Below are 118,461 nucleotides of genomic sequence, written 5' to 3' on the forward strand. Positions count from 1 at the left end.
TTATTTGTGTCACAGGGTCTGCCCAGGTTTTCTCCCTCTCCTCCCTGCGCCCTGTGTTTGGGCTGGTGCAATAAAGAGGCCCAACACCTTCTTTTGCTCTTTCACCCGAGTGTCTTTATTTACAGTGCTTGTGCGGCTCCCCTTTCCCCCAACCGCTAGTCCCCCCCCCGCCAGGGTCTCCTAGCCCTTGAGGCTCCCTCCTGTTGGCGAGGAGACAGAGAGGTAGCCCGCCTGTCTCCTCCCAGGCTGGCACCCTGGGGGGCGGGGTTCTTGCGCTTTTGGGGGTTTGACCCTCTCCTCGCCCCCTTCTGCTCCCTCCATTGGGTACCCCCTGACCCCTTCCTCAGGCTCCATGTCCCGACTCCGGGCTTTGCCCACCGGGGGTCCCCAGTCAGCTCCCAGTAGGACCGGGTAGGGCAAGTCCTTTACTGATCCTACCCGCTGCCCCCGGCAGCGCCCCTGGACCTCCAGAGGCCCCAGGTCTGACCCCCTCTTGGGTGCAGCGTCTGGCAGGCCTTTCCCCGGTCCTGCTCTCTTACTTCACTACCTGCCTGGGCCCCTCTGCCTCGACATCTTCTTCTGTTAGCCCCACCGTCTCCGCTCCTTGGGTCTTTGGACCCAAACACGCAGCGGGTCCGGGAGCCCCAGGAGGAATTGTTCTGCTAGGACCTGGTCCATGACCTCCTCCATGGTCTGGGCTGGAGGCCTCAGCCACCGGGTGGTCCAGGCGGTCAGCCTCTGGGCGAATGCCCTGGGCCTCAGACCTGCTGTCCAGCGGGCCGCCCGGAACCACTGACGGTATCTCTCCGTTGAGAGTCCCACTCGGTCTAGTGTAGCGGCCTTTACCGCCTCGTAGTCCCTGGCCTGGGTCTCGCCCCAAGCCATAAGCGCGGCTTGGGCTTCCCCTCCCAGGTACGGGGCTAGCCGCAGGGGCCCACGTCGAACGCTCCCAGCCTGCCATCGTCGCCACCCACTCAAATGACCCCAGAAATGCATCTGGGTCATCTGTGGGGCCCATCTGGCAGAGCCCCCACCCTGGTGTCCTGGTTCTATCCCTGGATGCCGGACTCACCACCCTTTGGAGGTTCTGTTGTTGGGCCGCTGACTGCTCCCGGATAAACTCCTGGAGGGCCCGCTGTTGGTCCGCCCGCCACGTCATCAGGGCCTGCCTTTCCATCTGCTGGGTCCGTTGCATCTCCTGCACCATGTTCACCAGCCACTTCAGGGTCTCCTCCATGCTGGCAGCCACAAATAACAATGGCTAACATCACATCATCCACTGCCTATTGACAGAGATTTGCTTTCCTCGCACACAGCAGCAGGGACAGTGACACTAGGGGCTGAAAGTGGTGACTCAGATGTAACCACTTGTTGTCCACTTAGAATGTAAACACCTTGGGGCAGGAACTGTCTTTTTGTACAGCACCTAGCGCAATGGGGGCCTGATCATAGGGCTTGCAGGCCACTTGCCATCAGAGTAAGTGTGTGGCTGACATGTCGTGTCTAACAAGTGGCAGCCATACACTGTGAGTTTGAGCCCTCTCCCTGGCAGCTTTCCGAGAATGTGTGTTGTGCACATGAGCTACATTCAGAAAGGTTTGCCCTGAGAGCGAAGTGTCTGGTTTCGTGCCAATGTTTCAGAGTCCGACCAGGAGTGTGGGATTTTTTTTTTTCAATGAAAAGTTTAAAATGTGATAGAAAATAGCACTTTCTCTCCCTTCGGTCTTTTCCGTCTGAAAAAAAGTTTCACCTCTTGTTTGGATCTCGCAATCAAATGGGAGTTCAGTATTTAAATATATTTGAGTCTCTTAACAGAGAAGAAGTTGGAAGTTGAAATAAAAATGAAAGTCTCCACTTTTTTACCCTGTTCAAAAAATTTCAACTCGCTGAAAAGCGAGTTTTCTCCATTTTCTGTCATAAAAAAGCAGGGGACCCCAAAATACGCACCTTGGAAATAATAAATAACAAGACAACCAAAATGGAAACGTTCACTTTAAATTTTCCCATGGAAAAATTGATAAAAAAAATAAAAATCAACATTGTACCATGAAAAATCTCAATTTTGATGAAACCCGATTTTTTGAGAGTGAAGAAAAATTTTCAGTTGACACACTTTGATCAACTCCAGGGAATACCCCCCTCATGGTATTTCAATTGTCAGCTGTTTGGGGTAGGGACTGTCTGTGAACTATGTGTATGTACAGCTCCAAGCACAATGGGGCCAAGATCCTGACTGGGGCTCCAATAGAGATAAGACCACAGGAACTGCCAGAGTGGCTGAGCCCTGGGGCCCATCTACCCCCGTATCCCATCTCCAGCAATGGCTGGCACCAGCCCCTCCAAAGCAAGGCGTCGTTAACACTGCATGAGGCCACTGGAGAACAATCTGCCCCCTGGGGACAAGTCTCCCCGCCCCCCAGGAATCAGAGGTCGGGGCTCATGCCCTGAAGCAGGAGGGACCGACCCCCGTCCTAACTCCTGGTGGGTTTTGATGTGTACTGTGAGAACTCTGCGCACCCTTTGTGGCTTCCCCAGGCCTTTGAACACGTGTGGTTTCGCTTTCTGAGCTGTCTGTTCCTACGATGCTGAATGGCTCCATCCCACTGTGTTGAGAAGCCTGAGTCGAGGTGCTGTTCGCTGGCTGTAACGTCCCCGCGCTGGAGCGTAGCCACGGGGGCCGGTAGCAATCTGTCCTGGCAGGAACAGGGGCTGCGAATCTCCAGAGTGATGGGGGATTTGGGGAGCCCAGGTTGCGCTGTCTTAAAGGGGCCAGATCGTCAGAAAGCGTCGAGCACCCGCCCTACGCAAACCAGCCCCGTCAAAGCTACTTCAGCTGGGCCCCAAAAACCATAGGGGCCAAAATCACCAGTAGCTCCAAAAACCCTGGGCCGTAACTATTGTGCGGTGGCAGCCAGGAGGAGCTGGGCTGGAATGAGGCAGGGAAGGAACTACGGTAAATATTAGTGGGGAAAAACCTTCCTGCCCATGATATGGAGCCAGCCAAGGAGCGCCCAGGGCAAGGCTGGAGAAACCCGGCACCCGGGATGTCGAAAACCATGGCCCCAAACCAGGGCAGAGCCGCCCGTGTGTGTCTGTATGCACACGATTCATCCCATTGCAATCACGGGGTCTGCTTGCACGTGTGCACACGTAGGCCACTGCTTAAGTGTTTGCTGGCTCATGGCTAGATCCACTCAGAATGAGATCCAGGAGGGCGAACCCTGCCCGGGTCCCTCAGGGGAATGGCTGCATCAGGGACGTGTAGGATTTTTTCCCTCTTCTGTAATTTCTCTGTAGGAGTTCTTGTGGCACCTTAGAGACTAAAGTCTCTAAGGTGCCACAAGTACTCCTTTTCTTTTTGCGAATACAGACTAACACGGCTGTTACTCTGAAATCTGTAGGAGTTTGCATCTGGTCACATACGTGCAATGAACAGATTCACCATCAGGAGGAACCCTCTCTGTTCATATCCAGGGATAGGATGTGGACACTTTAAACCTTTGTGCAAGCGGGTAAACACACTTAGAGTTGGAGAGATGAGATACCTATTGGTAACTGGTGATTTCACCAGAAATACACAAAGTGATGAAACGCCATTTGCCTCCTTGATGACAGACATGTATAGCTAGGCAAAGTCAGACAAATGGTGCTTGCCAACTGCATTAGAATTTGCTTTAAGGATAAAATTTTGACATTATAGGGTGACCAGATGTCCTGATTTTATGGGGACAGTCCCGATATTTGGGGCTTTGTCTTATATAAGGGTCTATTGCCACCACCCCCCAACAACCCATCCCCCCTTTTCACACTTGCTGTCGGGTCACCCTATCTTATGATGTTGACCGTTTGTGTTTTAACGGTTATAAACCGTGAACTTTTTTTCAATGTCAGCATCTACTGTCATTAAATAGCTATTGTCTGACCGGCCCCCCACCCCATTGTTTGACCACACCTCCCCCCATAATTTCCCACACCGGTGAAATTTTAAATCGATATCAGTCATTTTTTTTAAAGTTTAAAACCCCTCGTTTTGTGCAACTATGAAAATGTAAATGGATGAAAATAGAAAAAAATCATCATTGCCATATGATCCCTCAAAATTATAAACAAATAACAATCAAATGCCGTCAAGGCTCAATATACTTCAGTAATTTACAGGGAAAGGACTTGGAAGTGTAAAGAACAGACCATGCTGTGCGTCCACGGCATTGCTTGGTTTTGAAAGTGGATTTAAACTCGAACATCTCTACTAATATTCCAGCAATGCTAAAAATTCTACAGCATAAATAGCTATCTCAAACATTTGTACAAGCAAATTCCAATCAGACAGTACATTGGAGTATTCTGTATTTGTACTCCTGGTTTGTTACACAGGTCAGTCGACAGCACTTAGAGGAGAGGAGAGTGATCAGGAACAGTCAGCATGGATTCACCAAGGGCAAGTCCTGCCTGACTAATCTAATTGCCTTCTATGATGAGACAACTGGTTCTGTGGATGAGGGGAAAGCAGTGGACGTGTTATTCCTTGACTTTAGCAAAGCTTTTGACACAGTCTCCCACCATATTCTTGCCAGCAAATTAAAGAAGTATGGGCTGGATGAATGGACTATAAGGTGGATAGAAAGCTGGCTAGATCATCTGGCTCAACGGGTAGTGATCAATGGCTCCATGTCTAGTTGGCAGCCGGTATCAAGTGGAGTGCCCCAAGGGTCGGTCCTGGGGCTGGTTTTGTTCAATATTTTCATTAATATTCTGGAGGATGGCGTGGATTGCATCCTCAGCAAGTCTGCAGATGACACTAAACTGGGAGGAGAGGTAGATACGCTGGAGGGTAGGGATAGGATACAGAGGGCCCTAGACAAATTAGAGGATTGGGCCAAAAGAAATCTGATGAGGTTCAACAAGGACAAGTGCAGAGTCCTGCACTTAGGACGGAAGAATCCCATGCACCGCTACAGACTAGGGACCGACTGGCTCGGCAGCAGTTCTGCAGAAAAGGACCTAGGGGTTACAGTGGACGAGAAGCTGGATATGAGTCAACAGTGTGCCCTTGTCGCCAAGAAGGCTAACGGTATTTTGGGCTGTATAAGTAGGGGCATTGCCAGCAGATCGAGGGATGTGATCGTTCCCCTCTATTCAGCATTGGTGAGGCCTCATCTGGAGTACTGTGTCCAGTTTTGGGCCCCACACTACAAGAATAATTTGGAAAAATTGGAGGGAGTCCAGCGGAGGGCAACAAAAATGATTAGGGGGCTGGAGCACATGACTAACGAGGAGAGGCTGAGGGAACTGGGATCATTTAGTCTGCAAAGAGAAGAATGAGGGGGGATTTGATAGCTGCTTTCAACTACCTGAAAGAGGGTTCCAAAGGGGAGGGATCTAGACTGTTCTCAGTGGTAGCAGATGACAGAACGAGGAGTAATGGTCTCAAGTTGCAGTGAGGGAGGTTTAGGTTGGATATTAGGAAACACTATTTCACTAGGAAGGTGGTGAAGCACTGGAATGGGTTATCTAGGGAGGTGGTGGAATCTCCTTCCTTAGAGGTTTTCAAGGGTCAGGCTTGACAAAGCCCTGGCTGGGATGATTTAATTGGGGATTAGTCCTGCTTTGAACAGGGGGTTGGACTAGATGACCTCCTGAGGTCCCTTCCAACCCTGATAATCTATGATTCTATTCGAAGTATTCTTCCATTAGGCTATCTGTGTCTGTGCTATGGGTGAGGTTGGCATAGTTATGTCGCTCAGGGATGGGGACTTTTCACAGCCCTGAGTTCCGTAGCTATGTCAACCTAACTTTTAAGTGTAGACCAGGCCTGAGGCTAAAGTTTGTTTGTTTTTTAAATAACATGTCATTTTGGAAATCTCCGCATTAGGGTATTTAGCTTCAGGTCTTGTCTGTATTTAAAGCTGCCGTGGTTGAACTCAAAGTGTGATTTTACAATCATCTAGATCAAGTGATGTAAATCAATCACAGTGTGGACAATTTTCATCCAATTGAAAACAATTTTATGTCCATTTAACTGTCGTCTGCAAGGTATCAACCTAAACTAAAGCAATATAAGCTCGGTTTAAATCGAACGAAGAGTCTCCAGACCATAGGCTGTTGGGAATATATTTTTTTCTGCTATAAAAAACTGACGACCAAGATTGGTTTCCCACTTTTCTTGAACATTTGCATTGACATTTCTCTGGGTACAGCATGCTTTAGATGAAAATGGGAATTTTCCTTCAGTCAAAAAGCCATCTTCCATTGGGGGGGAAAAAAAGTTCCAACAGACCATTTCTGATCAGCTGCGGTCCACACTGCGGTCCAGAGGCACTTTCGAGCCTGAATTTCCCATGTTATAGGCATCCATAAATCCAGCTGAAGTCACTGGGAAATACCGGTGCTCAAAATCTCTGAGAACCAGCCCCAAAGGAAGGATTTTCTAAAGTGACCAGTGACCGCAGCCCAATGTGAGACACATTATATAAGAGTGAAAATAATTACAAGTTATTTATTTATTTACTTATAGTCACACCGAGACAACCAACTAAAATCATGGTCCTTTTGTGCGAGACAAAGCACATACAGGATACGTCTACACAGCCCATGGCTAAATTTAGTTATTTGATCTCTGGAAAGAACCATGAGTGTAGTCAAACAAATGGCTACCTCTTTTAGTCAATAATAGGCTTGATTCATCACCCGCTAAAGTCTCCATGAGTCTCTCCATTGGATAAGGTTCTAAACCAACAGAACTGATCCTTTCAATAACCACTCTTACAGGGCTTAAGTATGACTTAAGTGTGGCATAAGGCTTTGTTCTGTCCCACTGCGTGGGGTGAATTTCACCCATGTGCATATTTCTGTAGCTGTTATCTAAGTGGGTGCTTTATTATTAAGATGCCACCGTAACTGGGTTTCCAATACGTGTTTCTTTCTTTTAATTTTAACGTCCCTGCAAGGTAAAATGTCTTGAAATAATGGATATACGATGGCAACTTTAGGCAAACACTTACTTATGTGAGTAACTTTAGACATAAATTTGTCCCGCTGAATTTATACACAAGCTCAGAAGTGTTCGGCTCATTGGGGCCATAACTTTATCTTGATACTTCTTTGGTATTTGGGTTGCGATATGATGGGGGCTCCAGCAGATGCTGTGTGTTTCCCTCACTCAGCTCATCCAAGATGAAGCGGTGGCCGGGCTCAAGCAAACCCCCATTTTTCAATGGAAAAAAAAGGTGGGTTGACAAACTCTCGTTATAATACGATGCCCCGACTTTGCTTGATGCAAGGTGTCAAGGAAAAGCTCCGTTGGAGTTCCAAGTTAATACTTCGGGCCATGCTGCCGCCTCTTTTCGGCAGTCCGGCTGTACAAAATGGCTACAAACTCCGTGGATCTGGCCACAGGATTGTCCCCTGCATAGGAAACCCCCTCATAGTTCTGAGACCCTCTAGCACAATCTTCAGCACCTTCCCCCCTCCACTGGCATGGGCAGCATGGCTGGGCAAAAAGGGGATGATCTCTACCCCGCAGAGGTCTTTGAATACCCCTCTGTGTCACTGCCAGCTGGGATAAGGCATAGCAGCTGTGATCCTCCTCTAGTTTACTCCATAACTGGCCTGGCAGAGAGAGGTCCCCCAGATCAGGGAGACAAAAAGCTACTCGTCCCACCTCCCTTCCAAGCTAAACTCAGGGCTTGTCTACCCCGCTGCAGCTGCCTTGCTGCAGAGCATCAGTGAAGATGCTCCCTCCTGAATGGGATTCTCCCATCGGAGTAGGTAATCCACCTCCAGGTCGACGGGAGAATTCTTCCACTGACTTAGAGGTGTCTACACTAGGGGTTAGGTTGGTTTAACTGCATCATTCAGGGATGCGGATTTTTCACACCCTTGAGCGAAGTAGTTACACTGACCCAATTTCCTAGTGCAGACCAGGCCTCAGACTCAGCCCAAGGGAGAGGTCACGGGGGCACCCAGATAGCTGGTCATGCATTTCAGCTGGCTTAATTAGTTCACGTGTACTCCAGTTCTTTAATGTCATGAATGGGGTCCAATAAGTGTCATGCAAGCTGTCAGTTGAATGTTAGACCTCAGTATGCGGGGAAAAGGGGAGAACATCTTCAGAAGGACAATAGGCTTTACCTATTTCAGAGGTGAGTCAGAAACAGTAGCATAGAAAGCAAGGAGTACAGGACTCAGAGAATGGAGAGCAGGACTTTTGAAAGAAGGTTAAATGAAATTATTTGGTAAGTAGAGAGAGAAAGGAAGAAAGTTCAGTAAGATGTAAATATTTGCACTGAAGCCGAATGGCCAGACATCAGGACTCATAAGAGGTAGATTCTATTCCCGGCTCTCTGGCGTCAAATCCCAGTAACTCAGTGTCCCCATCTGTAACGTATGGTTAATAATACTTACCGACTTTGAGATATATGTATGAAAACCACTTCATTAGAGCTAGGTATGAATATTTCTTAATGAATGTAATTAGATTTATAAAATGTGGCTGTCCCACATTCTTTGAGCATATCTGTATTGAACTTTCTTGATTTTTCTCTATACTTACAATATATAGAGAGAACCTGGACTGATATTAAATGCCCTAAAACTTTATTAATGCAAAGTAAAGGTTGCTCAGTGATACCTAGTAGCCTTGCAGAATGTGTTAAAACAAAAGCAGATTAAGCTACAGTGAATTAAGGCTACTTTACTTCTGAATGAGAGTGTCCACACAGCTGGTTAATGCATATTAATGGGCTTTGACATCATACCTGCAGTAACTTGGTTTTAACTTCCCTGAGTGTCCTGGTGTGGATAGGCCGGAGATAATGCTAATAGACTGGGGAAGCAGCCAAAAGAGTCTAAGGTCACCGCGCGACGGAGCATAGCAGTCTGCTACTGGTTTAGGCAGTTTCCGCACCGCCCCATCTGGGCTTCACCTAAAGAGTCGGATTGTTTCATTCTCTCATTGTACTCCCCCCCCCCCAGCCCCCTTCTGTCTGTATCAAGCTTGTCTTATAATTAGATTGTAAGCTCTGGGGGTTGTGTAATGAATGGTCCTTGCTTAGAGTCTGGTTGGGGAGCGTGGCCTACTGGTCATAGTTGCAACCCCTGACTGCCAAGGGGGTTGTTGGGAGGGGAGCCTGGGCCAGTCAGCTCTGACCTAGGGCCATTTAGGATACCAGTAGCCTGGCAACCAAGGCTGCTTAAGGCTGTCCTCTTCCTCTCATTCCCCCTCCCCCGGGTTCAGCTTAGTTCAACGGCTTCCCCGGGTGGGGAAACCCAAACCACAATAAGTAAAGGGGGTTACCAAGGTGCAAGGTCCACAGGATACTTCCCTCTCTGGTTGTCTCTGGGGCGGGTCCTCCCTACCCTGGGGGGGGCGGGCGATGGGGGCGTGCTTTGGGCTGCTGGGTCAGAGCCTTAGGCTTCCCTCTGCTCTGCGCTGCTGGATCTGTGGGCTGCGGGTCCGCTCACCTCCAGCTCTGCCCCCCAAACCAGCTAATTCCCGGCCTTTTAATGCCTCCGGCAGAGGGAGCATTTGCTGCAGGCGTGGCAGGGCCGGGCTGGCTGAGCCCAGAGTAATCCCTTAGCTCCTTGTTGCCCAGGGTGGGGTTTGTACGCCCCATCACGAGCAGGCCCTCTCTCGCTTTCCTTCCGCGTTTTTGGAGTGACTCACACAGCGGGACACTTCGGCGCTACCCCAACCACAACCATAAGGACGCTCGATGATTAGCCGGGCAATTTTTAATTCCCCATCAGAATCCCCGTGGGTTTGCACCTTCACCACACGCCCATCCGTCCATTACACTTCATTTTCCTTCCGCTTTTTCTCTTGCCGCCGAGACGATGCAGGGATAGCGCCATGGATGTGCGTGGCTGCTCTCACAGCAGCTTTCATAGCCGTTTCGATCCAGGCGTGAGGGTGAGCGGCGTACTCTCCTGCAAAATAGACCCGCCCTTCATTCTGAAACAAAGCTTTGGAGTAGTCGACTAACTGGTACGGGGTTAAGGAAACATATGCTCCCATTGCAAATTTGTCCAGGCCCCATTTCTTGACCACATGTTCATCACAGACGTTCTGGATATAAGTCTTGGGCAGTTGGTGGACTTCTGCCAGGTCGTCCAATACCACATCAACGCACTTTTCATCACTGAGGGGAACGAAGAATTCAGCTTCATAGTCCCAAGTGTAGGAAGCCAGGATCACCCCCACCCCACTGGAGAAATTGTGGCCGGGGTAATAGATGAATCTGGAGGGGCGATCAGTGATTGACCTCCCTCTATAGATTCCATCCTTCTCCCAAAACTTTTCCCTGCAGGCCAAAAAAATCTTCACGTCCTTTGAGTAGTGGAGGGAGCGCAGGGCATGGGTCTTGTTGGAGGAAAGAGGGGGAGAAAATTTAATGAGCCGTGCGGCTTTTGCTGTGGTTGTGACAAGGACATAGTCGGCCGTCACTGAGAAGGAGAGCGACGAGTCTGGCCTGCGATAAAACACTCTCACTTTTTCATTGTCTTGTAGTATCTTCACCGCTGTGGAGTGAAATAGAATATCCTCGTGCATAGCCTTGTAGAAAGCCTCTGGGAGCTGATCGAATCCCCCCGTGATCTCATCAAAACTGAAAGAAAGGCAGCGGGGGGCAGGGGGGATGGAGGGGGAGATGATGGTAGAAGAATTACAGCTTCCATCAATAGTTCTCTGAGTGAATATCACAAAAATAATGAGCGGATCTGTAAGGAGCTGCTTAGCTGAAGATATAATTTACCCCTTCCATCCCCTCCTCCCCCAGTGACTACTTCAGTTCCGGCTTCTTTTATTACAGGCAAGTGCCAGGTCTGCGGTAGTTAAGGTTCAGACCAGCTTTCCGTTTAGAGCTTCACTTTTCGACATGATCTAAATTCTGCATGATTACTAAGATTGCCTTAGAATTAGGTGTGCCTCCTGGGGATGGCGTAGGGTTAGTAATCCCAATTTGGGGTCATTTGGCCAAAGGGTTCCCTTGGTACAACAGAGTGATGGTCACTATACTCTCGTCAGAAGTTAATTGCTGAATTGCATGGGAATTAGAAGCCATAGATAGACACTTTCAGCAATGTTCGTCTCCTCCCTTGTGAAAGTGGCCCCTGCCTTGTATGGCTAGAGAAATATAGTAACGAAACCTGCCCTCTATGACAGTTCAGACCATTGGTGCCTTCTCGAAAGAAGGCAACTGGCCGCACTGATAGATGGATGAGATACATCTATCTGATCCTCATCCTCATTGTATCAGAAGATGGATGGATAGATAGAGAGATCCTATCATAGATACATGTTCTTCTCCATATAAAGCAAGTCATTAAAGATACTCTTCTTCTTACCCGTCTTTGAATGCAATATCGTCCATGACAGAGTACAGAAAAGACAGGTGGAAACTACCATCTAAATTCAGCACGTCACCAATCATGTCAATGGCTCCTCTACTTAATTTTCCTTCTTTAATCAAATATTCCTGGTTGGGGAAGAGAGGAAGGGCAGAAAGTGCATGCATATCATATCCACATTGAAACTTGACAGCTGAAGAGATGAACATAGGAATTATTCAGTACCCATGAGGGTTAGCCAAAGGTCACACCCATAGAGACACAGAGACCCCTTGGCAAACAGTCCCCTGTTCTTTGCAAACATCTCTCAGCTCAGCCCTGACAAACTGACTACACCAAACACATCTTACAAGCTATTTATCTATGAAGAGTAACATGTAAGGTATCTACAGAAAGCTCCCAACTTGTCAAGATTCATAACCGTGGCGAGATGTATGTATGGGTAGTATTTAAGGAATAAAGTATTTATACTGAAAGTATGCTTGATGGACTTGGGGTAAAAATTAGTCACCAGGGCTACTGTGTCTAGGTGACAACTCTTTCAAACCAGAGGGACTTGTTCCCCTCGCTCGGTCAGCCAGGAGGTAATGCAAGGTTCTGTTCCTACCCTGGCCACATCCCAGAACAAATTATCAAAAAAGACCATTATAACAGGCAAGAGATCGCCCTGGCTATGAATCAAGGCAAAAGACTGTTTCTGTATAAATAGAGTGTCAGGGAAGGCGTTCTGGATTCATTCACTGAGAAAACCCCTTAAGGCAGTGGTCCCCAAACTGTGGAGGAACATTTGGGGGGCTTGATGGGGCCCAGGCCAGCCCCCATTGGGGGCAGGGAAGGAGCACCACCCAGCCCCACTCTGCCCCCATTTCTGCTCCAACCCCAGCTGAGGCCCTGGCTTCGGCTTCCGGCCCCCAACCATGGCCCGGCCCTGGCCTTAGCCACTGACCACAGCCCGGTTCCCGGCTGCAGCTCATCTCCCAGCCACGGTCCCAGGTCTGGCGGTGGCTCTGCTCCTGGCCCTGGCCCCAGTCACAGCTCTGGCCCCGATCCCCAGCTCCCAGCCCCTGGCCCCACTCCCGGCCCTGGCTCCCGGGGGTGGGGTTGGGGGGTGCAGACAGATTACATTATGGGTAAGGGGGAGCATGACAGAAAAAGTTTGGGGACCACTGCCTTAAGGAGCAGGGGCCTTTCATGAACATTTTGATGCTGGCTCTGGTGAACCCAGCCAACTTTGCAACAGACTGAGCTTTGCAAGGGAAGCCCACTTTAGTCTATTGGCAAGGTGACTATTGAGAAGGGTACGCCCAGCTTTGTGGTTTATGCTTTTACGTTCTAGCCATTTGCTTCTGTCACTTTCACCTCAATTCTTGTTAAATACTTATTCTTTCTCAAACAAACCTTCTTTCGGTCTGTTATAAGTGCTCACCAGGGCTATGTGGTTTACAGGAGTGGTGGTTTAAAGTAAAACTGGTAAACTGAGGTACACTGCGGAGGAGCTGGGATTTCTGAGTAACCCGCGGCAGGTACTGGATATCACAGGGGAATGAGTCTCAGGGATTGGGGTTCACGTACTGTTAACCACCCGCAAGGCAAAGCTATGACCTGCACGGCCCAGAGGAGAGAGCTTGAGTGACCGAAAGGCTGGTGGCATCAGGGAGCTGCCATCCAGCTACCCCAGCAAAGACTTCCTCGAGCTGGAGGCAGGGAGAAACAAAGCGACTTAGGCCTTGTCTTCACTACCACGCTACATCAGTGCTGCAAGATTTAGTGGGCCTGCTGAAGACGCAATAAGTCGATGGGAGATCGCTCTCCTGTCGACTTCAGTACTCCACCTCAATGAGAGGGGGAAGCTACGTGGATGGGAAAGTGTCTCCCGTCAACCTAGTGCGGCATAGACCCGATAGAAATCAATGTCATTTATAAAAAGAATCCAGGTTTTCTCATCCTCCGCGTGCCCCCCCCCCCCCCCCAACTCACTCTCCTGCTGGTAATAGCCCATCCAAAGTGACCACTCTCTTCACAATGTGTATGATAATCAAGGTGGGTCATTTCCAGCACAAATCCAGGTTCTCTCACCCCCTCACCCCCCTCCAAAAACCACACACACAAAACCTGGATTTGTGCTGGAAATGGCCCAACTTGATGATCACTTTAGATAAGCTATTACCAGCAGGACAGTGGGGTGGGAGGGGGTATTGTTTCATGGTCTCTGTGTGTATATAATGTCTACTGCAGTTTCCACGGTATGCATCCGATGAAGTGAGCTGTAGCTCCCGAAAGCTCATGCTCAAATAAATTGGTTAGTCTCTAAGGTGCCACAAGTCCTCCTTTTCTTTTTGCGAATACAGACTAACACGGCTGCTACTCTGAAAAATGTCATTTACGTCGACTTAAGTTACGGAACTTGACTAGCGTAACTTAGATCAACTTCCAGTGTTAGTGTAGACAAGGCCTTATTGTCCCAGGTGACTGGAACATCAACTACCCTCCTGTGTGATTTGTCAGCTTCCTCATAACCAATCACTGGAGTCGGGCGGATGATCCCCTTCAGGACGCCATCCCTCATCCCTTTTGATTCACCGGGTGAAATCCTGACCCCAGTGAAATCAACGGGAGCTTTGTCATTGATTTCAGTGCGGGCAGGATTTCATTCCGAGTGTCCATAGCAAGATTTTATTGCCTTTGATTAAACAGCCAGGGTCCAGGTCAGACCTCCTACAGCAGTGGTTCTCAACCAGGGGTACACGTATCCCTAGGGGAACGCAGAGGTCTCCAAGGGGCTACATCCACTCATGTAGATCTTTGCCCAGTTTTACAACAGGCTACATAAAAAGCACCAGGGAAGTCAGTGCAAACTAAAATTTCACACAGACCATGACTTGTTTATACCGCTCTATAGACTACACACTGCCATGTACGTACAATATTTATATTCCAACTGATTCGTTTTATAATCATATGGTAAAAATGAGAAAGTCAGCAATTTTCCAGTAATAATGTGCTATGACACTCTTGTATTTTTAGGTCTGATTTTCTAAGCAAGTGGTTTTTAAGTGAGGTGAAACTTGGGGTACGCAGGTACACAGAGGAAGCGTATCTCATTGAAATAACCGTGGATGAGGGCACATAGCTGGATGCCGCTCAGAGACCCAGGGTGAGAAGGAGAGATGCCACGTCGGTTACGTAGGAATGGAGGAGGGTCCTGTCTTCACTGCACAAACACAGGGCAGATGGGAGCACAGAGACCGTTTGCTTTCTACAGACCGATGTCTTGGGTAGGGAGAGGCAAAGAAGATGTGGATCCGTGGCCCTGCCCTCCCCCTTCCACAAAGCAGAGCCCGGAGGACCACAGGGGAAAGTATGCAAGGCCCCATGAGGCAAGCGGGTTTGCTCCACATAGCCAGGAGGGGTAGGAGGATTCAGACGTCCTACCTCCGACCATGGACTGTGTGAACATGGCACAAGAGACTGGAATGCCATATTCAATTACCTTGACGGAAAAGGAGTCATATTTCTCTCTCAAAACTCTGCAGTCTGTTGTCACCTGGGGAGCAACGAAGAAAACAGTGGCTAGTTTCACAGTCACAGCTCTACCTTTGCAGATTGGTTATTTTCCCTGTTTGCCCTGATGTACTTACAGGTGGTATCCTAGTGACTATGCCCACAGAGGCAGGACATGAAATGACGTGCTCAGGTGAAAAAGCTGTTAACAAGATCTTTTTAATGGGGACATAGGCATGGACTTCTCCTCTAGCTGGGGCGTGCTTGCCCCCCCCCAGGCCTCACCCCCGCTCCACCCCTTCCACCAAGCCCCTGCCGCTGCCCCGCCTCTTCCCACCTCTTTCCGCCCCCTCCCCTGAGTGTGCCCCATCGCCACTCCTCCCGCTCCCTCCAGGAGCCTCCTGCATGCCGCAGAACAGCTGTTCAAGGCAGGTGGGAGGCACTGGGAGGGAGGGGGAGGAGTTGATCAGCGGGGCCGCCGGTGGGCAGGAGGCACGGAGGGGAGCGGGGAGCTGGCTGCTGGTGCAGTGCTAAGCACCTGCGAACTTTTCTACTTGGGTGCTCCAGCCCTGGAGCACCCACTGAGTCGGTGCCTAGGAATGGGGACAAGGAGGGGTCATTTTTGTTTTCCCTTCCTGCAGTTCTCCAGCTGACTCAGCTGCTTTCGCTCAGACTTTTTGAACAATAAAAGAAATAGTTTAAGGCAATGTCTGCGGTCGCACTTTTGTTGGCCAAACTTTTGTCCGTCAGTGGTGTGAAAAAACACCCCTCCTGATGGATAAAAGTTTCACCAACAACAACGCTGGCCAACAGCTAAACTGGCCAACAGGAGATGCCAAAGAGAGGGGTGTGTCCTCATCCCTACCCCTCCCAGGGCGTTCGACGCCGATCTCTGCTTGGGGAGCGCAGCTATGAAGCCTCTCCTGCAGTCAGGAGCCTGAGGCGGGTCTTGAAATCAACAGCACCAGCCTCGTCGCGTTTCCCAGGAGTTTGGGTACTCACCGAGCTTCTGGGAAACCTCTGGTGCAAGTCTTCCCTCTATCTGATCAGCAGTGGGGATTTGAACAGGGGTCTGTTCCTCTCAGGGCGCCCTCTCTGGTGACACATTCACCCATGTGTACATTGCTAGGACTTCGGGGGCCGTTTCCCATGGTTCTCTGAGCCGCTCTACGATTCTGTCCCAGAACTTGTTTGTATTTCCGGGCCCCCGGGGGTGGGGATTGTGGGAAGGCATTGGAGGACTATCAGGACTCCAGGGTTTTAGCTTGCACCTTCACTGCACACGCTGAGTTGCCTACTAGCTCAAGTGAACACAGACCCTTAGCTGGAGCACCCACGGGAAAAAATTAGCGGGTGCTTAGCACCCACCAGCAGTCAGCTGCCACCCCCTACAGCCCAGCACCTCCGGCCCGCTGGCAGGTCCAGCTGATCAACTCTTCCCCCTCTCTCCCAGTGCCTCCGGCCTGCTGTGGTCAGCTGTTCCATAGCATGCAGAAGGGGCTGCGGGAGAGGGGGAGGAGTGGGGACAGGGCGCGCTTGGGAGAGGGGCCAGACCTGGGTGGGAAGAGGTGCAGAAGAGGTGGGGCGGGGCCTATGGTGGAGCAGGGGTGGGACCTTGGGGGAAGGGGTTGAGCTGGGTTTGAGCACGCCCAGGGAAAGGAGGAAGCCGGCGCCCATGCCCTCAAGCCATGCCAGCTAGCCTGGGTTGAAAGGACCACTTCAGCAGAGCGAGATGGTTTTGTGTGTGGATGAAACAGGGTTTAGGACCAAAATCTAACTTTGAAGTGAAGACCTACCTACAGTACAGGAGTCCATTCCACAACACACATACCGTATCCAGTGTCTGGTCATAAAGTTCACTGGCAGATTTCCCCTTCTCTGTGGGAAGCAGAGGGTATTGCAAGATATCAGGGTTCTGGTCAACATCTTCAGATCTTGCCCTGATGTTGTTCACCAAATACCAGGCATTGTCGTTAGTGTTATAGAATGGGTTCAGTTTAAGTTTGAATTTGGTAATATATTCACGCACAATCCTAAAGAAAAGAGGAGTAAAAAGAGAAAAATTCCAGAATGAGAGAGAATGTTATGTGCTCATATATAGTCCCGAGCGTGAATGGTTCCATCCTACCTAGGTAAATTACATTATTTTTGTGTCATATGGCTCCAAATCCATATTTTACCAAATCCACATTCAACCCTGTTTTGCAGTAGATGAAAAATGTGGATAACTATTTCAATAACGATTATAAACATGTTCAGAATAAAACTTTTAGTTAAATGTGTCATGAAACATTTTGCCCAAACTGAAACAAGAAAATGCACTAAAGAATTTACTTTTGAAAAAATGACATTGGGCATTTGGGCTGGTGGAGTAGATCGCCATAACTCAACCCACCCTGCACTTCTGCCCACCCAGTCCCATCCCAGCTTTGCAGGAAGAGTTACAGCTCCACGGAGATTTCAGTTCATGCACACAGACTGACTATTTCATGCAATGCAATTAGTCCACATAAGGAAGCAAGGGGAGATTTTAACCTACTCAAATTTAAGGCTTCAAAGATTTTTTTTTCTTGGAATTATCATAAAAGTCTTTAAAACGGGGCTTTCACTGTTCTGAACAAGGTTGGCGGGTGAGGAGGGCGAACTGTGTCTTACCGGTGGTCTCTTGGCAAACGCATGGCTCCCAGCTCCGCATACCAATCGTTTCTTCGATAGGTCAAGATACGTCCTCCCACACGGTTGCTGGCTTCCAGAATCAGGACCTAGGGGCAAAACGCAGATCATGATTTTCAATCCCTTGCTGGTACCTAGTAGCTGTAGGTAGGGCTTGATTTATCCCACATCCCTTCTTTTGTAAATGGGCATCAAAGAAAGAACATTAATGTTTTATCGAAGTAATTTCAGATGATATGTAAGCATACAGGCCTTGATTCAGGAAAGCAGGTACACATATGCTCAACTTGAATTTCAACTTCGTAAGACTTAAGCATCGGCTTAAAGTTAAGCATGTTCTCAAGCATGCTTCCAGAATCGGGCTGTATTCCTGCATTGGGTACTCAAGGAACACATTCCAGTATGGAAGTTTTCATAACAACAGCGATTTTTGCATTAATTATTAATGCCAGATTTTCAGGGAGGGAGGTTTTAAACCAACAACATCAACTAAGCACTTCAAATATAGAATCATAGAATATCAGGGTTGGAAGGGACCTCAGGAGGTCATCTAGTCCAACCCCCTGCTCAATCCCCAATTAAATCATCCCAGCCAGGGCTTCGTCAAGCCTGACCTTAAAAACCTCTAAGGAAGGAGATTCCACCACCTCCCTAGGTAACGCATTCCAGTGTTTCACCACCCTCCTAGTGAAAAAGTTTTTCCGAATATCCAATCTAAAACTCCCCCACTGCAACTTGAGACCATTACTCCTTGTTCTGTCACCTGCCACCATGGAGAACAGCCGAGCTCCATCCTCTTTGGAACCCCCTTTCAGGTAGTTGAAAGCAGCTATCAAATCCCCCCTCATTCTTCTCTTCTGCAGACTAAACAATCCCAGTTCCCTCAGCCTCTCCTCATAAGTCATGTGTTCCAGTCCCCTAATCATTTTTGTTGCCCTCCGCTGGACTCTCTCCAACTGTGTATATAAATACACAAGCTCTCTCCGTTGTCTTTTCCAGACTCGGGGGCTGTAGTTCTTGGGTGGTTTTGAGAAGGGGCTGTAGAGGATGCTTAGGCAACCTATAGGGATAATGGAGTTTGGTCTTTCCCATGGCCCAAGACAGTAGCTCTTTCTACGGAAAAACAAAACAAAACGCGAACAAACAAGCAAACGAGTAAGAGTGAAAGTTAAAGGTGTTATGGGTTAGTTAATATCAGTTTTCACAGGTAGAGAATTTTGTCAGAAATATGGGAACTGTTCTTGGAACATTTACTTGACGACTCACCATTTCCATAAAAGCCAGTGATTCGAATTTTTTTAGCTGCATCATTATGTTTCATACAGCTATGCTATTATCACACTAATAACCTCAACCTCAAGGCAATGACCATGTTGTCTGGAAATCAAAATAATAGATTTCTTTCTTTCTTTCTTTCTTTCTTTCTTTCTTTCTTTCTTTCTTTCTTTCTTTCTTTCTTTCTTTCTTTCTTTCTTTTGCAATTCACTCAGTTTACTTAAGTTCACATCGTTTTGTTCTTCAGCATTGCTCAGCTCTGTGATAGAGTAAACAAACTACGGCCCGCATGCCGGATCTGGCCCCTCGGGGCTTTGGATCCGGCCCGAGGGATTGCCCCCCGTGGCGCCGCGGGCCCCACGCTGCTCTCAGAAGCGGCCAGCACCATGTCCCTGTGGCCCCCGGGCCGGGGGGCAGAGGGCTCCGTGCATTGCCCTCGCCTCCGGGCACCGCCCCCCCCCCCCGCAGCTCCCATTGGCCGGGAATGGGGAACAGCGGCCAATGGGAGCTTCGGAGGAGGCACCTGGAGGCGTGGCAAGGGCAGCGTATGCAGAGCCCTCCCCTCCTTCTCCCCCAGGGGCCGCAGCGCTTCCCGGAGTGGCACGGTGTGGGGCCAGGGCAGGCTTCCTGCCAGCCTGCCCTGGCCACCCCGGAGCTGCTTTAGGTAAGCGGCGCCGGGCCGGAGCCCGAACCCCTCCTCCACCCCAACCCCCTACCCTGAACCCCCTGCTGCACCCCGCACCCCTCCTGCACCCCACACCTGCCCTGAGCCCCCTCCTGCACTCCGCACCCCTCCTCTGCTCCAATCCCTTGCCCTGAGCCCCTTCCTGCACACCGCACCCCTTCCCCCACCCCGCACTCCCTCCCGCACCCCAACCCCCTGCCCCGGCCCTGCATACAATTTCCCCACCCAGATGTGGCCCTCGGCCCAAAAAGTTCCTATCCGAAAGGAATGATAAGACTATTTCAGAGGAAAACTGCCTCCCTGGCCTGTCTCTGGCTCCTCTTGGTCATTATAATTACCTCGCAACCAGCATCCTTCAGCAGTTGGGCAGCAGTGAGTCCGCTGATTCCTGCCCCGACAATCACCACCTTCTTTGAACAATACGCTTTTTCCAACCCATTTTTGGCAATAGCCACCAGTTCTTCGTAGTCAGAGTCCATAAAGCATTTTTCCCACGCCTTCAGTTTGCGAGCGAGACCCTCCGAGCTCAGGACTACTACAAGGAGGAAGAGCTGAAGAAATACTAGAACAGAGATGCAAAGAAAACACCCATGTTGAAGCAAACTCACTCTCTGAGACCATGCAGCTCAGTAACATCATTGACATGCTACTCCTCATCTCTAGGAAGAGGCTACCAACCTCAAATGCAGAGCACTGTTATATTAACAAACCAGGAATGTTATTACAATCCAATACAATCAGCATATAAACCCAGAGAAGGGAAGTCAGTTCTCAAATCCTCTCACAGTTCATGCATTCTTATAAACTGTAAAATATAAGAACGGCCGTACTGGGTCAGACCAATAGTCCCTCTAGCCCAGTGTCCTGTCTACCGACAGTGGCTGGTACCACACGTGGCCCACCACCCAGTCTACCATTGAGGGTCCTGGGCCCCACAGATTCACTTAGATCTGTGCATACCACAAGGATGTGATGATTTTGGGGGCCAGCCATCAGCTGAGGGAATGGTGCAGGAGAAATTCATCTACTGTGGACAATGTGACTGAACAAGGTCTTCAAGATTTAACTTCATGAGGTGAATTGAGGAACCTAACCAGAGTCTCTGCTTGATGCCATTAAAAAAACCTCAGTTCTGCTTTTGCTTTCCACAATTCAAGATAAGGTTTTTGTTTTTCAAAATGGAAAGCTGTGATTCCCCCTCTCGATAACCACGAAGCAGCTCTGTGTCCTGTGGAGCGTAGTTACGGAAGGATCACACAAAGAAATACGTGGTGCATGAGGTCACCAGTCCCCTAACCCCTTACAGCTTTAAAATGCAAATCCACACTCGAAACTCTGTCTGGAAGTTCACGGGCAGCCAGTGCAGCTTTCAAAGCAAGATTATTATGGTGTTCTCAATGGAAAACTCCTTCCAAGTGAGAACCCACATTTTCCACTAGTATCAGTTTCTGACTGGTCTAAACTGAAGGTGACGAAGGCATGGAAGTCCCACATTTCACAGCAATGGTGACTCTGCTCAGCAAAAGCAGATGAAAAAATATATTAATCTGGGCTATAACTCCATCCTGAGCATCCACCAGCACTCTTGGACCTAACCAAACCCCTATTTTGAGTTTCTAATGGTGTCCAGCCCCACCAGGAGACGAAAGGGCTACATGGAAGGATGTTCCCTGCTGCTTTTGTCTCACCCTTTTGAGCTTCCTTTATCTCCCTTTCCTGCTTGATGACTCTGTTGACTGCTTCAATGCAAATTAAGCAGCGCACACAATCGTCTGTTTGAGACAGAGCTGTTCGCCAACCTCAGTTTGGGACATGAGTTAATAACACCATACAGTGGACTCTTATAACTACATGACAATGTTGCCACACATATGTTATCAGGACAATATTAATCATCAGATTATGAGTTTTCAATTGATACCTTACAAAACATACTTGGTACAAAAATGATTACCATAGTGTGGAGGGTGTGGACACAGGGCTACATCCTGTCACAAATCCTGTTACTCTTTTTAATAACACAAGAACTAGGGGTCACCAAATGAAATGAATAGGCAGCAGGTTTAAAACAAATAGAAGGAAGTATTTCTTCACACAATGCACAGTCAACCTGTGGAACTCCTTGCGAGAGGATGTTGTGAAGGCCAAGACTATAACAGGGTTCAAAAGAGAACTAGATAAATTCATGGAGGATAGGTCCATTAATGGCTATTAGCCAGGCTGGGCAGGGATGGTGTCCTTAGCCTCTGTTTGCCAGACACTGGGAATGAGCGACAGGGAATGGATCACTTGATGATTACCTGTTACGTTCACTCCCTCTGGGGCACCTGGCATTAGCCACTTTCAGAAGACAGGACACTGGGCTAGATGGAACATTGCTCTGACCCAGTGTGGCCGTCCTCATGTTCTAAATAACTATCCCATGAAACCAAAAATGGTACAGGGTCACCACAGCCATAAACACCCATGTAACGTGTTTTTAATGACAGTGTTGGAACGGTTAGCAAAAAGCAAAACCAGGAAGGACTGGGTTAAAGCCATCGATCCTCTTGACAATTATTATGTTCTCCTTACTCTGCAATTATCCATATCTTCAGAGGTGCTATGCTCATATTGCCACCGGGAAGCAAGGGCTGGAGGATTGCCACCACACCTGTGTATTTGCAGGGACACTGAAAGGGATAGAGCATCTTGACCTTTAGCAGCATGATCTTGTTATTCCCACAGCATATATGTTTCTTTTGTTAAAAGGGACGGGGGGCATGGACTCCTGGCCCTCCTGTTTCTGGCACTAGTGCACCACACCCAATTGTGGCCGTGTGTGACATTGTGCTTCAGTTTTCCTCATGTCTTTTATGGGCCTATTTTGTCTGTAGGAGTGCCCTGACCTTCCATCCATGACGCCTTCAAATGCCTGACCCCATCCAGGACCACAGCATCCTTTAGCACATGGCTCCTCAACCTTTCTTCTGAGGCCCCCCTGACAGGCTATAAAAACTCCACGGCCCACCTATGCCAAAACAACTGTTTTCCTGCCTATAAAAGGCAGGGCCGGCGTTAGGGGGTAGCAAGCAGGGCGAGGGTCCAGGGCCCCACGCCACAGGTGCCCTGCATAGCGAAGTTACTTGGGCTTCGGCTCCAGCCCTGAGCAGCTGGGCTTGGGTTTGGGGCCTGAGCGGCGGGACTTGGCTTCAGCTTTCTGCCCTGGGCCCCAGTGAATCTAACACCAGTCCTGCTTGGCAGACCCCTGAAACCTGCTCGTGGCCCCAAACAGGGCTGCAGACCCCCCACCTGAGAACTGCTGATTTAACAAATCCAACAGAAATATAAAAATAACGACATCTTCGGCCTCAGCTGGCCACCCCTTTCCTTTGCAGGCGGGACCCAGCTACCATGCCCATCTGACCTCAGTCTCCGGTGCTTCACTCCACCCCACGGTCTAGCCCTGGCTCAATTCTCCCCACCTTCCCAGGGTTTTGCAGGAAAGCTGTCATCCCTCAATGGCTCCAGAGAGCCACTCAGGCATCAGTCTCACCTTAGGGGCATCCTGTTTGCTTCTTAGTCCCTTAAACCTTCTATCAGATGCAGAGAGAGGGAACTCACTACATCCTCACTCCTAGGTCTCCTTCCCCAGCTGACCTCAGCCATGGAACTGCAAGGATCTCCTGGTGGGAGAGGTGTAAGGACGCCCATGTGAGCTGGAAATGGTCACTAGGCATTCATTTTTCTTGACTTGTTTTAGCTGTTAACAACCAGAATGTATCCAATCCTCCGTTTTTACTTAAAATGTATTTTTAAAAGAAAATTCAAAATTTCCCATCAACGTTTTTGTTTAGAACTAAGGTCAATTTTCGGGGAAAAAAATATTCTTCAAATGACACATTTTGACCACTTCGTTTTCCAGAAACATGCTTTGAATCAGCTATCTTCACAGAAAGGACAGACCACGTCCTATTCATGGAGCCCTTCCAACAATAAAAGGACGTGAAAGCAGTCACAGAATCAAAGAATTGTAGGACTGGAAGGGACCTCGAGAGGTCATCTAGTCCAGTCCCCTGCACTCAAGGCAGGACTAGGTATTATCTAGACCATCCCTGACAGGTGTTTGTCCAACCTGCTCTTAAAAATCTGCAATGATGGAGATTCCACAACCTCCTTAGGCAATTTATTCCAGTGCTTAACCACCCTGACAGTTAGGAAGTTGTCTAACCTAAACCTCCCTTGCTGAAATTTAAGCCCATGGCATCTTGTCAGTTAAGAAGAACAATTTTTCTCCCTCCTCCTTGTAACAGCCTTTTATGTACTTGAAAACACTTCTCATGTCCCCTCTCCGTTTTCTCTTCTCCAGACTAAACAAATCCCATTTTTTCAATCTTCCTTCATAGGTCATGTTTTCTAGACCTTTAAATGCAGGATAATTCAGGACTGTGAAATATACAATTTAACTGTAACAGGTGCAGGTGAAAACAGTCAGCCAAGGTATAATGAATAATAATAATAATAATTAATAAAATCTTCATTTCTCTTCCATCCACATTTCCAAACGGATATGGGACAAGAAATAAACAGGGCATCCAACATATACTGTGACGAAAAACAGCCTGCAGGTGGGCGCGCCCTTGCCTTGGTAACTCAAGGGAACAATTCCTAAGAACCCCTGCAAGAATTTCAGCAGCATCCGTATTTTGACTTTTGAGTCAATGTATTTAAAATCTCCAAGGCTTTTCTGGTGTATTGAAATAAATATGTTCAGCACTGACTTACAACACTGTTGTCCCTTCACTTGGCAAACATATCATTTGCTCTCTTAACGTTTTAACTGAATCTAATCACCAAGCCAAAGCCAAGGGAAGTGCAGAGCTGCTACACCTGTGTCCCACAGTAAAATTGATTTACTGTGTGACTGAGGCCAAGTGCAACTGAAAATACCACACAGCTGTTCGTTTCCTCCTACATGCACACTGAAAGAGGCGTAGAGGGTTCCGGGAGAAGCTCAGCTGAAAGTGAGGAAGAAAAAGACAAAAAGAGAGAGACGATAAGAGAGAGAGAAAGATGTGAAACAAGAAAGCCCATTGATCCAGTAAGATGTGCCCAAAGGAACAATGTATTCCATCGCTCTGAAAAAGTTCAAAGAGAAGTTTCACTCACAGAACCTGTCCATTTCAGATGGTGGGTGAAGTCATGCAGTTGACCTCTTATTTTATACCCACCTTTTATATAGACTGACTGATAAATATCCTAGCAGGAACTGCTGACTCTGTGTCTAGTGAAACAAGGAGAGGGCTGTCACATGGTCTTATGGGACCTCCTCCTGTGATGTGCTCATAGCCTGCGGGTTACTCTGAGTTGTGTCACCTCCATCCAGGCACATAGGACTTGGGAGCAAAGGAATTGTGGTAGTAGACTCTGTCCCATCTATCTTCCTCCACACCCTGCTGAATCTGGCAGCCTCCTAGTCTTTCCTGGAAACCACCCCAAATTTCCCTCCGTATCCTCATGAGCCCATATCTTCTCTCCTGTTGAAGCTGTTCCCCGGTGGAAAAAAAATAATTTAAGAAGTCATTGGCACAGAGGGACCGGATGCTGGGTCTCCCACGTCAACGCTTTAACCACTAGGCAACGGAGTCATTCTCAGGCTTGTTTTCTTTCTCTGGCCCAATGGTTCTTTCAATAGTTAGCGGGTGCTTTGTTTCGGAGGCACAAGTTGAAATCTGTATTTCCTGGGTTTCAAAACATTTGAAATTTGATTTTATTTGTAGAAAGAATGAGGAGTACTTGTGGCACCTTAGAGACTAACAAATTTATTTGAGCATAAGCTTTCGTGGGCTAAAGCCCACTTCATCAGATGCATGTAGTGGAAAATACAGTAGGAAGATATATATATATACAGAGAACATGAAAAAACGGGGGTTCCCAGACCAATCGATTAAGGTGGGCTATTATCAGCAGGAGAAAAAAAACTTTTGTAGTGATAATCAGGATGGCCCATTTCAAACAGTTGACAAGAAGGTGTGAGTAACAGTAGGGGGAAAATTAGCATGGGGAAATAGCTTTTAGTTAGTGTAATGACTCATCCACTCCCAGTCTTTATTCAAGCCTAATTTAATAGTGTCCAATTTGCAGATTAATTCCAGTTTGGCTGTTTCTCGCTGGAGTTTGTTTTTGAAGTTTTTTTGTTGAATAATTGCGACTTTTAGCTAGGCATGCTGGTAGCACAGGGCCTGAGGAGGGAGTCTACATAACCAGACAATCCTGCTGTCAGGGTGCCAACACCTGAGATGATGGGGCATCCAGGATTTCCAGGTTTATGGATCTTGGGTCGCAGATAGAAGACCCCTGGTCGGGGCTCTAGGGGGGTGTCTGTGCAGATTTGTTCTTGTGCTTTTTCAGGGAGTTTCTTGAGCAGATGGTGTAGTTTCTTTTGGTAACTCTCAGTGGGATCAGAGGGTAATGGCTTGTAGAAAGTGGTGTTGGAGAGCTGCCAAACAGCCTCTTGTTCATATTCCAGCCTACTCATGATGACGACAGCACCTCCTTTGTCAGCCTTTTTGATTATGATGTCTGAGCTGTTCCTGAGGCTGTGGATGGCGTTGTGTTCTGCACGGCTGAGGTTATGGGGCAAGTGATGCTGCTTTTCCACAATTTCAGCCCGTGCACGTCGGCGGAAGCACTCTATGTAGAAGTCCAGTCTGTTGTTTTGGCCTTCAGGAGGAGTCCACCCAGAATCCTTCTTTTTGTAGTCTTGGTAGGAAGCTCTCTGTGAGTTAGTGTGCTGTTCAGAGGTGTGTTGGAAATATTCCTTGAGTCGGAGACGTCGAAAGTAAGATTCTAGGTCACCACAGAACAGTATCATGTTCGTGTAACATGATACCGTTCTGTGGTGACCTAGAATCCTACTTTTTGTGTGATCTGAGCAGCCCCATTACTGTGGCTCTGGTTTCCTTGAGACCCAGCTGGAGCACACAGCCTATCCCATGGTCAATGTGCTGAAGGTTGAATGCTACAGGGCCAGATTCCCCAGCTGGTGTGAATCCGTTTTAGCCCCACTGGAGTCACCGGGCCAGTCCTCTAGCTGAGGCAGATAAGCAGAGCTCTGTTGGAGTCAATGGGGCCAGATCCTGAGCTGGGGGGATTCTGTGTTGCTTCACTGAATGGCGGTATGATTTCCCTGCATCTTAAAGTGCTGGAATGTCTGGGATGCTTTGCTCTCTCTCCGTTAGCAAGGGGTGTTACTGACCAGCCAGACTAGGCAAAGAAACCTCTGCAAAGCAAACTCCTCAGCAGCGAACAAGGTTGTTTCTGAGCGAAGACAGTCCGTGCTTTATGTCTTGGCACAATTCTACATAAGCAATGGGCCAGTGATTGTGATCATGTTTCCTTTCCTGCCTGAAGACAGAGGAGATTTCCTGGGTAGGACGTGAACACTGATGGTTGAGCTGGAAGAAAAACACCAGTAGGAGAACACTTCAACCTCCCTGGCCACTCAGTAAAAGATTTAAGGGTGGCAATTTTGCAACAGAAAAGCTTCAAAAACAGACTCCAAGGAGAAACTGCTGAGCTTGAATTAATATGCAAACTAGATACCATTAACTTGGGCTTGAATAGAGACTGGGAGTGGCTGGGTCATTACACATATTGAATATATTTCCCCATGTTAAGTATCCTCACACCTTCTTGTCAACTGTCTAAATGGGCCATCTTGATTATCACTCCAAAAGGTTTTTTTTTCTACTACTGATAATACCTCATCTTAATTAATTAGCCTCTTACAGTTTGTATGGCAACTTCCACCTTCTCTGTATGTGTATATATATATCTTCTTACTATATGTTCCATTCTATGCATCCAATGAAGTGGGCTGTAGCCCACGAAAGCTTATGCTCTAATAAATTTGTTAGTCTCTAAGGTGCCACAAGTCCTCCTGTTCTTTATTCGATAATACGGTATCTAAGATCTCGAAATCAAGATTAGAATGAGTCAAAATTTTCCCATCCTAACTGTTAATTGATGAAAAATTGAGTATTTGATTAACTGAAATTTTTCATGGCCAGTGCCTGTTGAGTTTTTGTCGACAGATGCTGAAAGATTTTCAGTCTTTTGATAAAATGTCAACATTTTTGCGGGGGAAGAGAGCAAATTTTTCCAACCATCTTCATTCGAGATAGTGATGGCTGCCATGGTGAACGCTAAGGGCAGGTCTTCACTACCCGCCGGATCGGCGGGTAGTGAATGATCTATCAGGGATCGATTTATCGCGTCTCGTCTAGATGCAATAAATCAATCCCCGAACACGCTCCCTGTCGACTACAGAACTCCAGCTCGCGAGAGGCGGAAGCGGAGTCGACGGGGGAGCGGCAGCAGTCAACTTGCCGCCGTCCTCACGGCCAGGTAGTCAACCTAAGATATGCTTAACCTAAGATATACTCTGAAACCTAAGATATGCCAAGTTGCATATCTTAGGTGGACACACCCTTCCCGTGTAGACCAAGGCTCAGACAAATGAGTAGATGGTAGATTTTTCTAAGATGTGTTGTTATCGCTCCATCTCCTGTGTGTTCATCTCTTCAAAAACATGTTTCCTCATGCTTCCTTCTTCCTTTCTCTCATCCTTTTCCACTCTGCTAAAAGGACCAGCAAAGAAATGGTTAATGCTGGCATTCCATGTGCCACAATTACACTTAAGAGTTAACTCTTCTTGAAATTAACAGGAGTGGAGAGTTCACACCTCTCTGATTCGTTGTTCTGGATCCTCTGTACACCTCAGTGACATGCAAGGAAGTTCCCCCCTCCTTGGAGAGATTGTCTCAGGCTCTCTGCAGACTCAGGCATATGTTACTGTATCGGTTACACGTGGGTCACATTTAGAAGGGTTCCTTTGCAGCTGTGATGGCTGGACACTTACTTTTTATTTTTAAACGACAGATGAGATGCTGCAGAATGTAAATATGCCCTGCAGACCCACATGAGTACCTCCGGCAGACAGGGCATTTCAAACCCCTGATGAGAGGGTGCCTGGTTTATATAAAAGAGGCTGTCTGAAATAAACCATAGCATTATATTGCTGTACACTCAGAGAACTCCAAAAGCATCAAGGAAAGCAATGAAGAAGAAACTGTCATTCGACCTAAAAGGTGGAAACATGGGGGGTTTGTTCTAATTTAAGACAGTAACGAGCCGTCCAGTACAAGCCTGATTCTTAAAGAATCCGAGCAGTTCTCAGACTGGATCAGATCTGGGGTCCGTCTACATCTTTGCGATTTAGTAGCAGGTGTATTATAGTCAAGAAACAGGAAACAATTCTTCCACACTACTCAGCCCTGATGAGGCCACAGCTGGAGTGCGGTGTTTAGTTCTCAGCAACACACTTCGGGAAAGATGTGGACAAATTGGAGAAAGTCCAGAGGAGAACCGTAAAAACGATGAAAGGTCTAGAAAATATGACACATGGAATCATAGACTCATAGAACTAGAAGGGACCTTGAGACGCCATCAAGTCCAGTCCCCTGCACTCATGGCAGGACCAAGCACCATCTAGACTATCCCTGACAGGCGTTTGTCTAAGCTGCCCTTAAAGATATCCAGTGATGGAGATTCCACAACCTCCCTAGGCAATTTATTCCAGTGCTTAACCACCCTGACAGGAAGTTTTTCCTAACGTCCAACATAAACCTCCCTTGCTGCAATTTAAGTGCATTGATTCTTGTCCTATCATCAGAGGTTAAGGAGAACAATTTTTCTCCATCCTCCTTGTAACAACCTTTTCACATGTCCCCACATGAGACAAGATTGAAAAAGCTAGGTTTGTTTAGTCTGGGGAAGAGAAGACTGAGGGGGGACATGGTGACATTCCTCAAGCATTGAAAGGTTGATATAAAGAGGAGGAGGAGGAATTGTTCTCTTTAACCACTGAGGACAGGACAAGAAGCAAAGGGCTTCAACTGCAGCAAAGGTTTAGGTTGGACATTAGGAAACACTTCCTAACTATCAAGGTGATGAAGCACCGGGACAAATGACCTAGGCAGGCTGTGGAATCTCCATCACTGGTGGGTTTTAAGAGCAGGTTAGACACACACCTGTCAGGGGTGGTCTAGAAAACACTTAATCCCCTGCACCGAGGGGCAAGTTCCCTCCTGACCCCTAATAGTTAGAGGTTGTCTTCTGCCCTGGATGGATTGATGGATCACTTGATGATTCCCTGTTCTGTTCATTCCCTCTGGGGCACCTGGCATTGGCCACTGTTGGAGGACAGGATACTGGGCAGATGGACCTTTGGTTTGAGCCAGTATGGCCATTATGTTCATATGCCCTGAAATCAGGGAGGGTTTATAGCTCTTCAAAAACCCTTGGGTGTCTGTCAGAATCTTTACTGTTACACCTCTGGATGTTCTATTTTCCATAGAAATGCCTCCTTCAGTTTTGAATCCTGCTAAGCTCTTGCCCTCAATAGTCTCTTGTGGCAGTGAGTTCCGCTGGCTAATTGTGTGATTAAAGCAGTGCCTTCTACCGGGTTTAAATCTGCCACTTTTCCATGTAATTTGGCTATTCCACTGACACCCCCCCTTGTACTCAGCCATCCTCCTGGGGGAAGTCTTCTGTGTGGCTCCTCTCCTCTCACTCCCCCACCAGTATAACTCCAGAGGGAGGGACCTCCCCACACAGTGAAACAGGCCTCAAGAGGGGTGTTAAGGGATACCCAGATATGAACCAGGGACTTTCACAGCTGACAGCATGACCAGTTACAGCTTGAGTTAGAGAGCCAGGTTTTTGAAACAGGGACAATGATGGCTTATAGTCTCTGTGGATTGGGCACAGCGAGGGACACAGAAGACACTGACCGATGGGCCACACAACCAGAACAGCTGTTGATTGTGGGGCTGTGTGACAGAGTTGCTGGGGGAAAGTTTGTTCAGGGTCTCCTGGTGTGAACGGTGCAATGTTGGAATATCTTTCAGATGGAGACACCCACACAGCTGGCTGCATCTCCGGGTGGGGTGTGGGAGCGGAACAGATGCGATTTATCCCAAGTTGCTTAAGGGATCTGCAAATCCAATTCTCACTGACATTTGGGTGGCCAAATCCCATGGGCGGGTTTGAATCTGTCAGCCCAGCACCACAGGAATTGCCCTGCCTTTCCAGTTCGGAGCATTGCTCATCTCTGGCAGAAATCAGACCCCACCCTGACCCTCAGGAGGAAGAAGCCATCCCTGATGCATCGTCCTGAAATCTCATGGCCCTACTCGATTTCAAAGCCTATTGGCCAGAAACTCCCTCCAGCCGGGACTCCAAAGAGAGGAAGAGCTGGACAAATGCTACAGCTGGTCCCGGGCTATTGCAATGGGTCCGTTGGTACCACCTTCCCCTGCCCCGCACGGCACAGAACGATCTCCGCTCTTCTCAGAAACCCTCACAGTATCTTACTTAAATAGATGGAGCCACAAGTAATTCTGAGATGCTGACACACAGCGTCCGTCTCCTCTGCCCTGTCAGCAGTTGGCACAGGACCAGCGACACCAGGCCCATGTGATCTCTGGGTAATGCCCAGCAGAGGTGGCCGGGCAGAGACATGGAAGCGTGAGATACCCCTGAGCCTGCTTCCGCCTGCTCGGACTCAGAGGTAACCCAGGCTGGGGCAGGCTGAGACTCGGGGGTATCACAGAGAGCTGGGAGGGAGCAGAGACTCCAGCCATCCCCAGGCACAGGGTGAGCCCCTCGGGGGTCCCTTGCAGAGTGGTGCAGTCACAATAGCCCTGAGGCTGCTGGAATTACGCTGGGGGTCGACACAGCCCCCTGCCCCCGGTCTGGTCCCGAGAGCAAAGCTGCCGTGGCCCCGTTTTCCCTTCTCAGCTGCACGGAGCAGACGCTGGTGGCCTGAGCAACCAGCCCCGAGAGTTTATCTTGGCACCATTCGTACGTCACTGCTGGGCAGCTGTTCACGCACGGGGGTGCTGAGAGTCACCCCAGCCTTGTGTTCACAGACAGCTAAATGGGTGAGGGGGAGCAGCCCATGCCCATCCCACCCACATGCAAATCCAGCTGTTCCCTTGATAGCCTGGGACAGACACCCAGCCCAGCACACTGAGAAGGGCCCGCACCTTGCAGGAGGATACAGACACCAGGAGCTTCATCTCACAACAAGTAGGTTATCGCAGTATGAGAAAATGAGATCGAACCAATGTCAGTCCCTACACCTGCTTTTGAATACACATCTCATTTCCTGTCATTTTACAACCGTTCACTATGTTTTTCAATGGGATTCTCCCCTGCCACTGTGTGAAGGACAAAACTGGGAAACCAGCTAACTCTATGAAAGAAGCCACATGAAAGATGAAGACTAACTGACTATACAGGGTTCTACTTTCATAAGTTTATAGTTTTGTAGATTTTAAAGGTCAAAGGGACCAGTATTGCTCATCTAGCCTGACCTGCATCACACAGACCAAAGAAACTCACCAAAAGATTCAGCCATCAGGCCCTTGACGTGTGCTTGAACCAGACTGTGTTTTCTAGAAAGACCAATCCAGCCTTGGTGCAAAGACTCCACGTGAGGGAAAATCAACCTCGTCCTGGGGGAAGCTGCTCCAGTGGTTAATCACCCACCCTCAAAAACACTGGGCCTTATTTCCTGTTTGAATTTGTCCCACTGCAATGTCCAGCCCTGAATCTAATTCAGCCTTTGTCTGCAAGAGTAAAGAGCCGTCTGCTCTCAGAACCCTTCTCCTCGTGTAGAGACTTATAGACCAACACCTCCCATGTGCCAGGTAAGTGCCCCAGCCACTGGGTATAAATGAGGGCCCTGGCATCCCCTCCTCCTGCAGTGACTTAGTAACTGACACCTAAGTCCTGTGGAGAATCTAGCCCCCAATTTTATTGTTTGGCCTAAATGATTTGATGAATTCACAAAGAGTTCTGGGTGACCCAAAACTGTGTTTTGCGTGGAATACACAATACAGTCAGATAATTGCCCCCAGCTTTGTTCTTTAGTCTGTTGTTCTTCTCCATAAATGCATTTCATTGTGATCTGTGTTTACACCCCTTTATATAATAGCTAGTTATTGGCACGGTAATAATGTCACGCTGTCACACTAGTGATGTATGGAAAATAAATGTCACAGTTGCCCATTAATGCACTGATTGTCCTCAGCATCCTACCCAGGAATGAACCAGATCTGGTGGTACTGATTAAGAGTTGCCAGAGATTGACAATGTTCCCCATTCAGTGGTGAGAAAGCCAGAGCCAGCCGGGCTGCAGTCGTATCTCTGCATCAGTGTGCGGGGCCCGATTTACACCACTGTGTGGTCATTTACACCAGTGCAAAATGCTTCCAAATCCCAACACTGGATACTCACCTTGCACTAGTGTCAGTGACTGCACGAGGGGCAAGACCCTGGGGAAACAGGCTGATAGCCTTTGACTGGGTGGAGAGGGCACATTTCTGTGACAACACATTCTGGTCATTTCTAGCAATGGAAAGACTAAGAACTCTGTGAGTTCATTTCCTGGAATGGAGCCTCTGTTGTTTATGCAGATCCCAGAGCCACTTGTTAAAAAATGAATCCCTCCTGATCCAAATTAACAAAGATGTCCCCAGTCTCATTATATGGCCTCATCATCATGGTATCTGAGCACCTCACAATCATGAATCTATTTATACTCATAAACACCCCTGTGAGGTATACCCCTGGCTGGTACGCCCAGATGAAATTTTTGGCCAACATTTTTTGGTGTTCCTGAGAATTTTCACCAGATCGGTAGAAATTTTTCAGTTGCTTTATAACTTTAAAAAAAAAAAGGAGTTTGGCTGCTGAAAATGGAAACATTTTTGGTTTCTAATGAAACTCCCCCAAAATCTTGTCCAAGGTGAAATTTTCTCACAGAAACATCTGTCTTGAAATGAAAAATTTTGACCAGCTCTGCTCTGCAGTGACTCCTGAGTTATGAAATGTCTGGATTTAGACCTAACGCAACCACCTCTTCAGTTGAGGAGCTTCCCCTGCCAATGTGATTTGGCAAGAAACCATGAAGTAATTCCTATCTGTGGCAACTGCTGAGGCCTCCAGACCCCTGGGGCTTCAGTTCAACCCTGCCCTGGCTCAGTTTACACAGAGAAAATTGCATTTGACTATCCCATGACCCCAACGAATAAAAAGGCCGTCGGTCAGCCAGATGGGACATTTCCCTTCTTCAGTTTGGATATACTGCTGCCTAAATCATTCCCAACTCTTCTTTAAAGCCTTCCACAGGGAAATCATTATTATTACTAAACAAAGCATCAAAAAGCCTCCAGGGTGGGCCCCACTGTGCTAGATGCTGCACAAAAATACCGCTACGCTGGGAGATGCTGATGGATGCCATCAAGTGAGTCCTTTGCTCCTAGGATAGTCGCAGACCTCGTCAGAGTCCACGGGTGGCTAAGCACCCGCTGTCCGACACAATGGAAGGAGCAATTAAACCCCTGTTCTGTAGTAAAGGCAGCTGGAGACAATGGAGGGATCCTCCAAGGCACATGGCAGGGCAGAGCTAAGCCATGTGGGCCGAGAGGTTTCCCTGACTGCAAATGCAGGGGCTAGGAGACTGGTTTGCAGTCTGTGTGCATTACAGGCAGGAAGCCAGGGGAAGCAATTGTGAGCATGGCCCTGAGATGGAGCAAAGAGACTGAGCTTTTTGGGCACAGAGCTCAATGGAGGGGCAGACTTAGGGATTTCTGAGCAAGTACAAGGCCTGTGGTTATTTGTTTCTGTTGTGTTCTTCTGAAATACAAGAAATTACACCAAAAATAGACCTGACTCATGTCACCGATTTCTCATTCTAATGGAAACAACCCTGCAAGGCCCTGAATACGGGCAAACCGCTCAGGCCAAAGAAGCAACAATTGTAATAGACTCCTAAATGATCCCAGACACAGTTCTGAGTCAGAGGATGTCCTGTGGTACCGAAGGCCATTCCTCTTGAGTGGCTTCAAATTTGTCACCGTGCCCACAATTCACAGTGTGAAACTGAATATATCTGTGCAGTTACCTGCTGTGGTTTCTGTCTTATCTCAGAGGGCTACTGGGAGCGAAGATTTCAGATGCTTTCCATTCTCAGTTAGATCAACGTCCATTATGAGCAAGGGAGGTGTGAAAGCCCCGGAATGTTTTACAATCGCTCAGTGTCAATGTCCTGAACCTTGGTCACTCACTGTGGGCAGCAAACCACTACCTGGAACCTGAGGGCTGTTTCCGCCCCAGCTGAGCTCTCTCAGAGCATGTGGGATGTCCATGGGCGTGGAGATATTGTGCTGGATTCTTGGTTAGGACCTATCCATCCCTGTCGCTCCAATCAGGTTGCACAAGGGATCCGGATTCTGGCCGGAAACGGCCTGCGGAGAATTGCTCTGGAATGTAAAGCAGGAGGTGCTGGGTTACTATGCTGACAGCCTGCTCCTTCCACCGCTGATGCAGGGGTGTGGAACACCACTCCATTGATCCCCCCCCCCATTCGTTGGATCTCCTGGCATAAGCTAGAGTATTGTTATGTGGAGACAGAAACAGACACTGCCCCGAAGAGCTTAGCTGACGCAGAGAAGACAGACAAAGGAAGGAGCCTTGTTCCCATTTTACAGCTGGGGAAACTGAGGCACAGAGTCTTGCCCCAGGTCACCCAAGGACTCAGTGGCAGAGCCGTGAATTGAAATGTGATCTCCTGATCCCCAGCCCATTGGCTCAATCACAAGACCAACCTTCCCCCATGTGACCTTCACCCTGGACCTGTGTAGAACTGCACCCCCCATGTTAGGGCAGTGAGAATTTTCTCTAGCCCAGGGATTTTGAACGCATTTTAAGAACCTGTGGAAACCTGAGGCTTTGGTTACTGCAGAGCCTTTCTCAGCCCACTAGCCCCTGCCAGGGTAGCTGGATCGTTCGTGCTGACACATGGGTTCTGTCTGCCCTGCCCTCCTCCTTGTCGAAGTCACTTATACTTGTGCAAAGTGAGACTGAAACATTCCCAAAGCAGAATCTCCCCTCACCCTCTGTGCACAGATGCCACTCAGGCCTGATTCTCCATCACAATCAGGTCGCTTTGTGACAGTTTTCAGAGTAGCAGCCGTGTTAGTCTGTATCTGCAAAAAGAACAGGAGGATTTGTGGCACCTTAGAGACAAACAAATTCATTTGAGCTTAAGCTTTCGTGAGCTACAGCTCACTTCATCGGATGCATTCAGTGGAAAATACAGTGGGGGGATTTATCTACACAGAGAACATGAAACAATGGGTGTTACCATACACACTGTAACAAGAGGATCAGGAAAGGTGAGCTATTACTAGCAGGAGAGCCGGGGGGGGGTGGGGGGGGTAAGGGGCAGGACCTTTTGTCGTGATAATCAAGGTGGGCCATTTCCAGCACTTGACAAGAACGTCGGGGGGTGGGGCGGAATAAAGAAGGGGAAATAATTTTACTTGGTGTAATGACCCATCCACTCCCAGTCTTTGTTCAAGCCTAAGTTAACTGTATCCAGTTTGCAAATTAATTCCAATTCAGCAGTCTCTCGTTGGAGTCTGTTTTTGAAGTTTTTTTGTTGAAGAATTGCAATTTTTAGGTCTGTAATCGAGTGACCAGAGAGACTGAAGTTTCAGAGTAGCAGCCGTGTTAGTCTGTATTCACAAAAAGAAAAGGAGGACTTGTGGCACCTTAGAGACTAACAAATTTATTTGAGCATCTCCAACTGGTTTCTGAATGTTATAATTCTTGACCTCTGATTTGTGTCCATTTATTCTTTTAAGTAGAGACTGTCCGGTTTGGCCAATGTACATGGCAAAGGGGCATTGCTGGCACATGATGGCATATATCACATTGGTGGATGTACCGGTGAACGAGCCTCTGGTAGTGTGGCTGATGTGATTAGGCCCTGTGATGGTGTCCCCTGAATAAATATGTGGACACAGTTGGCAACGGGCTTTGTTGCAAGGATAGGTTCCTGGGTTAGTGTTTTTGTTGTGTGGTGTGTGGTTGCTGGTGCGTATTTGCTTCAGGTCGCTTTGTGCTGCTCTGGAAGTGTAAACGCACCTTAAAATGGATGCAAACAGCCCCCTGGAAACTCCCTATGCAAGGGATCTCTGTGGCTGGTGTGGAGCTTTTGTAAAGACCTTGCAAACAGCCTGCCCCCAGGCCCCCCAATACAGGGTGGATTGGGGGTGTGGCCAGAGCACACTGTGCTATAGCTTTAGCCCATGCTGCCCAGGGCTCATGGGGAGCAGAATGAAATTAGAGCAGCCCTGAGGCGGCTCTAAATTCTGCTGAGGGCTGGACAGGGCCCTGCAGAGTCCCAGAACACGGGGAGCACAAAGGCAGCCTCTTCATTTGTTGAACCTGCCTTATTGATTGACTGCACCGTGTTGATTCCCAACCACAGGGTCTATGTGATTGAGAGCCAGGCCCCATGTACTTCTTCTGAGGGAGGGGAGACTGTGACAAGAGGTGTTAATCATGGGAAGTTGGCTACACTGTATGTCCGCAACCAGACGCTCTTGTTTCCCGTCTGTTCAGATAAGACCCTCTCATTAGACTCTTTGCTTGTTCTGGGAAATTCACCCGTTGATGGTGACAGATGCAACTGCCTGCATTGCTCAGACACGTTATCCGGCCTGTGCACATTTCCTACTGTGGGCAAAGCCACAGGGGCAGTGAATGTTCTTTTCTACTCTCCCTTGGTCCTGATCTCAAACCAGCCCCAGGCCAGATCCCCACTTTGTGTCAATCGGCCATAGGCAGTAGGTCCAATTTACACCTGCTGATGACATGGCCCGTTGTTTGCTAGTTTGTCAATGGGCCGTCAAATGACTTGAGGCCTAGAACGAACCCTGCAGCTGGGCCGGAGAGTCCAGCTTCACAACGGAGAAACATCTGACAGTTATTGCAACATTACCCTGCCCTACGGATACCAGACCTCCCCTGTGTGCAAAATCCCTGGTCCTGTTCATATGCAAACACAGCAACAAAACCAGCTTTGAGGAGGAGCTGATCACATCCCCCAGCATCACCTGGGCAGGGCTGTCTCTGGAGCACCGAGGAAGAGCTGGGTTCTGTCTCCCAGCCAGTAGCAGAGTAATGGTGGCCAAGGCTGGATCTTACATACCCAGTCACAGTCTGACGTCACCACTGCAGTGACAACCCCCTGCTCTGAGTGTGCGTGAAGTGAGAGCCCCTGCCAATGGCATGGAAGAGAACCAGGGCCAGACAGTCCCATTAGAGTGCTGAGCTGAAATACCCCCATTTCTCTGCACTCAGGAGAGCGGGATTTGGAGTTAAGACACTGGCCTGGCGCTTGAAAACCATGAAGTGACCTCCTAGCGTGGTCATGGAAAGCAGTTTGCAGAAGTAGGTTGTTATCTGGAGACTGAGCTGGAGGTGTTGCCAAAAAAAACCCTGGTCATCCTAGATGCAGAACTGGTGGTTTCAGATGTTTGCTAACTGGTATGGCCTTGCACAAAGTAGGGGTGGCTGAAGATATTTCTACATATTGATGAATGGATTGAAACAGTGAACAGTTGCAAAAGTAAAACACAACAAAGGAGATGCTGTTTTGTGCCCATGGGAGTCTGTTCCCATTCGCAGCACAACAGACTTTGCACATGCACAAGACCTATTAAGTAGAGCGGGTGGAAAATTTCCCCATGGAGCGGGTTTTTCATGGGAAAATGCTGGTTGGACAAAATCAAAATGTTCTGCGGGAACGGGCCAATTCCAATGCAATTTCGTTTAGAAAAAATCAAAGCCAGTGGCTTTGGGAAGGTGAAACTCTCCATGTTGATTTTTAGTTTACGTTACATGATGCATCGCAATAGGAAATTTAAACGTTGAAATCGAAACCATCGACTGAAAGCCAAATTTTAGACACTCCTTTGGCGGGAGAGTTCGAATTCGGCCGTTTCGTTCCCGTCTGGAAGGAACGTCAACTTCAAAACCCTGACACTTCCTGCGAAGGGAAATTCCGGTCCCTGCCCAGCTCCTGCAGACAGACAAACAGCAGCGGAGGGATGAGGCCTTTGGCAAGGTCAAGCTTGGTCTCAGGTGACTGGGCTCCCATTGGAGGGAGAGCAGCACTGGCTGGCTCACGCTTCACCGCTGGCGGTAGAGGCAGGGTGAAAACATAGCAGGAGCTCTGCCTGCCCCCCCTGCAGCTAGCCCTAGCTCGCCCCATGGCTGCAGCGCCGGAGTCTCTTGGTTCTGAACCAGCCCTGCTCCCAGCACCCAGTGTAGGGGGTTTAGGGGCACAACCAAAGCATAGACAGGATGCACAAGCCCATCCGTTCCAGCTGCAAGAACAGAGCGTGTGTGTGTGAGAGCCAGGCCCCAGGTGTTTCTTGTACAATCACAGGCAGGGCAGGAGCTATCTGGCAGTTATTTGTGTTGCTGGGGGAAGGGAAGAGGTGTTTAGTTTGGGGGTTTGGTTACACGTTATCCCGGCAAAAACCTTGTGTGGGCCTGGTGCCAAACATACGTGTGGGCCCCCATGGGGGCAATGGAGCATGGTGCGGGGGGGCCAGCCCCCGGAGCGAGGGGCCGGCCAGGGGTATGGCATGGCAGGGGCGGCCCCGCTCTGCCCAGCCCAATGGGAGGGCACTATTTACAAACCGGCAGCTGCCAGACGCACAGCGTCCTGCCCGGCCCTGTGTTGCCAGCATGCCCCTTTCTCTCGCGGGGTGAGCCATGCCGTGCCACACAGCCCCCCCACCCAACACTGGAACCCCCCCCATCAGTTCCCTATGGCCAGAGCCCCCTCAGACCCACTTTGCCCAGACCCCCCCCCGAGTCTGCCACAAATGCACAGCGCCCTGCACACCACCACCCCCCTCCGGTGCCTCCCTGTGCATAGCCCCACCACAACTGTCCGGCACCCCCCACACTCTAGTGCCCCAACACACAGATCTTCCCCACCCCCTCACAGCCCAGCGCCGCCCCAGGTCCCCCACAGACCCACTCCCCCAAGCCCTACCTCCTGGCCGCACTCACCGGCCCTCTGGGAGGCGACTGTGTCTGCCGGGCTGAGCTGCCAATGCAGCCAGGGCTGGTCCCGGGGCGGAGAATCAGGCTGGCCCGCCGGGAGTGGCGCGACCAGCCAGGCCAGGGCCTGCCCCAGCCAGCCTCCCTCAGGACCCACTTTCCTGGAGGGGCCCAGCCAAGCCCCCCACACACACACACACACACATTGTCCCCCCATCAACTGGCTGAGACTGGCCAGGCTTCTGCACCAGTCCCAGGTGGCTCAGCTCCAGGGAGACAGGTGGGACTGCACAGGTGGTGGGAAGCAGAGGCTGCCCAGAGCCGGAGGTGGACTGGGGTCCAGCCAGGGGGCAGAGAGAATCATAGAATATCAGGGTAGGAAGAGACCTCAGGAGGTCGTCTAGTCCAACCCCCTGCTCAAAGCAGGACCAACCCCAACTAAATCATCCCAGCCAGGGCTATGTCAAGCCTGACCTTAAAAACCTCTAAGGAAGGAGATTCCACCACCTCCCTGGGTAACGCGTTCCAGTGTTTCACCACCCTCCTAGTGAAACAGTGTTTCCTAATAACCAATCTAAACCTCCCCCACTGCAACTTGAGACCATTACTCCTCGTTCTGTCATCTGCTACCATGGAGAACAGCCCAGCCCCATCCTCTTTGGAATCCCCCTTCAGGTAGTTGAAGGCTGCTGTCAAATCCCCCCTCACTCTTCTCTTCTGGAGACTAAAAAAGCCCAGTTCCCTCAGCCTCTCCTCGTAAGTCATGTGCCCCAGCCCACTGATCATTTTCGTTGCCCTCCGCTGGGCTCTCTCCAATTTGTACACAACCCTTCCATAGTGGGGGGACCAAAACTGGACGCAGTACTCCAGGTGTGGCCTCACCAATGTCGAATAGAGGGGAACGATCACGTCCCTCGATCTGCTGGCCATGCTCCTACTAATACAGCCCAGTATGCCGTTAGCCTTCTTGGCAACAAGGACACACTGTTGACTCATATCCAGCTTCTCGTTCACTGTAACCCCTAGGTCCTTTCCTGCTGAACTGCTGCCGAGCCATTCGGTCCCTAGTCTGTAGCGGTGCCTGGGATTCTTCCATCCTAAGTGCAGGACTCCGCACTTGTCCTTGTTGAACCTCATCAGATTTCCTTTGGCCCAATCCTCCAATTTGCCTAGGTCCCTCTGTATCCTATCCCTACCCTCCAGCGTATCCACCTCTCCCCCCGGCTTAGTGTCATCTGCAGACTTGCTGAGGGTGCAATCCACACCATCCTCCAGATCCTTAATGAAGATGTTGAACAAAACCGGCCCCAGGACTTAGGTTCCCTGTAAGCTGCACAGCCAGGCAGCAGCCTATTTAGCGCCGGGCAGGCGTGGCCGGAGTGGCCCAGACCCCGGAGTGGCCCAGCCCAGCCCAGACCTAGGTGCGGCTGGAGCAGCCCGGCCCAGCTCCAGACATGGCCAGGGAGGTGCAGCCTAGCCCCAGTCCCAGCCCGGGTGGAGCGGCCCAGACCCAGATGCAGCTGGAGCAACCCTCCCCTGGCCCAAACCCAGCCCTGGCCCGGACCTGCTGGGGCCAGGGAAGGGGCACCTATCCTGCAGCCCCAGCCGTGGAGCTGCCGTGGCGGGGAGAGGTGCCTCTCCCTCACAGCTCAGGTGTTGCTGAGGGGAGAGAGAGCTGGGGGAGTCCTCTCTCCTCGCCGCAGACCCATAGCCCCCTCCCGCACCCCACAGCCCAGGGACATCCCCTGCGGTTCAGAGCCTGTCCTTTGCCTCCAGCCCCACAGCCCTGGCTGAGGATGGTGTGAGGAGAGGCCTGCCCCCCTGGGGGACTGTCACCAGCTGGGGCAGGTTAGAGCAACTGCCCCTTCCCCGGCTCCTCTAGGCTACCCCAGTGCTGGGGCCAAGAGCCAGGGGCCTGGCACAGCACCCGCCCGCTGCCGTGACCAGCTGTGAATCCGGCCCTGGGAGGCTGGTTTGTGGGGTGCAGAGGGTGGGTGCTGCATGGGACAGGGGCCAGGGTGGGTGTGAGGCAGGTGGGTCGATGCGGCGGGTGCAGGAAAGGTGCTCAGTGAGTGCAGAGAGGAGGGGAAGCAGGGGGATGGGAAGGAACCTGCAGACACAGAGAGGGTCAAAGGGGGGTTCCTTTAGGGAGGGGACAGACCAGGACATGTCTGAGCACAGCGGGGAGCGGGGAGGGCTCAGGGGCAGGAGGGGAGTGGCCAGAGGAGTTAGGGATGAGGGGGTGGGTGGATGGAGCTAGAAGAGGAGGGTGGATGGGGGAGCTTGAGGTTTACGATGAAGGAGGGACAATAACCCCACCTAATGGCTAGTGCACTGCACTGCTCTGGGGCTTGAGCGACCTGGGTTCTATTCCCGCCACTGACCTACTGGGTGACCTTGGGCACCTCACTTCCCTTCTTTGTGCCTCAGTTTTCCCTCCCATCCTTTTTCTATCTAGACTATCAGCTCTTCAAGGCCAGGCCTGTCTCTCATGCTGTTTCTGTGCAGCTCCCAGCACACTGGGGCCGGTGGGTGCTCCTGGAACACTGGTAATAATAAGTAGAGGGCGATCTCAAGGGGGGCGATCGTGGGGAGGGCAGAGTACTGTGGGATTTTGCCATCTTCTGTTCTGAGAAGTTGGCTAGATCCTGGGCAGAGAAGGGGGCGAGGGCTGGAGGAGGGAGTCTGAAGGGGAGACGAGGTGAGGTGCGTTGCAGACCCTGGACTCAATGCGGGAGAAGCAGGGCTGGGCAGTGAGACGTTAGGCAGAGCTCTACCAGGAGCAAACTCGCTTGCAGGGCAGGAAGTGGCGTCTGAGCATACGGTTTCCAAACATGAGGCCCAGCTGCAGAGCAAGTTTGTGGTTTGGGGCGGTTTATGCATTTCAGAGCAGCAGATTAAGTTGTGGTGAGGTGAGAAGTCTCGTCTGCATTTGTGACCACATTTCAGCACCAAAGTGCTGTATTTTTCACACCAGATTCGTGTCTCTGTTGTGTTTGTTGTTGAAAATGGTTCCCGTCAGACATAACCCTGAGACCTGGGTACCAGGAGAGTTCTTCACACTACAGGGCGGAATCCCACAGCCGTGTCTGCTTCCTGCGTAGATAATGTTGTGTGAGCTTTGTCCTTGGGCTACCTTGCACACTGAGTCCCACACGTGCGCCTTGACAGGCTGAGAGGGATGACGTGGTGGGAGCCAGGGCCAGGGCTTATAGAGACACCAGCTACCATCCAATGCACCTAGCGAATCCCAGGAGCAGACCACAGAACTGCTCTGTCTCATCCTCCATAAGAGATGCATGATCGGGGCACCAGAAGACGGGGGGCGGGGACCAGGGGGCCATGGCCCCATCACTTTTAAAAGTGGGAGGGCTATGTTTTTTTCCTGGCTTAAGGGCAAGCAACAGGGGAGGAAGGCGGGAAAAGGACCGAGCGGCGGGCAGGGCCTTTGGAGAAGGGGTGGAACAGGGGTGGGGCTTCATGGGGAGGGGTGGAACATGGGCTGGGCTTTGGGGGGAGTGGTGGGGTGGGGGAGGGTCCATGGTCTGGGTGCTTGTGTCCCCCCCGCCAGTTCTAAGGAGCTTCCAGCACTCCTGTTCTTGAGGTCTCACATAGACATGTGACCCTGTCACATGATACTGGAATCCATCTTAAACCTTCTACCTTTCCATTGAGAGAAAGGGGTGGGGGCCAAGCACAGACAAAAGGCTTCCGCCTTGTGCAAAAGCAATAAAAGGGAGTGGAGCAGGAGAAAGGGGGCGGCCAGTCATGAGAAAACCCCTGCTTACCACCTGGAACTAGAACTTATCTGCGGGAACTAACAAGGACTGTACCAAGGACTGGGCCCAGACTAGGAAGGAGTCTAGTCTGTGAAAGAAGCTTATTGGAACATCTCTGAGGGTGAGATATTACCTGTCATCAGTTTCTCAATGTATTAGGCTTAGACTTGCGTGTGCTGTTTTATTTTGCTTTGTGACTTACTTTGTTCTGTCTGTTATTACTTGAAACCACTTGAATCCTACTTTTATACTTAATAAAATCACTTTTGTTTATTAATAAACCCAGTGGAAGTAATTGTTACCTGTGGGGGCAAAAGGCTGTGCATATTTCTCTTTCTGTGTTAAAGAGGGAGAACACTTACGAGTTTTCCCTGTATAAGCTTTATACAGAATAAAATGGATTTATTTGGGGTTTACCTTGGACACGTTAAGCCATCTTTCTGTGTCTCAGTTCCTCAATCTACACACCTGCCACCTGACTTCTCCCTTGTAGATATAGGGCCTGATCCAAAGCCCATTGAAATCAACCTGGAGTTCTCTTCGCTTTACTGGGCTTTTATAAGGACCTTAAATTGCAAACATTTAGGGGCAGGGTCTGTCTCTTATTGTGGTCCTGTGCAGCTCCCAGTGTAATGGGGCCCTGATCTCAGCTGGGGCAGGGACTGTCTCTCGCTGTGGGTCTGTGCAGTACCTGGCACAATGGGGCCCTGATCTTATTTGGGGCAACAAGCTGCTTCCATAAAATACATCATCATAATAATATAATAGACCTAAATGAAGCATGTTCTCTTGGAATAAAGACTGAGTTGTAAAGTGACTAATACAAAATGTGGCATTTAAGCCTTGCAGTGATTTCAGGGTACTCTCCAAACTTAAACAGGTGCAGAAAGCAAGAACCCAAACTGATACATATTCAAAACTGAACTCAAAATAACCAGAAACTCACGGAGGGACACAGGTGTTGGTCATATCAGGAAGCCATATGGATGTTTTATCTCCACGGGAACCTACAGTCTAATCAGAAAGCCAATGAATGAGAAAAGATCTGACAAAATAATCCCCCTGGGGTAGAAATCACTCAGTGTAATTTCTGTAAAATATTTTACAAAGTCACTGACAACTGCACAGGGATCTTGTCTCTTTCAAGAAATCACTTAGGAATAAATATTGCCTCCCATCCCTGGGTACTGTCCACCTCGCACACACAGGGCTGGAGAGTGCCCTTGTCTAACGCAGCCCTGCAGGGACGTCCGGCAGAGAGAAGTGCCCCTCCATCCCCTCCAGCCCCTGCTTCAGCAGCTGTGTAACAGCTGGGTGGGGAGGGACTGGGAGAGATGGGAGCACCGCACCTAGGGGGGTGGCATTAATACTGCCCTATCTCCACTGGAATCAAACCTAACTAGTCTGTATTATTTCAATGGCTGTAGCCCAGAGCTGCATCAAGCACAAAACCAGGGCCCCATTGTGCAAGGTGCTGTACAAACTCCGTTTACACTCCAAGCGGAGGACAAAGGGCTACATTTCAGCCCCTACTTTCTGCCCCTGGCACCTCTGTCCCTGCTGCTGTGTGTGAGGACAGCCATGTCCCTGTAAACAGGCAGTGAATGATGTTACGTTAAATAGTAGCTGGCAAATTATAGCCCTTTCAAAGAGTTTGCTAGGCAGTGTAACTTACGAGTAGCTGGAGGGGAATGTAGCAGAACATAGCTAAGTAGAGGGTTTACCTTAAAATATATGAGAAAGGTTCTGACCTCACATTGGGTTTACACTGATGTAGCTCTACTGGTGTACACTGGTTTACACTGATGTAGCTCTACTGATGTAGCTCTGCTGTGGGGCTGCTCTGGATTTACAGTGGGGTCTGAGAGCCAAATCCAGCCCTGACTCCATTGACATGGGTGGAGTCACTCTGGATTTATCCTGGGGTCCTGAGATCCAAATCCAGCCGTGACTCCATTGACTGGAGTGAGGTCAGTCTGGATGGATCCCAGCGTGACTGAGATCAGAATCCACCCCTAACACTTTAAAAGGCCCACTTGGTTGGTTGCCTTTCCAGCTGCTTCCCCTCCTCTCCCATCATGGAACAATGTGCAACGATTTTAGCCTCCAGCAGGTGTGCAAAACGAGGAGGAGACACCGTCCTGGAACACATGAGTTATGAGGAGAGGCTGAGGGAGCTGGGATTGTTTAGCCTGCAGAAGAGAAGAATGAGGGGGGATTTGATAGCTGCTTTCAACTACCTGAAAGGGGGTTCCAAAGAGGATGGCTCTAGACTGTTCTCAATGGTAGCAGATGACAGAACGAGGAGTAATGGTCTCAAGTTGCAGTGAGGGAGGTTTAGGTTGGATATTAGGAAAAACTTTTTCACTAAGAGGGTGGTGAAACACTGGAATGCGTTACCTAGGGAGGTGGTGGAATCTCCTTCCTTAGAGGTTTTTAAGGTCAGGCTTGACAAAGCCCTGGCTGGGATGATTGAACTGGGAATTGGTCCTGCTTTGAGCAGGGGGTTGGACTAGATGACCTTCTGGGGTCCCTTCCAACCCTGATATTCTATGATTCTATGATTCTATTCCTGTGACACTTGCCCCTCTCGGGTTATCAGGTCCCTCCCTGGAGTCCTGGTTCCCTGCTCTAGATTTACGGTGATTGGCGGTTTTTAAAAGCAGGTTGGACAAACACCTGTCAGAGATGGTCTAGATAAGACTTAGTCCTGCCCTGGGGGCAGGGGACTGGCCGAGATGACCTCCCGAGGTCCCGTCCAGTTCTCTGATTCTATGAGTCCACTGCTGGGTGACCCAGTGGGGGATGCAGCCTCTAGTGGGTAAAACAGGCTTCAGCCCGGCTTGTGGGGCGGTCGCTTCCTGTCTGGTCTCCCCCAGGCAGCGTGGGGGAGTGTGAGAAGGCCAGGGGAACCTGCAGGTCTGTGCACTCAGACACAGCCTACCGGAGGCTGGTGTATAACCAGGGCATCGGGATGCCGTGGGGATGGGCAAAGGGATAAACACGGAGACAGGAAACTATGGACCCAGAAGCCAGCCTGGGGTAGGATACATTCTGCATATAAGTTCCAGGAGGCTGGAAGGGGTGTGTGTGTCCATCCAACCCCCATCCCCGCTGACTCCGGCTTGCACAGAGACAGTTCCACATGGCCCGGAGTGGGAACGAGGCTGAGCAAGAGATGGGCAAAAATTGTCAACGTGAAACTTTTCGCCAGCCAAAAACTGCAGATTCCGGTCAACGGTAACATTTTATGGATGGGGAGTAAAATTCTTGGGGGGAAATTCAAGCTGAAACGCTTTCGTTTTCCACTCACGAGAGCTTTTCCTTTACAAATTTCCTTCTGTTTTATTTCATTAAAAAAAAAAAGTTTAAAAAAACCCCCAAGCCCAGAACTGAAATGAAATGTTTCCTTCAACCCCAAACTATTTCCCCCCCCTCGTTTCTTTGGAACAGCCAGTCAACCGAACAATCACTGTCTCACCCCGCTCTTGCTGTGCAACCTGGCTTCTGCATGGACGACGGGAGAATCCAGGCTGGGGTGACCCTCCGCTTGCAGATCAGCGGGATCCCCAGGGGACGCGATCCAGGCTGTCTCTTCGGAGCAGTCCAAAAAGTACCGACAGTCCCTCTGTGTTACGCTTTGCCCTGGCAGCGAATTTCCATTCGGGAGAATGGAATTCTCCAAGGGGAGAATGAATGAGTCCAGCCAGACCCCACTGCACTGCAAAGAGGCCGTGCTGGCAGGATGAGCGAGGCAGGTGCCCAAGGAATCCAAACCCCTAAGGGCTCTGTCGCGGGGGTAGCAGCCAGCCAGGGTGGGGCTCACGTGTTGGGTCTGGGCCATCATTAGTGTCTCTTCCTGCTGCGATGGCAGCTGGCTCTGCAGCAGGACGATTTCAGCTGTCTCCCCCCCCGGCAGGTGTGATTCTTTCTCATCCTTCAATCCCCCTGACAGCCAATTCCCACCTGGTCCTAAACACTAGACCCTGCCCCCATCCCAGAGCCAGGGAGAGAGCCCAGGAGTCCTGGCTCCCAGACCCACCCCCTTCTAACCACTAGACCCCATTCCCCTCCTAGAACTAGGGAAAGAACCCAGGAGTCCTGCCTCCCAGCTCCCCTCCTCTAACCACTAGACCCCACTCTTCTCCCAGAGCCAGGGAGAGAGCCCAGGAGTCCTGGCTCCCAGCCCCCCCCCCGCTCTAACCACTAGACCCCACTCCCCCCGGAGCTGGGGATGAAACCCAGGAGTCCTGGCTCCCAGTCTTCTCTGCTCTAAACACCAAAATGTTTAACTCTCTCTAGCAGCGATGTGGCTTTTCCAGGGACTCCCTGGGGCTGAGTCCCGGCACCGTCCCGTCCCTGTTTCTCACGCTGGGCCAGATCTATCGCAATGAATCCGCCCTGCCCCTTACCTGCGCTCCCTCCTCTCCAGCCCACTCATGCCCCATGTGTGGGGCGGATGCTCAGGCTGCAGCCCCAGCTCCCTTCCCCTCTTCAGGATCATTTCCCGGTGCGCTCAGATCCAGTGCGAATCCACCCAGCGAAATCCACAGAGCCAAGAAAATCCACAGAGCCACCCAGCGGTGGGAGACCGTCCCCTGCCCATCTCTGTGCTCCGGAGACGCGGGAGTGAATCTACTCCTCAGGGTAACGGCCTGCTGGGGAGAGTCTCACCTTCTGATCTCTAAAAGAACAGGAGGACTTGTGGCACCTTCGAGACTAACAGATTTATTTGAGCATAAGCTTTCGTGAGCTACAGGCCACTCTGTGTTTGTTGCAGTGGGAAAAGCCTCCCAAAATGCTCCTCCCAGGACAGCCCAGAAGGCGGGCCTGGGGTTCATTTATGCACCCGCAGTGCCAGCTAGTGGCTGGTTACAGCACGAAAAATTCAGGGAGACTTGGCACGACTCCCTCAAAACACGTGTTGCCAACGTGCCAGGAAGGCAGCTGACGCCTCCGGTCCCTGTGCCAGGTAAAACCCACCTGCAACTGCGTGGCCCCTCCCCGGGCATGTCTCACTGCATCGTTAATCTGGGTGATCGGCCTGGGTTAGCCTCCTCCTGGGGGCCAGCATCCCCACAGCTAAGCTCTCCCTGTGTTACCGTTTCCTCACTGTTGCCACGCTCCTTTGTGCGGGTCTTGGGCAGAGGTGAAAGTGAGCCAGGTACGGAGCAAAGAAGTGGAGCAGGCAGTCCCGGCTGACTTTCACCTCTTTTGGCCGCGTAACAAACAGTTTAAACTCAAAGCTAATAAAAGCTTGGAAAGGGAAAACTCCCTGTCACCTTTGTTTGTTGCCTCTCTCCCTCTCCTCCTCCAGCCAGGCTGCGGAAGGCAGGTAGGCTCCCCGCTTTCCCCCGCCTGGCACTCCCCTATAGCTTGCAGGGGGACTGGCTGAGGGAGAACTGCTGTCTCCCCCCATGTCAGGTGTGATTCTTTCTCATCCTTCAATCCCCCTGACAGCCAATTCCCACCTGGTCCTAAACACTAGACCCTGCCCCCATCCCAGAGCTGGGATAGAACCCAGGAGTGCTGGCTCCCAGACCCACCCCCTTCTAACCACTAGACCCCATTCCCCTCCTAGAACTGGGGAAAGAACCCAGGAGTCCTGCCTCCCAGCTCCCCTACTCTAACCACTAGACCCCACTCTACTCCCAGAGCCAGGGGAGAGAGCCCAGGAGTCCTGGCTCCCAGCCCCTCCCCGCTCTAACCAATAGACCCCACTCCCCCTGGAGCTGCGGATGGAACCCAAGAGTCCTGGCTCCCAGTCCCACCCCCTCTAACCACTAGACCCCACTCCCCCCGGAGCTGAGGACTGCCCAGGGTGCCTGCCGCCTGCATAAGAACAGCTTAAACTCAGGGGTTCCCTCCGCGGTTCAGACCGCGGGATGAGGAGCCATTTCTGGCATCCTTGTTCATTTCACTCACAGGTGGGGGAGGGCAAGACCAGGGCGGGGCAGTTCTTTTCTGCCCCCTTGTTGAGGGGATCTCCAACAGTAATCAACAAAAACTACAATAGGCATTTGGCTGCACATCTTAAATCCAGAGCTAATAAAAGCCAGCGGAAGGGGAAAAGTCAATTCTGAAATTTCAAAAGCCACTGGAAGGGGAAAACTCAGTTTTGAGACTGACAGAAATTTCACTGACAGTTGTTGGGGGGGGGGGTGGGAGGTGAGATCAATTACTTGGCCCTTAATCACAAGGGGGCCCTGATCTCAGCTGGGGCAGGGACCGTCACTGTGTGTCTGGGCAGCGCCCAGGACAAAGGGGCCCAGATCTCAGGGGGGGTTACTAGGGCAACGTTAATAAAACTTTCCATTGACTTAGATGCCCTTTCAAGTTGAGTCGCCCCCTCGCTGCCCAGACACAGCGGCGCTATCCCACCCTGTGATATAACCCCATGGCCAGACTCTGCCGGCCCCTGGACCATCTCTGGGGTCCCAGCCCCGGCTCTGACTCTGCTGCCAGGACATGGGGCCCGTAGGTGGGAGGAGGGGGCTGAAATCGCTACCTTGGTCCCAGCTGGGGAGGGGCCCCCCGAGCCGCCCGACTTGGGCCGCAGGTTCAAGGCCGTGTAGCCCTCCTCGTCCTCCATCGTGTCCGAGTGAGAGGAGGCGGCGAAGGTGCGGGCAGGGGGTGGGGGGGCTGGGCTGTGAGATCGCACAGGAAGCTGAGCCACTGGGCTGCAGTCGCGTGGTTGGGGGGGGCCACGGTCAGAGGCTCCGGCCTGAATTTCCTCTCTCTGCTCTGGCAGATGTTGGCTCTGTCACACGAAAGCTCCCAGCCAGCCCCAGACGCCCCCCCGTCCTCCACTCCCTGAATGGGATCAGCTGCCCTGACACCAGGGTGAGGGGCACAGTGTCAAAAATCTGAGCTCTATGGACAGGGTCAGAGCCTCAGCAGGTGCCGCTCAGAATCAGTCCCAAAGATCGAGCCCAGCCTATGATCGGACCCAGCGTGTGGATTTCCAGAGGGATCGACCCCCCCCGCATCCCCAGCCCAGGATCAGGCCCAGCGAGTGCCTGAAAACTCATTATTACCAGAGAAAAACAGCTCAGAGCACTGGGGTGAGACGGAGCCCCTCTGTGGGCCTGCAGTTCCCAGCTGCAGGTGGCAGGTGGCAGCCAGCCGTCGGGAAGGGGAGAGCACGGGGTGTGCGGCTCTGGTGTGACCATTTGCCGGGGATCCCAGCGCCAAACGCCCCCCAGCCGGTCAGGGGGGGCCATGATACCTCCCTGCGTCACCAAGCAAGGGGTGAAATGACCAGGGCCAGAATAGCCCATAGACAGGCTCTGCCCCTCACCCTGGCATCAGGGCGGCTGCAGCTGCATTAGGGTGGAACGGGGGCGGCCATCACCGTCTGTGACCAGCCCCTGCCTGCCTGAGCCGACCTCTGCAGCAGCTGCGAGCCCCTGAGGCCGGACGCTCTGACCAGAGCCACCCAGCGCCTGACACGCTGGGTTGCAAGCCGCACTTTGAAAAACACTGGTCTCGGGCACAGAGAAGGGATCTTCTGGCTTGGAAATGAGAAGGGGAGCAGCCCAGCCTGCTGTGTCCCTCCTGTCAGGGGCCCAGGGCAGGAGCCTGGCCCGGGCTGTGGCTAGAGGCCAATGGACCAGCTGGGGCCATCAGGAGGTGCTGTGGACCCTGTAGCCATGGTGCAAAGGGGCCGGTGTGAAACCTGCAGCCTGGCGTAAGGACGCATGGACAGGTTCACACACGTGTGTGTGTATAAACACGTGTGTACGTTATTATCATTTTTATACTAATATTATAAAATATAGAGAGCTATCGATATAATGATATCTAGAGTAAACCAGCTCCCGGGAGGGAAACTTCTTTTGTAAACCTCATGTGAATGGCTCCTCCCACTGCAGCAGGGAAACTGAGGCAGCAGCTGCATCCTGCCAACAGGGCTGTGAGCGCCTCTCCCCGCAAGGCCGAATGAACCGAGGACAGTGTGTGTCTCTCTCCTTTTTCTGCCCGATCCTCTTCATCTTTCCCTCTGCCTGCCAAGGGGTGATGTTCTCTAGGGGAAGGGCTCGCCACTCACTTGGGGAAGGGCTTTTCCCTGGACTCTGCCTAGAAAGGGCAGGGCTCAGCCTGATGTCTCTGCCCTGGGAAGGAACGTGTCTGCCATGAGCACAGTGGAGAGAGAGAGAGAGACTGCGTGTGTGTGATATCAAACAGCCAGGCTGTTCTCTTTCTGGCCATGCACAATCCCCAGGAACAATTCCTGATAGACAAACTGCAAACAATTACACACGAACCCACACCACCATGCTAAGCATCAAGTATGACACCAGTGGTTAGAGGCTCCAACTGAGATCAGGGCCCCGTTGTGCCGGGCGTTGCCCAGACACACAGCGAGAGACAGTCCCTGCCCCAGCTGAGATCAGGACTATATTGTGGTCCCTTCACCATCTGAACAGACAGGACAGAAAAAAGGGTGGGAGAGGAAACTGAGGCACAGATTGGGCAAGTGACTTGTCTAAAGTCACATAACACGTCAAAGCCATGGTTCGAGTCGCTCTGTGACCCATCAACAATAAACACACCCAGCTTTCGCACGGTTTAACAGAAACCTTTAATGTCCCCATGATCATGATGATCCCTAGCTCCGATCTCAAGCTTTGCATCTGTAGATCTCAAAGTGCTTCATGCAGGAAGGTCAATATCAATATCCCCATTTCGCAGATGGGGAAAGTGAAGCACAAGGGCGATGTTTACACGGCCGTTGGACACCTGCGCCTGGCTCATGCCACCTAACCCGGGCTCGAGCGAAGGAGCGGTTTAACTGCAGGGTAGATGCTGGGGCTCTGGTTGGAGGCCACACCGTCTCCCTCGTGTGACAGCACCTTCAGCATGTTGCCTTCGTCCAGCCCCAGGACCAAACCCTGACCGGGCCAGCGCTCGCCAGCCCTGTCTCTTCCGCGGACCGGACAAGCTCTGTCCTGTTGCACTCACAAGCCCAGTTGTCTCGGGGGCGGCTCCTAAAGACACTTGGGTCTGTTTGGAAGGTCACCTCTCAGCCTGGCCAGCCGCCCTGCCCTCCAGCTTTGCCAGGCCATCTCCTCCTGGGCTGCCGGGCCACGGGGTAACAGGGCGTTCGTTAGCCCCCAGCCGTCCCCGTAGTGCCCCCCTCACTGCCATGGAGCACCCCAACCCGGCTCCTCTGACAGAGACAGTGACCCCGGAGAGCGTCAAATAATGCACAGGGAAAGCTTCCATTTGGGATCGGGGTTGGGGGCACTGATCTACTTAAAGGTGCTCTAAGGAGGTAGCAAGTGGACAGCACATCCACACAGAAACCTCTGAAGCTGAGACCCCATCGTTAGTGACAGGAGTTAACGATCCGTTAGGGCAGGATGGGCAGAGGTGCGTCAGGTCACAGGCTGGACGGGAGCAGTGGGTGCGCCGGGGAAGAGAGCGGAGAGCGGAACCTGGCAGAGAGGTGAAAGGAAATGAATCGGGTGAAATCCAGGGGAAAGCCCAGATCCCCAGCTGGGGTCAATCAGTTCTGCTCCACTGGACACCGAATCGGGGCTAATTTACGTGACCTGGGGCAGACTCTTCTCTCCCAGTCCTGGGTGGGGTGAGGGATAAATTGCCCCAGGGCTCTGCAGAGCCTGATACCTGCAGCCCAAGCCCTGCCCCTGCAGAGCTCTCCAGCCCCAGCTGGAATACGCAAAGCCAGAGATTGGAATCGCTCTTCTCTAGGCTGAGGTAGCATTGGGAGCCAGGACTCCTGGGTTCCATTCCCAGCGCTGGGCGAGGGGGAGGGGCTGGGAGCCAGGACTCCTGGGTTCCATTTCCCACTTTGCCACCAATTCTCGGTGTAATTTGGGCAGGTCAGTGTCTGCCGCTCGGTTTCCCCTCGTGTGACACGGGGATAACGGTGCCGCGCTCTGAGGTCTCCCCCGTACCCTGCTCAGAGCAGGACGGCGTCTCGCTGGCAAATCGACTGCAATCCAGAGCCGCAGGTGTCAGAATGAAGCCGATTCCCCTTCACCATCCCACAGCTGTTCCCCTCAGCCGGGCCTGACACCGGGAGCCTGCGGGACAGAGGAGAGGGCCCCTGTCAGCGCGTGTGGATCCATCACACGCAGTCGGTAGCGGCTCTTCCCTGTTCCAACGGGATCCACAGCCATCGTCTCCTCCGGCTCTGCCCTGGGGGCTGCCCCCTCTCCCCACTGTCAGGGCCCTGGCCAGGATCTCGAACAGCCTCTCCCTGCCCAGAGCCCAGGGACCTGCTCCAGCCTCCTCCTCCCCGCTGGGCTAGACCCTGTCCATCTCCCTCCCCTGCTCCGCGTCCCCTCCCCACCGGGCTGGGCCAACGCTGCCCCCTCCTGGTCCCCTCCTGCCTCTCTGGCGGCTCTGTGTCTCCCCCTCCCCCCTGCCCCATTGTCTGGGGGATCCCCAGGGCTCTGGCCTGGCCCCTTTGCTCTTCTCCCTCCACACCCCGACTCTGGGCCACCTCCCCTGCCCCCAGGGCTCCAGCTTCACCTCCTCTGGGGACCTGGGGGGGGAATAGAAGGGTCTTTGTCGTCACCTTACACTGAAAATGACTTCCCCCAAAGTCCTGACCTTCCCCCAAACATCCCCTCCCCCATCTCTGTCCCCAGCCCCTGCTGCCCACAGAGGGGAGGGAAAGGGTTTGACTCAAGGAATCACTCACAGGGTCTGATCCAGCTGGGAGCCATCCAGCCAGGTCCAGGCCTTCTCCGGGGAGGGGCGGGACAGTCCGACCCAGAACTGATACGTGCCTCGTGTCAGGGCCTGGAGGGACTCCTGCAGGGAGTGTGGGACAGGCAGCTGGGGACCAGAACCTGCTCTCGGCTCTTTTCTTGCAAATCCAAGTTCTCAACAACTTTAGCCCCAGAACTACTGTCTGGCTGTCCACCTATCCCTGTACACACCTATCCATCCCCACGCATACCTGTCCATCTCGCCAAGTATTCCCCATGTAGACTCTTCTGTCCACCCAGCCCCACACCTACCCCCTCTCTCTGTAGCCCTCAAGCCTCATAACTCTCTCTCTCTCTCACACACACACTCACACTCAGCCCCTCTCTCCAGCTGAGTTGTGTTGGGCGCATCCCAGAAGGGGGAGGGTACCGGTAGCTTTAATCCACCATTGTCAGTCCCTGATCTCAGGGCTGGTGATTTAGGCTGAGATTTGTCGTAGCTGCCTAGGGGATTTGGACACCCTGATATTAACAATTAATGGGAGTGGGGTGTCCAAGTCCTTTAGGCAGCACTGACAATCCTAGATCCACCATGTAGCATATACGAGTCCTCGGACTCTCTACCCAGGGCCCAGGCCTGCAGGGGCAGCTCCCGCAGGATGTTACCGTCCCCTTTACCAGCTCCTCCTTGTCCTGGATCACCAGCAGCTGGGAGCCCCTCGCTGAGCAGTCAGAGCGGCTCTCGCTCCACGTTTTACTTCCACTGCCGACCCAGTAGCACTTGTCCCTGTGCAGCCGCCAGTCCGTGGGGCAGAGTTTGCACCCAGAGCCCCCTGCAGAGAGACAGGATTCATTAATGCTCTGAGCCCTCTGGGCCTCATTCCCGGCTACTCCCTTCCTGCGACTGGGGCTGGGATGGGGATAAAATGGGTTTGAGTCCCCTTTGTGCTCCCTGAAATCTGGGGTTAGGCTGGGCCCTGCCTGGCTCCTGGCATTAGTTAGAGCAGCCTCGGGGCTGCTCTGCCTTATCCATTGCTCCCATATGGGCCCTGGGGAGCAGAGAATACCCATAGTGCACTGCACTCTACCCACCCACGCCAATCTGCTCCCTACTTTGGGGGTTGGGAACAGAGTGTGTGAGGGGCTCTTACTCCAGCCCCACACTAGGCAGGGAGGTCTCCAGGGCAGAGGGGACCTCATGGGGCTATTTGCATCCATTTTAAGGCTACATTATTCTGCCAGAGTGGCCTAGAAGGGGCTTAGGACAACTGAAGATGCGTTGGGGGCTGGTTAGTGGAAATCTAACAGGATATGGGAGGGGAGGTGGTAACTGGGGAGCACAGGAGAGAAGGTGGGATCCCAGGGATGACTGGCAATGGGAGAGGGTGAGTCCATGAGACCGTCTCTCTGCTGGGATCTGTCCCTGCTCTGCAAGCATTTGTCCATCCTGGTATTAGATTATTTTAAGACCCCCCTTGAGCAGTACCGGGCATGGCCACTAGATGTCGCTCGCCCCCCCCCCGTCTCAGCAGAGCCCTCACACCCAGTCCCAGCTGAGGCAGGTCCATTCCTCGCCTGGCACCCAGCCGGGCTGGTGGCTAGATCGGTGCAGCCAGCAGGGGGCGGCGTGTCCCTGCCCTGCAGGATCCCCACGGGCTGGGACGGCCGCTGGGTTTCCACTGGCCGTGCCCGGGGCGGAGGGCGGCTCAGAGACACACGAGCTGGGGTTACCTGCTGGGCCGGGCTGGGCCGGGGGGCACAGCTGGGATCGGAAACGCTCCAGGCAGGCGCTGCATTCTGCCGTGCTGCGGTCTGCGCTCCCAGGGGGTGTCGCTGTATCTCTGCTCCCGGCTCCCTCGCTCCCAGGGGGTGTCGCTGTATCTCTGCGCCCGGCTCCCTCGCTCCCAGGGGCTGACGGGGTCCATCCCTTCTCGGACATCAAGTGGGAAACTGCAAAGCAGCGTCGGTGGGAGTGAGGTGGCGGGTCAATGTGATGGGGAGTTGCTGGGGAAAAGCACCGGCTGAGACACAGGGCCTGGCCCAAAGCCCACCCAGCCCCATCTCCACTGACTCCCATGGGCTTCAGAACAGCCCCAAAGGGCCACAGTCCAAAAGAGTGGCTTGGGATAGAAAATCAGTGGGAGTTGGGTGCCTAAACCCCTTGAGCCTCTTTGAAAACCCACCTCATCTTTGCATCTAGTTATCCAGCCCCCATCAAAGCAGTATCAGAACACCTCAGAGTCTTTGCTACATTTCGCCTCCCAACCCCACCCTGTGAGGCAGGGCGCAGGGCTGTTAACGCCTGCTATTCAAGGGGTTTAGGCACTTAAAGCTGCAGAGAGGCCCCGAGTGGGGTTTTCAGAAGAACCTAGGCCCAGATCCTCAACAGGATTTAAGCACCTAACTCCCTTGGCTGTTGGGCACCTAAATACATTTGAGAACTTGGGCCCTAGGAACCTAATGCCCATTGACTTCAATAGGCGTTAGTCATCAAGTGGGTTGTTTTTAGGCGCCTAAATGCAGTGTTAGGTACTTAAACTCCTGTGGAATTCCAGCCTTAAGGGACCAGCCCAGGGTCACACGGGGAATCAGTGGCAGAACCAGGAACAGGTCCCAGAGCTCCTGAGTCCCAGATTAGCACCAAAACCAGTGGCCAGCCTTCCTCTCGGGATGCCTGGGAGCTCCTGCCCCGTCCCACCATCCTGTGGCGAACAGCCAGCTCTGTCTGACATGTCAGCCTGGCGATGGGAACACGACCTTCAGGGGGAAACATTCCCAGCCACATTTTGGGGACGCCCCTTCTCCATTTTATCCACCAGCTACATTTCCTCACTATTACGTGCTGGGGACAGTTGTATGGAAACGCCCACGGCTGACGAAAAGCTGGGGGTCCACTAGGATCATTTCCCCCTGCCCCCAGATTTTGAAGCAAGTGGAAATGTTTCAAAATTTGAAATTACAACAATCCCTTTACAACTCCCCAGCCGGTGGTTCAGCCGAGTGCCCAGCGTGATCAATGGAAAGGCAGCGTGAGGAGGAAATCGGGATTCAGACTTAGCTCTGCCGTATGACCTTGGCCAAGTAAATTCAGCTCATTTGCTTTGACTGTCTTGTCTACTGAGATTCTGAGCTCTTGGAGGGGCAGGGACTGTCTCTCCCTGTGGGTCTGAACAGCTCCTGGCACAACGGGGCCCTGATCTCAGCTGGGGAAGGGACTGTCTCTCCCTGTGGGTCTGTACAGCTCCTGGCACAACGGGGCCCTGATCTCAGCTGGGGCAGGGACTGTCTCTCCCTGTGGGTCTGTACAGCTCCTGGCACAACGGGGCCCTGATCTCAGCTGGGGCAGGGACTGTCTCTCCCTGTGGGTCTGTGCACCACCCAGGACAATGTGGCCCTGATCTCAGCTGGGTTACTAGTGCAATGTTAATAAAACTTTCCATTGACTTAGATGACCTTTGAAGTTGAATCGCCCCCTCACTGCCCAGTCTAGTGTGGAAACAGCTCCTGTCCTCATTTTACTTCCTCTCCTGTACCACAAAGAGAAACCACCTATGTCGCTCCGGCCACCCAAGTAAACAAGGTTACAAACAGGGACAGGGCAGCAAACGGCATCTTCTGCCCAGAGCCCAGCTGGCTCCTTACAGCCCAGCACAGACACATTCAATAGGCCGTAGGCCCTTGGACCAGCCTTCTCTTACTGGTATTATATCTATGACTGTGGAGCCGAGAGGCCCAGCTGTGCCCAGACACAGAGAGAGACAGTCCCGGCCCCAGCTGAGATCAGGGCCCCGTTGTGCCGGGCACTGCCAGACACACAGGGAGAGACGGTCCCTGCCTCACAGAACTTGCAATCTACTTAGACGAAGGAGGCACAATCTCCATTTTATAGATGGGGAAACTGAGGCCCAGAGCACTTGCCCACAGTCACACAGGGAGAGTATTTCACGTCAGCGTGAAGGTGGTGCTCTTAAATTCCTAAAGGGCTCCTGAAAATCTCCCTGTAAATGGACAAGGCAAATCATCGGCTGGGGAGGGAATAGGAACACAAAGGCAAAGTGCCTTGCGCAAGGTCACCCGGCAGATGTGGGACTAGAACCCAGGTCTGGGCCGGGTCAGGCCGGGGGGCACAGCTGGGATCGGAAACGCTGCAGGCGGGCGCTGCATTCTGCTGTGCTGGGGTCTGCGCTCCCAGGGGGTGTCGCTGTACCTCTGCGCCCAGCTCCGTCGCTCCCAGGGGCTGCCGGGGTCTGTCCCTTCTCGGACACCAAGTGAGAAACTGCAAAGCAGCGTCGGTGGGAGTGGAGGCGACTGGTCAATGGTACGAGAGTTGCGGGTAAAAGCGCCAGGAGAGTCCTGCAGAGACAGAGGGGCTGCCCCAAAGCTCATTCAGCCCCATTGCCACTGTCTCCCATGGGCTTGGGAGAAACCCCAAAGGGACACGGTCTGAAAAAGTGTCTGGGATTGAAAATCACTGGGAACTAGGTGCCTAAATCCCTTGGGATTCTTTGCAAACCCAGATCGTGTTTCCACCCATTCTCACCCTCAAAACGACCCCCAAAACAGGCTGCATGGGGATGGCCAGACTGAATCAGACCTGGGGCCCATCTAACCCGGGAGCCCAACTCCAAGGCTGGACAGCCCCAGCTACTTCTGAGCAAGGAGCAAGACAGCCCCAGTGGACAATGATACCTTGTCCCCCAACTTAGACCCTTCCTGCCCATCACTTAGAGGCTCATTGATGCCCTGAAGCAGGAGGGTTTATAGCCCCTGCCAAAGCACTTGGGTACTTCCTAGCCCTCTGGCTGGTCTCTTTCCTCATATATGTGTCCTGATCCTTCACTGAGCCCTGCTAAGCTCATGGCGCCAGTGAGATCCTGTGGCAGTGAGTTCCACAGGCTCATTGTGACTGAGCATCCGTTTTAAATGTGCTGCCTCTCAATGTCACTGGCCGCCCCTCCCGCAGTGTCTCATCCACGCTGCCAACTGACGCACCCGGACAGATAAAGCTATAGCCCTTGGTGACTCACCACAAACCGCCAGCAAGAGCAGAGACAGGATGAGATTCCCAGCCCCTAGAGCGACCTGAAGCCAGCCAGGACACTGACGGGAACCTGTAAGGAAACACAAGCAGAGCCGGGCTGAATTAACGCTACTCTAGATCCTGGCCTCAGGCCCCAGCTCCAGGAGTCAGATGATTGTACCAGGGTCTCAGCTTTCATTTAGAAGAGAAAGGCAGTTTTCAGCCCTCACAGAAGGGGAGAAAAGATTGAAAATGTGACCCCCAAGTGTTACTGTTACAGCAACACTGCCTGACTTTGGAGAGAGCCTGCACCAATTGCATGCACCCTGCTCCATGAATTGCAAAAACCCCTGTTTTGAAAGCTCTGCAAACCCCACCAGATGCATCCGATGAAGTGAGCTGTAGCTCACGAAAGCTCATGCTCAAATGAATTGGTTAGTCGCTAAGGGGCCACAAGTCCTCCTTTTCTTTTTGCGAATACAGACTAACACGGCTGCTCCTCTGAAACCGACCAGATATGCGCAGGAAACGAAGTCTAGTAGGTTGGAGCAGTGGGGCTGGGGCCCAGGACTCCTGGGTTCTATCGCTGGCTCTGGGAGGGGAGTGGGGTTTAGTGGTTGGAGCAGGATGTGTCTGGCAGCTAGGACTCCTATGTTATAGCCTCAAACCTGGCAAGGCAGTGGGGTCTAGTGGGTCAGAGCGGGGCAGCCTGGGAGCCAGGATGCCTGGGCTGTATTCCCATCTCGGGGAGGGGAATGGGGTCTAGTGGGTGTGTCCTTGTGAAAGATTTTCTCCCTTATCTGTGCCTCAGTTTCCCCCTATTGACCCATCTTTTTGGCTTCCAGAGGGGAAAGCTCCCCATGAGCGCTCTCACTCTTGCTCTGTCACTTTGTGGATCCCCCACGCTATTTACCTCTGTCCGGGGCGCTACTCCGCCCCCACCCCGTGATATAACCACATAGCCAGACTCTGCCGGCCCCTGGCCCGTCTTTGAGCCAGGACATGGGGCCCGTAGGTGGGGAGGAGGGGGTTGAAATCGCTACCTTGGTTCCCGGGTGGGGAGGGGCCTCCCGAGCCGCCCCGCTTGGGCCGCAGGTTCAATGCCGTGTAGCCCTCCTCGTCCTCCATCGTGCCCGAGTGAGAGGAGACGATGAAGGTGCGGGCAGGGGGTGGGGGGGCTGGGCTGTGAGATCACACAGGAAGCTGAGCCGCTGGGCTGCAGTCGCGTGGTTTGAGGGGCCACGGTCAGAGGCTCTGGCCTGAATTTCCTCTCTCTGCTCTGGCAGATGTTGGCTCTGTCATGCGAAAGCTCCCAGCCAGCCCCGGACGCCCCCCGTCCTCCACTCCCTGAGGGGGATCAGCTGGCCTGACACCAGGGTGAGGGGCGCAGTGTCAAAAATCTGAGCTCTAGGGTCAGAGCCTCAGTAGGTGCCGCTCAGAATCAGTCCCACTGATCGACCCCCCCCAGCCCAGGATTGGGCCCAGCATGTGTGAGAGTCGATTTCCACAGGGCTCGACCCCAGCCCAGGATCGGGCCCAGCGAGTGCCTGAAAACTCGTTATAGCCAGAGGAAAACAGCCGGGGTGAGACCGATCCCCTCTCTGGGCCAGCAGTTCCCCGCTGCGCCCTAGGTGGCAGCCAGCCGTCGGGAAGGGGAGAGCACGGGGTGTGTGGCTCTGGTGTGACCATTTGCCGGGGATCCCAGGGCCAAACGCCCCCCGGCTGGTCAGGGGGGGCCATGATACCTCCCTGCATCACCAAGCAGGGGGGTGAAATGACCAGGGCCAGACTAGCCCATACACAGGCTGTGCCCCTCACCCTGGCATCAGGGCGGCTGCAGCTGCATTAGGGTGGAACGGGGGGGCCGCCATCACTGTCTGTGACCAGCCCCTGCCTGCCTGAGCCGACCTCTGCAGCAGCTGCGAGCCCCTGAGGCCGGACGCTCTGACCAGCATCCCTGCCCCCCGCCCCCCCCCCAGCTGCAGCTTCCTGGGTGATCGCACACCACAGCCCCTCACTGCCCTCCCCCCAGCACCTGCCCCACAACTCCTGACTGCGCCCCCCCCACCCCCCGCCACCTCCTCGCTCTCCGGCACAATGCAGGAACAGGAGGGCTCCCCAGCACTGAACCTGTGGCCCCAGGAGGGGCGCGTGGGCGTCCCGTCCCCAGCCCGGAACCAAGGTACCGAAATCCACCCCCTCGCCCACAGGGGCTCTGTGTCACAGCCCAGGGGGCAGGGTGGTGGCTGCCACCCCAGGGCGGGGAACAGGGGGGAGAATCTGGACGGAGCCGGGATCACACTGGAGATGGGCCGGACTGGGCCGGGGGAGGGGGAGCGGCTGATCCCACAGACCCCTGCCCATGGGAGTAACCTGACTCCAGATCCCCGCTGGGGGGAACTGGCCGTAGCCCCGCTGGGGTCACTGGGGCCCGATTCCAGCTGGGGGGAACTGGCCGTAGCCCCGCTGGGGTCACTGGGGCCCGATTCCAGCTGGGGGGAACTGGCCGTAGCCCCGCTGGAGTCACTGGGGCCCGATTCCAGCTGGGGGGAACTGGCCGTAGCCCCGCTGGGGGGAACTGGGGCCCGATCCCCGCCGGGGGGAACTGGCCGTAGCCCCGCTGGGGTCACTGGGGCCCGATTCCAGCTGGGGGGAACTGGCCGTAGCCCCGCTGGGGTCACTGGGGCCCGATCCCCGCCGGGGGGAACTGGCCGTAGCCCCACTGGAGTCAATGGGGCCCAATCCCCGCTGGGGGGATCTGGCCGTAGCCCCGCTGGGGGGAACTGGCCGTAGCCCCGCTGGGCTCAACGGGGCCCGATCCCCGCTGGGGGGAACTGGCCGTAGCCCCGCTGGGGTCAGTGGGGCCCAATCCCCGCTGGGGGGAACTGGCCGTAGCCCCGCTGGGGTCACTGGGGCCCGATTCCAGCTGGGGGGAACTGGCCGTAGCCCCGCTGGGGTCACTGGGGCCCGATCCCCGCCAGGGGGAACTGGCCGTAGCCCCACTGGGGTCAATGGGGCCCAATCCCCGTTGGGGGGAACTGGCCGTAGCCCCGCTGGGGGGGAACTGGCCGTAGCCCCGCTGGGGGGAACTGGGGCCCGATCCCCGCCGGGGGGAACTGGCCGTAGCCCCGCTGGGGGGAACTGGCCGTAGCCCCGCTGGGGTCACTGGGGCCTGATTCCAGCTGGGGGGAACTGGCTGTAGCCCCGCTGGGGTCACTGGGGCCCGATCCCCGCCGGGGGGAACTGGCCGCAGCCCCGCTGGGCTCAACGGGGCCCGATCCCCGCTGGGGGGAACTGGCCGTAGCCCCGCTGGGGTCAGTGGGGCCCAATCCCCGCTGGGGGGAACTGGCCGTAGCCCCGCTGGGGTCACTGGGGCCCGATTCCAGCTGGGGGGAACTGGCCGTAGCCCCGCTGGGGTCACTGGGGCCCGATCCCCGCCAGGGGGAACTGGCCGTAGCCCCACTGGGGTCAATGGGGCCCAATCCCCGTTGGGGGGAACTGGCCGTAGCCCCGCTGGGGGGGAACTGGCCGTAGCCCCGCTGGGGGGAACTGGGGCCCGATCCCCGCCGGGGGGAACTGGCCGTAGCCCCGCTGGGGGGAACTGGCCGTAGCCCCGCTGGGGTCACTGGGGCCTGATTCCAGCTGGGGGGAACTGGCCGTAGCCCCGCTGGGGTCACTGGGGCCCGATCCCCGCCGGGGGGAACTGGCCGTAGCCCCACTGGGGTCAATGGGGCCCAATCCCCGTTGGGGGGAACTGGCCGTAGCCCCGCTGGGGGGAACTGGCCGTAGCCCCACTGGGCTCAACGGGGCCCGATCCCCGCTGGGGGGAACTGGCCGTAGCCCCGCTGGGGGGGAACTGACCGTAGCCCCGCTGGGCTCAACGGGGCTCGATCCCCTTGGGGGAACTGGCCGTAGCCCCGCTGGGGGGAACTGGCCGTAGCCCCGCTGGGGTCAGTGGGGCCCAATCCCCGCTGGGGGGAACTGGCCATAGCCCCGCTGGGGTCACTGCTCTGTGCGTCAGCTGACGGAACGGCGCACTGGGCTGATTTACACCAGATGAGGATCTGCCCCCCTGAGGGCAGAATCAGGCCCTGACGTTGCCAGTGAAATTTGTGCCCCCGACCCTTCTGTCCCGCAGAGTCTCCCCAGGTCCACAAGGCTCCGGGCGCGCGGCTCTGGCTGGGATCGTGCTGAGCCGGGTGGGGAAGTGCCTGGGATAGACCCCACGCCGAACTCCCTGCGGCTGGGGCCCTCTGCCTAGGATCCTGCCCCTGGGACAGCTCCTGGCTCCCTCAGATCGCAAACCCCGCTGCAGGCTGGGATTTTCCAGGAACACCTGGGCCAGCACCCGACAGGCCAGAGCCAAAGGCAGCTGTTGTGCGTGTCTGTGTGTGGACGGGGTGTGTGGAAGAAACCCGGAGTTGGTCGCCAGCCTTGAGCCCATCTCTAGCTCTGGGGGAAGCTGAGTCACGCGGATGCAAACTCAGCTGGGGTTTGGCAGCGCAGAAGTGCCACCTAGTGGCCAGTTCGGGGACTCACGGGGCGAGAAAACAGCTTTCCAAACAGCCTGGCCTCTGGGCAGACACTGTGAGTCCCCACCCCAGAGTTGACCCTCCAGATAGACAAAGGGTGGATTGGTATCCCCATTACACAGACGGGGAAATGGAGGCACAGAAATGCTCAGACACCGGGGCCACCTAATCCAGTGGGTTTCAACCTTTTTTCATTTGCAGACCCCTACCATTTTTTCAAATGGACGTGCAGAGCCCTGGGGAAATCTTACACATCGTCTGCGGATCCCAGGTTGAAAACCACTGACCTAATTAATCTCTGGCAGGGCTTAATATACAGATTAAGTGATTTTCCCAGGGTGACCCCGGGTAGGCTGTGGCAGAGTTGAGAATTGAACCCGGATCACTGAATGCCAGCGCTTTATGGTCCCCTTCCCGTCCTCTTTTCAGCCCAAACGACCCCAAAGTACAAGGAGCAAGGAGATCTATAGAATTCACTGCATCCAGCCCTGAAATGCAGCCCCCTCTGGGGTGGGTTGTGGCAGCTGTTCACTAGCCCACAGCAACGCAACGGTGAAGAGGAATCCTGTATCCACCTGAACCTGCAGGAGGAATTTCGGGAGGCAGAAAGGAAACCCACCGGCGATTCACCCCCGCCCCCCAGCACAGCACCCCCTTGTACCTGCCTCGCTCAGCACTGATCCAGAGGAACTTTCCGTCCAATTAACGCTGGCTCTCCCGTTTCCTCCAGTGGACGGATCCGGGATCAGATGCTGCCCGCTTAACCGGCTGCTGCCCAGGAGCAAACGCCATTGGTTTTCTCAAGCCATGTCTCCTGCTCAGTCAGGTCCCGATTGCTCGCGATCCAGGAGCGGGGGGAGAGGGTAAAGAGCAAAATGCTGTAACTTCCCCTGGGGAGCTGGGGATTTCACTGGGTGCCAGCGAATACGAGGGCTGGTGGCGTTTCCCCAGTGTGGGGCCAGGGGGCGCTGTGCTGCAGAGAGCGGGGTGGGGACCCAGTAGGGGAGTGCTCCCCCGCACAGTCCGTGTGGCTCCAGGGCAGCACTAGGGGGCGCTGTTCTACAAGGATCGGGGCGGTGGAGCTCAGTAGGGGGCGCTCTCCCCTCGCACTCAATGCAGGTCCCAACGCCCGACCTCTGGAGATTGAGGGCTGGATTATAGCCGGGGAAAGGCTCTGGTGTGTCTACAAACCGGTGTGTCTACACACAAGTACTGACAGCTCGTCCCGATTTTACTGGCATCGCTCTGCTGCTACAACTCCCCACACAGATGGATACGCTGGTCCCGACGTAAGAGCGACTTGTTATGATTTAGCTCCGACTCGGGGTCCTGACCCAAAAGGGGGTCGCAAGGCTACTGTAGCCGGGTCGTGAGAGTTACCACACATCATACATCTGGGTTTTCCCGGATACGGCCTCTTTTTTGCTCCTCTGATCTCCCTCCAGGTGGACAAATGTCCGTGATTTGGTGTTGCCACCCTTACTTCTGCGCTGCCTTCAGAGCTGGGCGGCCGGAGAGCGGTGGCTGCTGGCCGGGCGCCCGGCAGGGCCGCCACCGGCTCTCACGCTTTGTGTGGGTGGCTGGGGGAGTCGTCACAGCGGGGAAAAAATTTCTCCTGCTACAGGCCACAGCTGTGGGCTGTTAAAGAGGAATCGGGCTCGGGCTGACACCTGCCCTGGCGACATCAACTGGATTTGCCAGAAAGAAGCCGTGCAGCTCTAACCCCTGCCATGAATGCTCTGTGCTTGCGTATGAGTCCGGTCCTGGGCTGACAAAGAGCCGAGGGTGACCGTCACAAACTGAATTCGAGTCCACAGTGCGGCACAAAAGGCGAACGGCGTTCTGAAGGCCAGAGGACAGCAACAAAAGCGATTGACGGTTTAGAAAACCTGACCTAGGAGGAAAGGTTAAAAATGACCATGTTTTGTCTACAGAAGGGAGGCTGGTAAATATGTTAAGGGCTGTTATACAGAGGACGGGGATCAATCGTTCTCCAGGGCCACTGAAGGCAGGACAAGAAGCAATGGGCTTAATCTGCAGCAAGGGAGATTCAGGTTCGACATTAGGAAAAACTTTCTAATTCTAAGGACAATTAATCTCTGGACTAGGCTCCAAGGGAGGCTGTGGAATCCCCCTCACTGGAGATTTTTAAAAGCAGGTCAGACAAACTCCCATCGGGGACTGTCTAGGTTTACTTGCTCCTGCCTCAGCGAGAGGGGGCTGGATTTGAAGACTTCTCGAGGTCCCGTCCTTTAATCATTCTCGCGGCTCTTCTCTGACCCCCATCTCTGATTTAGCAACATCCTCCTTGACCTGCGGGTACTACAGCTGGACACAGGACAACAGCAGTGGTCACAACAGTGCCAGATACAGAGGTCTAGTGTCCTAGAGCAGTGGTTTTCAAGCTGTGATCCGTGGACCCTGGGGGTCTGCAGGCTATGTCTAAGATTTCCAAGGGGTCCGCACCTTGAAATGTTGTAGGGGTCCACCAATGTACAAAAGTTTGCAAACCACTGTCCTAGAGCCCTGGGGCTGTTTGCAAGTCTATGAGTGTGCTGGTACAAGGGGTGGGGAGAGAATCTGGGATCAGGTCCCTCATATGCTGTGCCAAGGGGGTGTGAAACATAGTACCAACAGGGTCGAAGCATATTCTCAGTTTGCACTATTATAAATGACTGCAGCAGGGAGGGGGCACAAATGAATCAGGTGCTAAGGGGGGGTCTTAAGCTAGGAGGGAGACACCCCTGAGGGGGAGAGTGGAGCAGCTGGAAGAATTTGGGGGGCCAGATTAAAGGGGGTTATATGAACATGGGCTTCTCCAGCCTACTAACTACTAAGTTCTTGGCCTCTGTGATTTCTTGTGACAGTGAGTTCCGCAGTCTCATGACATGTTATATGTACAGATATTTCCTTTGATCCAGTTTGAATGTACTTATGAGTTTCATTGACTGTCCTCTGGTTCTTGGGACAGAGGGAATAATTCCCGACCTCCCTTCTCCATCCCATTCGTTAGACTTTTATCCTGTCCCCCAGTATCCATCTCCTCTCTAAGAGAGCAATCCCAGTCAGTTCAATCTCTCTTTGCGGGACAGTTTTTGTAGGCCACTGATTGTTCTTTCTGCCTGTTTGTTAGAAAAGGGCTGTCATTTTCACGTAGCGACACACAATGGCCGTATGGTAGTGCCTCACTGATGAAAATGCCACAGACTCTGAATATCTGATCTCAGAGACCCCAGCATAAATCCGGAGTGACCCCCCTGCAGTCAATGGAGTCGGGGCTGGATGCTGATCTCAGTGACTCCAGTATAAACCTGGAGTGACTCTCCACCCCCTCAGAAAATTAAAGGAATCATGGCTGGATTCTGATCTGCGTGACGCTGGTGTAAAATACAGAGTGACCGCTCTGAAGGTCCACCCGTTTACACCGCTTGGGAATCTAGTCCACTGATTCCAATTTGCGACAGCTGATTCACACCAGCTGGGGATCCAGCCCCGCTAGGAGCTACGGCCTATTGACGCCAGCTGGGGGTGTGGTCTGAGGGGACTGGAACTTGCCCATCTCGCCACCACCCTGTGTGCTCGCTGACTGCCCTGACCGATTACGCAGGACCAGCTGCTCAGCGTGTGACTGAGGTTTGAGGTTGGCCTGGTTGACACCCTCAGTCACAAGACGAGGCATTTCAAGGAGGGCACTGGTGTTTCTGGGAACCCAAACCTCTTTCCTTCGGGGCTGTTTGTGCACTGAGATCGCCCCTGCCTGCCTCCAGCAGCCACCACAAGCTGCTTGGCCCAGGATCCTCAAAGAATTCAGGATCGGGACCCCTGTGCTGCCCAACCCTGCAACAACCCATTCCCACCCCGATCTGAAACGGGTTTAGAGGCGGGTCGGACCCGGATATGGAGAAGGAGACTGCTCGGCTCTTTCCCTTCCCTCACTGCCAGTGTAGGTTTGAGCCCAACCCGCTTCCCACAGGAATGGTGGGGAGTCCTGATCCTGTGTCACCGCTGATATTTCCGCACTGTTGCTGCTGCATTTCCCCGTAGTCACGTTGACACTGTGCCTGGAAACCGTAGCTTCACCAGGAACTTGCACTGCCAAGCCACCGAGCGCTGCAAAGCTTGTGGGGAGGAAGAGAGAAAGGAGATCAAAGAGCCTCATGGCCACAGGCGCTCAGGGCTGCATCCTCCTTCTAGCCATCTGCAGAGACTTTGCTGAGTCAAAATTCAGACCACCACGTAGCTCCAGGACACGCCACTCAGACCAGGCGGGCATGTCATCCACTCTCCTCTGGCCAGTGACAACTCCTCCGGAGGATGGGTCAAGGAATCCTGCAGCGATTGGCTAACCTGCCCCCAGGGGAAAATTTCTTCCTGACCACAATATTAAAGAGGTTGAGTTCTGCCCTGAAGCATGAGAGTTATTTAATATTTAATATATATTTTAATGTATTTAACAGTGGGCTCTTCAATCGAGCAGAGAAAGCTCTAACACAATCCAGTGGCTGGAAGTTGAAGCTAGACAAATTCAGGCTGGAAATAAGGTGTAAATTTTTAATGGTGAGAGTAATTAACCATTGGAACAATTTATCAAGGGTTGTGGTGGATTCTCCGTCACTGACCATTTGAAAATGAAGACTGGATGTTTTTCTATAAGATCTGCTCATTTGGGCAAGTTCTCTGGCCAGTGTTATCCAGGAAGTCAGATTAGATTATCATAATGGTCCCTTCCGGCCTTAGAACCTGTGAATGCGGAGATAGACTGTGGAACTCTCTGCCACAAGATCTCACTGGGGCCACAAGTTAGCAGTGTTTAGAGGAGGATCACACCTTGATTTGGAGAATGAGACTCTCCAGAGTTATAACAGGAAGGGGTTCACAATCGCTGTGGTTGGCAGGGCTATAAACTTTCCTGCATCTGGGCAGAAACCAACCTGTGACCACGAGGTGTCAGGCTGCCAGTCCATAACCCACAGCCACTGAGTTCGACTCACAGTCCCTGGCTTTTCTTCGCACTCACCCTCCCTCTTCCCTTCCTTCCTTCCACTCTCTCTCTGCCTGCCCCAGCTCTGAGGACGAGAAACTGGTGTTTCCTCTATGCCGCATCCAGCGAGGGCTCACGTGGCGGGTGGCGGTTTGCGTTTCACACATGCATTTCCCCTTTCCCAGCCGGGCAGACTGACAACCCCACTGAGTCAGCCCCCGGCACCCCATGCGCACCCAACTCAGCCAGCCCCGGCGCGGATTGTCCCCTGTTACCCAATTTCTAGAGCCTGAAACGCCCCCAGTCATGGGGCTCCCTTAGGGGGAGGATTTCCCCAGAAACCGCCCCCTCTCTGTCTCCTCCACTTCCCAGCCCTGGGGTCTCCCCCAGCCCTTCGCCCTCTGGCTCGGGGCCTTCAGCCCATCAACCCAGCTAGGAGATCTCTGGCCGTGTGCCACCAGTGGGAGCCTTGGATCAGACCCTTGGTCTGCAGATCTGAGCTAAGACAGCCTCAATCCCTGCCCACCCCCCACCCCACCCCCAGCCCCCTGCCCCTGGGAGCCAGGTCAGTGCAAGGCAGACCCACTACCCGGCCGCTCAGAGCTCTGACGGAGCCCCTGGGCTCGGCAGATCCTGGATCTCTCAGTGGAGGAGAGGGGAGACCCTGTGTGTGAGGGGAGGCTACAAAGGGGGAGCCTGATCCTAATTCCGAGGGAGCTTAGGGGGAGGGGGGTGCATCCCCACACCCCAATCTCTTGGGGAGGGGAATTCTGCATGCTGCCTGATTTGGGGTTGGAGGGTGCAAGTTGGGGGCTTATTCTCAATGCTGGGATCTCAGTCCATTTACACCCCAATCCCATGGGGAAGGCATTGAAGCAGGGTGACCTCCCTGAGTCTGTGTTTGGGGGGACTACCCCAGATTGGGCCCCCATCCCAGCTCTGCAGGGTTTCCCGCATGTCTGTGTCTGGGGGGCACCTCCCCATTGAGATGCTGTGTCCAGAGTGCACCCTGATAAATGCTGGGGAGCTGGCTGAACCCCTAATTGTGGGGGGTAGCTTTCCTGGGGTGCATCACCCCTTGACGGCAGGATGGAGGCTCTGTGGAGTTCAGGGTAGGGAAGCCATCCAGATGTTGGCACCCCAGAGCTGGCTGCAAGAGATGAAACCAAATTTCATCCCAAAATTCCAAACTGATTTCATCTCGCAGAGTTCCAACTGAGCTAATTGTTGGGGATTTTATTTTTAATTTGAAAAAAATATATAAATCAAAGGGTTTCTTCCATGTATGCAAAATGTGCCCATTTCAAAAGTGGCAGAAAGAAGGAAATACAATTTCCAGCCATTTCTTAAATGGGAAAAAGGCAAAGGAAATAAAAGGAACATAAAGGAAGGATAAAAAAAACCCCACAAAAAAGTAGGAAAAGCCAAAATAATCTCCAGAAAGATAAGAACAGGAAAAAGAAAAGAAAGAAAGAAAGAAAGAAAGAAAGAAAGAAAGAAAGAAAGAAAGAAAGAAAGAAAGAAAGAAAGAAAGAACCCGAAAAATATAATCTAATGCCAGCAAAATAATAATCATAAAATGAAGAACTCAGAAACTTGGGGGTGGAAAAGGAAAAGAAACAAACAAAACCTTTGAAAATATGAAAAAAAGGGTGAAAAAAAATTGGAAAAACTCAGAAATCTGAAAAAAATAGAAAAACCCTGAAACTTGAGAAAATTGAAGAATGGAAGGGGGGGAAAAAGACCAGCCTGAAAACATAAACAAACAAACGAGTGAAAAAAACAAACCAAGCCACCCCCAGTTAATCTGCACAAAACTAAAACTGAGAAACCAAGACAGCCAGACTTTACTACGTTTCCTGTGTTGACTGCCCGGGCTTTTTGCATCATGCAGACAGACCCTGATTATTGTGGGTGTTACAGAGCAAATGAGACCTCATCCCCAGCTGAGATCAGGGCCCCGTTGTGCCGGGCGCTGCCCAGACACCCAGCGAGAGACAAGCCCTGCCCCAGCTGAGATCAGGGCCCCGTTGTGCCGGGCAGGCCTGGAGACTGACGTGTGGAATTAATGAAGCTATGCCCTTGGCCTCACTGAAATCTTGTGGCAGAGAGTTCCGCAGGCTACCTGCATGCTTTGAGAGGAAATATTATTTCCTTTGATCTGGTTTCAAGTGCCCTCCTTTCAACACCATCAACTTTCTTTTGGTTCTTGTACCCTGAGACAAGGTGAATCTCACAGAACCCTACTGACCTCTCCTAACCCCACCCATTGTTTTGGGACCCTCTGTATTTGCTATGATTAAACGGCCCATGGCTAGCAGAAATCTTCTCCCCATGTTGGGTCTTATAGACTGTGATCAAGCTACCTGTTATCCGGGCTGTGGGTGAGCTAAACAGATCAAGCGCCAGAAGGCAGCTCTCACAGACCTCAAGTCCTTTGCGCGGCTCTTATCTGAGCCCTTTCCAACTTAGCAAGAGCCTGTGTGAATGATGGACGCCAGAGAGTCTCCAGTAAGGATCTCCCCAAGGCTGTATACACTGGATCTTGGGGCACCCACCTGGTTAACCCCTGCCTCCAGTGAGAGGGAGTCTTGCTTACAGGAACTGGTGGTCAGTTCCCTAACCCCACCAGCCTTTCAGCTTCTCAAGCCCCCTCCTCCGGGCTAGGCCAGTCCTGTCTCTGGCTTGCAAGTTAACAATAGGTGGAGCCCAGTCCCCGCACCCCTTTGCTGCACTCCCCTGTGACATCCAGCCCTGACACTGGCTACTCACAGAGATCTGCCCCCGAAGGAGCAGCGGGCCCCCTCACTTTATGTCACCGCTCCTGTAAACCACACCACGAATCACAAGCGGGTTTGTTTCAGGAAGGACGGCGATTCCACTAGAAACAAGAAAGCGTGATCCGATTCTGCCCAAAACACCCCCGTTCATCATGGCACCTCCATGGGTGGGTTCAAAGCATCCTCTGTGTTATGCTGAAACAGTCTTTTGGCTTCATCCATACAGCTGGTGATCCCCGGGATGCTGCAACGTTCCTTTTATACCTCCACGTGGGATGTATTGTTGGCCATTGCCTTTGATGGTGTTCCCTTGACTGTTCAAGATCGGGGCAAAGGCAGCCAACTGAGCCTCAGATGACATCGCCGGCTAGCCAGGGATGGGTGGCAACTAGCCCCCTGCACTAACAAGCCCTGTAGACACCTTCTAAACTGAAGACCAGTTACAATGTTCCTTAAAAGCTACCTGTGCGCACATCACTCTATGATCCTGAACACGGCTAATTTCAGTAGAGACCTTATACGTTACACTTGATGGACAAACACCCGGTGAGCAAGGCATTTGATGGAGTGAGTTTGTCGGGTCTGAGACGAGCATTGCTTGCTTTGCCAAGAGGCCTTTATGTCACTGACACCACCTCCCTACGCCTGCTCTTAGCCACAACGTCGCGGACTGAAGTGCAGACGTAAGAGATTGGGGTGAGATCTAAAACCCACATGCTTCAGGGCATCGCTCAAGCGCTTTCATACAGCGGTCAGGAAGAAATGTTCCCTGGGGGCAGTGTCATGGAGGTCACTCACGATTCGGGTGCCTCCTGCTGGCCTCTCTGGGGATTAGCTCTTGCCAGACCTGAGGCTCCCTTCTGACACTCGTCCGCGTACCCAGCCACCTCTCCCTGCGACTCAGGGTGCTCGTTCTTCATGGCTTGGCCCTCTGACTAGGTCACTATAGTCCTCACCTTCTGGCATCCCAACTTCCCACTGGACAACTGTCCTAGGCAGCCTTCTGCCCCACTGCCTGGTCTGTGCCACTTCCCCCGTGGCTGGTAGGGGAACCTGGGCCCACCCTTTACGCCAAGTTCCAGTCCAGGGGCCTTACAGCCAGCAGCCAAGGTCTGCACAGCCCCTTACCTTGTTACGGTTTCCCCAGGCTGCTTCCTACTTTGCCTCTATCGGGCTCTTTCTCCACCCTCCTCTGGGTATGTCCTTCCCTCAGGGCCAGGACCCCAGAGCTTCTCTTCTCCCCCTGGTTCCTCGTCTCCCAGTCCATGGCTGGAGAATCACTCAAGGCAGCTCCTTCTGCCGCCAGCTTCCTGGCTCTGCCATAGCCCTGCCTGTTCCTTGTCAGCTGGGCTCTATTCCCAAATCAGGGGTTGCTTATCCTGCCTCATTCCCTCTCAAGTTAATCAGCCCCCTTCTCAGCCTCCTTTACCCCATCCCAGTGGGTCTGGGGTGAACATCCCGTCATGGGCAAGTTATCTAGTCACTGCGTGGTGCCTTGAGCAACGCTGAGGGCCTTTGTGGTTTCTGGGATGTTTGATCTCCTTCTTCCCCACCAGGTTTGCAGTGCGTGGTGGTTTTGCAGCACCGGCTCATTGCAGAACTGCGGTTTGCGAGCTAAGCAGCAACATGACGAAGGGGAAAATCCGCCGCGGGGAGCATAAATAGCTCAGCTCCCACTGCAGGGCCTGGACCCAGAATTGTGCCAGCAGGCCGAGGGTTGAGATCAAGCCTGATCGCTGAGCAGGTGAGTAGCTACGTGGAGGAGGCTGGATGTCTTTGGAGATCAGCTGCCTTCCCACTTGTTCCACTGCTAGGTCCTGCTTGGAGCGTCCCCATGCAGAATCCAGGGAGGTTGTTGTCCCCGCTCTCAGGGATTAACTGTATCCACCTTCCCCATCTGGGGATGGCAGGGAGGAGTCCAATTCCCAGGTACGCCGGGTTCATCTCTCTGGCACACATCCAAAGCATTGCTTTGATGAGGGTGTCTCTCAACTCCTGGCTGCCTGTATTTCCTCCCTGACGTCAGGGATGGCTTTCTGTGCAAAGTCTCCCCCTTCCTCCCCACCCCCCACCCCGATTCTAGAAAAGCAGCTTTGTCAGGAAACCTTGCTCCGATTCCTGATTTGAGTCCAAAGGTACCTTGATTCTGGATAGTACAGGTTCAAAAATTGAGCTGGTCAATTTCTTTGCGACGGGAGCATTCGGTTGAAAAATACAGCGCCCGATTTCATCAGCGTCCGATTGTTTCGTGGGAACACGCTGATTTTGATGGCCTTTTCCACAAGTCAAAATGTTTCATTTCAATGTTAGCGAGACAAGGTGGGTGAGCTCATCTCTTTTATTGGACCAACTTCTAGGGCAGACATGGCTACCACAGCATTCCAGCGTTATCTCTTTATTTGGACACGTGTATGATAGCAAAATATTCATTTGCATGTTATTATACTTTAGATATTCTATTTAATATTATGTATAATCTAGTTACTAATAAGTAGAATAGAAAGATCAGAAGATAAAGACAAAATGAGGCTTGACAGCGGCTTTCATAGAATCATAGAATATCAGGGTTGGAAGGGACCTCAGGAGGTCATCTAGTCCAACCCCCTGCTCAAAGCAGGACCAATCCCCAATTTTTGCCCCAGATCCCTAAATGGCCTCCTCAAGGATTGAACTCACAACCCTGGGTTTAGCAGGCCAATGCTCAAACCGCAGAGCTATCCCTCCCCCCAAAATAAAACATCTTGACTAGAGCTGGTGAAATTTCTGGGCAAAATATTTTTCTGGTGGACAAAGCAGCTTCGGTGACCCCAAAACATTTAAGGGATTTGTGTCTATTTGGCTAAATTGTAAGAAAGCGGGGGGAGAAAAACCTTCACATTGTTTGAAAAACATCCAAATGTCTCAGTTGGAGATTTTTTAAATGAAAATTTTTGGTTGCTGGTTTCTTTGGGTTGAAATAACTTTTCATTTAGAAACTCCCTGTGGCTTTGTTTTGAAAAACCCACCCCTTTAAAAAGCGCCCAAACTGGAACGAAACATTTCGCTTCTGGTCAACCCTAATGTTCTGCTTGCCTCCAAATAATTAGCACGGCGCTTAGTGACTTGATGATGTGCCAGAAATTTTACAAACTGCATTTTTTCATTCAGCCCAAAATAAATCCCCCCTCCCCACAATTGTCGGCAAACCGGGGCCGGGGGTGGGGGAGAAATCATTATTTGCCCTGGTCTACTTTTGACCCTTTTGAAACAAAATAATTCGGTGGCCCCGAGCTGAAATAGCTTGGCATTTTCATTTTGCGGGGAAGTTTGGCTTTTTGTTCCAATTCAGAACAATTCCCCCCCCCCCGTCCCCCGCAAAATGTTAGGATTTCCTGTGGAATGGAAACACCCCATTCCCAACCAGCTCTAGTGGACTCAGGGCCAGATTCTGACCTCTGTGAGTCCAATGTAAATCCGGAGTGATCCCACTGATATCAATGGAGTCAAGGCTGGATTCTGATCTCAGTGACCCCGGTGTAAATCCAGAGTGACCCCAATGGAATCAGGGCTCAATTCAGATCGAGGGTCAATGTGGAGTGAAGCTATCTCCCTGCACGTGGCATTCCCACTCGAGGTTTCCTGTGTATCACTCTATTATCTGTCTCTCACACTCTTCCCATCCCTCACTCCCTGGAGGGTTCCCTCTCTCAACAATCTCCTCCTCCCATGCTCTCTCCTCTCTCTCTATCAGTCCATCTGCCTCCCACCCCAGCTCGCTTCTTTATCCCTCTCACTGGGTTTCCTCTCCCAGGTAAAGCCTCCTCAGACACGCTGATCCTACACATCTCGATGGCTCCCAGGCTTGCGGGGCATCTCTGGAGGACAGTGGGGCACAGTTGCCTTCTCCTCCTGCTGCTTTCCAGGGCTGTTACCTCCATCCAATGCCAACCTGAGCCATCAGGTAACCGAGAAGCCGATTGCTCTGTTGAAACTTTCAACCTTCTTCCAGCACATTGATTATTGATGTCACTATCCCATCAACACGGATCGCCAACAGGATCTGAACCTAGGACCTCCATCAGAGCCTTTTACCACTTGAGCTAAAAGGGCTACTCCATTTGAGAGCAGAAGTAGTAGGTTGTTATCCTCTAGTCTATATGGGACACGCACACTGTAACCTGTGCTAAACCAGTGTGGCCCTCTGGTTCCCTCTAGTGGCTGAACCACATAGAGGTTGATAAATCCGCTACAGGATTTGGCGTTACACAGATGGCTCTTTTAGCTCAGGCATTACAGGTGCATGCTCTCCACAGAGCTGAGGAGAGAACCCAGGAGTCCTGGCCCCCAGCCCCCACCTGCTGTAACCTACCAGACCCTCCACCCCTCCCAGAGCCGGGGAGAGAACCCAGGAGTCCTGGATCTCAGCCCTCCACCTGCTCTAACCTACCAGACCCTCCACCCCTCCCAGAGCCGGGGAGAGAACCCAGGAGTTCTGACTTCCATCCCGCCACCTGCTCTAACCACTAGACTCCACTCCCCACGCAGAGCTGGGGATGGAGCCTGGGTATTCTGAATGCGTATCCAGTGCCCTGTCTACATCACGTTCCCACTCATAGCCCCACAGCCCTGCCACCTCATGCTCTCCTCTCTCACACGCCGGTCCCTGTCTGCTCCCCCTTCTAGGCGCTGGCGATTGCCCCCATGCCCACTGTTCTGTGCCCAGGGGCAGCTCCTTGCGCGTCCCGCTTCACCTGCCCGCCACCCTGGACCTTTACAAGTGGCACAATTCCACGCTGACATGGGACCACGTCTACACCTTCATCAACGGGACATCACACCAGCTGCTGCGTTCCTTCCAAGTGCGGGTCTCTGTGTCCGGGGGCGACTTCGCGGTGCAGGGCGTACGCAGCGGGGACGGGGGAGTCTACATGTTCCAAGATCTGGATGCGACGTGCCTGGCCCGGCTCCATCTGGTGGTGTTGGGTAAATTCAGCCCAGGGGGCGGCTCAGCCTCATTGTTTGCTCGGAGGGTTTGGTGAGGGGTGGGGGAATTTTCCATCTCAGTCGGGGGGTGGAGCAACCCAATGCACTCCCCTGAATGAAAACGTAAAATGCCCACCACCGGTTCGTCCCGAAACTTCTGTGAGGGCCAGGGACCGCACTGCCCCATCTTGTGAAGCTACTAGAGCAAGCTGACCATGCCTCAAAACTTTTCAGAGAAATGTATCATTGGACAACAGTGATCGGGAACAGGGGGGCCTCGGTCCGAGATGGAATTTCTGGGAGAAGGAGCAAGAACTCAGACTAGCCAATAGGGCTGGAGGTTAGGGTACGCACCATGAGATGCAAATTAACTTTTTCCATAAAAGAACCCCCCCCCCCCCCCCGCAGTAGCCAGCCTTGGAACAAACTTCCTTCCTCTCTCTGTTTGCAGAACCTGTGGATTGGAGATGGTACCTGCTCCTTCTCATTCCAGTTTCGGCGGTTCTAGCCCTTGTGGGCTGGAAGCTAAAGGACGTGTGGGCGAGGATAGCCGTGGGCGACCAAGAAGGTGAAGACAGAAGGCTGTAGATGTGACCAGGGATCCCCCAAAATCAGCCTGTCGCTGTTTGTGTGTGTTGGGGACACAGAGGTCTGCCCACCACTCCCTTAATTATCCACACAGCTGAAGGCTGGTCTCCGTAGGCGTTCTACCCGGGTAACACACGCAGTGGTGAATCCACAGCTGTGTGTGCATAGTCACACACTTCCAGTAGCGCTGGTGCAAGCTGAGCCACGCCTCCGTGCATGGTGCATTGCATCGTGGGTAGTTAACCCAGGTGCTCTATGGCCCACTGGGTAAATTTTGCACTAGATTGTAGGATAGTTCCAGGAGGCCAGCGGGGGTTGCCTCCATGCTGTATCCCAGAATTCACCAAGGTAATTTTTGCACTGCATTGTGGGACACTTCTCAGAGGCCCAGAGCACCCGTGAGAAAAGGGATCAAAGGACCACAGTTTCCCCCTGCCCGCCTTCCCCATATCCCAGAATTCACTTGGTGTGCATGCCACTTCCAAACTGATCTCTGAACATGGAGCTCCAGGTCCTACTGAAACAGTAAACCAGTGCTGGCATAGTGGAGTGCCCACAGTGTGGTGGTGGTCTCTAGAGTCATGCAAGCCAAAATACCCCTTGGGATGTTGACTCTGAGCCCTAATGATGGTACTTGACATATCAACATGCTTAAGGGGTTGGTAAACTTCATTTGAGAGGGAGGCTGACCTTGTGTTACAGGACTGTACGCTATCCCCAATTCTGCCATAGCCTCTCTGTGTAACCATGGGTAGTTACTGCATTGCTCAGTGCCTCAGTTTCCCGCTCTGTAAAATGAGGATAATAAGCCTTTCGTGTATTTAGATGATAAGCCTTGCAAGGTAAAGACTGTCAGTAAGGCTCTAGGGCATCTGGTACAATGGCTGATCTTGGTTGGTGTGACTGTAATATAAATAATAAGGGAGAGAGAACATTGTCATCACAGAAGATGCAAATTGCCCCTCAATGGGGCCTGGCCACCACACTGCCCTGCTCAGATCGGCTTGTGATGCAGAGTGTGACGGTGCACTCCATCGGATTTTATGAAAATATGCTAATGAGTGTGAATATAATGTAACTGGAATATGTTTCAGGCAAAAGATCTCTTGTAAGGTGTCATTACAAAGCTTATAATCTACTGAGTGTGGTCATCCTATTTGTATGACTGTATCATGCTTGTATCTGAAACTAGAAATATGAAATATAACTCTGAGGTCCTATTGTAATTATGCAAAGTGTGGGCCATCAATGGTGGCTTGGAATCTTGATGACTCCCATTAACCAGGACAATTGACTGTAGATGGCTCTGTTTACTTGCAAGCCTTCCTGTGAGTCACGCTGGGAAGAATGAAGGCTTCAGGGTCTCACAGGACATATGACCATGTCACCTGGTACTGGAATCCATCTTAAACCTGGGACTTTTCCATTTAGAAGGAGGGGTGAGGACCCAATGAGACAAAAGATCCCGCCTTGTGCAAAGGTATATAAGGGGGTGGAACAGAACAAGGCGGCTGCAGTAATGAGAAATCCCCCAGTTACCACCTGAGCTGGAACAAGGACTGTACCAGGCGAAAGGATTGGGCCCAGACTAGAAAGCGAGTCTAGTCTGTGAAAGAAGCTTATTGGAACATCTCTGAGGGTGAGATTTTATCTGTATTCGGTTTCCTACTGTATTAGGCTTAGACTTGAGTGTTTTTATTTATTTTTCTTGGTAACTTACTTTGTTCTGTGTGTTATTACTTGGAACCACTTAAATCCTACTTTTAATAAAAGTGATTAATAAATCACTTTTGCTTATTACTTGACCGAGAACTCTGAGATAGCGCGTGGGGGAGCAAACAGCTGTGTATATCTCTCTATCAGTGTTATAGAGAGCGGACAATTTATGAGTTTACCCTGTATAAGCTTTATACAGAGTAAAACAGATTTATTGGGGGGTTGGAGCCCACTGGGAACTGGGTACTGGGTGCTGGAGACAGGAATACCTGCTAAGTGGCTTTCAGTTAAAGCCTGCAGCTCTGGGGGACATGGTTCAGACCTGGGTCTGTGTTTGCAGCAGGACTAGCATGTCTGGCTCAACAAGGCAGGGTTCTGGAGTCCCAGGCTGGCAGGGAAAACGGGCTCAGAGGTAATCTCAGCACATCAGGCGGCAGTCCCAAGGCGGTTTCTGTGACCCAACCCGTCACACAAAGCACTTCAAAGGATGTGGCTGCAACGTGTATTTATTATGCACTGAAGCGTAAAGAAAAGTCTGTGTCATACAGTCATTAAGACCAACCGTTGAAATTCAGTGCCACTTATTTATACGGCCACATACAAACTTGCTTGATGTATACTGCATAGGTCTGCAAACAGAACAAGCGCTGAGAATAAAGGAAATTCCATTTGAGAGATGCTCTACTAACAATCAGATGAATGCTTGCTGCCAGTGGGTTAAAGATAACAAACACACTTCCAGTTATGAACATAGACCTATACGTTTCAACCAGTGTAAAATGCAGGGATGCTTTCAAAGATGTCAGGGATGATTTTAAGGCCAGAAGGGAAAATGAAGTCATCTAGTCTAACCCCGGCCAAATAACTCCTCCCAGTGGTTATCAGAGGGAATTTTTTGTCTGGTCCCTGGATCCAAATCTCACTGGTGACCCAAACAGGATGTGGGGTGACTACAAAATGCAAGAAGATCCCATGTGATATTATGCTTAAAGCTTGGGCAGCTTTAGTCTGCAGTGGGAAATGCGAGGGGGAAATGAAAATGAGAAGAAAGTGTTGGCTAATGTATCACGCTCTTCTCTTCCATGATAAAAGCGAAGGAGGGCGGGGGATGGGAAATTCCAGCTTCGGTGGATCCACCGGTCCTGAGCTAGCTTCAGCGACAGGACGCCAAGTAACACCAGCTGGGAATTGGTGTGTTTGTCTTTACGGAGCAATATTGATTCACACCTGCAGGGATCTGGCCCCATTGATTGCAATGAAGTGACGGCTGAGTCACACCTGCTGGGGGTCTGGCCGCACTGACTCCAGCAAAGCGACACACATTTACACCAGGTGGGGCTCTCACCGGGGAGCTTGACATCTGTTCTTTCTCGTCTCATCAGCCCCTTCCAATCTTAAACGAAAGACCGTTCAGGCAGAGAGCATGGCAGGCTTGCACTGGATTTCACCACAGTGTCTCAGGTTACTAAGCAGTGTGGCAGCAACCGGTGGAACTCACTGCTGCAGGAACACAATTCCACCTAATGATGATGGTAAGTGTGGGTTTGAGAGGAGAAACGGCAGCATGTGTGTGCAATCATACAGCAGGATCAGAAACTTAGGCTGGCATATAATTCCTCTGAGCCATCTGGTATGGGCATCTCTTGGAGGACGTATATCGTCGACAGTGTCGTGACGGTTGCAGCAGCATCTGTGGGTGAACCTGTCCCCGAGGTGTCCTTGTTTCTCATGGACAGAACATACTGGGGAAGGGAATCACAGTGTGAAGTTGACTCTGATCATTCAGCGGGCGACAGGGAGTGTTTCCAAGTAGGAGCCCAGTTAGTGGGTGTGGTAGGGGGCGTTAAGGGGCAGAGGCCATGTTAAGCTACCTTTCCACTCATAGATATGAGGACGGACACACACAGAGAGAATCCAGTGTGATTCACAAGGGCAAATGGGGTGTGAGACGTTCCCTCCAGCAGGGGGCAGTGTTATTTCTCTCACTCACTCACACCCGCACACACACGGTTCAAGGCATGTATAACATATTTCCTCCAGCAGGGGGCAGCATTCACACACACACAGACACACGAAAGGGGGGAGAACCCGCTCACCTCGCCCACGATCAGCACCAGGAGGCAGAGAACCAGGCCCGCTAGGCACAGCCGGACAGCATTGGGCATCACAGCTCTCCCTCCATCCAGCGTGGCCCATACCGGGGCGAGGGGCGGCGCCGTGTCCCCTGCAGAGAGGAAACCAAATTCAGAGCCCTGCTCAACAGCACAGCCCTAGGGCTCACCGACACCCGCCCCGCTCCGCACACACCCGCCTGCCTGTCACGGGATTGGGGGGCGGGGGGGTCAAGCATGGATCACCCCGGCCCTCAATGTCATGACGCCGCACAGGAGAGCTGGGATCTAAGCCGAGAAGCCTGGACCAGGAACCTCCACTGACCCACACGACCAGGACTGTTTTGCAGTGCGGACGGGGCTCAGGCCCCGAGACAGAAGGTCTGCGCAGCGCAGGGCGGCCGCGTGAGCACAGCTGGGAGCCCCGTGGCCAACCACCATAAGGCCAGATTGAGCAGGCAACTCCAGGCCGCAAGCCCCGGGGCCCACAGATCCGGGTTCACAGTGCAGGGTAGACGTAACATAAGAGGGGCTGGAGCGGAGACCCGGGACGCAGGGCCACAGGGGGCGAAGCTGGGAACCGGAGGCCTGGGGAAAGAATCATAGAATCATAGAACATCAGGGTTGGAAGGGACCTCAGGAGGTCATCTAGTCCAACCCCCTGCTCAAAGCAGGACCCATCCCCAACTAAATCATCCCAGCCAGGGCTTTGTCAAGCCGGGTCTTAAAAACCTCTAAGGAAGGAGATTCCACCTCCTCCCTAGGTAACGCATTCCAGTGCTTCACCACCCTCCTGGAGAAAAAGTTTTTCCTATTATCCAACCTAGACCTCCCCCACTGCAACTTGAGACCATTACTCCTCGTTCTGTCATCTGCCACCACGGAGAACAGTCTAGATCCATCCTCTTTGGAACCCCCTGTCAGGTAGTTGAAAGCAGCTATCAAATCCCCCCTCATTCTTCTCTTCTGCAGACTAAACAATCCCAGTTCCCTCAGCCTCTCCACATAAGTCATGTGCTCCAGTCCCTAATCATTTTTGTTGCCCTCCGCTGGACTCTTTCCAGTTTTTTTCCACATCCTTCTTGTAGTGTGGGGGCCCAAAACTGGACACAGTACTCAGATGACGCCTCACCAATGTTGAATAGAGGGGAATGATCACGTCCCTCGATCTGCTGGCAATGCCCCTACTTATACAGCCCAAAATGCCATTGGCCTTTTTGGCGACAAGGACACACTGTTGACTCATATCCAGCTTCTCGTCCACTGTAACCCCTAGGTCCTTTTCTGCAGAACTGCTGCCGAGCCATTCGGTCCCTAGTCTGTAGGGGTGCCTGGGATTCTTTCCGTCCTAAGTGCAGGACTCTGCACTTGTCCTTGTTGAACCTCATCAGATTTCCTTTGGCCCAATCCTCTAATTTGTCTAGGGGTATGTCTACAATACGAAATTAGGTCAATTTTATAGAAGTCAATTTTTAGATTTCAATTTTATACAGTCGATTGCGTATGTCCACACTAAGCGCATTAAGTCAGTGGAGTGCGTCCTCACTAAGCCCTTTAGATTGACGGAACGGGTTGGTGTGTGGACGCAGTCATTTTTAAAACGACCTAATGAGGCTAAATTCTACCTAACGCCGTAGTGTAGACCAGGGCTAGGTCCCTCTGTATCCTATCCCTACCCTCCAGCGTATCTACCTCTCCTCCCAGTTTAGTGCCATCTGCAAACTTCCTGAGGGTGCAATCCACACCATCCTCCAGATCATTTATGAAGATATTGAAGAAAACCGTCCCCAGGACCGACCCTTGGGGCACTCCACTTGATACCGGCTGCCCACTAGACATGGAGCCATTGATCACTACCCGTTGAGCCTGAGGATCTAGCCAGCTTTCTACCCACCTTACAGTCCATTCACCCAGCCCATACTTCTTTAACGTGCTGGCAAGAATACTGTGGGATGCGACACAGAGCCAGGAACAGAGCCGAAATCCCCTGAGTCCCAGCTCGGTGCTGTAAACACCAAGACCTGCCCCCTCCACCCCACCCCCCCACACTGTGCCCTCTGTTCTCCTTCCTCACCCTGCAGTTCGGTGCTGCTGGCAGGTGCTGGCGAGGTGGGAGGCAGGACGGTGGTGGGGTCTGTAGGGAGACTGGGGTCTGTAGGGAGACAAGCCAGAGCAGGGTGGGTGAGGGGGTTGGCAGGAGGGAGGGATCCCCTGCCGGGCTGCTGAGTTCAACTCTGCACTAGCTGGGCCTCCCCAGGGAGCGGACTAGAGGCCGTGACGGGGGTGGGGGGCAGCACCATGGGACAGGGGCTGGCCAGGGTAGGAGAGTAGGGCGGGATGGCAGCTTTGCAATGGGATCCGTGGGGACAGCTGGATGCCAGAACCCTGCGGGGGTGATCCCCATGCGGGGAAGGATCAGAGATATAGGATCCCTGGTAGGGGTGGGATCCCCCATGGGGGAAGCGGGGATGCTGGATCTCTGCTGGGGAGATGTGGGGGGGCAGGATCCCCATATATGTGGGGGAACAAGGTTACAGGATCCCACGGGGGATGGGGGTGAGGATAGGAAGCAGGGAATGGGGGAGGGACGGGAACACGAGGGGAGGGGAGGGGTTTGCAATGTGGGGATCCAATGGGGACTGGAGAAAGCAGATGGGCAGGGGTTGGACCATAGGGGGTGGGGGAGGGGCTGGGACGTGGGATCCCATGGAGGGTGGGGGGAGGGAGGGACGGGGGAGGGGTTGGGACGCGGGATCCCCTGGGAGGACGGGGAGGGGGGAGGCGGGGGGAGGGTTGGGACGCGGGATCCCCTGGGAGGACGGGGGAGGGGAGGGAGCGGGGGAGGGGTTGGGACGCGGGATCCCCTGGGAGGACGGGGGAGGGGTTGGGACGCGGGATCCCCTGGGAGGACGGGGGAGGGGAGGGAGCGGGGGAGGGTTGGGACGCGGGATCCCCTGGGAGGACGGGGGAGGGGTTGGGACGCGGGATCCCCTGGGAGGACGGGGGAGGGGAGGGAGCGGGGGAGGGGTTTGGGACGCGGGATCCCTGGGAGGACGGGGGAGGGGAGGGAGCGGGGGAGGGTTGGGGACGCGGGATCCCCTGGGAGGGAGCGGGGGAGGGTTGGGACGCGGGATCCCCTGGGAGGACGGGGGAGGGGAGGGGAGGGGACGGGCGTGGGCGGGGGTGGGGCTGAGCTGCGGGGGACGGGGCAGGGGCCGGCCGGCGGGATCCCCTGGGAGGACGGGGGGGGGGAGGGGAGGGAACGGGCGTGGGGCGGGGGAGGGGCTGAGCTGCGGGGGACGGGGCAGGGGCCGGCCGGGCGGGATCCCCTGGGAGGACGGGGGGGGGGGGGAGGGGAGGGAACGGGCGGGGGCGGGGGAGGGGCTGAGCTGCGGGGGACGGGGCAGGGGCCGGCCGGCGGGATCCCTGGGAGGACAGGGGGGGGGGGAGGGGAGGGGAGGGAACGGGCGTGGGGCGGGGGTGGGGCTGAGCTGCGGGGGACGGGGCAGGGCCGGCCGGCGGGATCCCCTGGGAGGACGGGGGGGGGGGGAGGGGAGGGAACGGGCGTGGGGCGGGGGGAGGGGCTGAGCTGCGGGGGACGGGGCAGGGGCCGGCCGGCGGGATCCCCTGGGAGGACGGGGGAGGGGAGGGGAGGGAACGGGCGTGGGGCGGGGGTGGGGCTGAGCTGCGGGGGACGGGGCAGGGGCCGGCCGGCGGGACCCCGCCCCGGCTGTCCCCGCCCGCCCCCACCCCGGTTACCTGCGGCGGGGGCGGGGGCAGGGTCAGGTTGACCTCGGCCACGGCCAGCACGTCCAGGCCCAGCAGGCTGACGCGGTAGATGCCGGCGTCCTCGGGCCGGGCGTCCCCGCAGCAGCAGCGAGGCCTCGCGGGGGCCCAGGCCGGCCCGGCCCTCGTAGCCCCGGCCGCGCTCCCAGGGGCCAGGCGGCAGGACAGGCGCCAGGGGGCCGCCCCGCCGCAGCCCCGGGCCGCCAGCAGCAGCACCAGGCGGCCCGTGGGCTGGAAACGCCAGCGCACCTGGAAGACAGGGGGCGGCGGGGCCGGGAGCCGCAGGGCGGCGGGGGAGCAGGGCCGGGCCCCCGGGGAGCGCGGCCACCGGGCCAGCCGGCACCGCCAGCGAGAGCGGGGAGCAGCCGCCTGCCGGGAGAGGCAGCGGGAGTGCCGGGGGTGGGGGGCGCTGTGCGGGCCCCCCACGTCCCCTCTAGGCGGCTCCCCACGGCCCCGCGCCCGGCCCCCCGCTGCCCCCCCCGCACCCTCGCCCCCGGCTCCCCCGCCGCCCGGCCCCCCGCTGCCCCCCCCCGCACCCTCGCCCCCGGCTCCCCCGCGTCCCCCGCCGCCCGGCCCCCCGCTGCCCCCCCCCCGCACCCCCGCCGCCCGGCCCCCCCGCTGCCCCCCCGCACCCTCGCCCCCGGCTCCCCCCACGTCCCCCGCCGCCCGGCCCCCCGCTGCCCCCCCGCACCCTCGCCCCCGGCTCCCCCGCGTCCCCCGCACCCAGCCCCCCCGCTGCCCCCCCCCGCACCCTCGCCCCCGGCTCCCCCACGTCCCCCGCCGCCCGGCCCCCCGCTGCCCCCCCGCACCCTCGCCCCCGGCTCCCCCGCGTCCCCCGCACCCAGCCCCCCGCTGCCCCCCCGCACCCTCACCCCCGGCTCCCCCACGTCCCCCGCCGCCCGGCCCCCCGCTGCCCCCCCCCGCACCCTCGCCCCCGGCTCCCCCACGTCCCCGCCGCCCGGCCCCCCCGCTGCCCCCCCCCGCACCCTCACCCCCGGCTCCCCCACGTCCCCCGCCGCCCGGCCCCCCGCTGCCCCCCCCGCACCCTCACCCCCGGCTCCCCCACGTCCCCCGCCGCCCGGCCCCCCGCTGCCCCCCCCCGCACCCTCACCCCCGGCTCCCCCGCGTCCCCCGCCGCCCGGCCCCCCGCTGCCCCCCCCCCGCACCCTCACCCCCGGCTCCCCCACGTCCCCCGCCGCCCGGCCCCCCGCTGCCCCCCCCCGCACCCTCGCCCCGGCTCCCCCACGTCCCCCGCCGCCCGGCCCCCCGCTGCCCCCCCCGCACCCTCGCCCCCGGCTCCCCCACGTCCCCCGCCGCCCGGCCCCCCGCTGCCCCCCCCGCACCCTCGCCCCGGCTCCCCCGCCGCCCGGCCCCCCGCTGCCCCCCCCGCACCCTCGCCCCCGGCTCCCCACGTCCCCCGCCGCCCGGCCCCCCGCTGCCCCCCCGCACCCTCGCCCCCGGCTCCCCCACGTCCCCCGCCGCCCGGCCCCCCGCTGCCCCCCCCGCACCCTCGCCCCCGGCTCCCCCGCCGCCCGGCCCCCCGCTGCCCCCCCCCGCACCTCGCCCCCGGCTCCCCACGTCCCCCGCCGCCCGGCCCCCCGCTGCCCCCCCCGCACCCTCGCCCCCGGCTCCCCCGCGTCCCCCGCCGCCCGGCCCCCCGCTGCCCCCCCCGCACCCTCACCCCCGGCTCCCCCACGTCCCCCGCCGCCCGGCCCCCCGCTGCCCCCCCCGCACCCTCACCCCCGGCTCCCCCGCGTCCCCCGCACCCAGCCCCCCGCTGCCCCCCCCCGCACCCTCGCCCCCGGCTCCCCCGCGTCCCCCGCACCCAGCCCCCCGCTGCCCCCCCGCACCCTCACCCCCGGCTCCCCCACGTCCCCCGCCGCCCGGCCCCCCGCTGCCCCCCCCGCACCCCTCACCCCCGGCTCCCCCGCGTCCCCCGCACCCAGCCCCCCGCTGCCCCCCCGCACCCTCACCCCCGGCTCCCCCACGTCCCCCGCCGCCCGGCCCCCCGCTGCCCCCCCCGCACCCTCGCCCCCGGCTCCCCCGCCGCCCGGCCCCCCGCTGCCCCCCCCGCACCCTCACACTGGGCCCCCACGTCCCCCACACCCAGCCTCCCACGGCCCCGTCGCCTGGCCCCCCGCTGCCCCCCCCCCTCGCCCCCGGCTCCCCCGCACCCAGCTCCCCGCTGCCCCCCCCGCACCCTCACGCTGGGCCCCCGCGTCCCCCACACCCAGCCTCCCACGGCCCCGTCGCCCAGCCCCTTACTGCCCCACCCGCACCCTCACACTGGGCTCCCCCGCACCCCCACCACACAGCCCCTCACTGCCTCACCCACACCCTCACACTGGGCCCCCCACAGCTGCCACAGCACCACCACAGCCCCCCCACACTGTGCACCCTGCACCCCCCCTCCCCACCACACCCCGCCCCCCCAACATGCCCAACTGTACCCTGGTACTGTGCCCCCCCTTCTTTCTTGAAGTAACCAAAATATTTTTCGCTTTCACACTCGTCCCTTTTCTCCTTCCCATCTTCCCCCATCCTCTCCCCACAGCCGTCTCTCTCCCTCCCCCGTAGAAGCAGCATCCCCCCCCCCCAAAAAACCCTTTTGCTCACCCACAAAGACCCAGAGCAGGAACACCCCGACCATCTCGCCTGGGGCCAGCTCCCTGCACCACCGTGACCCAACACCGCCACTAGCCTTCCCCGCCGGTCCACAAAACCTGCCTTGACTCTCACACCCTCCCACACACGAGAAGACGCCTGGAGCCAGGGCCGGCTGGATGGAGCCAGGGTTTCCGCTGGGTGTCTCTTCTCCCCCCCCCCCCCCATGTTCTCCCGTCTCGTGCTCCTTTCAAATGTGGAAATGAATTATCCCCCCACCCCGGGCTGGACAGCGGCACTGACTGGCGCTCCAGGGGGAGCGCCTGGGTTCAACAGGCAACAATGACCTGAAAGCTCAAGGTCGCTCACCCGATGAGGCTGGTTCTGCTTCCAGTATGATTGGGCAATTATTGGTGGCAGCGGTGGGGAACTACTTGCCAGAGCCAACGTCAGCTGCAGCCACTAGGGGGCAGCAGGGTAGCACCCCACCCCCCTCAGGGGGTCTGATATTCCACCCAGTAGATGGTGTGAAATTTAGAACTGGTGCCCTCTAAAGGGGAAAAACCCTTCTCTGCTTCTCTGGGCAAGCCAGTTCCCCCCACCCGCCCCGGGGCTGGGTCAGAACGGACGACCCCTAGAAGGGAGAGACCCCATGTCCCAATCCCCGGGCATCTCAGTCCGGATATTCCCTGGCGTTGCCCCTGCCACAGCTGCATCCCAGATGGGTCTGTCTGGCCTCGTCCCAGGTGCAGTATGGGACGATGCAGCTCAGGCAACGGCCACTAGGGGGCGAGATCCAGCTGTTGGAACCTGCTGTCACATCTGTTCTGTGCTGAGCATAGAACCCGATGTGCCCAGCCATTATGACCCCCCCGCAATAGAACCAGCATCCCCAGTACACCCACACCGAGCCAGGCTGGGAGCACCCTGGGTGGTCAGGATGTGGGGGTGTGGGACACAGCTGGAGGGGAGTTCTAGGGGGCGCTGGGTGCGGCAGAGTGGGGGTTATGGGGCCATGCTTCTCATTCTGGGGGGGCTTTACCCAGGCGGGGTCATGGAGGTGCGGGCTCTGCCCTATGTTGGGAAGGTGGCAGGTAAGGAGGTGGGTATACAGGGAGGTATTAGGATGTCTAGGCAGTATACTGGGGGGTACAGGTGTATTGGGGTGTGCTGGGAATAGCCAGGGGGAATCAGGGGATGTATTGGGGTATACCGGAGTGCTATGGGGTCTACAGGGAATGTATTAAAATATAAAGGAGGATGGGATATGGGGCCTTTCCCCTGTAGAGGGCGCAGGCTGGCTCAAGGGGGATTGGAATGGGACACTGGGCCTTTCCTCTCTGTGGGGCACCATCTGTGATCCGGGCCCACAGTTGGGGGTCGGCTGGCTCAGGGAGGCAGGGAATGGGACACAGGGCCTTTCCTCTCTAGGGGGCACTGGCTGTGATCTGACCCCATGGTGGGGGACTGGCTGGCTCAAGGAGGCTGGGAATAGGAGATGGGACCTTTCCCCTCTAGGGGGCACTGTTCTGATCCAGCCTCAGGGTGGGGCAATGGCTGGCTCAGGGAGTGGGGAATGAGCTATGGGGCCTTTCCCTGCTAATCAGTTCTAATTTCATATCATCAGCTGGGTAAAACCGATCCCCGTCCCCACTGGTGCATATAGGACCCTATCGCCCCCTAGTGGCTGCAGCTAATCAATGGCACACACCGTCCCCCCTGGGGTCCCACTATGAGTTACTCACCCTGAGTCTTTCCCCAGCTCCCAGCGCCTGCCCCCTCCTGCATCGCTTTGTCGCCCGGGGCTCGACGGCCGTCATCCCGCTCCGGCTGCCCCGGGGGAGCGTTGCCCTGTGCAGAGTGAATGCCCACAGGCCCCGCTGCGACTGGCTAATGGTGCTGATCCGGGGCCGTCTATACTACTTCCTGCAGGCCTTCAAGGGCCACCTCATCCTCCACACATCGGGCCTCGTGGTGCAGGAGATGAAGAGAGACATGGAGGGGGAGTACTGGGTCCTCTCGGGGAAGAACAGAACCTGCCTGGCCCGCATCCTCTTGACGGCTGTGGGTGAGTCTCTTTCTGGGGGGCGCTGGTTCTGGTCCAGGCTGGGAGGCGGAGGGGGGACTGGCTGGTTCAGGAAGTGGGCCTTGGGGCATTTCCCCTCTAGGGGGCACCGGCTCTAATCCGGCCCCAGATCAAGTCATGACACGAAGAGGTGTGATATCAGTTGGTGGGTCTGAGCGCCCTGGTACCCAAACCACAGCTATTCCCAGGCTGGCAGCCCCAGTAGTGAGGCTGAGGACAGACAAACGAGTGGGGCACCGGGACATGGAGCCTCGGGCAATGGCTGTGGACGACTGGGTTCAAGGCTGTGCTCTGTCACGTGGCCTAGCAAAAGTCCCCTCCTTGAGCCTCAGATCCCCCTTCCATCCTTTGTCTGTTTAGACTTTGTAGCAGGGACTGTCTCTCCCTGGGTGTCTGGACAGTGTCTGGTGCAAAGGTGCCCTGATGTCAGACTTCTAGGTACTATAATAATTGTGGCTCAAAGAAACCAAACCACTCCTGTAAACTGGGGGATTTTTGGTAGGGGGGGCAGGGGCAGAAGGAAATCTGCCCATCCACTGACCCTACTGTGGGTAAACACAGACCTGAATCTCAGCTGTAATGGTTCTTCAGGGTGCTTGTAATAGCAATACCCCAACTGGCCATGAGGGGGTGACAAACACCCCCAGAGCTAGAACCAGGTGAGCCGACTTCTCCCTTAACCCGCTGCTCTTGCAATTCCAGGGCCGCTGTTTTTCTACCGGTTTCTCCTTGTCATCCCTGGCCTGCTGTTCATGGCTGTGCTGGTGCTGATGTGGGACTGGCTTATAAAGGTCCGTGCTCACCCATTCACCACTGAGGGGCAAAGACATGGGCCAGTGATCGCTGATTCATAGCTGGCTGTAACCCCAGCAAGACGTCCACGTGAAACACACCAGCACAGCCTGATAATCTAGAGCTGCACCCACCACCCATCCAGCCAGAGCCCTCTCCTATGACACCGAATGGGCACACTACCTCTTCCACCCCATGTTCAATCACTTGTAAATATCTCAACTTGTACATTTCTAGGATAGTTGATTTTTAAAATACTGAATCAGTAACCAATTGGTTTGGTTGTTTCTTGGTCCAGTTTTTTTAAATAAAGTCTTTGTTTTTAAATTTAAAAAACCTGGAAAACATAAAAAGGTTGTAAAAAGTTTGTACTGGTGGAACTCCATGCCACAAGATTAGCTCAACAGATAGATTTGGAGAAATTGGATGGCTGGATGAAATGGGATGTATCTGGATTAGAGGGAGGGGTGTATGATCATGGATGGATCGCAGCATATGGGTTGGAGGGATGGATAGGGAGGTATATCTGAGGATTGATGGATGGATGGATATGTATGGGGAGAAAGGTGTGGGGGGATGTCTTTATGTGCATATGGGTGGAGGGAGAGAGAGGTATGTATGGGGATGGATGGATTGATATATGTGGGGTAGAGATGGATGTATATGGATGGGTGGGTAGATGGATGGATGGACGGACAGGGGAGGTATATAGGCTGTTAGATGCATGGATGGATGGGGTGGCTGGAGGGAGAGGTATGAATGGGGATGGATGGATGGATATCTGTGGGGATGGATGTCTATGGATTGGGAGGGAATGTATGTAGATGGACTGAGAAATGGGGGTGTGACAGGATCCCTGGGGTGCAGCCTGGGACTGTGGGACCGCGGTGCCCCCTGAACTGTCTCCAGCCTGGGCAGTCTCTCACAATGCCCTGCTAGTGACCAGCAGCAAACCCCTCCAGGTGCTGTGATCACTCAGCACAACCACATGTGGAGACCCAACACCCAGCTACATTGCGTGAATGCTCCCAGAGCCACTCATGAATCACACAGAGAGAGGCACCAGCCAAATTATCTTATCAAATTATCTGGCCATTATCTTTGAAAACTCGTGGCGAACCGGGGAAGTCCCGGATGACTGGAAAAAGGCTAATGTAGTGCCAATCTTTAAAAAAGGGAAGAAGGAAGATCCTGGGAACTACAGGCCAGTCAGCCTCACCTCAGTCCCTGGAAAAATCATGGAGCAGGTCCTCAAAGAATCAATCCTGAAGCACTTGCATGAGAGGAAAGTGATCAGGAACAGCCAGCATGGATTCACCAAGGGAAGGTCATGCCTGACTAATCTAATCGCCTTTTATGATGAGATTACTGGTTCTGTGGATGAAGGGAAAGCAGTGGATGTATTGTTTCTTGACTTTAGCAAAGCTTTTGACACGGTCTCCCATAGTATTCTTGTCAGCAAGTTAAGGAAGTATGGGCTGATGAATGCACTATAAGGTGGGTAGAAAGCTGGCTAAATTGTCGGGCTCAACGGGTAGTGATCAATGGCTCCATGTCTAGTTGGCAGCCGGTATCAAGTGGAGTGCCCCAAGGGTCGGTCCTGGGGCCGGTTTTATTCAATATCTTCATAAATGATCTGGAGGATGGTGTGGATTGCACTCTCAGCAAATTTGCGGATGATACTAAACTGGGAGGAGTGGTAGATACGCTGGAGGGGAGGGATAGGATACAGAAGGACCTAGACCAATTGGAAGATTGGGCCAAAAGGAATCTGATGAGGTTCAACAAGGATAAGTGCAGGGTCCTGCACTTAGGACGGAAGAACCCAATGCACAGCTACAGACTAGGGACCGAATGGCTAGGCAGCAGTTCTGCAGAAAAGGACCTAGGGGTGACAGTGGACGAGAAGCTGGATATGAGTCAGCAGTGTGCCCTTGTTGCCAAGAAGGCCAATGGCATTTTGGGATGTATAAGTAGGGGCATAGCGAGCAGATCGAGGGACGTGATCGTTCCCCTCTATTCGACATTGGTGAGGCCTCATCTGGAGTACTGTGTCCAGTTTTGGGCCCCACACTTCAAGAAGGATGTGGATAAATTGGAGAGAGTCCAGCGAAGGGCAACAAAAATGATTAGGGGACTGGAACACATGAGTTATGAGGAGAGGCTGAGGGAGCTGGGATTGTTTAGCCTGCAGAAGAGAAGAATGAGGGGGGATTTGATAGCTGCTTTCAACTACCTGAAAGGGGGTTCCAAAGAGGATGGCTCTAGACTGTTCTCAATGGTAGCAGATGACAGAACGAGGAGTAATGGTCTCAAGTTGCAGTGGGGGAGGTTTAGATTGGATATTAGGAAAAACTTTTTCACTAAGAGGGTGGTGAAACACTGGAATGCGTTACCTAGGGAGGTGGTAGAATCTCCTTCCTTAGAGGTTTTTAAGGTCAGGCTTGACAAAGCCCTGGCTGGATGATTTAACTGGGAATTGGTCCTGCTTTGAGCAGGGGGTTGGACTAGATGACCTTCTGGGGTCCCTTCCAACCCTGATATTCTATGAAATTCCCCCCCCCGCCCCCACAAGCTCCCAGCACTGTACCCCAGGAATATACCGTCTTGCACTGCTCAAGATGGGAAATGCAAATTTATTAATTGGTTCACCACTTCGTCAATGGAAAGTGGATATACACCAGCCTTTATAAAACCTGAGCAGATTTACCACAAACTTCAGGTAAACTCACTGGTAAAGATAAACAGTAAAACAAATGTATTGACTACATAAGATAGATTTTAAGTGATATTAAGTGATAGGCAACAAGTCAGAGGTAGTTACCAAAAGAAAAGAAGATATAAGCATGCAGTCTAAACCAGTGGTTCTCAAACTTTTTTTTTCGCAGACCACTTGAAAATTGCTGAGGGTCTCGGCAGACCACTAAATGATCTTTCCCAATGTTGTTTGTACCTTTAGCTAACTATTGTAAAAAAAACCCTTAATAATAAACATTTTTTGTTCTACATATAAAAGCACACAACTCATATTTTAATGTTAGTAGTCTTACCTATCTAATACGATGGATGTGCCCTCTGTTCCCCGCTGCAGCAGCCCCCGAGCTGGGGCTGGGAAGGGCTGGGGGGGTCTCTCCCCGTCAGCCACAGCCCAGGAGCTGGGGAAAGTGGCTGGCACCGCAGCCCTGCACGTCCCAAATTCCCCCCACCCCTTCTTCTCACGCTACTTCCCCCCACCTCCCCCTCCCACTTACCCCCTATTCCCCCCAAGGCCACCACCTCACCTTACATGTGCATCTTCTCCAGGGTCCAGGCACCTAATCAGTGGAGCCACCATGCCTGCGCGACTCCCCTAATTAGGTGGGTGGCCTTTCACTCTCTCACGTGCAACCGCTCAGGTACACACCTTAGAGGGAACTATCCGCGGACCACCTGAATGGAGCTCGCGGACCACTGGTGGTCCATGGACACAGTTTGAAAACCTCTGGTCTAAACTCTCAACCCTATTAGACTGGGCAATATCTAGATTAAGCACTTTTTCTCACCGCCCTGGATATTGCAGTCCCTAGTCTACAAGATTTCACCCTTGAAATCTGGGCCAGTCCCCTCAGTTGGAGTCTTCAGAGCGTCCTGGTTGCTTGCAGCATAGATGGGGGCAGGAACAAAGGCCAAGCCTGGGCCCCCCGTGTTCTGCTTTATACCCTCAGTCCATGTGCTTGGAGAACAGAAGTCCAGGCATGTCTGGGCGGCATTGCTGAGTCTCCAGGCAAGGTTGAGCAATTCCCCTGGTGTGGCCTCAGGAGGGTGAGTCATTGCATTGTAGCTCCTTGCTGCACAATGGCTGTTTGTTTGACACCCCGCCTGAGGCATTGGTTACTTTCCGTGCTGTTGCCTCTGGAAGCTAATATCTGGCTAATTCCCCAATTTACAGCATGTTTTATTGACAACCGTACAACACAATTCTCATAGCTTCATATGCCTGAATGATACACATCTCTGGAGGGAGAAATGACTTTCAGCAGATCATGACCTTTCCCCTGATACCTTACAAGGCCTGCTGTATATGTGAGATCACAATTATATATAAATGAGGAATGTGGGGTTACAAGACGCTCCCCGAAGGTACCATATGTCACGGAGGCATGTTTGGAGGTGGCTAGATAAGATTAAAAAGTAAAAGAAACATCTCTAGGCAGAAGCCAGACTTTAAAAAATATTTTCCTTAGTTTCTGCCTCGTGCTTGGATTTGTCCATATCAGCAGAGAGGCATGAAGAGCTGGTGGGACCTGGCCCGTGGGTGGGAAAGTCACAGAGCGAGATTCTCCAGTTCTGTCTCCGACAACATCACGGCCGGCCTGGCAGCACGCCATGCCTGACTTCTCAGGGGTAGCTGACCTTCTGTTTGTCTACTTCTGAGACTACAGCCTGCGAGCCATTTTAAGCCAGCCCGCGCGCTCCCACTAGGGAGTGGGATCTGGGGCTTGCCCCGCTCTGGCGCTCCAGTCGGGGAGCAGGATCAGGGGCTGCACCACGCAGCTCCTGGAAGCCGCGGCATGGCCCCGCTCTGGCTCCTACAAGCTCCAATGGCCCCCTCTGGCGCTCCAATGGGAGCTGCAGGGACGGTGCCTGCAGATGGGGCAGCATGCAGAGCCGCCTGGCCGCGCCTCCGCATAGGAGCTGGAGAAGGACATGCCGCTGCTTCCGGGAGCCACTTGAGGTAAGTGTTGCTGAGAGCCTGCACCCCTAAGCCTCTCCCCACGCCCCAGCCTCCTGCTCCAGCCCTGCTCTCTGAACCCCTCAATCCCAGCCCAGTACACCCTCCTGCACCCCAAACCTCTCATCTCCAGCCCCACCCCAGAGCCCGTACCCCCAGCCAGAGCCTGCACCCCTTCCTGCACTCCTACCCCAGCCCTGATCCCCTTCCCTCCCTCCTAACCTGTCAGTTCCAGCCCAGAGCACCCTCCTACACCCCAAACTCCTCATCCCCAGCCCCACCCCAGAGCTCGCACCCCCAAGCCGGAGCCCTCCCCCTCCCCCCCCACACCCCACTTCTCCACCCCAGTCTGGAGCCCCCTCCTGCACCCTGAACCCCTCCTTTCTGGCCCCACCCCAAAGCCCACACCCCCAACCAGAGCCCTCACCCTCTCCTGCACCCCAATCCCAATTCTGTGAGCATTCATGGCCTGCCATAGAATTTCTATTCCCAGATGTGGCCCTTAGGCCAAAAAGTTTGCCCACCCTGTATTATACCAACATAACAGCTTCTCTTTATTAAGCTAAAGAGATTTAGCTCCTGAGTCTCTCACTATAGGGCAGGTTTTCCAGATCTCATATCATTATTGTAGCTCTTTCTGAACCCTTTCCAGTTTGTCAACCTCCTTGTTCAGGGGTGGACCCTAGAAATGGACCCTAGAAATGTGCAGAGCTGATCCCCTGCTCCTACTCAATATCCCCCTGCTTCTCCATCCAAGGGTCACATTTACCCTCCTCGCTGCACCATTGCCCGGACTATATCTGGAGTAACATAGGGATGAATCAAACCCTCTGCTGTCTGATTCTTCTTGAATCTAAGGCCCCTTTGCATCTCTCCAGCAGGGTGAAGGAGTCGCAGAGAACTGGAGCTAGCTGAAATTTTTCCGTTGAGAATATTGTATTTGAAAAAGAAAGCATGAATAATATTCGTCAACAAAATGGGTTTTCCCTATCCTTTTCCAGGGGTTTTCTACAAAATCCCCCATTTTTTTTCAGTTTTTCTTCCCCCCCCCCCCCACTTTTTCTGCAGTAATAAAAAGTGGGTGGCGGAAATGAGCCTCGGGAGAAGGAGGAGTTGTAACGGGGGGGGGGGGAGAAAAACAGAAAAAAACTGAAATTTTCATAACCACCAATTTTCGATGGAAAAATATCAAAGAATCTGGTAACAAATTTGAAATGTCAGTACTTTTTGTGAACTCGTTTTCCTGCTTTCCAACCAGCTGCAACTTGAACATTTTGTCTCTTACAAACATTCCCACCCTCCTCTTAGTATTTATTATTTGTACTGCAGTAATCCCAGTCACGGAGCAGGGCCATCTGTACAAGCAGAACAAATGCAATGAGACACCCAGAAGATTTAAGAGAAAGGTGTGTCTCTTTATTTCCTGGGTCCAGGGAACAGCACCTGGTGGCTAAATTAACTAATTCTGTTGAAGTCACTCCCTCTAGTGAAATAATACATTCCCAGTTGCCTCAGGGTGATATGTATCTCTGCTCATTGGGAACGGGCTAAAGGTGGGCGAATGAAGGGACCGATCCAAGAGGCATGGAATATTTTCTGGTGCAGTTTGCAGAAATCCATTCACCCCTAGCTGCGCTGACTCCAGGTAGCAGGCGACTCTGTTGATCCCACTTCTGCCACCAAGCCAATCAGATGAACCAACATGAGGATTTTCAAAGAGTGAATTTCCTAGGGACTCTTGGAAAGCATGTGATTGGTTTTGGGTAGTCAGGGGCATGGCTGAAGGTCATCTTGGTCAGTACACAGCTGAGCAATGAGACTTCACCCCAAACCTCTTCCCAAGGATGGTGGATAGGGCCAAAACAGAATCTTTTATTGGGGTCAGGGTCAAGTATTGAATCAAAATCTTCAGCTGCCAGCCTAATGTCTTAAGTATGTGCCTGTTCCGCCCCACTTGACCTTACAGCATTGGGCTGGGACTCAGGAGATCTGGGTTCAATTCCCAGCTCTGCCACTGATGCCCTGTGTGATCTTGGAGAAGTCATTGTATTTCTGTGGGCCTCAGTTTCCCTATCTGTAAAATACAGGATAACATGAGGATTCCTTCATACTCACTGCTTTTTGTGACATTTTATGAACTTCTACTCACTTTCTTACAGCTGGGCTCACAATTAGGATACATGTGTAGGCCCAGTTATTACAACCAACCTCACTCTCCACCCAGAACAGACTCCAGGAGACCTAACTCCAAGCCCCACACTGCTGTGATCCATTAGACCTCCCCCCTCTTCTCCCAGAGCTGGGTCTAGAACCCAGAGATCTGGTGCCCCATCCCTCACCCTAGCGTACTCGATCCATCCTCCCATTCCAAGCTCTAGGGATAGAACCCAGGAGTCCTTACTTACAGCCCCCTCTGCTCTACCCACTAAGCCCCACTCCCAGAGCCCAGGATGTAACCTAGGTGCCCTGACTCCTCTGGCGCTAACCTAGTAGACGTCACTGCTCTCCTAGTCCCAGGGCTCGGTTACAGACGTAACTGTCCTGCTCTGTCCAGCTTGGGGGAGACCTCAGCTGGAGTATGGTGTTGGGGGACCGGAAGCTGAAGAATGGGACCGAAGGAGCAGACCCACGAGATCCTGCGAGGCCATGACTGTGTTGGAAGGTGGAAAGGTTTCTCCGTGTCCCAGAATGTGGTAACAGGCCTATTTACCTATTTCACCTTGTCTGTCACTATTCGTCTGGCAACAGTGCAGGTCCAGACACGACAATAATTCTGTCTGAGAGAGCAGGCGTGGGAGGTCATCTTCTGTTGGTGTCCAATAAAGGATGTGGCCTCCCCCACCTCGTCTGTCTAATAGCCTGTGCCCAGCACGGCTACACCACCACGGTGTACAATAATCCTGTGTGGAATTGTGGAAATAAAGGCAACATTTGATGAAGCCTAAAGTGGGTAGACTTGTGACTCTGTTCCCGGGCTCACGCTCCCAACAATGTCCAGTTCTGGCCGTCACCCTCCGGGAAAGAGGTGGGAGAGAGTCCAGAGGGGAGTAACGAAAATGATCACAGGTGGCGAAAACCTGACTGAGTGGGAACGGTTAAAGGGTGACGTCTCGAGGGCCCTTCTAGCCCGACATGTCTATGATTCTATGAAGAATGATTCGAGGTCTGGAAGACGGAGGCACTCAGTCTGTGTGGTTGACCCAAGAGAAGGTTAAGCGGTGGCTTGATCATGGTCTACAGTTCCCTACGGGGGAGAGGCTCTCTGGTCGTACAGGGGGAGAGCATCACTGCTAGCTGAGGGCTCCTTCATCTAGCGGACGAAGGCACAATGAGTCCCCAGCGGCTGGAAGGAGAAGCGAGCGGTGGCCACTGGGAGCCCCCCGGGAACCTTCTACTGCTGCAGTGCGAGGGGGGCTCCTCTGTTCACTGACACGAGCAGAGCCCTATGCCTCAGCAGCTGCAAGGCACAGGGTTCAAAGCCTCCCTCCACCATGTCCTGCATGGCGCCCCCCATGGGACGCTCCGTTGGGGGGAAGGGTAGAGCCCTGTGCTGGGGCGAGCAAAGTTAAAACTCCTGCTCCCCAGGTGCGTGCGCGCTCTTAACAAGTCAGCACTGGTGCTATCTCCGTCTGGGAAAGATGCCAGCAACCGTCCAGCGCCTGGGCTCGGGAGATGGGGAGGGGTTTTCCATGGATGTGGGACCGGTTGCCTAACGAGAGGCTGGACTTGAATGAGAGCCAGATGCAAGGCGACATTAACTGACTGCCCAGGTGCAGGGCCGGACAGAGAGAAAAGAGAACGAAGGGGCGGGCTGTCATCCTGTGGAGGTAGGTGTCCCCCCTGCCCCTCAGTTTGGGGGTTGGAGAGACTCTTAGAGCAAGAAGATGCAATAATTAGGGGGTTCAAGCATGGGAGGCTGGGAGCCAGGACTCCTGGGTTCTATCCCCAGCTCGGGGAGCGGGGTCTAGGGGATTAAAGCAGCGGGACTGGGAGCCAGGACTCCCTAGTGTCTATTCCTAGCTCAGGGACAGGGGAGGGACCGGGGGGTTGGAGCACAGGACTTGGAGGATGCTGGAGAGATGCGTCCTAATCTCAGCTCAACCCAAGCCCTCGGTGCCCTGTTATTGTGCCCACCAGTCCAATGCAGTGCACGGCCCCTTTGAGGCTCATTTAATCCACCTTTTTAAAGAGCCTGGAGATTTTAAATCCACTTTTTTTAATCCACCTTTTTAAAGAGCCTGGAAAAATAGAGAAAAAGCTAGGGAAAGGGCTGCTGATCTCCTCACTTCCTGTGCACAGCTCCAAATACTTGACTTAATGACCATGGAGTTGTAGAAATGTAGGACCTAGAGAGATCGTCTAGCCCGGGTCCCCTGCACTGAGGCAGGACTAAGCATTACCTAGCCCATCCCTGACGTGTGTTTGTCTAAAATCTCCAGCGACAGAGATTCCACAACCTCCCTAGGCAATTTATCCAAGGCAGAAAGTTTCTCCTAATGTCTAACCTAAACTGCCCTTTCTGCAATTTGAGCCCATTGCTTCTTGTCCTAGCCTCACAGGTTAAGGAGAACAATTTATCACCTTCCTCTTTACAACAACCTTTACATACTCGAAGACTGTTCTCATGTCCCCCCTCGGTCTTCTCTTCTCCAGACTAAACAAACCCAGTGTTTTCAATCTTCCCTCTTCGGTCATGTTTTCTAGCCCTTTCATCCTTTTTGTCGCTCTTCTCTGGACTTTCTCCAATTTGTCCACATCTTTCCTGAAAGGTGGCACCCAGAACTGGACACAATCCTCCAGCTCAGGCCTTATCAATGCGGAGTAGTGCGGAAGAATTACTTCTCGTGTCTTGCTTACAACGCTCCTGCTAATGCATCCCAGAAGGATGTTCTCTCTTTTTGCAACAGCGTTGGCTCATATTTGGCTTGTGGTCCACTCTGACCCCCAGATCCCTTTCCGCAGCACTCCTTCCTCGGCAGTCATTTCCCGTTTTCCCAAGTGGAGTACTTTGCATTTGTCCTCATTGAATTTCAGACCATTTCTCCAGTTTGTCCAGTTCATTCTGAATTTTAATCCCGTCCTCCAAAGCAGTTGCAACCCCTCCCAGCTTGGTATCATCCGCAAACTTTACACGTGTGCTCTCTGTGCCACTGATCATTGATGAAGATATTGAACAGAACCAGAACCAGAACCGATCCCTGCGGGACTCCACTCAATATGCCCTTCCAGCTTGACTGTGAACCACTGATTATCTATCTATCTATCTCCATACACCCACTCTATCTATCTATCTATCTATCCTACACTTGAGCGGGTCTGGCTATCTCCAGCAGAGGGCAATGTTGCACAAGCAGATATTCCCCAGGAAGGCCAAGACATGGGCCCTTGGCTGAGGTCTCTGGGGCTGATGGGACCCTAAAGGCGACATCTGCCTTTGCTTTGCAGGTGGAAGGAAGCCGGCCGAGATGGCTGGGAAAGATTCTGAGCTGGAGAAAGGCCTCCATGCCATCGTGAACACCTTCTACAAATACACCAAGGGCCCGCCTGGAGCCAAGGTGCTGGACCATGCGGCTTTCCAGAAATTGCTCAGCAACGAGCTGAGCCATCAGCTCAAGGTGAGACCCGGGTACTCGCACCCCAAGGCGCCGGCAATTGCCAGTTGCTCACTGCTGGCAAAGGGGGCTCTGGCGGTGCCCCTCAATCGCGACCCTCAGCCCCCTGCTGCCCCAGCTCTGCCGGGGCCTCTCAAACCCGACCTGTAGCCCCCTGCGGCTAGCCCAGCCCTGGGCTCCCCCTTTCCTGCCACCAGCTCCGATGATGCCCCTTAATTCTTAATTCACCCCTCCTTTATCCACTTCTGCCTCTAGCTTGTAGCTCAGCGACACACAGACACACACACATCCCCGTGTAGCAGGTGTGATTCCCTCCAGCCGGGGGCATCCCTCGTCCGCCGCCCCACCAGTCGCAGCCTTCACTGGCCAGCTGCTTCCCCCACTGAGGCTTTGCCTTGTCTCCCTGGTGTTTCAGGAAGCCCAGAGCACAGAGGCAGGGAAGGACCTGTTGAAGAAGATGGATACAGACAACAACCAGCTCATCTCCTTCGAGGAATACTGGGAGCTGGTCACCTTAATCTGCCAAGCCATCGAGCGTTACAATTACAGCAAATAGAGACTGTTGAGCAGAAGCCAGTGGGGAAACTGAGGCAGGCTCCTAACTAGGCAACTCCCCCAAATCCTTCACCTACAGAAGTTAAAGCAAACCTGTCCCCCTCCCCCTCCTCTAAACCCAGTTGCCCTAAAACTCACCAGCTCGCTCGGAGACTGGAATCTGTCTGCCCACCCCTCCTCCCACTGCTGGGATCCCCATTCCGGCCTGCACCCCCCACAGCTCCCACCGCCAGGATCTCCACCCCGCCCTGTGCTCCCCACATCTCCCCCTCTCCCACCACCGATATCCCCACCCCGCCCTGTGCTCCCCACATCTCCCGCCTCTCCCACTGCCGGGATCCCCACCCCGCCCTGTGCTCCCCACATCTCCTGCCTCTCCCACTGCCGGGATCCCCACCCCGCCCTGTGCTCCCCACATCTCCTGCCTCTCCCACTGCCGGGATCCCCACCCCGCCCTGGGCTCCCCACATCTCCCCCCTCTCCCACTGCCGGGATCACCCCGCCCTGTGCTCCCCACATCTCCCGCCTCTCCCACTGCCCGGATCCCCACCCCGCCCTGTGCTCCCCACATCTCCCGCCTCTCCCACTGCCCGGATCCCCACCCCGCCCTGTGCTCCCCACATCTCCCGCCATCCCACTGCTGGAATCCCCACCCCGCCCTGTGCTCCCCACATCTCCCGCCTCTCCCACTGCCGGGATCCCCACCCCGCCCTGTGCTCCCCACATCTCCCGCCTCTCCCACTGCCCGGATCCCCACCCCGCCCTGTGCTCCCCACATCTCCCGCCTCTCCCACTGCCCGGATCCCCACCCCGCCCTGTGCTCCCCACATCTCCCGCCTCTCCCACTGCCCAGATCCCCACCCTGCCCTGTGCTCCCCACATCTCCCGCCTCTCCCACTGCCCGGATCCCCACCCCGCCCTGTGCTCCCCACATCTCCCGCCTCTCCCACTGCCCAGATCCCCACCCCGCCCTGTGCTCCCCACATCTGCCCCCTTTCCTGCTCCTGGGATCCCTCCTGGCCTGCACTCCCCACACCATCTGCCTTGCCCGCTGTAACTTGGTCATGTTGCTTGAATAAAGAACCCAATTTGTCTCTTTTCATACCACAGTCGCATGGGGCTCGGTATTGCGCTGAGTCGGCAGAAGGCAGTGGGCGTGCTGGAGGGAATCAGACCTGCCGTGTGGGGTGAGGGGGGTGCCCCCCACTGGAGGGAATCAGACCTGCTTTCTGTGTGTGTGTGGTGCCCCCTACTGGAGGAACTCAGAGTTGGGGGGGGGTGTGAGCGACAATCTAGCCCAGGGGTGGGCAAACTGTTTGGCCCGAGGGCCACATCTGTGAATAGAAATTGTAATGGGGGGCCATGAATGCTCATGAATTGGGGTTGGAGTGCGGGGCAGGGGGGGAGGGCTCTCGTTGGGGGTGCGGGCTCCTCGGTGGGGCCAGAAATGAGGAGTTCAGGGTGCGGCAGGGGGCTCCAGGCGGGGATGCAGGCTCTGGGGTGGGGCTGGGGATGAGGTGTTTGGGGTGCAGGAGGGTGCTCCAGGCTGGGATTGAGGGGTTCGGAGGGCAGGAGGGGGATCAGGGCTGGGGCAGGGGGTTGGGGGGGTGGGGAGAGACTCAAGGATGCAGGCTCCCAGCGGCACTTACCTCAAGCGGTTCCTGGAAGCAGCAGCCTGTCCCTTCTCCGGCTCCGACACTCAGGCACCCCCCATGCAGCTCCCATTGGCGTGCTGGAGGGGGCCATGGGGGGGGGCACGGGTGCACATAGTAGCAGGAGCGGCGCCCTCCTGTGGCTTCTGGGAGTCGTGTGATGTGGCCCTGACCCTGCACCCCAGCCCGTAGTTTGCCCATCCCTGCTTTATGGGGGGTTTTTTCCAGCTCAATTGACACAGATATTACCTAGCATTGGTCCCTGGGGGACCCCACTAGAAACGACCCCATTAGACGACAATTCCCAGCAAAAATTCCTTTGGGGCATCTATCAGCAAGCCAGTTTTTAAGGCAGTGGATGTGGGCTGCCTTGGTTTTTGCCTAGGGCTAATTCTCGAGGCAGGCTGGCGTGCAGGGCTAAGTCAAATGCCTTCCATATGGGATGTCAGCTTTCCTTTGAGTGTACGATGTTGACAGAGTAATCCTTATTTACCTAACTGGGGAGCTCATAAAAAACCAATACTGAGTTTGTCTGACACGACCTGTTTGCCAAGAAACCAGGCTGATGGGAAACTAACACAAGGTGCCCGGGTCTCTTTGTTCATTTCGCCTTAGGCCATGTGGGGATGTCTTGCTCCGTGTTGCAACATATGACAGATTCCAGGCCAAATTCCCTGCTGGTGGCGAACGACCCTTGATTCAACGGCGTTCCAGCCACTTGCCCGAAGGCTTCACTTGGCCCTGACTTCCTAGGAAGTTCCCACTTCTGTATCTCAGATACAGGTCAAGAGTGCACAGAGGCAGCCCTCGCTGGGCTAGATCCCCAGCCGGTGTCAATCGGACCTCGCTCCGTTGGGGCCCATGGAGCCAGAGCCCCAAATGGTGCAAGTCAGCGCTGGATTCAACTGGGCTCCACCCGTCTGGCACCTTTGCCTTCCAGCCCAGCTCATCTTCAGCGTTCACTGCCAAGAGACGGCGGGAGACCCGTTTCCCCCGGGAACCTCGCAACTCACTCAGAGGGCCGAGTCAGCGGTCTGCAACGGCTCATCCGTAAGGCTACGATTTCGTCAGGGATATTTTTAGGAAAAGTCAGGGACAGGTCACGAGCCATAAACAAAAATTCATGGAAGCTGTGAGCTGTCCCTGACTTTTACTAAAAACATTCCTGACAAAATGGGGAGGGAGGAGGGGCCAGCACCCTGCCCCGTTGCGTGCAACAGCTGGGAGCTGTGGCCCCCGCCCTCCCTGTCCAGTGGCTGGGAGCTGGGGAGGGGCCACCAGTGGAGGTGGGAGGGGTCCCCCACCTCCCACAGCAACTGGGAACTGCGGGGTCCCCCTCCTCCTGCAGGGGCTGGGAGTTGGAGGGTCCCCCACCTCCCATGGTAAGTAGGAGCTGGGGGCGGGGGTCGCCATCCGCAGCAGCTAAGCAGCTGCCAGGGTCCTCCTGCTGCCCGCGGGACTGGGAGGGTCCCCCACTTCCTGCAGGGGCTGGGCAGCTTGGGGGGCCCCCATGTCATGGAGGTCTCTGGAAGTCACGGATTCGTAGCCTTACTCAGCTGACATGCTCAGCTGGTCCGAGGCCAGAGAAATCAATTTCTCCCCCAGGGAAGGAGAGAAGATGCATAATCCTATATGTTTCAGAGTAACAGCCGTGTTACTCTGTATTCGCAAAAAGAAGAGGCCTTGTGGCACCTTAGAGACTAACCAATTTATTTGAGCTCGCGAAAGCTCATGCTCAAATAAATTGGTTAGTCTCTAAGGTGCCACAAGTCCTCCTTTTCTTTTTTTGATAATCCTATATGGGATTTGAACCTATAAAATCAGGAATCCAGAGTCTGATGTGTACATCCAGAATGACCCCTCCAGAGTCAATGGAATCAGGGCTGGAGTCTGACCTCAGCGACCCCAGTGTAAACCCAGAGCGACTCCACTTCAGCCAGCAGCGTGTACTTTCGAAGTATGCTAGCGTAAAGCGAAGGAAGTCCAGCAGTTTCACTAGATTTACAATTTGTAAACCCAGAGTAAGAGAGGTTGACTCAGTTGAATTACTCCAGGTTCCCACCAGCGTAACGGAGTAATAAACTGATGGATTTAGTTCACTGCATTATTGGGATGTAATTGAAGAATAACTCCAGAAAGGCCAGCAGCGTTACTCCAGGTTTACACTGGGGTATAATTGAGGAGCCAGTCCAGGAACCACATCGGATTCATGTTGGTGTGACTGCAAAATAACTCTGCTGACTGCGCCGGTGTTCTACTGGTACAAATCCAGAGTAACTCCAGTTAGTCCAGTGGAATTATTCCAGGTATGCTCACGTATCTGAGGAGTAAATCCATGAACTTCAATGGATTTACCTTGGTGTAAAGGGAGTAACTCCACTGCCTTCGCCTCTAGGTTGCGGGTTCGAATCCCATGGCTGTTGGGTTGGCTAAAACAAGGTGGTGGGATCTTGGCTTGTTCTAGGGAAGGGGCCCTGAAGCCATCATCACTGATCCTGCTGTTAACTAGCCCCCTGTCATTGGTGGATAAGCCAAGACTACCCGGGCCTCAGGAACTGAATAGAGAAGAATCCGTCCAGTTGTAGGACTCGGGTACATCAGCAGAGGGTAACGTGGGGCAATTTGGCCATGGCACCAAGATGGCTCCAATCAGGCCCCAGGGTCGGGGGACTGGCTGGCCCAGGGCGATGGGGCCTCTCCCCTCTAAGGGCGTCAGAGCTCCAGGTCCCACATGGAGAGGGGCTCGCTGGACTGGGTGCTCAGGAAGGGAACTATCTCCTCCACGAAGGAGTCCTGGAAGGTGTGCAGATGGCTCAAGCTGGAGCTGTTGTAGAAGGACAACTGGCCGCCCTCGAAGTCCAGATACACCCCCACCTTCTCCAGCCTCCCGCAGACGGACAGGGCGAGGCAGGGGTCCGTGAGAGCCCGGTACTGCCCCCCTCGCCGCTCGATGGCCCACACCCCTTCCCTGGCCCGGAAGCGGATGCGCCTCTTGCGTTTCACGGACCTCCGGGCGGCACCCACCACCCAGTCGGGGCTGTCACCCACCCGCACCTCCCAGTAGAGCCGGCCGCCCGCGCAGCCCTCCCGCCCCACCACACAGGGGCTGGCCGTGAAGCGCTGGGGCTTACGGCGCCAGAACCGCCGGCCCGGGCTGAACTTGACCCCGGTGGCTTCCTCGATGAGGACCAGGCTGGGGTGGGCCGAGTGGCAGTCCAGGGTGATGCAGGCTGGCACTGCAGGAGGAGAGAGGGAAAGGAAGGGGTTAATGGCTGGGCTGGGTTCTCTGGGAGGGGAGGGGGATTCCCCATCAATTAAAGAGATATATTCTCCCCCAAGTCAGTGCTGGCCCTATGGGAGCACGAGGGGGCACTGTGTTGCAGGGAGCATAGTAGGGGGTTCGGTAGGGGGTGCTCTCCCCTCACAGCCAATGCTGACCCCAAAACCCCACTGCAGGGCTAGGGGGCGCTGTGCTGCAGGGAGCAGAGTGTGGGACCAGTAGGGGGTGCTCTCCCCTCACAGCCAATGCTGACCCCAAAACCCCACAGCAGGGCTAGGGGGCGCTGTGCTGCAGGGAGCAGGGTGTGGGATGCTTTTTCCAACACTGGGGGCATGCAAATCAATACCATGGGAACGGCACCACCCCGTCGCCTTCCTCTTCCTTAGCCTCTTCTTCCTCAGCCCCCAGCACCCCCTCCTGATCTCCCGCCCCGCTCCCCACAGCCCAGAGGCCGAGTATGGTCACCTCACCTGGGTGGACTATCCCCAGTAGCTCCTTCCAGGCATAGAACTGCAGGGGTCCCTTAAACTCCCCGAGGTTCAGGTCCACAGGAACCACCCCATCGTCTTCCTCTTCCTTAGCCTCTTCTTCCTCGGCCCCCTCCTCGTCTTCCTCCTCTTCCACCTCAGGTTCCTCATCTTCCTCATCCTCTTCCTCTTCCTCCTCTTTCTCACATTCGTCCGTGTCGTCATCACTGGTTCTCAATTCCTCTTCCGCCTCCACCTCGTCCGGCTTCTCCGCCTCCTTCCCCTGGGCTCCCTGCCCCTCCCGGACCCTGTGGAAAAGCTTGAGGCTTGACGTGAGTGGCCCTACCGTGGTTTTCGAGGATAACGGCCTACCACCGCCGGCCAGTGGGGTTATGAAGGGAACAGCCTGCCCACCACCGCCAGCCAATGGGGTCGCAAGGATAACGGCCTACCTACACTGTCAACCAATGGCATCAGGAGGGTAGTGGCCTATGTACCGCGGCCAGCTAACGGAGTTACTGCTTTAGCTCAGGGGTAATGTCTGGCGTGTGTGTGGTCAGCTGGCCTGCAGAAGACAAAAGCCTACTACAGCTACTAGTTTATGGTGGTACTCCCATATGTCGAGCGGTAGAGTTCAGAGTTCGCTGGGTGCTCATGAGAGGATAATAACCTACTATGGCTGCCAGGTAAGGGTGGTACTCCTGGAGCTCAAGTGGTAGAGTTCAGCGTGTGCTGGTCCATGGGAGAGAACAGCTTATCCCTGCGACCAGCTAGATGGAGTAGCTCCTGTCGCTCACACGGTAGCGGCCCCTCCTCCTATGTCTGGTGGACCCTGGATTGAACCCTGCAGGTGACCTATGAACTCAAACTTTCTCATGGAAATTTTGAGCGTGGGGACAAACCCAAAGATACTCACCTCTCCATCAGCTCCTTGGCATCCTGGAGGAGAGGAGAAAAGGGATGGGAATGAGTCAACACCCGAAGGAGCTACCTCCGCCTCCCCCCACCTCTGTCTATGGGAGAAACTCTGCTCTGCAGCCCCATAACTGCTGCCTCACCCCAGTCAACAGGACCCTTGTTTCCTCCCTCGACCAAGTTTTGGTCCCCAACTCTGTTCCCTTTCAGTCCTATCAACCCCCATTGACCCATCTCTGCTGGCACCCATACCCCAGCTCTTCTCCCCTGCCCCTTGCAAAGACCTATCCCGCCCCCCCAGGCGGGCTCTGCCCCAGTTCTGCCCCCCTCCAGCCTTCCCTGTCCCCTCCCAACCCTCCCCCAGCCAAGGTCTGGCCCTTTCCCCTCACCTTGAGGAAGCCAATGTTGTCCTTGCGCTCCAGCCCCATGCGTACCCTGGAGAGGGTCTCGGTCCAGGAGGCCACTTTCCCATTCAGCTCCTGGAGCTTCTCTTCCATCTGCACCAGGTTCTTCTTCCTCTGTCGCTCCAGCATCTCCTTCAGGCCCAGCTCCCGCAGACTCAGCAGCTGGCGCATCTTCTCAAACTCCCCCGAGATGTGGTCCCACAGGGACTCGGAGCAGCTCTAGGCGATGGAAAGGTGTGGGGGGACAGGATGGAGACCTCAGTGGATGCCTGATCCATCAGGCACCAGACCTACTTCTGCACCAGGGATGGGCAAACTTTTTGGCCTGAGAGCCACATCTGGGTGGGGAAATTGTATGCAGGGCCATGAATGTAGGGCTGGGGCAGGGGGTGGGGGTGTGGGAGGAAGTGCAGGGTGTGGGAGGGGGTGCAGGGTGCAGGAGGGGGTTCAGGGCATGGGGTTGGGGAGGAGGAGGGGTGCAGGGTTCAGCAGGGGACTCAGGGCAAGGTGTTGGGGGCTCAGGTCAGGGGCTGGGATGCAGGAGAGGGTGCAGGGTGCCGGAGGGTATCAGGGCATGGGGTTGGGGAGGAGGAGGGGTGCAGGGTGCAGCAGGGGACTCAGGGCAGGGGGTTGGGGGCTCAGGGCATGGGATTGGGTGCAGGAGGGGTTTGGGGTGTGGCAGGGGGCTCATGGCAGGGGTTTGGGGTACAGGAGGCGTGTGGCAGGAGGTTAGGGAGCTCAGGGCAGGGGGTTAGGGTTCGCGGTGCAGGATGCAGGAGGGGTGCAGGGTGCGGGCACCTCAAGCGGCTCCGGGCTGGCAACAGCGTGCATTGGGGCTAAGGCAGGCTCCCTGCCTGCCCTGGCCCCGCGCAGCTCCCAGAAGTGGCCAGCATGTCCAGCAGTGGCTCCTGGGGGTGGGGTGGGGTGGGGCGGGGCGGGGCAGACAGCTCTGCCGTGCGCTGCCCTCGCTTGCGGGTACCACCCCCGGAGCTCCCATTGGCCACGGTTTCCCATTCCCAGCCAATGGAGGCTCCGGGGGGCGGTGCCTGCAGGTGAGGGCAGCGTACGGAGCCCTCTGCTCTGCCCTTCCCACAGGGGCCGCAGGGACGCGGTGCCAGCCAATTCCTGGAGCAGCGCAGGGCCAGGGTGGGCAGGGAGCCTGACTTAGCCCCATTGCACCATGGGGCTGGCAATCCCACGAGCCAGATTGAAAGCCCTGATGGGCTTGATACGGCCGGCAGGCCGTAGTTTGCCCTCCCCTGTTCTACACCAAGGCCCATTGCAGGCTGAGGATAGAACCCAGGAGTCCTGGATCCCAGGCACCCCTCCCTGCTCTGACCACGAGACCCCACTCCCCTGCCAGAGCTGGGGAGAGAACCCAGCAGCCCTGCCCTCCCTGGGTCAAGCCCTTGTGCCCATCTAGCCCGGTATCCAGCCTCGTACCTGCAGCTCTGTTATGTTCTCCTGCTGGTGGCACTGGCTCTGCACCAGCCTCTTGAGACCTTCCTGCAGGGGCTGCAGAGACGCCTTGAGCTGTTCCTGGGCAGCAGAGATCCGGGGTCACCGGCTGGAGCCGGTGGGGACCGGCTGCCACCCCATCGAGATTCCCCGCCCAGCAATGGGATTTCAGTCCCAGATCCCTCCCGGGAATTTCAGCCCTGCCCAGACCTTCCCATTGGCTGCCCTTCCCCAAAATCCCTGCCTCCCAGGAACGGGCAGCCAATCAGAGCTGCGGCAGGTGGCAGGCAGAATGTGCTACCTTCCCCCACCCGGGAGGGGTTTTCAGGTAGGGGAGGCAGGAGCAGAAAGAGCCAGACAGTTCCAGCCACAGGTTAGTCCGCTCCCCCCACCACGCTGGGAGCAATGGGTCAGACTGCTCTCACCCCCCTCACAATAGGTCAGTCCACTCCCACCCTCTCCTGTTAACAATAGATCAGTCCACTTCCTACTATGAGCAAGAGGTCAGTCCTCTCTCCCCTCTTCCCCTGTGAGCAATGGGTCAGTCCACTCCCCTCTTATCCGTGAGTAGTGGGTCAGTCCACTCCCCCCTGAGAGCAATGAGTCAGTCTGCTTCCCCCCTCCCCCTGTGAACAATGGGCCAGTCCACTCCCCCCCCCCCCGCAGAGTAATGGGCCTGTTCACTCCCCCCTCCCCCTTGATGAGCCACCCCCTGTCCCCGTGTCCCCCCCCCGATGAACAATGAGTCAGTCCACTCCCCCCCCACAGAGTAATGGGCCTGTTCACTCCCCCCTCCCCCTTGATGAGCCACCCCCTGTCCCCGTGTCCCCCCCCCGATGAACAATGAGTCAGTCCACTCCCCCCCCACAGAGTAATGGGCCTGTTCACTCCCCCCTCCCCCTTGATGAGCCACCCCCTGTCCCCGTGTCCCCCCCCCATGAACAATGAGTCAGTCCACTCCCCCCCCACAGAGTAATGGGCCTGTTCACTCCCCCCTCCCCCTTGATGAGCCACTCCCCCTGCCCCCCCCATGAACAATGCGTCAATCCACACACACACACCCCCCCCTAACACAAGCCCTGGGAGGGGGAGGGACGAAGTGCAGGGTGGGGGCAGGACTGACACGTGGCTGATCGTGATCAGCACTGATGTGGGTCTCGACTTGTCTCTGGGGTGGGGGGCCCAGAAAGCTCTGATGTGGGGATGGGGGCACTGGGTTCACATGGGGCTTGAAGTGGCAGAATTAAAGGCTGGGCTGGGAAGCAGCCGGAGGCCAGCTGGGGTGGGCAGAATTGAACCCACGAGACCCTGCCTAGGGAACCCAGGAGTCCTGGTTCCGCCCTCCCTCCCCCCAACCTCTGAACCCCACTCTTCTCCCAGAGAACCCAGGCATCCGGGCCCTCACCTGATATTTCTGGACGGCGTTTTTGATGGGCAGGAAGTCGTGGCCGCGGTGCTGGGGCAGGTCCCGGCAGATCACGCACACGGGCCCCTCGTCCTGGCTGCAGAAGAGTTTGAGCGGCTCCTCGTGCTCTGCGCAGAAATACCAGCTCCCGCCTCCGCCCGCCTGGGCCCCCTCGTCCAGTTTGAGCAGCCGGGCTTTCTCCGCCAGGCTGCACAGGGCCCGGTTGAGGGCCACCCGGCGCAGGGCGAAGGGGTGCCGGCACTCGGGGCACAGCCCCCGGCGCTGCCCCTTGGGGACGCAGGGCTCCAGGCAGGCAGCGCAGAAGCTGTGTCCGCACTCCAGCATGCGGGGGTCCCGGAACAGGGACAGGCAGATGGGGCAGAGCAGGTCCTCCGTGAAACTGGAGATTTCCCTAATTGAGGCCATCACGGGATGGGGACGTCCCTTCTCCCCGGGGCCGGGACGCCGCTGGGCCGGGGCGTCCCTTCTCCCCGGGGCCGGGACGCCGCTGGGCCGGGGCGTCCCTTCTCCCCGGGGCTGGGTCCTTGCTGGGCCGGGACGTCCCTTCTCCCCGGGGCTGGGTCCTTGCTGGGCCGGGACGTCCCTTCTCCCGGGGGCTGGGTCCTTGCTGGGCCGGGACGTCCCTTCTCCCCGGGGCTGGGCTGCCCTGTCTCTGCCCCCAAACCCAGAGGCACTGGAGCCGGCTGCAGTGCAATGTGGTCAGGCTGCAGCTGCAACAGGACCCGCCTCCTCTGCTGACTCAGCGATTCCTCCTGGGGCTGCAAGGTGCCTGCCTCCTGCCTTCCCCCCCACCCCCCAGCCCTGACTCAGCACCGCTTTGTTTTCACCATTCCTCCCATTAACCCTCGCCTCTCCAGGGCTGCTGGAAATGACTATGCACCTCCGTGATTGGCTCTGCCAGCTGCCCTGGCTGTGCAGACAATGTGCGGGGGGAGGGGGGGTCATGGTGAAGTCATTTTGGGGGACAGACTGAGCAAACACCTCCTCCCCCCTTCCTGAAACTGCCCCACAGCAGGCTGTGAAGCCTGGGAGCCAGGACTCATGTATTCTATCCCCAGCTCTGGGAGGGGAAGCGGGGGCTAGTGGGTGGGAGCAGGGGGGGGCTCGGAGCCAGGACTCCTGGGTTCTGTTCTGAGCTCTGGTTTATTTGATTCATACACTTTGAAAATGTCCTCGTAACCAGGTTAATATCGTCCAAAGACTCGATAAAATCAGCTACTCATGCAACACGCAATGAAATGACGGTGTCCTGCCTGCTGGGCAACCCAGGTACATTTCCATGGCTTGTCTCTCACACTGGCAGGCTAGAGAGGCTGGATCCTGGTGGCTTCACTCTCCACCAAATCTCCCCCCTCAAAATATATGGCAGCTTTTCCTCTGAATCCGAATCTCTGAGGGCTGGGATCATCTGCACAGATGCATCCCAGGTGGTCGTCAGTGCCACGTGATAGATCCATCATGGACTGTGTCTAGAAAAGAAAAATAGTTGAATATTGATACCTTGCAGAGATGCAGCCAGCTCTGGGGTGGGGCAGCTGGGTAACAGCCACACAGCGACACAACATGGGAATGGCTTGCCTCAGTCAGGGTTGCAGCCAGCTCTGGGGCAGGGCATCTGGGTAACAGCCGCACAGCAACACCACACGGGCATGGCTCGCCCAGCACTGAGATGCAGCCACCTCAGGGGTGAATCTTGGCTCCCCCACGGTGTCTCCTAAAGGTAGGACTGTGACACTGCACCCCATATTCATCATAGTGGCATGATTATGACATAATTATGATGTATTTTGTACAAGATGTGTCCTGTGAGGTCTCTATGAAAAGTTGCTATTTGCTGGATATGATTATCCTATTTGTATGCATGTATCATTTGTGTATCTGAAGTTATGAATATTGACTGTGTAGCTGTATTTCAAATGGGCTTACCCTGGGTAACACCCACAACTAGCCTTCCAGGTACAACAATGAAGACGCTAGGCAGTGCTGATGGCTCATCAACAAAGACAATGGACCACAGAAGAGCTTAGCCTTCCTATAAACGTTTCAGCCAGCCTATGAGTAATGGCTTCTATGCCCCAGCAAGGGCATGTGACCAGACCACATGACACTAAACTCCAGTTTGGTGCCTGTATTCTGCCACAAACCAGGCTGGGAATTTAGCTTGAAACAAAGGGGTTCCCGCTGTGTGGAGAGACTATATGAGGTGGGGCGTGACATCATGACTGGTCTTCACTCCCCCACAACTCAACACCTGAAAGAAGCTCTGGAAGACAAAGGACTTGGAATGGGGGAGGGGAACCGAGGCTGCCAGGCAGATGTGGCTTGTGCCTTAAGAATCTGCAAGCCTGCTTGTACCGTCAGTCAGGGTGAGATATGGCTAATTCAAATCCTATCGATCTAGTATATTAAGCTTAGCTTGTGTTTTTGTTTATTTACCAGGTAATCTGCTTTGATCTGTTTGCTGTCACTTATAATCCCTTAAAATCTCTCCTTCTGCAGTTAATACACTTGTTTTAAGGTTTTATCTTAACCAGTGTGTCTTGAAGTGAAGTGCCTGGGAAAATCTCAGCTTGGTGGACACAGGCTTGTTGTGCATATCTTTCCCACATCGAGGGGAAAGCAAACTATATTAATGAGCTTGCATTGTACAGATCCCCATGCAGTGCAAGACAGTATAATTCTGGGTTCATACACCAGCAAGGGTGCAGGGCTGGGGAGCTGGGAAATTGGCTCCTGTCTCCTGTATGTCCTTGAGTGGCTTAGGTAAAGCATTCAGGTAGCTCAGCTGTGTGCATGGCACCACCTGCTGTCATGCAGGGTGATAACAGGGCCTGGAAAGGCTGGCTGAGTCACCAGCAGACCCGCGTGAGAAGGGCCAGCCCAGTTAAATGGTTAGGGTCACAGCAGTTCCCACGGCTCCCAAACTGCAGTCCGGGGGGTGACAACCCGTCACAAGGATAAGGGTGAGAAACCAGCCTGACCTGCTTGGATGGTCCCCAGCATTTTCTGCCAGGCCTCAAAGTCCAGCGATTCCTTGAATTCCTCGAGAGCTGGGTCCACAGCAACGATATCCCCATCTTCATCTTCCTCCTCCTCCTCGCCATTAGCATCATCTTCATCTCCTTCCTCCTCCTCGCCATTAGCCACATTTTCATCTTCATCAGTCGAATCATCTTCATCGCCACTGGACCCTTCATCACTTGCACCATCCTCTTCCTCCTCCTCATCGTGGCTTGACTGATCCTCCCGGACTCTACAAAGAGAGAAATCTACTACAGCAGCCACCTGTGTGTGTGCACACAGATCTCTCTCTCTCTGCGCACGTACGGATCTCTGTGTGTATGCGCACACATACGGATCTCTGTGTGTGAGGGCGGACGTGTGTGTGACGCCATGTGCAATTGTGTGTGTGTGTGTACAGATCTCTGTGGGACTCCATGTGTGATTGTGCGTGTGTGTCACAAAGAGAGGAACACGCAGACCAAAACAGTAGCCCTAAAAAGGAAGTGGGGGGAGGGATGGGGACACACTCACCTTCTCATCAGCTCCTTGATGCCCTAGATTAGGGAGAAAGAGACAGGATTGACTCCTGGAACTACCCTCCACAGTAACACTCCATGCCCCGTTGTGGGTGAGATACCAGCCCTATGGGACAGCCCTTTCCCAGCTCCCCCTGCTCAGCCCCAATTCCCACCCCTGCCTCATCCAACCACTACTGTCTCCAGCTGCTTTCCCTCCCTACTCCTTCTTCTGCATGTTCCTCATGCCATACACCTGCCCATCACCCCTAACCTGCTTCTGCCTTGACAGCCTGTTCCCCTCCCAGAGACTCCAGGAGTCCTGACTCCCAGCCCCGCTGCTCTAACCCACTAGACCCCACTCCCCTCCCAGAGCTGGGGAGAGAACCCAGGAGTCCTGGCTCCCAGCCCCATTACACAATCTCCCATCCCACAGCTCCATCATGTAGCGCCTCCCAGCCATGTTCCCATCTCCTGGCAGATGAAATCCCGCCTCACCCTGAGGAAGGCTGTGGGATCTGAGGTGTCCAGCCCCACCCGGGCCATGGACAGGGTCTCGCTACGAAAGGTCACTTCTTCATCCAGCTCCTTCAGCCTCTCCTCCATCTCCGCCCGGTTCTCCTCCTTCAACCTCCCCACAGTCTCTTTCATGCCCTGCTCCTTCTCCTGCAGGATCTGATGGAGAACCTCAAACTCCTCGGTGATATAGCCCAAGAGGTCCTGGGCATAGCTCTGCAGAGGGTGGAGAAACCAGCAGAAGGTTCAAAACACACCACCGACGGAGCATTTGCAGGAGGCAGGATGACCGGTCCCTCAGTTTCCCCAACTGTACAGTGGGGAGAACTGCACTTCCCTACCTCACAGGGGAGCTGGGAGGGTGAGCACAGGAAAATGGAGTGAGATGGGAATTTATTTGACAAAATGTTTTTTATAGAAAAATTTGGAAAAATAGAAATTGTGTGTGAAACAGGGTTTGGACATGACAAATCTCCTAAATCAGGAAACGTTTGGCGGGGAAGGTGAGCTAAAGGGCCAGGCCATGTTAATTTAGGGACAGTCACTGACTCCTAACAATAATAATACCTAGCACTTTTCATCCTCAGATCTAGCAGCCCCTGACAAGTTTTCCTGGCTCTGCCAACATCTGGGGTCTGCTCTGTAATCCTGAGTCCTGGCTACTGGCCTGTCATTAACGAGCATTCATCAAAAACCAGACTTGTGGGAAAGGCTGATTTTTCAAAAGGGGGTTTTCCGAAGGAAGTCAGTGTCATAATCCCTGTCTGACAGGTAGGGAAACTGAGGCACGGATTGGGGCAATGACTGGCCCAAGGTCATCCCGCGGCAGAGCCAGGAATAGAACCCAGGTGTCCTGAATTCCTTGCCAGTGCTCGAGCCACGAGGGCAGAGGTGGGCAAAATTTTTGGCCCGAGGGCCACATCTGGGTGTGGAAATTGTATGGTGGGCTATGAATGCTCACAAAATTGGGGTTGGTGTGTGGGAGGGGGCGAGGGCTCTGGCTGGGGGTACAGGCTCTGGGGTGGGGCCAGAAATAAGGATTTCAGGGTGTGAGAGGGGCCTCCGGGCTGGGCCATGGGGTTGAGGTGTGGGGGGGGGGCTCCAGCTGGGGGTGCTGGCTCTGGGGTGGGGCTGGGTATCAGGAGTTTGGGGTGCAGGAGGGTGCTCTAGGCTGGGACCAAGGGGTTTGGAGGGTGGCTGGGGCACGGGACGGGCTCAGGGGTGCAGGCTCTGGGTGGCGCTTACCTCAAGCAGCTTCCGGAAGCAGCGGCGTGGCCAATGGAAATTGCGGGGGCGGCGCTTGGGGCAGGGGCAGCACGCAGAGCCCCCTGGCTTCCCCTAAACGTAGGAGCCGGAGGGGGGACAGGCCACTGCTTCCGGGAGCCACGGCATGCGTGCGTGGAGTGGACCCCGACCCCGCTCCCCGGTTGGAGCAGGGCAAGCCACAGACCCCCAGCAGGGGCTGGAGGGCCGGATTAAATCGGTTGGCGGGCCGGATGTGGCCCACGGGCCGTCGTTTGCCCACCCCTGCACTAGGGTATGTGGCATCGCTCTCCTAGGCCTATAGCCATGGTCCAGCCAGTAGGAGGTGACAGCGAGCCCACACTGTAAATGTAGGTTAAAGCCTGACCCAATCTCGGGACCATATGAGGGGGATTTTGGCAATACCTCCAGCTCTGCTATGTTCTCCTGCTGGCGGCGCTGGTCCTCAGTGACTGAATTCAGATTGTCCTTCAGGGGGACGAGAGATGCCTTCAGCTTGTCCTGTGCGGCAGAGAAACCCACCCGTCAGCGAGGGTTTTTTACCCTTTCCTCACAGGTCAGGTTTTCTCAACCTTTGATCATTTTCGTTGCTCCCCTCTGGACTCTCTCCAGTTCGTCGACGTCTTTCCTCAGGGGCAGCGCCCAGAACTGGATGCAACATGGCAGCTGAGGCCTCACCAGGGCCGAATCGAGCAGGACAACGACCTCCCGCGTCTTACATACGACACCCGTTCACACACCCCAGACGATCAGCCTCTTTTGCAGCCGCATCACCTTGGTGACTCATCTTCAGTTTGTGAGCCACTGGACCCCCCAGTCCCTTTCCAGCAGCTCGACCACCTGGCCTGTCGTTCCCGGATTTGCAGCCGTGCATTTGATTTTTTCCTTCCGAGTGTAGTACATTGCCCGCGTCTTTATTGAATTGCATCTTGATTTCAGACCCATTCTCCAGTGACACAGCGAGGAGTCCCCCCATAATGAACTGGCCCCCCAGCTGATGTAACAAGACAGGAGCTGTGCTCGGGACAGAGTCCGGGAGCGTCCCCCAGCCTAGTTTGATCTACTTAGACCCCAAATTCCCCTCCCAGAGCCGGGGATAGAATCCAGGAGTCCTCACGTCCAACCTCTATCTTCCAACCCAGTAGATCCCACTCCCAGAGAACCCAGGCTTCCTGGCTCTCAGCTCCCTCCCCCCCTCTAACCACTAGACCCTGCTCCCCACTCAGAGAACCCAGGCGTCCTGGTTCTCAGACCTCCCCCCCACTCTAACCACTAAACCCCACTCCACTCCCAGAGAACCCAGGCATCCTGGCTCCCAGCCCCCCTGCTCTAACCACGAGACCCTGCTCCCCACTCCAAGAACCCAGGCGTCCTGGTTCTCAGACCCTCTGCTCTAACCACTAAACCCCATTCCCCTCCCAGGGAACCCAGGTGTCCTGGCTCTCAGGCCTCCCGCTCTAACCACTAAACCCCACTCCCCTCCCAGAGAACCCAGCTGTCCTGGCTCTCAGGCCCCCCTACTCTAACCACTAGACCCTGCTCCCCACTCAGAGAACCCAGGCATCCTGTTCTCACACACTCACCCCCGCTCTAACCACTAGACCCTGCTCCCCACTCAGAGAACCCAGGCATCCTGGTTCTCACACACACACCCCCGCTCTAACCACTAGACCCTGCTCCCCACTCAGAGAACCCAGGCATCCGGGCCCTCACCTGATATTTCTGGACGGCGTTTTTGATGGGCAGGAAGTCGTGGCCGCGGTGCTGGGGCAGGTCCCGGCAGATCACGCACACGGGCCCCTCGTCCTGGCTGCAGAAGAGTTTGAGCGGCTCCTCGTGCTCCAGGCAGATGGACCATCCGGACCCTTTTCCGCCCGGCTGGGCCCCCTCGTCCAGTTTGAGCAGCCGGGCTTTCTCCGCCAGGCTGCACAGGGCCCAGTTGGTGGCCACCCGGCGCAGGGCGAAGGGGTGCCGGCACTCGGGGCACAGCCCCCGGCCCTGCCCCTTGGGGACGCAGGGCTCCAGGCAGGCGGCGCAGAAGCTGTGTCCGCACTCCAGCATGCGGGGGTCCCGGAACAGGGACAGGCAGATGGGGCAGAGCAGGTCCTCGGCCAGGCTGGACGCGTCCAGAGCAGACGCCATCCCAGCCCCGCGCCCTGAAATGTCCCCCGGCCGGGCGGAGCCACGGGCCCCGGGGCTTTTGCTTTCGTTTCCCGCACACACATGTACACCGCCCTGCCAGAGGAAAGGGAGAGCCCGGCAGCTGTCACCGCCTCGCACGCTTCCGCCGGCGCTCCAAAGTTCAGCTTCTTTTGTTTGCATAAGTCAGAAACAATGTCCAGAGCTGGGGAGAGAACCCAGGAGTCCTGGCCCTCCCCGGCTCTAACCCACTAGTCCCCACTCCCCTCCCAGAGCTGGGGAGAGAACCCAGGAGTCCTGGCTCCCAGCTGTAACCACTGGACCCCACTCCCCTCCCCTCCCACAGCTGGGGAGAGAACCCAGGAGTCCTGGCTCCCAGCTGTAACCACTGGACCCCACTCCCCTCCCACAGCTGGGGAGAGAACCCAGGAGTCCTGGCTCCCAGCTGTAACCACTGGACCCCACTCCCCTCCCACAGCTGGGGAGAGAATCCAGGAGTCCTGGCTCCCAGCCCCCACCCCCCGCTCTAACCACTGGACCCCACTCCCCTCCCACAGCTGGGGAGAGAACCCAGGAGTCCTGGCTCCCAGCCCCCACACCCCCCCGCTCTAACCACTGGACCCCACTCCCAGAGCTGGGGAGAGAACCCAGGAGTCCTGGCTC

General features: G+C 54.5%; 7 protein-coding genes and 1 long non-coding RNA gene across 12 annotated transcripts; 3 read left to right on the forward strand and 5 right to left on the reverse strand.

Annotated features, from left to right (window-relative positions):
• Window positions 1–9,749: 9,749 nt before the first annotated feature.
• On the reverse strand, window positions 9,750–34,872 carry LOC140897826 (L-amino-acid oxidase). 2 transcript variants are annotated; one of them, XM_078848441.1, is made up of 7 exons: window positions 34,497–34,872; window positions 19,819–20,042; window positions 17,503–17,609; window positions 16,679–16,880; window positions 14,837–14,890; window positions 11,344–11,474; window positions 9,750–10,604 (listed from the first exon to the last, which is right to left on the reverse strand). In XM_078848441.1, the coding sequence occupies exons 2-7, from the start codon at window positions 19,957–19,959 to the stop codon at window positions 9,791–9,793; spliced, it is 1,449 nt and encodes a 482-aa protein (XP_078704567.1). In that variant the 5' UTR covers window positions 19,960–20,042; window positions 34,497–34,872; the 3' UTR covers window positions 9,750–9,790. The 2 variants fall into 2 exon arrangements, with proteins under 2 accessions (XP_078704567.1, XP_073167039.2); XM_073310938.2 differs by lacking the exon at window positions 34,497–34,872 and adding an exon at window positions 24,629–24,691.
• Window positions 34,873–51,810: 16,938 nt separating this feature from the next.
• On the reverse strand, window positions 51,811–88,824 carry LOC140897542 (uncharacterized). Its single transcript, XM_073310257.2, has 7 exons — window positions 88,750–88,824; window positions 84,374–84,833; window positions 82,689–82,766; window positions 80,600–80,727; window positions 53,915–54,027; window positions 53,163–53,291; window positions 51,811–52,679 (listed from the first exon to the last, which is right to left on the reverse strand). Exons 1-6 carry the CDS (start codon window positions 88,822–88,824, stop codon window positions 53,168–53,170), a joined length of 978 nt encoding a protein of 325 aa, XP_073166358.2. The 3' UTR covers window positions 51,811–52,679; window positions 53,163–53,167.
• LOC144929333 (uncharacterized) lies at window positions 55,788–67,817 on the reverse strand. Of its 3 annotated transcripts, none has more exons than XR_013634588.1 (3): window positions 64,142–67,817; window positions 58,952–59,035; window positions 55,788–55,874 (listed from the first exon to the last, which is right to left on the reverse strand). It is a non-coding gene; the product is annotated as an uncharacterized LOC144929333 (long non-coding RNA). The 3 variants fall into 3 exon arrangements; XR_013634590.1 differs by having other exon boundaries at window positions 64,138–67,817; XR_013634589.1 differs by lacking the exon at window positions 64,142–67,817 and adding an exon at window positions 59,988–60,075.
• On the forward strand, window positions 72,925–78,248 carry LOC144929332 (uncharacterized). The gene is made up of 4 exons (XM_078848636.1): window positions 72,925–72,981; window positions 75,028–75,177; window positions 75,900–76,199; window positions 76,651–78,248. Exons 2-4 carry the CDS (start codon window positions 75,066–75,068, stop codon window positions 76,785–76,787), a joined length of 549 nt encoding a protein of 182 aa, XP_078704762.1. The 5' UTR covers window positions 72,925–72,981; window positions 75,028–75,065; the 3' UTR covers window positions 76,788–78,248.
• Window positions 86,522–90,169, forward strand: LOC144929334 (uncharacterized). Its single transcript, XM_078848637.1, has 2 exons — window positions 86,522–89,072; window positions 89,793–90,169. The coding sequence occupies exons 1-2, from the start codon at window positions 88,898–88,900 to the stop codon at window positions 89,942–89,944; spliced, it is 327 nt and encodes a 108-aa protein (XP_078704763.1). The 5' UTR covers window positions 86,522–88,897; the 3' UTR covers window positions 89,945–90,169.
• An 8,154-nt stretch (window positions 90,170–98,323) lies between these two features.
• LOC140897771 (protein S100-A16) lies at window positions 98,324–100,850 on the forward strand. The gene is made up of 3 exons (XM_073310793.2): window positions 98,324–98,420; window positions 100,039–100,208; window positions 100,621–100,850. Exons 1-3 carry the CDS (start codon window positions 98,324–98,326, stop codon window positions 100,759–100,761), a joined length of 408 nt encoding a protein of 135 aa, XP_073166894.2. The 3' UTR covers window positions 100,762–100,850.
• Window positions 100,851–104,168: 3,318 nt separating this feature from the next.
• Window positions 104,169–111,033, reverse strand: LOC140897770 (zinc-binding protein A33). Of its 2 annotated transcripts, XM_073310791.2 has the most exons (6): window positions 110,342–111,033; window positions 108,922–109,017; window positions 107,464–107,697; window positions 107,076–107,098; window positions 106,163–106,467; window positions 104,169–105,648 (listed from the first exon to the last, which is right to left on the reverse strand). In XM_073310791.2, the coding sequence occupies exons 1-6, from the start codon at window positions 110,765–110,767 to the stop codon at window positions 105,125–105,127; spliced, it is 1,608 nt and encodes a 535-aa protein (XP_073166892.1). In that variant the 5' UTR covers window positions 110,768–111,033; the 3' UTR covers window positions 104,169–105,124. The 2 variants fall into 2 exon arrangements, with proteins under 2 accessions (XP_073166892.1, XP_073166893.1); XM_073310792.2 differs by lacking the exon at window positions 108,922–109,017.
• Window positions 111,034–111,486: 453 nt separating this feature from the next.
• On the reverse strand, window positions 111,487–117,892 carry LOC140897668 (nuclear factor 7, brain). Its single transcript, XM_073310572.1, has 6 exons — window positions 117,373–117,892; window positions 116,065–116,160; window positions 114,379–114,612; window positions 113,897–113,919; window positions 113,344–113,615; window positions 111,487–111,831 (listed from the first exon to the last, which is right to left on the reverse strand). Exons 1-6 carry the CDS (start codon window positions 117,799–117,801, stop codon window positions 111,797–111,799), a joined length of 1,089 nt encoding a protein of 362 aa, XP_073166673.1. The 5' UTR covers window positions 117,802–117,892; the 3' UTR covers window positions 111,487–111,796.
• Window positions 117,893–118,461: the final 569 nt, after the last annotated feature.

The sequence above is a fragment of the Lepidochelys kempii genome, chromosome 14 (genome assembly GCF_965140285.1).
Source record: "Lepidochelys kempii isolate rLepKem1 chromosome 14, rLepKem1.hap1, whole genome shotgun sequence".
Taxonomy (NCBI): domain Eukaryota; kingdom Metazoa; phylum Chordata; order Testudines; family Cheloniidae; genus Lepidochelys; species Lepidochelys kempii.

Bases quoted from the DNA above. Each gene is read 5' to 3' on its own strand.
- LOC140897771 (XM_073310793.2), top strand. From the start codon at position 98,324: ATGAGAGCCAGATGCAAGGCGACATTAACTGACTGCCCAGGTGCAGGG. The intron at 98,421-100,038 runs GTAGGTGTCCCC...TTTGCTTTGCAG, and splicing joins CGGGCTGTCATCCTGTGGAG to GTGGAAGGAAGCCGGCCGAG. The intron at 100,209-100,620 runs GTGAGACCCGGG...CTGGTGTTTCAG, and splicing joins AGCTGAGCCATCAGCTCAAG to GAAGCCCAGAGCACAGAGGC.
- LOC140897770 (XM_073310791.2), bottom strand. From the start codon at position 110,767: ATGGCCTCAATTAGGGAAATCTCCAGTTTCACGGAGGACCTGCTCTGC. The intron at 107,698-108,921 runs GTACGAGGCTGG...TCCATCGCCTAG, and splicing joins AGAACATAACAGAGCTGCAG to AGCTGCTCCGAGTCCCTGTG. The intron at 107,099-107,463 runs GTGAGGGGAAAG...CCTCTCCTCCAG, and splicing joins ACAACATTGGCTTCCTCAAG to GATGCCAAGGAGCTGATGGA.
- LOC140897826 (XM_073310938.2), bottom strand. The intron at 17,610-19,818 runs GTAATTATAATG...TTTTGCCCCTAG, and splicing joins TGAAGGATGCTGGTTGCGAG to GTCCTGATTCTGGAAGCCAG. The intron at 11,475-14,836 runs GTAATTGAATAT...TTCCCCAACCAG, and splicing joins ATGACTCCTTTTCCGTCAAG to GAATATTTGATTAAAGAAGG.
- LOC144929332 (XM_078848636.1), top strand. From the start codon at position 75,066: ATGGCTCCCAGGCTTGCGGGGCATCTCTGGAGGACAGTGGGGCACAGT. The intron at 75,178-75,899 runs GTAACCGAGAAG...TCCCCCTTCTAG, and splicing joins ATGCCAACCTGAGCCATCAG to GCGCTGGCGATTGCCCCCAT. The intron at 76,200-76,650 runs GTAAATTCAGCC...CTCTGTTTGCAG, and splicing joins GCTCCATCTGGTGGTGTTGG to AACCTGTGGATTGGAGATGG.
- LOC144929334 (XM_078848637.1), top strand. From the start codon at position 88,898: ATGGTGCTGATCCGGGGCCGTCTATACTACTTCCTGCAGGCCTTCAAG. The intron at 89,073-89,792 runs GTGAGTCTCTTT...TTGCAATTCCAG, and splicing joins CATCCTCTTGACGGCTGTGG to GGCCGCTGTTTTTCTACCGG.
- LOC140897668 (XM_073310572.1), bottom strand. From the start codon at position 117,801: ATGGCGTCTGCTCTGGACGCGTCCAGCCTGGCCGAGGACCTGCTCTGC. The intron at 116,161-117,372 runs GTGAGGGCCCGG...TCTGCCGCACAG, and splicing joins ACGCCGTCCAGAAATATCAG to GACAAGCTGAAGGCATCTCT. The intron at 114,613-116,064 runs GTATTGCCAAAA...CACCCTCTGCAG, and splicing joins AGAACATAGCAGAGCTGGAG to AGCTATGCCCAGGACCTCTT.
- LOC140897542 (XM_073310257.2), bottom strand. From the start codon at position 88,824: ATGACGGCCGTCGAGCCCCGGGCGACAAAGCGATGCAGGAGGGGGCAG. The intron at 82,767-84,373 runs GTAACCGGGGTG...GTCTCCCTACAG, and splicing joins TGCCCCCGCCCCCGCCGCAG to ACCCCAGTCTCCCTACAGAC. The intron at 54,028-80,599 runs GTGAGCGGGTTC...CACTCCCTGCAG, and splicing joins TGGTGCTGATCGTGGGCGAG to GAGTCCCTCCAGGCCCTGAC.